The sequence below is a fragment of the Amphiura filiformis genome, chromosome 8 (genome assembly GCF_039555335.1).
Source record: "Amphiura filiformis chromosome 8, Afil_fr2py, whole genome shotgun sequence".
Lineage (NCBI taxonomy): Eukaryota > Metazoa > Echinodermata > Ophiuroidea > Amphilepidida > Amphiuridae > Amphiura > Amphiura filiformis.
Window position 1 is genome coordinate 20,661,961 of NC_092635.1, and position 144,179 is coordinate 20,806,139.

Below are 144,179 nucleotides of genomic sequence, written 5' to 3' on the forward strand. Positions count from 1 at the left end.
CAATCTTGGTTGGGTAGATATGATAAGTACAAACAATACATGAGATATGCTTTTAGAGCAGCTCTGACTTAAAGGGTCATGTGATGCCTGATTTGCAGTAATTTTTAAGGCTGTGTGACCTTTTAACCTCTGGTCAAAACATGGATAGCCGAAACAAAGTAAACATACTTATGAGACCATTTTTGGACCATAATGTACATAAGGACCAGTGATTACACTGACAAAATTTCAACGGTACAGCTCTTTCACTTCTGGGCGATGTCAAAAACTTTTGGATACCCCCTCGTAATGGTCACATACATACACACAACATCAAAGTTACATTAATTTTTCAAGACTTCAAAGGTCCCTATTGTTACATTTTGTAATCCATATCTGAAATACTTATTAAAAATGTGAATATATTCAAATACTGAATCCTCTCAGGCTCTACTTCGCTTGAATGTACAAGAAGTATAAACTTACAAAATGTGTTATAGAAATAGTGTTTTATTAGCTCATTCGGACGGTTTCACATATATTTTTTTTAATTTTATAAATTACAATTTTTCACAGACTTAGACCAAAAACAAAGCTTCATCTCAAGTATTTAATGAATGATGAATATTGAAGTTGAATGAGTACCCTAAGTTGCTCAGAAATAGTTATGGTTCAATATTTTGTATCACATTAACAAAAAACTGCTGACACCAATACGTTTCTGGTCAGTCAGGTTTTATTTTGAACTAAATATTGCTTTATTTCTTAGAACTAAATTGTTGCATTTCGGTACTTGTTCCACTTCAATATTTCAGAAATTCATTTTACACATTTGAACCAGTCAATCATGATATGTACAAATTGTTTTTCAACTTTGCATATTAAGTTATGAAACTTTTTAGGATTTCATTTTATTTCATTCCTTTTAAAACCTTTGGTAATGCATGCAAAAAATACCCACCTCGCATATTAATACATTTGTTCCAAAACTTAAGTTGTAACTGCTAGATAAAGAAATCAACAATCATGGCTGAATAAAAAGGTTTATGACTAATGGCTAATTTAGACATAATTGAGGGTGTTAGTGTTTTCTTTCCCTATGTGAAAATATGATTTTCTTGTGTGGTAAATTTCATTTCTATCGAACCAATTTTAGTACCAATATAGTTGTTCAATATGTTCTCTTTACAAATAAGTTTTCAGATTTTTAAAATAATTTTGGTATACCCTCTATCGTATTTCTTGAATACATATTCACATATTTATAAATATTTACAAGTATTATACATTGAGTAATGACAAATATTATTTTCTCTTGCCTGCATTGGTTTGACTCTGGGCCAGTTTTGCAAAGCTGGGTTAGAGGCAAGGCAACACGCTGGTGAAGTGATGTAATAATCGGACTAACTACAATAGCAATAGGTGAAAACAATTTTTGAATACATCGCACTGCACTACAAGCAGGTTGCACTCATCATCAGTGTATTTCTGCAATCATAGATTGAATACAATACCGGTCTTTTCAAAAATACTAATCTTACAGGTGCGAGTGATCAGCATGATATGGTTCAATGCATAGGTACCATGTGAATGTACCAGTGCAGCACGGTATATTCACCTATTGCTATGGTAGTTAATCCGATTATTACATCACTTCGCCAGCGTTTAGGTCGGTGAGCTAGCTGTATTTTGATATAGAAGCAAAATGCATGAAAAAAGAAAAGATCTGTATGTGAAGAAGTAAGAATTTCTGTAGTTTGCAGGACTAATTGGCCTAAGTAGCTCTACATGTACCTCTACCTGAGCATGAACAAACACAGTTTACAATTTCATTCTACATCACAGTGTAAGACCTACAGAAAACACAAGTGACACAATTAGTCAATTATTGTAGAAATAGCTTTCATTATATATTTGCAGAAAACATCTTTCTGACATTAAAAAATATATTAAGATTCCATTCACTTTTCAATAAAATAGGTCCTGTCACAATGCCCACAGTCAACATGCTAAGTGCAATCATTCTGATGCCCCATCCCAAAGTGAAAATTCCAACCATCACAAAGTTCACACTGAATAATGGCTATTCCAATCATTGTGATGCCCCCACTGGGAGTGTGGTTGCCATTGTTGATGGTTCTCCAGGGTGACCTGTTTTAATTAGCCAATGATTGACATCTTTTTCGGCCTTGTGAGAATCTAAATCTGTATACGCCACCACTTCGTATTCTTTGCCAAATGCAGTCCTGAAAAACAATAAGAAAATGACAGTTTTCAGAGTGGGGTGGGAAGGAACTAACATTGCACAGGGAGGGACAGCTTGAAAATCATGAATTAAATGAAACGGCTGATCAATCGGTAATAGATTAGGGAGTTGGTAAAATTGTTCGTAATTAAAACTCGGAAGGTGGTGATGCATTTGTAAAATTGCATTTATTTACGAACCCCGAAAGACGGGTGACCGCTAGTTGATTTAAAATAATCTGTAGTGGAAATAGATTAAGACGAGAAATGGTGCCCTTTCAGTTGTATCGGGTCATGTGATATCAAGGGTATATAAACCAGTGCGCCCGATCATTCTGGTCCAGTGATGCCAACGCCGCGCCTTAGGTGCACAATTGGGCTACTTGGCGATCACTTGCCGCTACTCAAAAAAGCATGCCGCTACTTGCCTAAAATTGGGCTACTTTTGCCAGTCTCAGGCCGCGGCAGTAATTTGATGTATTTTCCTTTCAATTTAGCCGATTTATAAAGGTTTTGAGTCTTTGAAGCTTCAAATTGAAATTACAATGGGTTTTGTGACCATTTATTGATCGGTCAGTAACTTCCCAGTTAGTAACGGAAGTTTCAAAGTCAAGTGCTTTTCCGCCCAATTGGGTGTTTTGCGTTTTAAATTCGTGTAAATCCGCCCAAATATCCGGTATTGGGCTTTTTTGGAAGCTTAAAAATTGGGCTACTTGAGAATCCTTTACCGCGGCCTGGCGAGTCGATGTGCCGCGCCTTGACGCTGAAAAGTTTTGGCAACACTGTTCTGGTCATTGGTTATACCTCTGTCTCTCTCTCTCTGTATCAATGCCACTACCACTACCACTCTGGAATCCAATCACTTGGATCTGCCCATACTCCCAATAAATGATCAAGAACATAACATAGATCCGAATCCCTGCCTGCTTCAATAGTGTGACCAGAAATTGGTAAGACTGTGCGGATTTGCCGCACGCCCACGCCACGAGTTGCCTAAGACGCTCATATACCTGATAGATTTCCGCCAACCTGGGATGATGCAGAATTTACAAGCCTGACACTTTTCAAAAGTGCTGGTATTTCTGGAAATCAACTAATCTTCAAGTTTAGGTAAGAGATAAAATATTTGCAAACAACACCAATGATACTTACTTGACCATGCAATCACTTAGAACACATAAATCCTGGTTGGATTTACAATGGTTAAATATGATCTTCTGATTTGCCTGAAGAAAAACACAACATATAATACATGTTAGCAGACACATAACATCTATTTCTTACTTGTGAGTATAAAGAGTGTATTTTTAAATGATAACGTTGCTTGGAAATTGTACAACCCATGTTAAATTGATCCCATTTGACAAACTGTCTGTTTTTTCACATTCACTCGTCCTAGTCCTGCACATTATCTGAAGTTTTAAACATATAAAAAGTTAGCGGGCCTACAATCCTGGAAAAAATAGTTGACACACTTGTACTAAACAATTAAATGTGTGCCCAATAAAAATTAGAGGTGAGTGAAACATGCATGTGGTACAAGTGAAGTACAGCTTTACCCCTGTATCACCCTTCTCACTCCCCATCTTTCAATACTGGAGGGTCTCAGACCTGTTGACAACATGGCTTGGTCCAACATTGAATTGGGGGAGCAGAGGAAGAGATATACCGAAATACAAGAAAATGATGTGACATCAATTGATACATTTTCATTGTATAAATATTTTAACCATAATCAAAGTGATCACAACGTAAAACCTATGGCATGTAATTGAATCTCTGATGGAAACTAGAAACATAAATATTATTGAATTAACTTACTGGTACAGGGAGTCCTTCAGTCTCAAAGCGTATCTGTGGGTTGAAGTTGAGTATTCTCCATTCTGTGAGGTAAGGACTAGGGGTCTGATCTACAAAGCTCACAAGCTGTTTTCGAGACTTCTTAGCTGATGACTGGAAGGTGGCTATATCACTCTGAAGTCTCAACTGTAATGGGAAAGAAATTTAAATATATTAAAAAACTGATCTCAAATATTCAATTACATATTAAACATGTATGAGTGTGAACTACCTATGGTTGATATTTAAAAGACTCAAGTCTCAGAATTAAAGGCCCATTCAGTGATTTGCTTATCCGGACGATCGTAAATTTCATCAAAATTCAGATTTTGGTATCTTTGTCATTGTCATAGATGTGCTAACACGATTTTGGAATGTGTAGCAATTTTGTACCACTCATAAGCATGCGCTCCCAAATTTGGTGAGCATTTTTGCTTCACAAATAAAATTGCTTTTGAATGCGGACCCTGCAGAAGCACTGTCAGGTTCTGTGGCCCACTTTTAAATTACATAATGATGTTGCTATGAAAGTGCCAATACTGCAAGGCTTAGAAATGGCAGTAGTATAAATACTGTAATGCTACTGATTTTAGAATTGACTTACATTTCCTCCCATAGAAGGGAGGGTGCATAGGTGGAAATGTTTCCCGTATGTCAGCACTGTACCTTCTCTGATTGCAGGATCCACTCTGAAAAGTATAGAGAAAGAAATGATATAGTGATGGAATGTTACTTCGCAAGTTTACAAACTTATTGCTGCACAAGAACATGGCTTATTAACAAAAACCTACAATGCACAAAAAAGCATGATGATATAGTCACCTATAAAAGTGTTCTTGAGATACGAGAAATAAAATGTGTTCTGTGCAATTTAATACCTCAATTGTATTTGAATAAGAAAGGGGAGTGGCAAAAGTCAAAATTTCAAACTGACAAATAAAACATGTTCAATTCATTGGAATGATTTCGGGTATCTTTGAAATGGACTCATAATTGCAGGGTGACAGTTTAACAGGCTTACAATATATGTGTTCATCAACATAAATATCAGGGCAGTCACTTAAAACTGTCAATTAAGACTGAGAATTCCTGTCAGTCAAATTGGGTACACATTGAGGGAATTAAAATTGAGTATATACTGAGGGAATCAAAAGCCCCTTGCCATATATTGAGATGAAGTGCCAAGATATAAATTAACAGGTATCAAATTTGTAAATATAACATAACAGCACCTGCATTAATATTTCATAATATAAGGATCTAATTTATTCTTTAAATGTCCGTATTAAACTTTATTTTAAATAATATATATTATGTGTTTTGAAATCTTTTAAAAAGTGCATTCTGTAAGTGTGAGCACTAACTTCATTACCCATGTGAAGCAACTTACGGTACAATAACAAATGTGCTCCTAGCTGATGGTTCCAGCATCCTGCTTGCTGATACATTTGAGTTTGATGTGTTGATAGCTAAGGCATTGGCCTGTCTTGGTTCCACACCAGGCTGTGTTCTCACTTGACACGTATCGGCTTCATTAACTACCATTACACGGTCCCCAAAATGAACAAATCCATCACTAGTAACTGACAATTCTGTCTGCAAATGGACAAAACCAAATCAAGAGATTATTAAAAATAGAAAAGACAATGCACTCAAGAGTGTTTGTGTGCTTGAATATATTATTTATCTAAGGATGGGAGGATCTTACTTTTATTGCCTTTCTTTAGGACCTAACAGTGGTGTGTAGCCAGGGCTTTTTCAGAGGTGGGTGTGGGGCAAGGCAACTTTCAAAGGGGTAAACTTCGACAAAAATTGGCTAAAAATCTGCTAGGGCAGCCAGCATCCCACAGGGTAGGACTAGACTTATCACAGGAGCTGCCACCTCATCTTGGCTTATACCACTGTGACCTTACACATGTCCTTACTATATGTACAAACAAATGTAGTTTAATCAAGAATAAAATCTGTCATATGACCCTAATATATAGGCCTATAAAACTATGTAATACATATAAGCCAAAGTGTGTGCATGTTCCTTGCCAAAAACACATTTTACCAAACACATTGAAATTATCCTTCCAAATCTTCCAAAGGACAACTAATAAGTGTGTCTTAAGAGTAATAATGCTTGTGTGTAAATCAAATTAAACTTTGAAAAGTAAGATCCACCTTTTACATTTTGTGAAAAAGTAGAGGGCAAACTTTTTCTAGGTACCGTATGCTGGGATGAATGCGGTATTTCAATTTGTATCTCTTGTAAATAGTAATATAGCAGAAAAATGTTGCTCATTGCACAGTCTTACCTTTCCCAAGACACTCTCTCTTAATTGAGAAGCCTTCTGGATTTCTAGCTCTCCTCTTTCTCTCTTTTCAAGGAAATCTTTTACCATGTCCTGAAAAGTAAACAAATCAGTTAATTGGAGTTGGTATACTCGGGTATTGCACCTGTTTTTTCTGCTTCCCTAGGACTAGCATTAAGGTGGTACTACACCCCTGCCTAATGTTGCATTTTCCTCAAAAATTATAGCACATTGGGGACAAGTAAGATATGTATATTATAGGGGCAAGGACTACAACTACTGCACTGGAAATTTAATTTCAGTACAGACAACAGTTGTGGAGTTACAGTAAAAAAAGAAGAAAAACCAATAGTTGATCAATATTTGATCAATAAATCAATAACTATTTTGTTTTGAGTTGCTGAGGGATGCCATCCATAAACGACCAGCTGGCTAGAAATAAATCATGGTAAAAAAAAAAAAAAAAAAGATTGTTTGCTTGTCCTCCACCGACCAACCCTAATATGGAAAATCTGGAAAAAAGGTTTTTGGAAATTCCAGAAAACATTTTTGCCATCCTGAAAATCCTGAGAATTTTTTACAGTTTCTACACAGTTTTTCAAACATGAATGAAGTGATATACAGCACATAAATAAAGTTTTCCAAACTCGCACATAAACAACCTTCCTTCCTTCCGTTAAAGTGCAGACCACATATAGATATGGATAATCACACTGCGGATAATTAACCTGAATGTGTACATGTACCTTTTTCCCATGAAGTGTGAAGTCTCGATACTGGGGTCTTAGACGTAAACAAACAACACATATGTGACCGTGATGTTAAAACATTAAAATAAAAACCGTACTGTGTATTTTCTCCTTGTTTTTTTCATCTTTTACTTCAGCTTCCACAAAAAAATTGTTCAAACAGGAACTGCATACTACTGGTCAGCTGGCCTGGTTTAAATAATACCTGCTTTCATTCAAGCTTGTTTTGATTGAATACTACAAAATACAAAAGATACATCATACAGAAAAAACGCAATGCTAAATTTGAAAAACAATCATGCAATCTTTGTTTTGTTTTACAATTTTGTTTACTTTTTATGGCGTGATAAACTAAACAGTACGACAGCAACTTCGTGACCTCTTTTGTTCGACAGAAAATTTATACGGGTTGGTGAACACGGGTTACGTAACACAATGTTAAAATTTTAGCCGCAAACGCTTTTTATCAAAATAGCTCCAGAAATGGAAGACACGGGTCGTATATTGCTCCATTTATGTACCCTGACCACAGATAAGATATCAAACATTTGTGTAAAGCAACAAATAACGTGTAAAAGTTGAATTAAATGAAAAAAAAAGAAGCTTGAACATGTCCAAAGTAGCTCGGAAAATGAGAAAAATTGCATGTCACGAACACAAAAATGTTCATATCATCAAGCAAGAAAAAAGCGCCGGAATCAAGAATGGGTGTCATAGAATAACTAAAGTTAGCTTGCCTGAAAATTTCGTGATTTTTGGTTGGGGTATATTTCTAGTCGTATATTGAACATGTTGAAATGTTTATCTTTGTGCGTGACTACTGTCACGCCATATATTGTACGGCCGTTGTTTTTCTTGCAAAGAAACTTTCATTGTCAATTGTCCATTGTTGGTTATTTAACTTGAAAATAATACTCCCAACGTTCAAACAATTTTAAAAGTCAGCATAAAGGTTTGTGTTACATTATTTGGACGGAGTTAATTCATTCCAGAAATAGAATCACGAGCGAGCCAATGAGTGGGTATAACATTGCGAATTAATCATATCTCTGGTATGGCTTAGTGGTAAATACATGTATTTGGAAGTTCCATCTTGGTTCGAACCCCGCAAGCACCTCTCTTTGATTTTTGATTTGATTTTAACTCATATTTTTAAATCCTAGTTTTCATATTTTTATTAAAGCCATAATATACAATTTCGGCAAATTTGAAGTTTTGTTATTCCAAAAATTATAACAATATTATAATATTAGTAAATAACTGTCAGGAAGGTTTTCATGTTACATTTGAAGCAGAAGTAGCGAGATAAAAATGAAAGAAAACACTTAATATCTTGACCGCTTAATTGTGGTGTTCTATGGGGATTAGTCTTAATAAGACATCAAAGTTAGTTGCTCTATCTAGACAACGAACTTGGCTGATTCCAATTAGGTGTAATCCGGGTTGTAAGTTGGACATTGTGTAAAAATTACAAATATGCCAAAATATTAGGTTTGAAATTCGTGCATCTCATGATTTTATATGTATGCATAAAAGCTCATAAAATATGTTGCCGATGGGGGAGGGGTCTAGTCCAATTAAAAAATCGTGAAAATCTGTGTTGACGTTCCTTTATTTGATAGGCCTATAATACCGGTATATAGTCTTGAACTTTTAAAAAATACTTAAGTTTGACATGCTTTATTTTATTATTACATATTGTCATTGAAAGCTACTGAACTGAAATGCATTTTTTAAAAGATATGAACTCGAATGTAGGATTAGGCTTAAACATGAACAAGAAATAAATCATGAAAAAAGTGAGCCTTCAAGCTGACATTCATTTAGGCCTATATTATTAAAGACAAAAGGGAGAGGAAAAAAGAAAAGTAAAACTAACTGAAAAATTCCACATCATCGACAAGATAACATGGGAATCGAACTCTCAACCTTCCGCACTGCAAACCTGCGCTCTGTCCACTAGACCATCGCAACTTGTTCGGGCAAAGGGTATTCTTTTGCTATCTTATTTCTCGTTCAACATGTTCAAGGATCGCACTCAACAACAATCTTTTTAAAACTGCTTGTACTTCAGTTAAATGAGATGATACTACCTTCTTTGACGACTACAATATTTTGTTACACAATAGAGTATTTTGCATTTATAAAATATATAACAATAGACGTTTTAATTGCTATAAAATCAATATAACATACATAATATACAGCGCCGGCTGGGATCAAGTTCGTGAAGCATCGTGACACTTGCAACGTGCGCCTACGACACGAGGACTCAAAGAACACAACTTTTCAACCTACGACTAGGTTGTTCCACCGCTCATTTTCGCTGAAAATTTAATACAAGCTGTGGTTAATTAATGTTTATCATAACAGAAAAACATTAGACCGGCGTTTCCTCAAAGCTGTAGATATAAGCATTTTAGTGATCGTGACATGCATTTTCTCTCATTTTTTAGGCTACTTCGCGCACCAAAAGCAGTCATTTTTTCCACAATAATTCAACTTTTACACGTTATTCTTTGCCTTATACGCATGTTTCATATCTTATCTATGGGCTCAATATGGAAATGAAGGGAGAAACGACTCGTGTATTCCATTTTTTTTATGTTTTCTGAAAAACCGTATTTGCCACCTGATTTTCAATATTGCGTTACGTAACAGCAGAGGTCACGCCGGTAAAAATTACCGGAAGTGAGCTAAGTTGCTGTCGTACTGTAAACACGTTCTGCGAGCTGGCAATTTTGCGCAGAACGCCTGTCCTAGCTTGCATGCTTGCCTAGCCCTAGCGTCACGCAAAGTTGATCGTGCACGCCGGCGCGATAATTTGCGTATGGGTGCGGATGACTCGAATGCTGGACCCAATATCGATTGACTGGTGACGTCTGAGAAAAGGGTCTTTTAAAATAACTAGCGGGACACCCGTGCTACGCGCGGGTCCCCGCTAGGTGAGTAAATGGGCATGATGGGAGTGTTCACTAAAAGGTAGAATCATTGAAAAGGTCAATTTTATTTATCTGAACCTGACCCTCCTTAAGCCTACGTTTCCATTTTAACTTCTTTCTTTCTTTTTAGTTTCTTCTACATGGGCCAATTTTGTTCCATTAAAAAAAAAAATTCTGTTGCTAAGCTTGCGATTTTCCGTTACCATGTTTTTATTTATTCAATCCCGTTCCCGTTATTTTCTAAATCTGTCCTTTCTTACATTTCCCTTTTAGCTTTTTTTTTGCTGCATAGCTGGTGATTTCCATTTTCATGTTATTTATTTAATTCTGTCCTCAGATTAATAGCTTTCAGTTTATTTAAATTTCCTGATCTTATTATAGCTTTTTTTTCTTACATTTCCTGAAGAGTTTCTTTCTTTCCTTCTTTAGCTTAATTTATTCCCGTTTTCATTTTGTGACTTACTATAACCCACATACTCATACAGCCTGTTTGTCCTCATTTTGTTTTCTTTTTTTATTTATAGTAGGCCTACCTCTTCATGTTGTTTGAACTTTTTAACACACATCTTTTTCCCGTATTTATTACGCTTCTGGTCGCTCACCCGTAATATCATTCATTACGTGACTCTGCGTCGTTTACGCGTGCCATGGCGCCGTAGTGCTGCGTTACCTGCGCGGTATCGCTGCGTTACGTGAGCGGCTTGGCATTAGATACGCCCGTGCGACGCGCAGGGCTAACTGCTTAGTAACTGACTCCTTTTTTTGTTTACTAGTAGGATAGTAACAGACCACATTTTCACTGATTTTGAGGCCAATTCTTGACCGTTTTCAACTAAATAAAGTGCATTACCATCTCCGTATATTAATCGATATCCCGTATGAATTTGACGACATTTGGCTGGAAACTGACGGAGCCTGTATACACATACATAGATAGATAGTCACAACATTCCCCTATTTATAGTAAGATGCGCATTATTATGATGCAATGCATGAATGATGGGGAGTCACTGGTAGTGGAATTCAACAACCACTCAACCATGCCATGGCATAAACAAGAAGCATTTTGACAGGCGCGCGGGCTGGCCGAGTTTTCAACTTGATCTACATCATACTTACCTCTTCTAAACAAAGATCTTCATTCCAATTCCCTACTCTAACAGATGGGTTATATGTTCTTACACTCATTTTGTCAGGTTAAAATAATAACAATCGGTTCTCGAGTTCCCGAACTTTTCTTTCCGAAAGCTTCCTTGATCACTTGGCAACCAGCAATAGCCTAAATCCGTTTGAAGGCCACAATCCTTTGCGTACCTTCAGCACATCGCAGTACGTGCGTAGATGTTACTAGACTCAAGATCTACTCTCCAGCAGCCACATGAGTGTTTCTAGATTGCATTCAAAAATTCCCTAGGCTGCCACATCAGGGTGGTGGTGGTGGGATGTGGCATGTGTGTGTGGGGGGGGGGGTCAAATCCGGGGATCAAATAGGAAAAGTGGCCTGATCTTTCAGGACAAATTCAAAATTGAGGTATTTTACAGCTTTCACAAAATGTCAAATAGCATTTTAGGGCTGTGTAATATTAATCGGAGGTCTTATAAAGCCTTTTATAAGGCTTTATAAGGCTTTTAAAAGGGCATTTAAATGATCCACAGCCTCATCCCCCACTTTTCTCAAAAAAAGTTGAGATTTTTATATCACTGGAAACCTCTGGCTACATAATGTTTATGTACAAAATATTTCTTGCAGATTAATTCGTTTTAATAGCAAAGATATCGTGAAATTTGAATTTCGTTCTGGTGCACCAGAACGAAATTACAACGCGTTGTCTATGGAGCAGTGTAATACACATAATCATGCATAACTTCATGAACGCATAAAATCGGAATCAACTGAAATTTTGGGAATAGGTTTTTTCGAGGATATCTATTATCTAATGAAAAATGACATAAATAGAGGATGCTAGGATCACGAAATACTCCTTTAATGTACAATTTCCGTCAAATTTTGATTTTGTTATTCTTTATTCAAAATGTTGAAATAATATTAGTAATAACTGACGGTAAGGGTTGCTGTCCATTTTAAAGGAGTATTTCGTGATCCTAGCATCCTCTATTTATGTCATTTTTCATTAGATATCCACGAAAAAAACCTATTCCCAAAATTCCAGTTGATTCCAATTTTGCGTTCGCGAGTTATGCTTGATTATGTGTATTACACTGCTCCATAGACAATGCGTTGTAATTTCGTTCTGGTGCACCAGAACGAAATTCAAATTTCACGATATCTTTGCTAAACGAATTAATCTGCAAGAAATATTTTGTACATAAACATTATGTAGCCAGAGGTTTCCAGTGATATAAAAAATTATCTCAATTTTTTTGAGAAAAGTGGGGGGATGAGGCTGTGGATCACGAAATGCCCCTTTAAGTTGAAATAACAAGGTAAAGTGAAAGAAACCCCACTGGTTATTTTGGCCATTTAACACACAGTTCTATGGGAGGACATATTATCATAATTTTTAAATTATGATAATATGTCGAACTTTGCTCTGTTGACCTACAAAGACAACAAATTTGGCTGATTCCATTTAGGTGCAAGTTGGGACATGTGTAAACATTACAAATATGCAAAAAATCAGGTTTGAAAAAAATTAACCAATTTCATATTATAAGATTGTACATTATGGCTTTAAAAATTCTATGATCCCCCCGTATATCCATGACCCCCCCCCCCTTCCAAAGAAAATGACAGCCCCTTAGGGCTGTGTAATATTCGGAGCCCTGGTAGGAGGGCAAAATTGGGGGGAGGGGGCAAAAATATTTGGCAAGCCAAAGGGGGGGGCGGACAAGCAATTTTTGGCAAGCCGAGAGGGGGGGGACAAGCAATTATTAACACACATTCTTGGGGCGCCTTTTAAATAAAATGCTTTAAAAAGGCTCAGGAAAACAGTACAAATGCTTTATGCAAATTATCCTGCTTGCTGGGCTCGCAACATTGTATACAGTAGACAGACCATTAAAATTTGCAAATTGGGATGACAATTTGACATGTTCAAAGGGGGCAAAGATCAGGGCGAGGGGGGGGGAGGCAATATTTGGGGTGGGGCAAGAGGGGGGGGGGGGCAAGCGATTTTTGGGGAGCTGTTTGCAAATTTTACCTGGGGGGTGCTCATAATTATTGCACAGTCCTGATTGCAGGGTCAGCCTGAGACAAAAATTGAGGAAAAGGCCTTCCTGACGGTGTGAAGTAGACAAGGCGGAAATTGACAAAAAAGGAGGTACCGGTAGGCTATTTGACTGAAAAAAGGACTGAGGTATTTGAGGGACAAATAGGAAAGATATGTGGTCATAGGGGAGGTGGGTAAATTTAGGGGTCTTAATCAGGGGCCTAAGGGGCTGTGCAATGATTATGAGCCCCCCCCCCCTCCGGAGGTAAAATTTTCAAATGGCCAGCCAAAAATCTCTTGCCTCACCCCTCTCGACCCACAATTAAAAATCTTTGCGCACCCCCTTGCACATACCAAATTTTGGGATCCCAATTTGCAAACCTAAAATGGCCTAGATACATTTTATTTAAAAGGCACTCTGTGAATGTTTTTACTCAAAATCGCTTGCCCCCTCTTGGCTTGCCAAAAATTGCTCCCCCCTTTTTGGCTGGCCAAAAATATCTTGGCCCCCACTCCATTTTACCCTCCCAGGGCTCATAATTTTTGCACAGCCTCTAACCTGAAAGGATCACACATGTTGCAAAGTTTGTATCTATAAATACTAAAGAGTTTCATTCAGGATTGTTTCAAATAATTGCCTGGGAGGGGCCAAAGATAATAGAAAAATACTCAAAATCAAAAACCCAGAAATGACTGAGAAGCTGTGTGGATCACAAGAGGGGTAACAAAACCATGAATTGAGACATACGGATGTATACTTTGGATTATGTCTACAACTCGCCTACGACTTGACCCCTAAGGCTACAATCACATAGAAGTATACTATTCGGGTATACGGTGCACGTTTGGCAGGTGCACGTGTGTATAGCTTAAATCGAGCAAGGTAATTTCATAGTACCGGGTCACATAAGAGGGCACTATTCGAAAAGGCTGTATACCTGCGTATAGTATAGTATGGGAATCGTGCGTGTTTGATTTTAGTGCAGCGTATACCGTCCTAATTTTAAAACTAAACCACATGTGGGTAAATTTATTTTTTTAATAGATGCACTATCTAATTCTGCACATTTTGACACCTCATTGAATGCAATGTGACCTTAAGAAGTAAAGTTACAAGCATTTGATTAGACGAAAGGTTCCGTTTTAAAATTGGCAAACTGACCTATATAGTGGCCTGATCGAATAGCGTATAGCGAATACAGTATACTTCTATGTGATCGCAGCCTAAGCAAACAACAAGCTCATTGAGACTACAAGTCCCACAAGATCAAAGTGCAGTGAGCCTGGACATTTGTGATCAACATGACATAACCTGTCACCAAAAGCTCAGAAATGTGCGTTAAAACAGTAGATGTCTCAAGAATATGTTAAATAGGGTTAGGGGTTACGGTTGTTAGGGTTAGGGGTTAGGGATAGAGTTTATAGGGTTAGAAACCCCTGACCCTAATTAACATATTGTGATGGTCTGTCTTAAATGAGAAATGTACCTAAAACACAAGAGTTGTCTATCAAAAAATCACCAATAATGCAATAATGGTTTCAAAATGCACACATAACAACAAAAATTTAGAACATCACATGAGTGCATTTATGTAAGAACTTAAAGCATTTATTTAATCTTTTTGAACCAGCTTGTAATTTAATTGCACAAATATATAAATGTACATCATGATCATATTGGATAAATATACACAATTGAGAACAAAGATTACATAATTATACATACCACACAACACTAAAGGAAATCCACCCAATTGGATTTTTACATGAGGAAAACATAATAATGTACATAAACATAACAGGTCAGTGTTTTACTATTAATTCATTGGACAAATGTGACCTAAACAGACAAAATGAATTATCACCATGATTTATATACTTGATTTTGCCATACAACCAAAATAAAGGTTTAAATTCTTTTGCAATTATTGTTTACTGCAAGTCCAATTCCAATGGATTTTCAGTATAATTACCATCTAGTAAATTGACACAAATGTGGATATCTATATCAAAAGGATGCACTTGTTGGCTGCTATGTTTATCTCTTTTTACATAATAGCTAGGAATAAATACCAGACTCATCTCAAGTGGAGGTCACTTCAAATCATCTACAAGTCACATAGTTTAGGAATAGAGAATATTCCCAAACCATTTTTATATCATGTAAAAAGAGACACATGTTATATAGATGTACACGAAGAGTAAATAAAAACAGAGAAATGATTTTCATGACAAATCTCCTTTTGCTTGAACATGCAACATTTATGTTATTATCCTTTATAATAAAATGTCATTTAACTAATCAATATAATGGAAGGTACTTAATTTCTTACCAGAATCGTAGACAAATCAGTAAAATCAAAAAACTCAATTTCTAAGGGGGTCTGAGAGAGTTTGCAAACAATATCAAATGGAGAAAACATTGCTTTATTTTGATAGATTTGGACACAAAAATCAGTAATTTAGAAAATAATAGACATTATTGTGAGTGCCACATCAAGCTATTGAACTGTGTTGTGGAATTAACATTTCATAACAAAATCATTTGATTGAAGGTGAATTAATGACACGAAACAAAGCACAGATCTCGGATTGAATTCATAAAAAAGTGAGCATTATTTTGATATCTTTATCAAATTACTATTAGAATATCTGGAATCATAGACCCTAAAAGTCTTTTCAGGGTCAATGCTTTTAATTCATGACTAGTGCAATGATGACACATATCCATGTCAGAAGTGTAAGTATGGTTTCCCACATAATATTGAAGCAAACATGTGTGATTGCTGTCTCAAGTTAACTCAAATGCTACCATCTAATTCACCTGTTTACATAGATACCAGATTTAGTGATCACCAAATTATATTATCATAATTATGTGCCGACTATTTACGAATGCTGTGGAAGATTAGATACAGGTGTTGGAGAGCCGTGACATGTTAGCAAATACACGGTGCTCCTTTGAAGGAGGGAATTAGGCTATAACAACAACTATGGCCTCATACAGTTCACTATACACAGCTGTCAATGAAATAGTGAGAAATCTTTATACCTTTTAAGAATAAAATAATGTATTATACTGTTGGTAAAAACTAGATCAATTTGAGACACATACTGCACTGCATATGCAACAAAATTGGGTGTATCATTGTATGATATTCACAAGTTAGACTAGTAAAGACTCAATTGAGGAATTAAGCTACTTATGGAATAAAGCTGTATAATCCTTCAATAGATGATTTCTGTGCTAGGCTAGTTCCATGTGGTTTTACATAAAGTTTTACAGGCATCATTGCCATGTCCAATTACAGGCAAGTAGAATACAAACAAAATTGTAAACTCACTTGAATAATTCTTGGCAATACATAAAATATTCACAAGGCTATAGTTTACTTGAATTAATATGAGCATCACAAATCAATGTGTTTTGATGTCATGGATGATTCCCTATTCGCTGCCATAGTACACATTGTTCTAAGCCTGGGCTCATACACCTGTTCCGAATTATGATTTGCCATAGGCTTTGTGTTGTGATCATTTCGACAAGTGGTTCGTAACAAAGAAAGCGTGAGCCAGTTGACATAGTAACAGTCATATTCTAACATGCACTACGCCAGTGAATAAGAAGCTGACTGCATTATACATGTCATGATATAGTTTACATACTTGTTAAAGATTGATATATATGATTTTATATAACTCATACATGTACAAAACTTCTTGTCATTTGATTGGCCAATTACTATTGATAATTCTTTATATTTTTAGCATCAGCTCATTTTCCATTGCACTCATGCAAGCTACCATGGCAATGCTGACAAAAGCATAATAGCGTATGTGGTGACTACCTTGACTCACCAGTCATTATAGGTGTGGGTGTTGATTTTAAATAAATATAGTTTAGATCATGTAAACAACAGCTATAAATTATATTTCTGTCAAAGCCAAAGTAATGAAACTATTCCCCTGCCAAGAACAGAGTACAAAAAGCGCAGTCTGTCATATAGAGGTACTGTAAGCGAGAATGAACTAGAAAATAATGTCCAAAACTCTTTAACATTATATACTTTAAAAAAATAATCTTAAACAGTAATGCCAGTAACTATGTAACCATAAAAGTATCATTTTGGGCTTTGACAATTAATAATTTTCTATTTGCAATATGTTTAAGCCTAGATAATAAGCTGTTATAATTGTTTTGTTAATTTGTATGTTTGTTTATACGGCTCCACCCAAGGAAGACAAGCTTTGTCGAATTGGGCCTCAGTGTTGAAATAAAGTCTAATATAATAGTACAGATACCTGTCACACACACACATGAACCAGTAACGAATCACTTTGGCTAATTCAATTTTATGATAAAATAGCATTTCATTTTTTCAACCAACTAGTCAGTGCTGACAAAGCAGAATCCAATGTGTTCAGCATAGGATTAGTTCCTCTGTGTTTCAGCATTAATGACCCAGCCTCAGCCTCATAGCCTGCTGTCTTCAGCTGCTCAGCAATAATATTGACCTTTGACCCCTGGTTGGCTGCGGTATCCAGCAGGTGCTCAATTACAGGTCCAAAGAATGGTGTTGATATGATGTCTACAGTGAGATCACAATCAAGGATGAGTTGTAATAGTTGTTGATCGTAACAGTTGGAGTTGATCTGAAAAGAAAAACAACAATAATTTTGAGACAATATTGATTGTGAACATGTGCCATATAGTGTGGTTCCCCTAAAGTTTGTTAGTGACGTTGGTGTACATTTTGCTGTGTGCAGTATCAAACCGGGCACGTAAAGTTAATTGTTCAGACTGTACATGTAACGCGTACAATGGCGGTTTGTTGTAGTGCTGTAATCGATAAGCTTTCTGGGTATCGATATGTCGGGAGGCAAACATCCGACATGTCGATACTATTATCGATACTCACGCAGTTTGAAACACGGATTTGAGTTTACCAATTTTATTATCAGTAAGTTCCAGAAACAAGTTAACAACAAGTGTATTGAAGCCTAACAGCTAAAACTACATGGATCATGCATCAAACAAACGAAAGTGGTATTGCAAATCCGCAATTTGAGATAATCTAAGCATGTGTGCCATGTCGTTTGTGTATCGATACTGACATTGAGTGTTTCGACATGTCGGAAGTCTATGTATTTTCCGACTATCGATACTTACGACAATCAATTACAGCACTAGTTTGTTGGCATGCTTGCAGCACCACTGCAAAAAAGCACCGATGTCACTACCGAACTTGAGGTGAGCCACAGTGTAGTACAAGTACATATAGCATGTTTTCAAGAAATATCAAAATTGAGATTGGTATAAATCTGCACGGATTATGAATATTTGATACCAAAATTGTTGTCATGTTGCATTTCTTTTAAAGACTGAAAATCACACTTTCTCAGTCCTCAAATTAATAATAAATCATTGGAAAGAATAAAAAATAACACTTGACACCATGGTTTTGCTGTTCTATGAATAAACATAAGTTGACTTAAAATGTTTCTGATGACAACTTCCAATTTACTGATAGTGTATACACCCACTGACTCAAACTTATGTAATGGCATTTGAGGCCAAAATTGAATTGAGACATTTTACTTGTGTAAGGGGTCTGTCTCCTTAATTCTGTGCTTTAATTCTTACCTCTTGTATTTGTTGCATGTATTCAGTGATACTGGCATATAATGATGACTGTCTTGTTACTAATACTATCTTCATGCCACATAACATATGGTTGCCTTTGGTTAATTCTTACCTCTTGTATTTGTTGCATGTATTCAGTGATACTGGCATATAATGATGACTGTCTTGTTACTAATACTATCTTCATGCCACACAACATATGGTTGCCTTTGGTTAATTCTTACCTCTTGTATTTGTTGCATGTATTCAGTGATACTGGCATATAATGATGACTGTCTTGTTACTAATACTATCTTCATGGCACATAACATATGGTTGCCTTTGGTTAATTCTTACCTCTTGTATTTGTTGCATGTATTCAGTGATACTGGCATATAATGATGACTGTCTTGTTACTAATACTATCTTCATGCCACATAACATATGGTTGCCTTTGGTTAATTCTTACCTCTTGTATTTGTTGCATGTATTCAGTGATACTGGCATATAATGATGACTGTCTTGTTACTAATACTATCTTCATGCCACATAACATATGGCTGCCTTTGGTTAATTCTTACCTCTTGTATTTGTTGCATGTATTCAGTGATACTGGCATATAATGATGACTGTCTTGTTACTAATACTATCTTCATGCCACATAACATATGGTTGCCTTTGGTTAATTCTTCATATAACAAAGTAACACACTGCAATCATAAGGGTAATATCGTGAAAAGTTTAACATCAAATTAATCAAATCAGTCAAATTGTTCAGTATAAAAGATAAAGGCATTTGGAGCCAAAGGGGGCTGCCATACATGTTTGAAATCAGTTGATTATTGCCTACATGATGGATATGGGTGTATATTTAATATGTCAGCAAACAAAATTTTAACACTAGCTGGCTCCAGTGGAGGGGTACAAATATAGGTCTTGTTTTGGGGCCTCTGGTATAATCATTAATGACACATTTTTCTTGGTCAAGTTTGGTATAAAATGGGTAATTTAATAATACCCCAATTTCACCTAACTGTAGCCCAAATTTCACAAATTTGTTGAAAATTTTCACTAAATTGTGATAATTTGGCCGAACAATCTTGGCCTCCGGTACAAAAATAGGTCAATATCTTCTTGAATATTGGTATAAATAATGGCCCACTTTTATATTCTCGGTGGCATGTTCCTACCCAAACTACACTAGCCCCACCTCAGTACTGGCTTTAATTAAGTTCTACAAAATTCCTTTAACAAGCGATACCAATCTAAATGTCCAAGGCAAAATGTGTAATGGTGTCCCACTGACCCACTCCCCAAATTTATCTGTTCCCACCTGCCCCTAGATAGTATGTGTATAATGGTAAGTACAAGTATGCTCATTGAAACTCTGAATACTCAAAAGTCAAATGAAACATGCAAACTTTTAAATAGAATTTATTTGAATATGAACCACACTTCACATTGGATAATACTTTAAGTATCTTTCAATGTGTTTTTAAGTTATGATGTGTCTATGAATTATTGTAAATGTTAACAAAGTCCATCCCTGAATGAAGCAGAAAAATCTACAAGAACTGAAATAAATGTTGACTTACCTGGTCTGGTAATGGATTAGAAGCTTGGAGACTTTCCACAAGATCAACCACTACTTGTGGATGCTCTTGGATGTCTTGATGGCGAGAAAATGCTACAAGTAATTGCACATAAGGCTCTTCCTCTGGATTATCACTGTAAACAAACAAGGAATACAATAAATGCAATTGATCATCTTTTTACACCAATTAATAATGATAATTTTTAATTATAAGTCAAGACTCCAGTTCTTATTCTATTTGCAGCTTCCACATTCTCACCATTTCTGCAGAACTTTATTTTCAAACTAAATTAGTGAAAATTTACCAACATTTCTCTACTTTTCCAATTTTAGGTCACTTTACTTCACTTTTGACCCAAACAAGAAACTTCTTTTTCTGAAAACTAAGAATAACTACTGACCCTTTACACAGTCATCCCATAACAAGATACTACTTGCAAAGTATGTATTGTGTTGCTTACACTTTTCATACGCATGTCTTAATTATCGCATATGCTTTTGGTGAAAGCATTGGACGTGTTGGGTTAATAATCCATGCAAGGATTGCGAGAAACACACACAAACTTTTGTGCATGCGTTTTACACATCATAGAACCTTGTTTTGGTAACAGAATGGCAGACCCATGCAAAGGATAAATAGAATATCCTCCATAACCTAACAATAACCTATCCATAAGCCCTAACCATAAAACTTAACAATAAAGCACAGGACATTCTATAGTTATGGTGAGAGCTTAAATATGTGTGTCTATAATGATAAACCCTGCCAATAAAGCAACTTGGAACTGTGGAAAGAGTTGATACCTCTCCAATTGAAACCCAACCTAATCTGAACACAAGTTTATACTAAACTATAACTTTCACAAGTTTTACAAATAATAGAGATTTGTGAATTTATACTACCATTACCTTTTACTAGTAGCCTCTACAGGCCACTGCTGTAACAAGGAACTCAATGCCATTACCTTTTACTAGTAGCCTCTACAGGCCACTGCTGTAACAAGGAACTCAATGCCATTAGAGTCACGCGGTAGCCGTGACCAGCAAGTTTTAAAAAAAAAAGACTGATAAAGAAGACTAATAACAGATGCTCCCATGAGACTATATTTACAGCTAACATTAAAACGCTTGACTTCTATTGTTCGATGTTATTTTTTTCTTTTTATTAAATGTGGCTAAAACCATGCTAAATGTTATTTACAGTCCCAGGTGTAATATCTTGACAACTCATTAATTCAAAAAGGGCCACCAATCCTACAGTCAATTATTGTTCGTAATAAACAAATGTTTTTGCTTCCATTTCACGCGGTATTTCATAGCGAAAATTAGTTGCAAATCATACTGATCCAGAATTTTTGGACACTGCTACAGGTCTACCTGGTTATCACCTTCACACCACTTTTTCAGATTCACTTCCAATTATACCCTAGCAATTTCTGAAATACCTTACATACAAATTCGAACCCCATTCGCCAAAAATCAAGTTTTTCACAATTCTTTTGTTCTTTTCGGACGACACATCAATTCATATAATAAATATTGTACATCGACACGCTATTTCACAGCCGACTCCCGTGGTCTGATGGTAAATGACTTGGACTCCTAATCTGGGGACTGGAGTTCGAATTACGATGACCAAATTTTTTTTTTTACAACCTTTTATTAAACAATTAATTTTCGTTCATCAAGAATAACATAATTTTAAACATCTGGTGCTATTGTGATATTTTTATCAAAGCAAGATGTTTTATTCTCAGGGAAATTGTTTATTAAAATTACCCCCCCCCCCGAGACTGCAGGGCTTGAAGAATGAGGGAAATTAAAAACCACAAATCGCGAAAGACCGCCAACAACCGCCGCTCAATAGGGATGTCAAACTAGATTGCCCGCAAGAGGGCAACAAAGAACCACAAACCGCGAAATATGGATATCCAACCAGTTTAAAAGACAAATTAGCCACCGATAGAGGCCAGGGCCTGAACAAGTAGAGAAATTAAAACCACAAACCGCGAAAGAATGCCAAAAACCGCCGCTCACTAGGGATATCCAACTATATTGGCCCGCAGGGCTACAAAGAACCACAAACCGCGCAATTTGGATATCATACAAATTAAAACCACAAACTGCGAAAGACAACCAACAACCGCCGCTCAATAGAGACATCCAGCTAGATTGCCCCGCAGGGCTTTAAAAACCACATACCGCGAAATATAGTTATCCAACAAGCTTAAACTATAAATTAACCCCCGATAAATGGTAGGGCATAAAGAATGAGGGAAATCAAAACCACAAACCGCGAAAGACCGCCAACAACCGCCGCTTAATAAGGGAAATCCAACTAGATCTATAAATCTAAATAACTATCAACCGCGAAATTTGGATATCCAACTAGATTTCCCCTGAGGGCTAAAAGAACCGCACACCGAAGTATAGTCATCCCGATAGAGGGTAGGGCATGAAGAATGAGGGAATTTAAAACTACAAACCGCGAAAGACCGCCAACAACCGCCGCTTAATAGGGAAATCCAACTAGGGCTACGAAGAACTATCAACCGCGAAATTTGGATATCCAACTAGATTGCCCCGCAGGGCTACAAAGAACTATCAACCGCGAAATTTGGATATCCAACTAGATTGCCCATGCAGGGTTACAAAAATCACAATCATTAAAACATAATTATCTTGCTAAGTCGTGGCACTTAGACGCTTCCGTAGTACAAGCCTTGCTACATAGTTTCAATTTGAAATCGGACTGACTCTGTGTCTCGCTGGCATCGTCAACATTGGGTATGTGTTGTTCATATTTACATTTCTTAGTTGCCTTGAATAATTAAAGTATATTAAAATTTATATGTATATTAACATTACAGTCACGCGGTAGCTGTGACCAGCAAGTTTTAAAAATAAACGGCTGATAAAGTTTTATTAAATTATTTACTGTCATAAATCAAGGATAACATAATTTCAAACATCTATTTTTCGTTTTATTCGTTTTATGGAGTACTTCGTAACCCGATGACTTTCCAAGGTTAGAGCTGCTTGGCTACATTCATAAAAAGAAAGAAAATCCACCAAAAAAACGTTGACAACGTAAAGAAAGCAGCAAGTTTAAAAAGACCCCACTTCGGCTCACTTTTTGAAACTTGGTCCCATTTTGAATATCAACAGCAAATCGGTGGTTTTAACGTTTAAACAATAGCATCATTGCCATTAACATGCCTACTTGTTATTCGTTTAATTCAATCATTGGTCATAAACTTAATAATTATTATAAAACAAAACATATATAGGATATTGGCCAAGAACCTTTCTGATCGTTCCAGAATTATGCTAACAACTTAATATCGCATCGGCACATTAAAGATACATAACACTTCTGGAAATAATTTAAGTTGATAATAATATGACAAAAATTAAATCAGTATCTTTTACAAATGGGACCAAGTTTCAAAAAGTGAGCCGAGGTGGGGCTTTTAAACTTGCTGCTTTCTTTACGTTGTCAACGCTTTTTTTGGTGGATTACCTTTTACTTGTAGCCTCTACAGGCCACTGCTGTAACAAGGAACTCAATGCCATTACCTTTTACTTGTAGCCTCTACAGGCCACTGTTGTAACAAGGAACTCAATGCCATTACCTTTTACTAGTAGCCTCTACAGGCCACTGTTGTAACAAGGAACTCAATGCCATCAACTGATCCCATGATTCACTCTGATTAAGTAGCAAGCTGAACAACTTATGACGCCCTTCCTCTGTGCTAGTATCTGTCTCGGACACCTAGGGAAAAAGATGTAAGATATTTTATCAATACTTGGAGGCAGTTTTATTGAATTTCCAAATTACAGTTGGTCAAAATCATTACCAACATTAGGTTCATTGGAGTATGTACACACCAACAACTTGAACAGTCTAAACTGAAAAAAAAAGTTTTCTTGTCAAAATGCCCCTTACCTGAATCTGCCATTGAGAAGATACTATAGCCTCTGTCCTGTAGTAGAGCAGCATCTGAGCATCATCATTGTCTAGCTTGAATGTCTGCAAGAAAAATGTGATGATTAGAATGTTTGATAAAAAATTGGAATTGCAACATGCCTCTGCTCACAACTGCAGAATGGGTTTATATACTGCATTGTATGCTGTTATTGATCTAGAAGCACCATTTGGGGACTGTTAGTTCCTGTGAGTCCATAATTACACAGCGATTTCATATGTGTGTGTCTTTTTTTGCTGATGTTTACAAAAGCACATTTCAAACACACCCCCACCCACAGGCCTTGAATTCATAATTTTTGAGCACTGGGTACATGTACTCATTTTTACAGCCAGTGAGCAATGGGCATAAAGGCCACTATGTACTGAAATTGAGGGGCACACGTTCAAGGGGAACATTAGGCTATGGCATTTGGGCCTTCTTGAATTTTGAGGCTTGCACACCCACCCCACCCCCTCCCACACACACAAACAAACACACAAACCTCAGTATAAAAACAACATTTATGATATCATGGTAGTACTGACCTCCTCTAATATATGTAAAACATCTATTCTTGGCTTGGCATTTACTGTTGTGTCTTGGCAAAATGATCGCAGTACATCTATCACATCATGGGAAGACACCAGGGTACCACTGTAAGAAATCATAAACAAATCAAAATGATTTGAGTACATCTATCATATATATGGGTGGAGATGCTGTTGTCGTCGTAGGGTACGGACGTGTGGAAATTTGTCTCCGTACCTTTTAATGTTTTTTTAATTCTGAAGTCTCGTAATTCTTTCTTCGCTGTAATTTGTGCTGGTGTTTATGGTGACTACTGTGCAGTGATTTTGTTGGCTACCGTGTAGTGCTTCGTTATATTCTTGCTGGATTGACGAGTTTGTACCGAGCTGTATTTGTGTATTTTAATGATAAGCTTGCCTACTGTGCTCTCCCGCCACGAACGACGACCCACCACCCAAGTGCATGCTGGGATAGAGACCGCCGCCATCTTTAAAAATCTCTCCTAAATTCACGAACTTTGGAGACCGGTATTTACAACCATCTGATAAAGCCAGCTTGCTTATATTTTTTTAGTCATTTTAACTCCTTGCAATATTTTTAATAACATTTTGCTGTAACTGATTGATTGGTGTTTGATGTTTTTAGCATCTTAACTTTTTAGCAACTAAACTTTGGCTACCGTATCGCCATACCTGCTGTGTGATTGTGACTCGCTGTTCATCATCCTAATTCCTTTACATGTCATGCATATTTTGTAGACTAGTTTGCACCCAAAACTCTTGCCTAGTTAATCGGTGTTTGCTGTTGCATGACCCTGACAAACTCTCATGGTCCATCAAGCTGTGAAACTGTGAACTGTTCCACTTGTAGTTTAGTACTGTCATCTGCTTGCCACCCAGTAGAATTAGAACTTGAATTAGAACTGGCTGCTTCATGCTTGCCACGCCCTTTACAGTCTCAGTAGAATAGATTCTCTCACTATTTCCCCCCATTACTTATTGTTCTCTTGCATGCATATCTACATTAATGTACATGTACTTTTATTACTCTGTTACAGTTTTGCCACATGACATACACTCTTAACTTTTTCCGTGCCAAGAACCAAGTCTAGAACCGTGTGTGCCAATTCAAGTCCCGATTCCAGTCAACATATGTAAGTTACTCCATGTGCCAATACCTGATTCCAGTACATACATGTAAGTTATTCCATGTGCCACAGGAAGAACCTTGACTTATTTACTGCTGGTAATTATACAATTTACCATATTTGCATCGATTTATGCCATTCACCGTTATACTCGTTTTAATTACTCATGTTACCTGAACCAGTATCTACATGATACTCTCCGATTGTGCCACTAGCAATTTTAACAAGAAGTCTACAGTACTCTTATGTGCCAGCCAGCTTTTTTACCATATCCATCTTGATGTTTTCTACGAGCAAGTAAAAACCGTATGAACCGTGTGTACCAACACCATTGTTTTTATCAAACATACCACAAATTATTTATTTTGCTCACCCTTATTGTCATACCGGACTGGTGTATTCTACGTATCGAGAACCTGTGTGTACCGATTCCAGTGGCTCACATGCCAAGGGAAATCTGTTATTTATATCAATATTATATATACAAGTCATTCGACTAAGACTACCATACTTGTACATTTTATGTGCCAGCAAATTGCCTTATCACATTATCATCCTGCTGTATTTATGAACCAAGAGCCGGGTGTGCTGAACCAAGAACCGTGTGTACTGATTCCAGTGGCTCACATGCCAAGGGAAATCTGTTATTTTTACTGATATTATATACCACAAGTCTTTTGACTAAGACTACCATACTTGTTCATTTTATATGCCTGCAAATTGTCTTGTCACATTATCATCCTGATGTACTTGCATACATGTACCAAGAGCCGTGTGTACTGATACCAGCCTTTTTTCATGACTCAATAATCTGTTTTTATTATTACCAATACGCATCAATTGACATTTATACTGTGTACTTATACTCATTGACATTTATCTGTGGTGTATCACTAGCATTTCGAAGTACACTGACCATGGGCTTCCTACTGGTGTGCTGCTGATTGCTTGAGGTCGTTTAATCTTGCTCTTGTTGCCTCATTTCCCTCGCAATCACTCGTTGTTTCTTTGGAAGCTTATGGTCTGTGCTTTAACATCCTCATCATGACAAAATCAAGAAACTGTCTCACTCCCCGTGTCAGCAATATTATTAGAAGAAGTTCTCGGTCTAAGCACCATGTTAAGCTTTCTGACTTTAGCTATGATAGTGACTCCGAAAATCGTCGCTATGTTCTTGATAAACCAAAAGCTCTCAAGAAAAAAATGGCTGCCTGTGAAAAACCAAACTTTCAGGGTAATGTGAAAGCTGGCAACCAAGTTAGGCTCTCCATGAGCACTGCTGCCTACGAGCTGTTTAAACTGGCTATTTATGAGCTCTATGACTCTGCTAAGGCCCACTCAGGTTCACCTCCTTTGGGTAATTACCATGCTGGTCATAAATGTATTTATGATGCTACTGGTGAAGTGAAGGTTGAAGAACAGTTCAAGATTTGCAAGAAACTCAAATCTGGTGAGCCAGGGAAAGTGTCCCAGTATGTTATCAACATGTATCATACTCAGTCCTCTGTTCTGGTGAATGGTAAGCAAACCATGGACTTATTTGTGGATAAACATCTTCCTCTAATTGAGGAGCTTCTGAGATCTGCACCTGATCCCTCACACGTCAATGAAATCCTTAAAAAAATCTTGGATTGCACTGCGCACGAGGAGGCTTCTGGTGAACCACCTAATAAATCCAGACACACGATTACAGGCAACACCAAGCCTGTGAAAGTTAGTGCCCAAATTATTGAAGCTAGTCGTGATGATGAATCTAAACTTCCTTCAGATCCAATGAGTGAGAATATCAACTGCAAAATATGTTCTAGCCCATGTAATGCCGATGCTATTGAGTGCACTCAGTGCTTCCAGTGGATCCATTACCAGTGTGAACAGATCAACGCAGCTGATGCTGTCCAATTTGAACTCGACCCGAATCGGGTCTACTCGTGTAAATCATGTAATCTTCTGGCAATCGAGACAGCCAACTATATTCAAGGCACCTCTGACATTGTAGTTCCTCAGTTGTGTGAGGTTGTTGGTCCTGATCCTGCTTCATGTAGTACTAAGCATAGGCCTACAACCCTGCCAACAGTAAAGAATGATGCTAATGTCCAGAACTGTGGGTCTATAGACATTGGATTGATAGCAACTCAAGTTGTGAATGAAGAAAATAACTCTGATGAAAAAAATGCTTCAGAGAGCAACATGCGTGATCATGTTGCTGAAAAGTCTCCTCAACCTGGTAATAATGATAGTGACATGACTGATGTCTGTAACCAAACAACTTCTCGTAAACAAAGTGTTAATTCCGAACATCAAGTTCGGCCTACATCTAAGACTGGTAGTAATCTACATAAACTTCCTACACAGGGTCGTGGTAGGGCTACTGCATCCAAGGGTAAACCTATTGCTGCTGAGACTGATAATGAAATATTGTTAGCCAACGTTATTGAAGAACAGAAACGGCTTAAGAGTCTGGAACGTAAGCTTTTTCAGAAGGAAAAAGAGAATGAGAAGAGACAAAAAGAACTTGGTGACATTGTAAAGCAAACTGCCCATGCTCAGGCGTACATTGCTAAACTGGAATCTAAAATTAATAGACTTGAAGATAATGAGCGTGTCTATAAAACTCAGATTGCAGCTCTTGCAGTGGGCAGTAGCGATACACATACATCTGATGTACCTGACCTGAGTTCCGATTCTACACCCCAGTTACAGCAGCAGAAAGCTCAGTGTAATGTTCCTACAACTGTGGTTGTACAGCGTGAAGTTGCTCAGCAAGCGGAACATCGTGGTAGCGTTGATATGATGATGACAAGGCTGAATTCTTTGGAGATTGACTTCTTGAAGGAAAAAATTCAGAGGGTTGAAGATAGGAGTCTCACATCGCAAGTACCGCCCTGTCGGACAGTTCCGAATACTGCCAGCACGGTGCCTCAACATCACCCTATTCAGACCGACCATCATACTGCTGCCTCTAGTTTCAACCTGCCTCCATCTCATAGTAATATGTATGCTCAACCTGGGTGCTCCTCTGTCTTTAATGATACCTGTAATCCCATTTTTCATCCTCATGGAGCTAATAGGCATCAATCACACTTCATCCCCCACCAGTGCCATGGTTTATATCATATGACCAACCCGAGTCCCAGAAGTACTGGCTGCGATGCTGCTCGTCGGTCCTCTGAAGAAAATCTGTCTGGAAGGCATATTGCTAATCAACCAACTTCAGCCTACCTGCGTAATCTTGCTGACAAACTGTATGAAAGTTGCAGGAAAAGAAAGACACTGGGTGCCTCTAGTTTGAGACAGAGTCATGCAAACCATCAGATGAAGAAACCAGCTGAAACTTTACCGGTTAGGCAGAACACCAATGCTTTCTACTCATCTCACCCTACAATGACACCCACCTTAATTCAACATGCTAAGCCGGTTAACTACACTAATGCTGCTAGACCAATCTACACACCCTATGCTAATTCCGAGCCCCGAAAAGCAGGATGTGGGAGTGGCACAAGTATACCTGACACCACTGATCCAATGCATCGGACTTATGGTGTGACGCAGTATGTTGAAGCTAGAAATGGAACAGCTGATGTTCCTACAGATAAGAACGCGAAGTTTGACATGTTGCAGAAGAACTCTCGTCACAGAAAGGACAATACAGGTCGTAAAGGCACATGTAACAGGGGTGAAACTACTGAAGATGCTCTGTCTCATTTTTTAGGGCATGGCCGAGCCTCCACAAAGACTACATAGCGAAGGATGCAAATGATGACAATAAGTGCATGGCTGATCATGATCAGACCTCATCTAGCACTCCTGATTCTGACAATGATAAACTGCGCACATCTGTAGATGTTAGCCCAGTTAGCACTCCTGATCGCGAGTATGACAGGTGCCCTACTGATGATGTGTGCCCACCTTGCACTCTTGATAATAACAATGGGAAATCACCACGAAATTTAGCTACCCCCAATGGCAATACTATGATAAGCTTAACTGGCAAAGAGAACCCGCTTATTATCTCTGATTATGGCTGTACAAATTTGCCGCCGAATACAGCTACTGTAACTGATGGTGAGTTCCCAGATTGTAATACTGAACATGATAATGATAATGTGCACACAGCTTATGTTGTGTGCTCAACTGTTGGTGTGAGCTCTGCTAGCGCTTCTGATCCTGTCTCTATTAGGAACTCATCGCCGAATGCGGGTGAGAACTCTGATAGTTATAATATGCACGCAGCTCATGATGTGCGCTCAACTGATGGTGAATGCCCAGCTAGCACCTCTGACTCTGTCTCCATTAGGAACTCATCACTGACTGCTGATGTGAACTCAGATTGTACCTCAGAACATGATAGTGGTGATATGCACTCAGCTAATGATGGTGAGAACTTAGATTGTACTCCCAAACATGATAATTATAATGTGCGCAAAGCTCATGATGTTCGCTCAGCTGAAGGTGAGAGCTCAGCTAGCGCTTCTGATTCTGTCTCCATTAAGAATTCATCACCGACCACAATTATCACCTATGGGAATGAGGTGACAGGTACAACCTATAGTGATATAGAGGTTTTGGATACAACTATAGCTGATGGTGTGTGCTCAACTGGGGATGTCCGTACTGCTGATGGTGCAAGTCAAACCAGTGCTTCTGTTCCTGACATCAACTGGAACCCAACGCCTAGTATAGTTACACACAATGGCAGCGATGACTATATAACTGATGGTTTGAATCTGAACTACAGTCCTGATTATAGCATTTCATTGCTTGATACCAGTGGTAATCCATCCCTGATTGTACAAGAAGCTACCAGCAATTATAATGGTCATGAGGAGTCATCTCTTTCTGAAAGTGAGAATCCGTTTAGCATTTCTGACAACGACAATAGTGAAAATTCACTGCGGAACAACCTCTCCGCAACCAATGATCTGTGCTCAAGTAGCACTCCTGAACTTGACAATAATAATATGTGCACCGATGATGTGCACACAACTGATGGTGAAAGATCAGCTTGCACCTTTGAAATCAACAATGTTTTGTGCTCAGCTGCCACTGCGAACTCGTTTAGTGCTCCTGTTAACATTATCTGTGAAAACTCATTGCTGACCTCTGCTACTGCAACTAATGGTGAGAGCTTAGCCAGTACTCCTGATCTTGACAGCAGTAGCCTGAGCATAGCTAATAGTATGTGTGCAACTGCTGGAGAGAGCCTAACTGGTTTCTCTGAGTTTAACGCTGTTGCGAATCTATTGCCAGTTGCAGCTGCCCCCAATGACAATGAAGAGACGCGCTTGACCGCTAGTGAGAACCGTTTTAGCACTCTAGAACCTGATATTAGTGGAAATTTATCTCCGAACACTGCCTCAACCGATGTTGTGAGCTCAGCTAGTATTCCTGGTCATGTTAGGAAAATTATGCACAATGCTGTTGGTGTGCATCCAACAGATGGCGTAAGATCAACAAGTACTTCCGCTTCTATTATCAGTGGGAACTCATCGACCAATGTAGCTATCCCCAATGGCTATGAAGTGACATGCTTAACCGCTGACAGTGAGAATCTGTTCAGCACTCCCGAACACGACACCAGCGGAAACTCACTTCTGAACACAACTACCGCACTTGATGGTGTGAGCCTAATTAGCACTCCCGAACATGACAATAATAATTTATGCACAGCTGATGACATGTGCATAATCAATGGCACGAGCCCAGCTTGTACTCTTGAACTTGTCGACATCAATACATGTACATGTAGGAATTTGCGAGAATCGTGGCCTAATGTAGCTATTTCCAATAGCTATGATGAGACATGCCTAACCACCAGTGAGAACCTGCCAGATAACAATTCTGAACATGTCAACGTTGGTAATTTGCTGTCTAACACAACTACCGCTACTGGTGGTACATGTATGAGCCCAGTTTATATCTCTGAACATGATTCTAATAATTTGCATACTGCTGACTGTGTGTGCTCAACTGATGGCGAGAACACAATAAGTATTTATGAATCTGACACCAATGGGAATTCATCGCCTATGGCTATTTCCATTGGCTATGATGTGGCGTGCTTAACCTTTGGTGAGAATCTGTCTAGCGCTCCTGAACACAACACCAGTGGTATCTCACTGCCGAACACATCTATTGCAACTGACAATGGAGAGAGCTTGGCTAGTACTCCAGAACGTGACAAAAACAATTTGCGCATTGCCGATATTGTGTGCACAACTGATGATGTGAGTTCAGCCTGTACTTCTATACCTAACAACAATGGGAAACCAGAGCCAAATGTAGCTGCCTCCGGCGGCTATGTTGTGACACATCTAAACGCTGGTATGGACCTGTCTAACATGCCTGATTATAACTCACCGCAGAACATAGTTACCGCATCTCAGGTTGATAAAAGCCCAGTCTGCACTCCTGACAATGACAACAATAACTTGCACACTGCTGATGGTATGTGCACATCTGATGGTGAGAGCTCAGTTAGTGCTTCTGAACCTGTCATCAATGGGAATTCTTCGCTGAATGTGGCTACCTCCTATGGCAATGATGAGACACGCCTAATTACTAGTGAGAACATTTTTAGCACCCCTGAACATGACATCAGTAGTAATTTACTGCTGGATGCTGCTGCTGCAACTGTTGGAGAGAGCTTAGTCTACACTCCTGAATGTGACAAAATGCACACAGTTGATGGTGAAAGCCCAGATTGTGAGAACTTGATTAGCTCCTCAAATTATGACGTCAGTAATAACTCTATGCTGAACCTAGTTACCTTCAACATCAAAAATGTCAATGCTAACTTACTTGCTCTCAAAGAAGTTCTGAAGAAAGCAAACATCCTCGCATTGCAGGAGCACTGGCTGTTCAATTTTGAACAGGGGCTGCTGAATGATATTACCACGGACACCAATTCCATCGCAAGGTCTGTTGATGATAACAATCCTATCAGCCCATTTCAGAAACCAAGAGGTTATGGTGGTGTTGCATTTATATGGAAGAGAAATATTGATCACCTTATTCGTGTTCTCCCTGACGGCAACAGTAAGATATTGTGTATTGAAGTTCAGATGAATCCTATGCTTTGCATAATCTGTGCCTACCTTCCCTGCAGAGGTCGCTCTTATGATGCGGAGTCTAATTACAGTGAGTGCCTCGACACAGTCAGAGAGGTCATGCTAAAGTATGAAGACAGCCACAGGATGATCCTTATGGGAGACTTGAATGCGTCTGTCACCAGAAGTATTCCGAGTTCTAGAGATAAGAAGCTCTTGGACTTCTGTCATACAAATAATCTTCTGACGGATGTCCCAGTTGAGGACACATTTTTCCATGTAAATGGAAGAGATACTCTTCAATCTGACTACATCTTATGCCAAGACAAACATCTTGTCTTCAATTATCATGCCATTGGCTACGATCGCATTTACAGTAATGTGTCTGACCATATTCCCGTGTGTGTGTCTGTCAAATGCCAGTCAACCCGCAAACCGAAATCAATGAAGAAGTCTCCAAAAGCGAGAACTACCTCCAAGGCCAAGATTAAATGGGAGAAAGTTGACATCAACAAGTATGTTACCCTCACCCAACTGCCCATTCTGACTAACATCAGTAGCAAATTTGACTTATCATCTGCCATCAGTATGATAACCAGTGCGTTGTCCTCGGCTTGTATTGAGAGCTATCTCGTTCCCATTAAGAATAAGAAGAGATCACGGAAAGGACTGAATATTTGGAATCCCATGATTGCCCAATGTGCAAAAAATAGCAAACAGAGTCACGCTACTTGGAGAGATGCTGGCTCTCCCCGCCAACCCAGCCATCCTGCGGCGTTAGAGAGGAAAACTGCCAAAGCCAAGTTAAGATCGGCTATTCGAAGAACCAGAGCCCAAATGAGAGAAGCAAAGTTGACCGAGATCATGAGTGCCAGATCCGAGAATATAAAGCTCTTCCATCAGCTGATCAGGAAGCAACGGGTAGTCACATCAAGCTCAACTGACAAGCTGTTCATCAACGATGTGGAGCTTGATGGTGATGAAGAGGTCTGTCAGGGCTTTATGCAGCATTTTAAGAACCTTGCAACATCTAAGACCAATACTGCTTATGCCAAAGACTTCAAGGAGGCTTCGGAGCTAAAAGTTGCTCTGTTGGATCAGGCCTATAACTCTGAGCCGAATATGGACGAGTTCGAACCTTTCTCTACTGCTGAAATCAGGAAGCTGATTACCACATTTGGCAACGGTAAGGCTCAAGATGCTGACAACATCACAGCTGAACACTTCAAGTATATGGGCCCTGGTGCCTTACATGACATAACTGAGGTAATCAACTACATGATGAAATCTCACTATGTCCCACCGGCACTTATGCACGGTACTCTTACTCCTATTTTGAAGAAGCGGAAAGACAAAGTAGACCCGAACAACTACCGTGGTATCACTGTAACTTCTGTACTGGGCAAGCTGTTAGAAAAGGCGTGGCTCTCCCGTGCTCAACATGTGATTGATGCCAAACAAAACAGGCTGCAAAGAGGCTTTACCGCAAAGTGCTCGCCTATGAATGCTGCACTCTTGGTGTCAGAGTCAATTACGGAAGCTGTCGAATGCAAGAAACCTCTCTATGTTACGCTTTTGGGCCTTGCCAAAGCATTTGATGTGGTCGACCATCCCATTCTTCTTGATGAAATACATCAGATGGGTATCAGAGGCAATCTATGGCTAACCTTCAAGAGCATGTATTGCGAACCAACTACATCAGTCAAATGGAGAGACCAACTAGCTGACCCCTTTCCAGTCAAGCAGGGTGTGCGTCAAGGTGGCGTAACCTCCGCACCCATTTACAAATGCTACACTAACTCCCTTCTTGACTGTATTGAGGAGCATCACAAAGGCCACCGTATTGGATCCATTAATATTCCAGCACCAACATGTGCAGATGATATGGCAGTGCTTTCATCTAATCCTGTCGACTGCCAGATTGCACTGGATCTTGTGGAGCAATACACAAAGGACCACAGATATTCTATCAATGCTGCAAAAAGTGCCACAGTTGTTTATAATAGCGACTTCAAGCCACCGTTGTCCATAAACGATGAGATGATACCTTATCCGGCGCAATCGACCCATCTGGGTATAACCAGAGAATCTTCTAATGTCGTCTGTGTTGGTGATCGGATCCAGACCGCCAGAAGAACCACATATGCTTTGATGGGTGCTGGTTTGCACGGGAAGAATGGCCTCCTCCAACTGTCTCCTATCACATCTGGGTTACGATGTCATCCCTAGAATGCTGTTTGGAATTGAAATAACATCATACAAGAAGGCTGATATCGATAAGCTGGAGATCTTCCAGCGGAAGATATTAAGACAGTTGCAATTTCTACCGGAGTCACCGAGTCCAGGTAATGCAGCCGTCTATGGTCTTCTGGGGGCCAAACCTATTACCGCTGTGGTTGAGCAATCTATTCTAGTGCAGGCTGGAAACATCCTACGCAGCGAGTCAACAATCGAAAGGGACCTCGCTTGTAGGCAGCTGGCTGTTAAAAAGCTCAACAGCAAGAGCTGGTTTATGAAAGCACGACAACTGCTAATCAAGTATGATCTCATATCAATCTACGATCTGATTGACGACCCCCGACTCAAACAAATGGAAGAGGAGAGTCTCCAACGCTGTGAAAGCTTTCTGGGAAAGGGAGCTGATGTTTGAAGCCCTGGACAAATCGTCTCTTCGATTTCTGTGCACATCTAATTTCAGAATTGGTACATCCCATCCTGTTTGGAGTACTCTGACTGATGATCCACGTGATGTTGAAAGAGCAGCGGTCAAGGCTAGAATCCTCACTGGTACCTATCTACTACAAGGCAACAGGGCCAGATTTAATCAATTTGAGGTGGACCCCACATGTCCCATCTGCAGATCTGAGCCTGAGGACAGACTGCATTTTATCCTACGTTGCTGCAAGTTGGCGGTAAATCGACATTATCATCTGTCAACCCTCAAGAATCTGCTTGGGAGATACTACAGTGGACATGTGGTTCAGAAGATCTTTGACTGCCAGGACACTCTTCTCCAGGTGATCCTAGATTGTACACACTCTTCACTTGTGGAGCTGGGTGTTAAACCCACCCTCAGGAGTATTTGCGAGGAGGTGGAACCAGTCACCAGGCTTATGTGTTACAGTCTGCATGTTATGAGGAGTTCACTAGCAATAGCAACTGCACCTGTGAACGACACATAATTTCTCTTCCTGCATTTCCCCTGTTCATATACACTGTATTTCTACAGGCACATTTAGTACTGGCACAAAAAGGTTCTTACATACTTCCCCTATATTGTGGCACTTACACCTATATTTTATATGCATGCAATGAACTCATACTTTTTTCTTATGTACATGTAGATTGTGTTTGTCTGCTTAGTGAGAGAATTCGCATATGTGTTGAACTCATACTGCTGTGTTATTATGCAAGCTTTAACCTTTTGATGAGATTCTGCGTTTGCAATGAACTCATACTTTTTAATAAGCAAGTTTTTCTTCTTGTCTCCAATGAACTTCTATATGTGGTGGTGGGTCATGATTGGATGTTATATGTTTGATGTGAACTACTGATGCATCTCATCAGCTAAAACTACACCAATTGGTGGTGCGTCTGAATGAAAAGGCGGAATAATCCTCAACTGAACTGAACTGAACTATGGCAAGACACCCAAGGTATCACTGCAAATCATCAACTGTCAATATCAAATATATAGGCCTAAACCATCACAAGTCAATGAGGCTATCATTGCTAGTAAAGCACAGACAGAATTGAGATATTACTATTGCATTAATTTACATTAATCGAGAGGCATAGGCTGGCATGAGTCATCTGATTGGACGGTGTTTTCCTAAGGCACCAGAAAACAAAATTTGTTTGATCTTTGGATCGACCGTCGATACTGCTTTGATGCTTGTTATTAATGAGCTATTAACTAATTAATCAGAATTAATGCTAATATATAACTACAGACAAATTACTATTGTATCACAATTAACTACAGTAAAAATAAATTAATTGATTTCATAAATAATAAGGATCAACGAAGCATCGATAGTCGATCGAAAGATTAAACTAATTTGTTTCTATTGCCTTATCATTTAACAGCTTGTCATTCCAAGTTACCTAAATGTTTTATCACTTTTTTATATGTGTAATACTACTGCTCTTTTTCGAAATCGAGCACTCTTTTACAGCAGTTTGTGATAACGTTTTTTCGTGCATTTATCACTTTTTTACATATTTTAAACACATTTTTCAAATCTATTTTGTATTTGCTAGGATGACTGCAGATGTTACTCACCCTTGTTGTTGATGTTTACTGATGGTTGCTATGACAGTCTTCAGCAATACTAAAGGATCATCTCCATCTGTCAATAAACCTCCATTCTCTGTATCTCTGCAATATAGAATCAAGTTCAAACTAGAGTTACCATAATCAAGATCATTTCAAAGACTCAATGGATGATGTTGTAAAAGGTGTTTTCTCTTCGGTTCGATTTCATTGGAATATCATTGAGTCCATTCTTCATTACCCTTTACATGTGTATAAATTATCAGCTGATGTAGTCTGAGGCTACAGACTGTGTAACTATATTACCCATAGGGAGATAAACTATTGGGAACCACACACTCTTGGAAACCATGCTCGCTGCTCGCTACACTCGCTATTCGTGGGGCATCACAGTTTGCAACTCAATCGCTGGACAAAGAGTACAGCTGATGCTGAAAAACATTCCTTTTAAACTTGCTTTGTACTCTGGCATGTATCCACCTGGTCTTTTTCAGTTTAATAATCCACTTGAACAACAGCAAATTTTAGTGAGCTGGTAACAAGATTTGTGCATTACATCATTATCAATGTTTAAATTGGAAGGAGTCAACAATCTTAGAGAAAGTGACATTTATGACCCCACTGCTTGATGTGACATAATTCCCAGTCAGCTTTTGGATCATCACAACAGTATGGGAGAGTCATTGGATGAATGACAAAACTGTCAGCAAAATGTTTTTTGCTTGGTTTCGACACATTGAAATCTATAATTCAAAGGATGAGAAATTGAAAATGAGGTTTTAGTACCAAAATAATACTTAGGCCTTCTGGTTCTCACCCCTCAATATATTCTACAATACGGAAACCTTATGTTTTATCATCAATGTCTGTCTATCTCTATTCTACTCACTTGAGATGATTTACAATTCTTGTCAACGTCTCCCTCACTGTTACTATCACTGAGTACTTCTCTAGTCGACATAGCAACAAGGATTTTTCTATTAGTTCTAACTCAGCCCCATCACACAGGAGATCCATCAACCAATCCTTCAACTGAAAAACAAAGGAAATAATAAGTCATTAAATTTGATTCCAACAAGGTCTTTTACACAGACTTGCAGCAATGCTCTAAGCAAGACTCATACCATTGTGGATTGACAAAGAATGGACACACACACACTTTGACACCAGTGCTACACCTCAAGCACTCTATATTATATGACTGGTGCACACCGTAAGTTGGGACCCAATTTGCCATAGAAGTAGTGATGTAACAGGATTAATTACCATAGCGATAGGTGAAAGCAATTTTTTAATGTATTGCCCTGTACTATAAGCATGGAATGAGTTATCTCTTTCTTCCATGCTATAAGTAGGCTGCACTCATCACCTGTCATGTCTGTGTATGTGTGCAATCATAGATTGAATACAATACTGCTCTTTTCAAAGACACTAATCATACAGGTGTGAGTGAAACCACTCTGCACAATGTGAAATTTCCATAGAATTATGATCCAGGTCTTTATGCCTATAATCAATGGTGATGGTGTGATGCAGAGTTACAGCGTACGTCTAGTACTGGGCAATACATTCAATAAATTGTTTTCACCTATTGCTATGGTAATTAATCCTGTTACATCACTATTTCTACGGCGAGTTGATGGGCACAAAAATATAAATTTGTACCTATTACAAGTTGAATAATGTAAAGCTTCATCCATTTTGCTAACTGTGCATATATATCAACAGAAGAGAATTAATAAGAATTAAGTAGTCATAATGACTCACCTTATCTGGATCACCCTGGGTTAGATCATACTTCTGCATGTATGATGTACTATGTTTCTGCAGAGAAAAACACAAGAAAATAACCAAATAAACATGCAAGTTTAAACAAACAGTTGAAAGAAATATATGGTGTATATATGAGCTATTTTACTTCAAAGCACTGCAAAACACATTTATGATTCAGATACCATTGTTAATCTCAAAATCCAACAGAAATGTTTTAAGTGAGTAGTGGGGACATATTTGTTTGTTTTATTTCTTCTTTAACATAGGACACTCAATCAGTTGAAAACACAATTATCCGTTCTTCCTTAAGGCCCACATAACATATAATGTTATATGAATCTTGCCCAAATCATAACAACAACTTGGATCAACCCAACTTAAGTGGTGGATTGACTTATTTTAGAATGAAATAAATTACCTGATCATGTTCTTTCAGCACAAGTGCATCCTCATCCTGAAGACTTTCAAGGTGCTGCTGGAATTGAAGGAATTTACTTGCTGCATTATCTGGCATGAATGTAGCATCTTTTTCTATCACAAATTTTGGCTTGCCACCTCCTCCCTGCTGCCTGGAATATTTCAATGCTCTGTTTATGATGTTCTGACGACACTCTAGTTCAAGCTGAAAAGAAAAGGTTGAGATGACCATGTTTGTAATGAATGAACTTCCTCATGACTGGAAATGAACCCCAGATGGCAAAAATGTTCATATCCTGTATGCTCAAAATCTAACAATTTTTGTACAGTTGTTATAAATTAGGACACATATCACAGCATTCTTATATTTTAGTACACCCTCAGGACTAGGTCTCAAATTTCCATGGTTTGCTTTTACAAATACAAACTTATCATTACAAATAAGCATTCATCAGGATCTTGCAAAGGATAATTTTCTTTCATTGCTCTGAAACTTAGTTTGGCAGCATGTATTGGAAGTCTATTTTGTATAGCGTGATCACTGTTGGTAACCCAGGCTTTAGAAAGGGTGGGTTTGAAGGGTCCACAAAATGCTTAAAAGGGTGGGTTTGACCAATTTTAACCAATTTCTGGTTAAAATGTGTGTCCAAATATAAAGCATGGTCACTGATAAAAAGGGTGGGTTTAGAAGTCATCAATTGCAATCGCAAAGCTTACTGTAATTTCCTATTGAATGACACTAAATGAAACACACACACAAAAAAAAATTGAAATCCCATTCTGTTTGGTCATCTAAAACTTCAAATGTAATTCTCTTTGGATGCAAATCTGCACCTCCTGGACTACCATACGTGCCGCATAATCACTTATCTATGATCAGTGATCTATGATCTATGAACCACGCTTATTATTATTATTATTATTTATTATTATTATTTATTCTTTCTTTATTGAGGGTTATACTGCTTCAGTGACAAGCACTGCTTTTCAAGCAGGCCCTCATTGATGCATGTTATAGCAACAAAATATATTACGATACACAATATTTACAAAGTATCATACAGTATTTACAATGCATTTACAATATATTACAAATAAGTATAATGGTATCATCAACTACAAGATAATTATAAATACCATGATTCAAAATACAGAAATACAATAATTATATTTACATGTATACAAAAATCAAGCAAGTAAATGAATAAGATATAGATAAAGACAAGCCTAAATTTCATTTAATTTTTGATTGAAATTGGCCTAAAGTCATATTTTCCATCTGAGCTCTTACTGTCGGTGATAAAGAATTCCATGCATAGGCTGCCCTGACATGAAAAGTACGTTGACCTGAATTTGATTTAAATTTTGGTACAATCAATGTATTAGAAGTATGATTTCTAGTTATATGATTATGGTTATCATGAACAAACTCAAATTGAGAAGATAAGTATGATGGATATTCATTCTTTAAACATTTGAAAACAGTCATTAATAGAGTATTATGCCATCTTTGATCAAGTTTAACCCACTGCAATGTATTCATTAAATCATTAGTTGGTGTCCTTATATCTGCTGAGAGAATTATTCTAGCTAAATTATTATGAAGTACCTGAAGCCTATTATGGTACTCTACACTAAAATTTGACCAGACCATGCTTCCATAATCAAAGTGGGGAATAACAAGAGCATTGGATAACATTACAGTGGTTTTGTATGGAAGGAAATATTTTATACGCTTTTATTATGCCAGTTCTTTTGGAAATAGTTTTACTAACATTGTCGACATGAGCTGACCAAGACAGCTTGCTATCAAATTTTACACCTAGATATTTAAACTCATCTACTCTTTCAATATCATTGTTGTTATATAATAAATGTACATTGTTGAACTTTTCAAGCATTTTGTTTGTACCAAAGATCATAAACTTAGTCTTTTCAACATTTAAAGTGAGTTTGTTTACTTTGAACCATTCAGCTACCCTACTTAGACATGCCTCCATTTGAATTTTAAGATCAGATTCATTTTTAGCTTTACACATTAAAGAGGTATCATCTGCATACATTACAGTTTTACATTCAGACACAGCATTAGGTAAGCAGTTAACAAAAATTATAAACAGTAAAGGACCTAAAATTGAGCCCTGAGGAATACCAATATCAATTGGCCTAAAGTCAGAAAAGGTTGAGTTAACATTAACAGTTTGTTCTCTGTTGTTTAAGTATGATTTAAACCATAATAATTCATCCCCACATACCCCATATTGTTTAAGTTTCCTAATCAGAATATCATGATTTACAGTATCAAATGCTTTCTTTAAGTCTATAAATAAAACGCCTGTAGCATAACCTGTATCCATATTCTTTAAAATGTAATCTTGAACATCTAGAAGGGTTGTTGTTGTGGAATGATTCGGACGAAATCCTGATTGAGCATTTGATAATAGTCCTACATTACTCATATATTCATATAATTGATCATGAACAGCTCTTTCAATGATCTTTGATACAATTGGTAATACAGAGATAGGTCTATAGTTACTAACATTAGTTTTATCACCCGATTTAAATATTGGAGTTACTTTAGCCTTCTTCCATGCATCAGGAAAGGTAGACCCATTCAAAGACAGGTTGCAAATATGAACAAGGCATTTTGAGATGAAAGGCGCAGCCAACTTTAATAACCTTACATTGAATGGATCTAATCCTGATGATTTACAATTTTGCATTTTACTTATTTGTTTAAGAACAAATTCATCAGATATTGCTCTGAAACTAAATTTGTTTACACTATGATTTTGATGAGAACATACAGTATTACAAGTGCATACATAATTATCATTGTTATTATTAAATTTACTCCCAAGTTCATTACCTATAGAAGTGAAAAACTCATTGAACTCATTTGCCATATCCTTTTGTTACCTGAGTAATTACCATTCTTTTAACAACTGCTGTAGGTATACTTGATGTTTTGTTTGGTATAATTTTCTTAATTGCTTTCCAAAGATTTTTACTATTATTTATGTTGTTATTTATAGCCTCGTTACAATAACTCTTTTTCAGTGAATATTTCATATTGTTTACTTTATTTCTAAGAGACTTTGCTTTACTCCAATCTTCAGCATTATTTGTCTTATGTGCTTTTGAAAATAGTAGTCCCTATCTTTACTTAGTCTCAAAAATTCACTGTTCACCCATTCAGGTAAACAACCTTTAACTTTCTTTTCCTTAAATGGTGCATGCTTGTCACAGGCAGCATTGAATGAAGACTGCCATTCATTAAGTGCTTCATTGACATCATTTATATTACATATTCTACCCCAATCAATATTTTTGATTGTATCAATATAATCTACTTCATTGAAGTTTTTGAAACACCTGGATCTTACAATTTTTGGTGGAAGTTTCAACTTATTACATTTTCTTACAGCATATATTAATGAATGATCACTAAGACCTAAACTATGAACACCAGATGAGATTATAAGTTCTGGTTTTGATACAAATATTAAGTCAATTTTTGTTTTACTAGTTTCGGTTATTCTTGTATAATCTGTTATAATTTGTTTCATATTAGAATTGTTTGCCAACCTTGTCACTTTTCTTAAATTACCAATTTTAACCTGGTCTAAATTAAAGTCTCCTAAAATATATACATCATCATATAAATCGTTACATTTCTTAAATATATCATCAAGATTATCAAGAAAATCAACAGTACAGTCTGGTGGGCGATAAATACTGCCAACTAAAATAGGCTTTGTATTGGTTAAATTAAGTTCAATAAAAATACCTTCAATATCATTATCATATAAATCCTCATTTTGTTTTGACAAAATACTGTTTTTAATATAACATAAAACTCCACCCCGTATTTTACCATTTTGTCTATCAAGTCTATAAGTATTGTAACCATCTATTTCTACTTCTGAGTCATCAACATCCTTATCTAACCAAGTCTCATTAATACATAATACATCAATAGCATTGTCATTCAAAAGGAAGTTAACCTCATCAACTTTGTGGATTAAACCCTGGATATTTAAATGAGCTATTTTAAGACCCTTCCTAATCTTACACTTTAAATCAATAAAACCCTCATTAAGAGGAAGTTCATCATTAGCAAGTTTGTGAAAACAATTCTTACAATACCAATAATTATTTTGCTTAACATCATTGTCATCAACACATCTAAAGTGAAAATCAAGTGTACAATTATTACAAGTTACATAAAGATCATTTTGTAAGATTTTTCTTACACACTCACCACAAAAATCATTTTCAGTTTTCTTACAAATTTTGGCATTCTCTACAGTTTTTAAAGTTACAGTTCTTTTTTTACTTTTATCACTCACAGTTTGCATATTTAGAGTTTCTTTATCAGTTCTATCCTTTACCTGCTCCTCCAATGAGATGTTACAACACAAAAATCCTGGTGAAATACACTACTGAGACAAGACAAATAGTTCTCTTGAAGAAGTTGTGTTCCTAATCGTGATAAATGTAATCCGTCAGTTCCAATATGATGATCCAAAGTGATATTCCTATTGTCTATGAAATTCAAGTTCTTGGTATAACACATGTCATAAAGTCTCGCGTTAAATTCCTTTATCCACGTACAATGTCGTTTGTTCCTTTGGATAGTCAATGAAGAGATAGCAATGCGAATAGTAGGTCTGAATGCAAAAATAGTTGACAAAAGGGTATCATACATAGAAAGGCACTCATTCACATAACATCTGGACAGGTCGTTCGTTGCACAATGAATAATAATAAAGTCCGGGTTCTCTTCTTCAATAATAGCAGGGGCAAGTTTATTCCATAGTCCTAGTTTACTTCCAGGGATGCATCGGTTCCTAATAATACAACGTGAAGTCATTCTGCGGCCTACAAGGTGCTTTGGAATCGAGTCTCCAATAATCAGAATCTTTCTCTTAGACTGTCTAGGTGATGGTGCCTTAGCTGCAGTAGGTTCAACATGAGATGGTATGCTGTCAGTTGTACAATTAATAAGTGTCCGCGATTTCTTGATATGTTTCCTAGGCTAATTCGACTTCCTTGTAGTGACAATGGTAGGGATAGGCAGAGGAACACAATCCTCAACTTCCAGAGTATCAAATCGGTTGCTTGTGGGGATAGTAGCTACAGGTACATGCACAAGTGTCCTAGGTGCAGGGATGGGTTTTGGTTTAACACACGGAAATGTCCTTGGGGCAGGGATGGGCGATGGTTTCACAGTTTGTGACAAAGAAAGTCTTGGTGCTGGCTTTGGCGCTGTAGGATGGGTTTGGGTTCCAACATTCACAAGAACAGGGCGATCTGCTGTCTGTACTCCAACATCTTTAACAAATACATTGTCAATATCAGAAATCATACTTGTTGACGCATTCAAATCAAAGCATGGTAATGAAGTACTGCCAGTCTGGGGTGTTGATGCTAATGGCTGTACACAAATCGATGTATGCTCCGAACTGTCCATTGAGTTGTTGAAAGTTTCATGTTTGATCTTGATTTTTGTTAGCACATTATCTATCCAATGATCATGTAGATGTCCTTGTACAGAGATATTGCGCGTACTGTCATAGCAAGTAATTGTTACAGTTTGATCATTGATGTAGCATCTGAAGATATTTCCTTTGGTTCCTCGGTTGTCAGGTGGTCCATATAATGTAGAAAGTTCGTCCATAAGTGAATCGTATATATCAGGGTTGATAGCCACTGTTGTAGATTTCTGCTTAGGCATAATTGTCCATAAGGCATTCTCATAAATAGAGGCATTAGAGAAGCCATTGAAAGTTTGGTGAAGAGAGTTCAACAGGAAACTAACAGCCATTATGAATGTACAGGAAGTTGAAGATCAATAACACAATCAATACAAAGGTCCAATATATAGCAAATTAAGTGTCCACAATGATACAAAAATATATCAAATTCATGCAAAATACATCAAAATCAGGAACAGTTAGATGAAATAAATATCACAAGAAGTATCCTGGTGTCACAAGCTACACACTGATATAAAAATTTATATACAAAATCAGTCTGGAAACTGCTAAAAGTTGCGATTATTTGAGAGAGCACAGGAGAGCACTGCTGCTGTTGTTGCTGCTGCTGATATCGTCAGCAGCAGAAAGGGTGGGTTTCAGAGTTTTGGTATAAAGGGTATAAAATAAAACCAGAGTTTTGGTATAAAGGGTATAAAATAAAAAGGATGGGTTTGAAATAAAAAGGGTGGGTTTGTATCACCACTGCCAACTATGTGATAGTTTTATGCAGACTAATTAATATGGTAATATCTAAATACCAATGTGCAGCTTTCCCCAGCTTGACTGGGAAATCCTTAATTCAATGGGAGCTTAAGCATTGTGGCTTCAATGAGCTGCAGCTTGGTTGGGGACGGCTGTGCACTGGTAAATAGGTATGAGCGTTCAGGGTGACAAATAATTCCACAATCCAAAGCCCTTAAACACCTCTAGCTCTTATCCCTGTTTCAGATTTACAATTAGTATTTTAAAGTTGATATGAACAAAATTGCATTTTTATGGCAGATAATATTTTGCTGTACATGTTTTGCTGTATTATGACCACCTGTTTTTAATAAGAGCCTATTATCACAAGAGTCATTACCCTCTCAAATGACTTTGTAGAGAATACCACATCTGCTACAAACGCCACAAACTCTACAGGTGTCAGTTTCGGGAAGTACTCCCCGCAACCCTCGTATCGATGCAGCCAATCAGCCACCGTCTCCGGTGCTTTCTTGAAATTTCTATCACCCTCCCAGAAGAGTTTCCTTAGATATGCAGCATAAACCTGACTGGTGGACAAAGAAGAGCCATCCTGCAAAAAATGAGATGAAGCAATTAGCTGCAGAAAAACCTATGTAATTTTACTTATTCTTCAGGATGAAATATGTTGTCAGTACACAATGGTGGTACTTCAATCTGCTAATTAACCAGTTCGGAACTATGATGCAGAGACACAAAATGTTTATCAGATGATGTGACACATGGTATTTACAATCCAGTGGCGTGGGGCATGGGTGCCCGCAATCGATTACAAAATTTAGAAAATCACAGCTTGTACCCCATCAGACCCAGTGCCCCCAATCATGGTCAGTGCCCCCCCAATATGATGACCCATGCTACACCACTGTTACAATCATAGCTCACAAATAAACTCTTATTTATCCAGACATAGGCTGAACAATAGTGCTATGATACAGTACAAGTAAGATCTCCAAAAAACAATTGTGGCTGTGTGAAAAAATTTTATGGGTAAATATTTGCCCTATTATGAATGATAAAACCTTCATGCCTGCATGTATAACTTTGCAAAGAATATGCAGTGATAACTTTACAGACCTTCATAGGAATTTTAGCAGCCAGCTTTGCAATCACGTTAACATTGGCTTCTTTTAACACAGGTGCTATGACATCAACTGGATTGGAGTCCCCATCAGAAAAGCTCTTATAATCTAAACCTGTAAAAAAATAACATGCAATCATAGTTATAAACAAATGAATAAAGAAGACTTTGATCCTAGAATACAAGGATTTTGGTAGAGTTGACAATTAATTTGACATATATCACACTAAACATATTCGATCTAATTAGAGGCATCATAGTACTCTTGATTTTTTTTCATTTATGTTAAGTATTTCAAGATTCAAAATCAAAGATCAAAATTATTTACCAGGAGCAGCCGACTTCAATTTCTTCAAAGCTCTAACATGTACATCAGGTTTGACTTTATCTCCCTCAATCTCTCTTGCACAAAATTGCATTAATGTATAAAAGTAGATGAGGCGTGAATGATCGCTGCCCTCTATTGTTGGGTAGACATCATCTTGGAGACGTTCATAGAATTTGGTAGGGTTTGATACCAAGGTGGACCTGATTCCCAGTTTGTTGACTCTTGCCTCTATTTCTTGTGTTGGTAAGCTGGAAGTTAAAAGATGTATCAAATGCACACTTGATGGATATGCCTCAAACAAAGAATGAAGAAAGTGAAATTTTAAGTTATGAAAATGTGTGGCTTCTCTTTGCAACTTTTTTTAAAATTTTTTTTTAAAGAAGCTTGGGTAGTAGAGCCCTGCATTTTGAGAGTAATAGCCCTCCTAACATAGCTACAACGTTTGGTTACTTACCCACTTCAAGCTTACTTCTAAAGTTGTAGTACCATTTTGATATGAAAATGTGTGGTTTCTCTTTGCAACACTTTTTATCTTTGCCACAGGAGCCTTTTTTTTAAAGAAGCATGGGTAGTAGAGCCCTACATTTTGAGAGTAATAGCCCTCCCCACATAGCTATAACGTTTGGTTACTTACCCACTTCAAGCTTACTTCTAAAGTTGTAGTACCATTTTGATATGAAAATGTGTGGCTTCTCTTTGCAACACTTTTTTTCTTTGCCACAGGAATCTTTTTTAAAAAAGAAGCCTGGGTAGTATAACCCTACATTTTGAGTGTCATAGCCCTCCCCGCATAGCTACAACATTGGTTACTTACCCACTTTCTGAAAAGAGGAAATCTAGATGAGACATGTAGACATCCCACAGAGGAAGCTCATAACGCGTGGCTAAGGCTACTGATAGCTCATACACTTCTTCTTCAAGAGTCCTGTGAAACAAAATATAGGTTTATATGATCAAACTTACGAGAAGAACATTTTGGTGTGACATGTGTAGAAGTAATCCATGTGTAGCTTAGACATCAAAGGCAACTAATTTTGTTTGTTACTAATTGTGATATTCCAGTTGAAATCCACCCCCTAATCTTCCACACAGTGAGTATATATTTCAAATGGAATCACCTATTCAGGTATCCCCATTTGTAATTCACACTCCCTGTGTGAAAGTTAAGATCATGTCATCCATAGGGGGTGTATGGATTTAAAATGGAAAAGCACATTTTGTTACATACCAAATCATGATCATAATTCAAACTATAATAACACAGGTAAGAAACTTGGGAATTATGTGTTTGTTTGTTGGATTGTATGCAACAAGTGGAGAAGAATGCTGGGTTCTTTAATCAGACCACTGATTAAAAAACCCATAACTGAAATCTCTACTTGAATCAGTGAGTATTTCAAACAAGCAGTGTCAGCAACCTTGATAAATTTTGAAGTTGGCATAATGAACTTGTTTTATAATAGCAATACACCTTTCTACTGTTCTTTGTTTCTGTACTTCAGGGATGAAACTCCACTATTGACAAAAAGCCTGAATAAGCCTGAAAAACAGCATGAAAATGACAGGAATAGCCCTAAAATGGGCTGAAAATAAAAGAAACTGCGTAAATCTGGACTACAAAAAAGCCTGAATTCAGGCAAAAGCCTGAAAAGTTACATCCCTGGTACTTACATGGCAAGTCCTAGTATAGTCTCATGTTTGTATTCACTGTCATGGGTAAATCTCTGCACATCAACACCTGGATGGGAAAAATAGATATACTTATCATGAATAAACAAAAACCATACCTGGACCTGGACCTGGACCATCTTAGGATTCAAACACTTACTTTGCCATAACATGATAGATTTGGAAGATCAAATGAAGGTTTTGTTCACCACGACAGAAATACTTGAAAGGGATGCATGCAAATCAATTTTTATATCAGTTCTAATATTCCTATCATCAGAATCATTTCAAACCACAAAATACAGCTAACAAGTTCCAGTTTATTGGATGAAATAAAAGTAACATCAGCAGGTCCATACATATTCATTATTTTGCATGCATTAATATGATGTCTTGTGTCCATGTGTGGGGTATAATCTATGCCCAAATACACCTATTTATAATTATATGCCTACATAAACTTCAACACCTTGCAAAGAAACATCTTCTCACCTGTGCCCAGTTTAAGTAGAGCCTGTGCTTGATCATAATCAACCACCAGCTTAACATACTGCTGCAGCTGAGACACTAATTCTGCCACTTCCAATGACCAGTCAGAACCATCAGCATCAGATACATAATTGATAACCTTGTCAATCAAGTCAACAGGTGATTCATGATAGTAGCTTTGCTCTGAGGTGCCTGGTTCAAGGCTAGGCAAGAGGATGGTGTGTAGCTGGATGGCATAGTAGTAGGCAGATAGTTGGAGCACTAGACCAGTACGTGGGAGTTTCTGGAAGCATTTTTCTGCATCTAATGGCTGATATAAATAACAGAAAGTTAATATTTTTGGCATACTCAGTCCAATTACATTAATATCTGTTTATGAATTGGCTTTCATGTTTCATGATTATTAAAACCATTTTTTCTTAAAATTCTTTGCAAATAATCAACTTTCTCTTATATTCTAACTCTCTACAATACCTATCATCACACTATGAGATTTCTCCCACTTTCCCTCTCTCTATCTCAGTCACTCACTCATATATATGCTTTCTTACTGTTTCCCTGTCTGTCTGTCTGTCATCGGGGGGTGTCTGTCTGTCTCTCTCTCTCTCAATCTTTCTCTCACTAATCCGACTCTCTCAAGCTTTCTTTCTGTCTCACTTACTTTGTCTGTCTACTTGTCTTTATCACTCAATGTCTGCCTCTTCCATCCCCCTTTATAATGCACAATAACTTCAGGTTTACAAGCTGAAAGTTTTTAAGTGAATATTATTGATAATTTCTTACATTTGGCAAGGCAAGAAGATATGACAACCCAAGTGTAAGATCTGATGGAAGAACTTCTAGAGCCAACTCAAGCAGCACTGAAATGAAAAAGTGAAATAGAAATGAAATGTAATGTCACCTAGATGTAGGGGTGCAAAATCTGTATTTACTTTACAGGCATATGTGTGTACTTGCGTTCCACTGCCTATGTCACTGATTGGTGTGAATTCTTAAACCTGTAGATTAATCCTTATTAGCTTGATATCTTAGTAATTGTTAATTCCTGTGACTGAGGAAACTGATTATGTAAACATTTCTATGCTTCCCAACCCTGACTCCCAAGCATACACAACAATACACATCCCATGAGTCTCACCTTCAGTTGCCGAGTCATGTCCATCCTCCCCATTAGCCTCTGTTAGCTTACCAACTCTCAGCAGTATTTGGCTTAGATGGGTAGGAGAGTCTGGGCTTGATGGCACTTGAAATCTCCCATAATTCATTTCACCCTGTAACAAAATGTATGAAAACCCAACATCTTCAACTGATGCGAAGCAAACATATGCATCTTTGCTATAGTCACACATGATTGGACAAAATCTCTCAAATGTGATCAAAATTGCTGCATAACTTAATGGAATTATTTCTTATTTTCCAAATGAATCATATTCTATCAAATATGGGTGGTAAGGAAGGGCTAGTAAATTTATTTGGATCCAAATGATTTTCACCATATTTATTATTTTACTAAAATACACATTTTTTACCACTTTCCTCTTTACATATCAACATGTTAAAATATTAACATTCAATAAAACTGACTAGATAAACAGCATAACTCTGGATGTGATAGCATACTTGCCTTATAGCAGATAAACCCGTCAAAGTGACTTGTCTGTTATATCAATACACGATGTTATGAGTCTTATTTTTTTGCCAATTATAAGCCGAACAAACTTTAATTCTAGTCAACCCTTTACCTACCTGGCTAATATATGGATCATCAATAACACTTTCATAGAAAGGATGACAGCCATGATTATGGAATCCTGAGTTCTCGTGATGATGACGAGACTGCTCGTCAATCTCTTCACCACTCTGAGATAGAGGGCGTACCCATTTGAGGGTATCCTTCCACCATTTTCGATCACCTACTGCTGAGAGGACGGCTTTGGTAGTGGTTCCAGTAGAGGCAAGAACATGTTTGGTAGTACTTGTAGTCATAAGCAGTGCTGATTTTAACACGGTTTGCCCCTCCTGTAAAAACATGGAATTTCATAACAATCATGAAAACAATAATTTCATCAATAATAATTAATCCCCACTGATATTTTGTCCTATGACATAACATTTGATCCACAATTGTTAAGATTTGGTGTTTAAGGTTAGGTTTATGATTAGGATTATAGTTAAGATTAAGGGTTGAGATTTGAAAGTAATTTCATTTCATGACACCCTCTTACACGTTATAATGTGCATCAACAGAATTATTGTGATTGACTTCATAACATTATTTTACTTCACAATAATAGAGGTCTAAATTGATCTCACCTGTGGTTGTGCAAGTTCTTCATCAGACTCATGGGTTTCCTCCACAGATTTCTCTCCTGCTACTGGTATTCCTATCTGATGACATAAGATCTGAAAGGCAAAAAGAAAGCATATTTCATAAACTAAAATATAACATTTGTCAATTCTCAAAATGTAAAACATTTAGTAAAATGTAAAACATTTAGTGTTATTGCCTTGTTATCTATGTAAAGATCTATTTTCTTGTCCTAGTTTCCATTGAGTAACTCTAAAAGCTACAAAGCATTGGATATTTGATTGTAAGTAGTAAGGGAGTTGTAAAGGAGCTTGATCACACTGCCCCAGCATACACTTACACCAAGCAAAACTTGCTTTTACTGACATCTTTAACTGTTGTTTCATGATTGGCTACTACTTGAAATCAGTAACTTGAGCTAGAAGTCTGAGTCTATACTTCAGAATTTGTAACGTAAGGACAATCTATGAAATTAAATTTAATGATGCTATTGAGTATGGGTTACCACAGTGCCTTTGGGACCCTAACCAGCAGTCTCAGAGCACACTCTCCACTGACCTGTGTTTCTAGATGATTTCTGCTCCTCATAACATCCTCCAGTGATTCTACTTGACAGTATCCAGCAGCAAATGCAAGCAGTTGTCTCCTGCCTTGGACGTTACTGAAATCTGTTTCATCTGCTAACTTCTGACATGCCTCCCATCCTGCGCCATAGTTGAGTTGAATAATATCACTGCACATGAGGTATGCTGTGTGGTAATCTTTGGCCTAAATGAAAAAGGAAAGACACAAGTCTAAATTTAGAGAAATAGATAACATAAGACTCATCTTCAATTAACAGTACCCACATGGACTTTCATCTTAAGAATTGTTGAGTTGCACAAGATGAAAATATACAGCTTAAAATAGGAGTACCATGTTCTCTTGAATAAATACCCCCTCCACCCCACCCCCTCTCATAAGACACCCCACATATTTTTTTAAGTAAAAGTGACCGAAATGCTTAAAACTGGCATGTTGTTGGGTGTCACGATCACCAAAGATAGAACTTATAAAGTAAGTAAACCGGTTGTGACCTGTGCTTCGCCAATTTGTAAGCTTACATGACCTTTTTCGTCCAAAATTCTCTTCTAATTAATATACCCCTTCCCTTTTTCAGGGGCGTTTATTACAGGAAATACATTATTTAATGAACTGCTTACCTGCATAGCAGCCTGTGCAATGACAACCAAGATAGAACCCTTCCTCTTCACCTCATCATCACCTGCAACTCTCAATAACTTAGCAAGCTGTAGAAGCTGAAAACCATTAACAAAATGGGTTAGTATCTAGACATTCTGATTTTAGATTTTGTCAACAACAACAAAAAACAAAAACAAACAATCAACAACAAAAAAACACATTTTGAGCAAAATGTATCATTGAATTTCAATCTGCTCTATCCTTTCGGCACAAAAGATAATATGCCTATCAAACCATACAACCAAATCAGTTGCATCAACACATACCAAGATATTCAATGCAAAACAGACACCAGCACTGAAGGAAAAATAACTTCTGGCAGAGGCCGAAACATCTGTGAGTACTGATTTTATTAGGCCTGATTTGAGAACATTTTACAAGAATCTAGAAATATTTTTTCTATCCTAACAAGGACTAGAATTTGATACCACAAATGATTGACTATACAGCTAAATCTAACCATTTACATTTGTCAAATCTTGACTCAATAGTGACTTACCCTATGTGATTGTTTGTAAGAATTAGGAGATGATTTCAGCACTTTTTCTATCAGCTCCAGTCGGTTTTTACACAGTCTCACTGAAATAAGAAGAGTGCAGATCAGTCATAATCAGGGACAGGCGATTTGCGCGGAAACAAATAGCAAATTGCGCGGAAAAATATAGCAAATTTCGCGGAAATGCGCGGAAAAAATCAGCTAATTAGCGCGGAGATTGCGCGAACTTTTATACATAAAACATACATATAAAACAAAAAAAAAAAAAAAAACATATCAAAATATGAAATTATATACCGTGTCATGCAGAGTATTAGGCTATGTATGTTTAACATTATGATATCTAAATCACAAAATTTGTGGCAATTTTTGACCAATTTAGGCATTTTGGCTGCCATTTTGAAAAGCGCCCTCTATCTGGAGTTTTTCACACCATTTGACCATTTCATATGTTTTAGATGTTTCAAAGTAAAAAAAAAAAAAAAGAAAGAAAAAACACTTTCAAATCATATTTCCGTGATTTGGTCACGGAATCATTATTTTCACCCCTACTAATATACGTACACCCCACAGAATTAGAGAAGTACCCCCATACGCGAAAGTAAGCAACACTGGTACGAGACAAATTAGTAAATGGTTACATTCATGTTTTTGTTAATCTATCGTTACATGACGCGTACTCTTCAAACAAGGCTGATATTTCAATACAGACAAACAAAACACCACTTTTGTTCACATTTCATAGTGAATTGCACGGAAAAACATGAATTTCATGGAGAAAATGAAATTGCGCGGAGAAAGGAAAATTTCATGGCGTCACATGATTTCACGCCATGCGAAAATCGCCTGTCCCTGGTCATAATCCGGAAAAGGTACACAGTCTGAAGGCATTCTGTTATTACATTCATTGAAGCACCACAAATATTCTTTTAATTCTTTGCACAAATATATATTCTGATACTTAGGGTTGGGCATATCTTACCTCACACATGCATACCCCCCCCCACACGCACACACAGAAGTACATGCATACATATCTTACCTTGTAACGGTAGTATAGATACATTGAAATCATCTAACAAGGCCAGGCTAGCAATAAGATCTAATTCTTCTTGAATACTGGATGGTCTATCTGTTATCAACTGCAGACAAGCCCTGACAAAACAAAATACACATGAAGCCAACCATAAAAGTCTCATCATATATCGAGAAGAGGTACAAGTGTATGTGACTAATGTATGTGAATATATTCAACAAAGTATTGAACTATTAAAGTTGTGAAATATTTCTTATATAAAAAAAAAGCATCTTTCTGATAATATTTAGGGTTTTTTTTCATTAATGCAAAAAACAAGGTTAAATCTACGGATGACATATTTTACAAAAAGGGTTGTTGGTTTACAGCGGCCTTAAAACACTATTATCTTCAAGTTGGAATAAGATGTAATATGTTACACACCGTTTGCAAGCGTCACAGCCCCTCTGTGCAGGAGACATTTCAGTAAAAAGAAAATAATCAATATGATAATCAACTTTTATAAAATGTGTTTTTGTACCTGGCAAGGTCCATGCATGAATCCATCAAATCTGCTGAAGAATTGAAATACTCCTCAGCGGCAGACAAAACCAATTGTATAGATTTCTCGTAACCAATGCGTGGAGCTGCAGCATCTACCTCTGGTCTGCTGGGATCTTTAGACAGACGCTGCTTGTACTGTTCCTGTGTTGCACTCTTTGTCACCAGCTCACCGGCAAGATTGATGTTGGGAAGAGAGCTGGAACCTAGAAGGCTTTCCACATAAATCTGTAAGCAATATATGGTTTTTAAAAATTAGTGTGACTTGCCAAATTGAGCACAATTTGGTTTATATTGAGAATAATGTATGTGTTTTTTGGTTATTTACAAATGCCATGAAGCCCGAAGCACCTTAACATTGCTAAATGTAATTATGCTTCTTAAGCAATTCAAGTTGTACCTGTGGATGACAGATGATGGTTACATTCCCCATATTATACAGATTTTGCTCTCTCCCTCCTATATTTCCCACATTCCTCCAGCATGAGGTATGAAGTTACTCCATTTCCGGAGGTTCTGCGCCCGAGCGCAAAACCTCCAAAACCGGAGGTTCTATGTATAACGTCGCAGAAACTCCGCTTTTGGAGGTTTTATGCATGGACGACAGTGACTATTATTATAGTTAATAAACCACCACAGCGTGCATAAAACCTCCAAAATCGGAGTTTTTAGCCCGTCATAAAACCTCCGATATTGGAGTTTTTGCGCATCAAACCCTAATTTTATAATAAATGTTTAAACATGCTTAACTTCATTACTTTTAGTATACGCAAAACCTCCAAAATCGGAGTTTTTATAGCCCGTCATAAAACCTCCGATATTGGAGTTTTTATGATCAAAACTAATATTATAATAAATGTTTAAACATGCTTAACTTCATTACTTTTAGTATACGCAAAACCTCCAAAATCGGAGTTTTTATACCGTCATAAAACCTCCGATATTGGAGTTTTTATGTATCAAAACTAATATTATAATAAATGTTTAAACATGCTTAACTTCATTACTTTTAGTATACATAAAACCTCCAAAATCGGAGTTTTTTACCCCGTCAAAAACCTCCGATATTGGAGTTTTTATGCGTATCAAAACTAAAATTATAATAAATGTTTAAACATGCTTAACTTCATTACTTTTAGTATACGCAAAACCTCCAAAATCGGAGTTTTTAGCCGTCATAAAACCTCCGATATTGGAGTTTTTATGTATCAAAACTAATATTATAATAAATGTTTAAACATGCTTAACTTCATTACTTTTAGTATACGCAAAACCTCCAAAATCGGAGTTTTTATACCGTCATAAAACCTCCGATATTGGAGTTTTTATGTATCAAAACTAATATTATAATAAATGTTTAAACATGCTTAACTTCATTACTTTTAGTATACGCAAAACCTCCAAAATCAGAGTTTTTATACCCGTCAAAAACCTCCGATATTGGAGTTTTTATGCGTATCAAAACTAATATTATAATAAATGTTTAAACATGCTTAACTTCATTACTTTTAGTATACGCAAAACCTCCAAAATCGGAGCTTTTGCGCGCGTCGCAAAATCTCCGATAGTGGAGGTCGTACGTATCAAAACTAATATTATAATAAATGTTTAAACATGCTTAACTTCATTACTTTTAGTATATACGCAAAACCTCCAAAATCGGAGTTTTTATGCCGTCAAAAACCTCCGATATTGGAGTTTTTATGTATCAAAACTAATATTATAATAAATGTTTAATGCTTAACTTCATTACTTTTAGTATACATAAAACCTCCAAAATCGGAGTTTTTATACCCGTCATAAAACCTCCGATATTGGAGTTTTTATGTATCAAAACTAATGTTATAAAATTGTTTAAACATGCTTAATCTTAATTACTTTTAGTATACGCAAAAACTCCAAAATCGGAGTTTTTAGCGTCGCTAAAACCTCCGATATTGGAGTTTTTAAGCATCAAAACTAATGTTATAAAATTGTTTAAACATGCTTAATCTTAATTACTTTTACTATACGCAAAAACTCCAAAATCGGAGCTTTTGCTCCGGTCGTAAAACCTCCGATATTGGAGTTTTTATGTATCAAAACTAATGTTATAAAAATTGTTTAAACATGCTTAACTTCATTACTTTTAGTAGTAGTATACGCAAAAACTCCAAAATCGGAAAACCTCCATTTTTTTAAATTGAATATATCGGACCCCTTGAAACGTCGATAATGTATTCAAGTCATTACAATTGAGAAATCTTTTGTCGGTATATGTGATGCAACCTCATTGAAACCTCAATAATATATTCAAGTCATTGCAATTGGGACATCATTTGTCAATATACGTGTGATCTGCCGACAATAAACACCGCTAATAAGTTTCCTATTCACCTTGGCTTATCTTATAGGAGAGTAAGACGCTCTTTATGGGATTAGCTTATAAGACGCTCTTTATGGCAACAATTATTCCTACTTTACCCAAGGTTATTTAGGATAAGCCAAAGTTTATCGACGTTCTTTTGAATTAGTCATTCATGCAGCACTTTTAAGTTTCATGAAAGTTTTTGGCAAATATAAAAAGAAAGGGGAAATATTGTTAAGATTTCACCAAAAAAATAATGATAAAATAAAGGATAATAAAACATATTTCAAGTTGAATTAAATGGTGGATTTATGTATCCACACGAATAGCATAATAATATTTAAACTTCCGAAATGTAATACTTTTAAACATGCTTAATCTTAATTACTTTTAGTATACATAAAAACTCCAAAATCGGAGTTTTTAGCCCGTCAAAAACCTCCGATATTGGAGTTTTTATGTATCAAAACTAATGTTATAAAAATTGTTTAAACATGCTTAACTTCATTACTTTTAGTATACGCAAAAACTCCAAAATCGGAGTTTTTGCGCCCGTCTCAAAACCTCCGATATTGGAGTTTTTGCATTACTTTTAGTAGTAGTATACGCAAAAACTCCAAAATCGGAAAACCTCCATTTTTTTTAATTGAATATATCAGACCCCTTGAAACGTCGATAATGTATTCAAGTCATTACAATTGAGAACTCTTTTGTCGGTATATGTGATGCAACCTCATTGAAACCTCAATAATATATTCAAGTCATTGCAATTGGGATATCATTTGTATCAAAAAGTATTACATTTCGGAAGTTTAAATATATAATTAAGGCCTATGCTATTCGTGTGGATACGCAAATCCTCCAATATCAACAACTGCACTTAATTCAACTTGAAATATGTTTTAGTACCCTTTATTTCATCTTTTTTTTTTTTTTTGGAGAAATCTTAACAAAATTTCCTTCCTTTTTTATATTTGCCAAAACTTTCATAAAAACTTAAAAGTACTGCATGAATAACTAATTCAAAAGAACGTCGATAAACTTTGGCTTATCCTAAATAACCTTGGGTAAAGTAGGAATAATTGTTGCCATAAAGAGCGTCTTATATAAGCTAATCCCATAAAGAGCGTCTTACTCTCCTATATAGATAAGCCAAGGTGAATAGAAAACTTATTAGCGGTGTTTATTGTCGGCAGATCACACGTACCGACAAATGATGTCCCAATTGCAATGACTTGAATATATTATTGAGGTTTCAATGAGGTTGCATCACATATACCGACAAAGGATTTCTCAATTGTAATGACTTGAATACATTATCGACGCTTTCAAGGGGTCCGATATATTCAATTTAAAAAATGGAGGTTTTCCGATTTTGGAGTTTTTATGATACTATTACTAAAAGTAATTAAGATTAAGCATGTTTAAACAATTTTATAACATAGTTTTGATACGCAAAAACTCCAATATCGGAGGTTTTATGACGGGCGCTAAAAACTCCGATTTTGGAGGTTTTATGATACTAAAAGTAATGAAGTTAAGCATGTTTAAACATTTATTATAATATTAGTTTTGATACTAAAAACTCCAATATCGGAGGTTTTATACGGGCGCTAAAAACTCCGATTTTGGAGGTTTTATGATACTAAAAGTAATGAAGAGCATGTTTAAACATTTATTATAATGTTAGTTTTGATACGCAAAACTCCAATATCGGAGGTTTTATGACGGGCGCAAAACTCCGATTTTGGAGGTTTTATGTGATACTAAAAGTAATGAAGTTAAGCATGTTTAAACATTTATTATAATATTAGTTTTGATACGCAAAAACTCCAATATCGGAGGTTTTATGACGGGAAAAACTCCGATTTTGGAGGTTTTATGACGCCATGTGGTTTATTAACTATAATAATAATAGTCACTGTCGTTCATGCTAAAACCTCCAAAACGGAGTTTCTGCACGTTATACGCAGAACCTCCGGTTTTGGAGGTTTTGCGCTCGGGCAGAACCTCCGGAAATGGAGTAACTACATACATGCCAGCATTAAATGTCTGGTGCTGCCACTACATAAAATCCTTCAAATAAATCTTACTTTAAAGTTCCAAATAATAAATGTTAGAATTGAAACCTAGATGTCATAATAAACACTTATTTCTTTCATACCTCATAGCATTCCTGTGGCATTAAGCATGTATAGACTTTCCTTTGTAACTCCAGCAAATCTGTCAATAGTTGCTTCCATTCATATTCATCCAAAGGCGGCTTTCTGTAAGTCACAAAATGGAAGAAAATTAAATACCAAATAGTAAGCGCTGCAGCTTGGGACTCATGATTATGAGCATTTATCTACCGCTTTCATTATTATTCATTTACTAGTGGAGAGCAATTGAAATCTGATCAATGTATTGGATCCTTTCTCGTTTCTTTAAAAAAGAAAAATCAGCATAATTTGTCAAAAATCCTTAATTCATCGCTAACAACTTAATTCAGATTGTTTAACTTAGACATTTGCCATTGCTGCAGAAGATTGTGTTGCTTGGTAAAAATGTCAGTTTTGAAAGCAGGAAAAAGCAGTCATATTATTACAATTATCATTTAGAATAGCAGCAGCACCTGAGAAGGTAAATTGACTACCTCTGCATGAAGTGGGAACACAGTAACAACATTTCCCAATATGGCGATCTAGTAGCTCTCAACTGATTAAGTATCCGGTTCAAATGTTACCTACCTCCTTGCAGCTTGTCTTGTTAGCCTGATCATAATCTTCTTGGATTCCTCCACGTCATCCTGGGTCTCTTTAATGAAGGCTGGTGGCTTAGGCACATCATGGGTACGGAGGATTTCTGAAGCTCTCAAGTGATCCAGTAACTGATCAACAAGTCCATGTAGGCTTGTCATTTCTTCTGACACAATTCTGCATTGGAAACACATGGGATATATATTAATGACAGTAGTACTAGTACATTGATGCAACTATGCTATAGACCTATTTCCCAGACATCACCAATCAATCGATATGGGGTCCAGCATTCGCGTCGTCCACACACAAATGCAAATAATGTTCTGATTCCACCACTAGACTAAAATAAATAAATAAATAAATAAATAAATAAATAAATAAATAAATAAATAAATAAATAAATAAATAAATAAATAAATAAATAAATAAATAAATAAATAAATAAATAAATAAATAAATAAATAAATAAATAAAAAAATAAAAAAAAAAAAAATAAAAAATAAATAAATAAATAAATAAATAAATAAATAAATAAATAAATAAATAAATAAATAAATAAATAAATAAATAAATAAATAAATAAATAAATAAATAAATAAATAAATAAATAAATGTAGGCATTTATACAGTGCCTTTGATCTGTAATTTTAAAGTGGATATCAAAGTGCTTAACTTAATTCTACTGCCAATAGGATATATCACACCATTTGGCTGCCAAAAATAACAGCACCAATATAACAGTTACCCATTTTACAACTGGGTGGAATGGAACAAGACAGTGTCCTGACAAGGTTTGAACCCACAACCTTATGCTCATGAGTCAATTCCCTAAAAATTAAGCCACTGAGCTCTCCACAATATAATGCAAATGCATTTTATGGTAGATTGAGAATGATATGGATCTGTTGAATTTTATTTATTGAAATATTTATATGCGACCAGATCTGGTCTAATCAGGCTAAAGTCAGCAATAATGAAACTGAGATATAGGCAAAAAGTGAGGAGGAAAAACATAAGAAAATGGACATTTAAAAGCTTCATAACTTTGTTACCAAGTATTCAAGAGACCTGGGATTCAACATCAGTAATTGTATGTACTGAGCAAGTTAGTAATGGTAGGGACTCAATTTTCAAAATTTCCAACCTTTGCCTGAGTGGATCAGATTGGGTCACATATATAGCAACAGGTCATTTGAGCCAGACTTACCCTAGTGCTTTCTTGGGCATACAATCCATAACTTTGAATGCTAGGTCCAATTGATCATCCCTCTTACAGGCATACACACAATCATGACCTAACCACATCAATTCTTTAGGGTCTATCACAATTGGGTTGGCCACCTACAAAGGAAATCAAATAGGGTCCATAACATTAGTAGATTTGACATAAAACCTTTTGATAGACACGTTGAGGTGTTTCTGTAAATGCTTTAATTTTGACCAAATTCAATAAGCTATATTATGCAGACAAATTTGAAAGAGAAAGATGATTAATTGTTGCTGAAAACAATAAAAACACAAAAAAATGGGCTCTTTTGGCAATATACTTAACTGATATCTCAAACAATTTGTGTGATGAATGGCTAATGTTTTCTTGATCATGTTACACACATCACAATTTAAGAGATTATAACTTACCCCTTGTTTGGAATTCTCAAATATCAACACACATTTCTCCAGATCATCCTGTAAAGCAAAATTAATTCAATTGAAATTAAAATCTTGAATCACAACCCCACATTTCATGCATCAAGTTATAAGTAAATATGAGTACTTAATAAAATCTATGTGCCTTGTATCACCGGTGTGTACGCATCAAAGATATGTGCAGTTAATCACAACAACAGGAGAGTCTGCCTGATGTTGCAACAGGTGTTTTGATTTCAATTGTGTTGTAACAATTAATCTATAGCCCTAATTGATTTCATTCAATACATGAAAACAATCACTGCCAAAAGACAACCTTTTTTAATCAATATTTTATTAATCAATATTGGATATTGATCACTATTTCACTACCCTGGTTAAGTTCCAAAAAAAGTACATTAGAGATTACGTGTTTGCATTTACAACCCTCTAAATTTCATACATTCATAAATTACAATGTTATATTCCCCTGCTTGCATTAAAAAATCCAACAAGTTCAATTGCAAAGGTAACACATTTCTAATGCTTATAAATAGTGAATTATTTTTTAATGTATTATCAATCAATCAATCAATCAATCAATCAATCAATCAATTTTTATTTATGAAAATTAAGGCATCAGCACAGAAGACCCTACCTGCAATAGCTGCCCTATAGACATTTGACAATTTCTGCATTCTATATTGTACACATCAAAAGATGTTACAGCTGGCAGCTATATATTACAGATAGGCTTTCTTACACTTACCCCATGAAATCTGTGTACCCACCTTTGCCATAGACAGCATATACTTGGATAAGAGATTCTTTTTACTTCCAGGCATACGCTTTTCACATCGGTCAAGGAATGGCAGCACCCAGCGCTTCATATTCTTCACATACATCTCTTTGGAGGACTAAAATACAAAATAAGCTACAATTATTTCTGTGAGCGGGTAAATGCAAATAAGTGTGATTGGAAAAAGTGTGCAAGGATAATTCCCACAAAACTTTTCATTAAAAAAACTCTTTAAATTATTAAAGTGCCTTGGTGCTAATTAGGTGAAATACAGTTATTTGACTTGCTACTCTAGTGATGTGGTATGCCAACTTCTGCAAACTCAATATGCTCCTCATCATCTGCACACTAACCAGATTGTTGCTGACCATTGTGGCCCATAAATCAACTTTAAAGGGACTCTAGACCAGAGGAGGATTGGGGGGTGCACCCAGCATGCGTCTCCCTAATTTTTGCAGAATGGTAAGACCCTAATTTTTGCAGAACGGCACCTGACTTTGTATGGGCATGGCGGCGGTGGCTAGGCGCCCATGGCCTCCCTATTGAAAATTCCTGGATCCGCCCCTGTAGACATACCAAAATATACCTTTGCAGCCATGATCAGCTGCACAGAGTTTTGTGTGAGCTACAATGAGGCAATTCAGTATTTTTTTTAAATAAAGCACATTAACATTTCCTTATTTCCTAGAAATATTGACTTTACCTTTATCATCATAAGCTGTAGCTGAGACAATTCATCCATTTCTTGTAGCACATCCAAACTAATGCTGACCTCTGTCTGACATTCATAGGCAATGGTATCCAAGGTCAAAAGGTCATCATACAACTTATCCAGTCCCTGAATCAAACAAAATGAATATTTACATTTGAAGTTGTGTAAGGAATTCAAACTTTGAAAGTGGAAAAAGAGGGTGTAAGAGCCATTTAGCAATGTCAATCTTGAGATCTTTGTAATTGTCAAGTCACAAGTCTAGTTGAGTCATAGTCTCGGGTTGAGTCAATTACGGCGAGTGGAGTCGTTGCAGGTCTGTTGCACAGGTTTTGTAGGTGCACCTTATGGGATCTAGGAATCAAACTGCAGTTATGGCCAACATCAGCAAAGAATATGCTGAGGGAGGATGGCATACCAATCTTAAGTTTGCTAGCCTTTTCTCTATTCATTTCGTAAGAGCGGTAAGTTCTAGTGTGATTTTCTTCTTTTTTTGTGTAAAAGTCAGAACAAAACACTTTATATTGAACTTCATTGATATAGTTAATACAGAAATAACTTTAAAAATGTGTTTGTCTGATTGTTCGTTTTGCTTTATAAATTTGGTCGATTGGCATGAAGTCACTTGCGATATATCGCTTCATCGCAATGGATGTTTTTGTCGAGATTTGGCTGCACTATCTTGGTCCCTCTGACATGAAGGGGACATTTACTGTTGCTCAATTAGGTAAATCACAAAACATGTCATAAAATAAATACCTTTTGGTGAAACCATTCTTGAAGTTTGATTTACTATCAGGGAAATCAACTTCCAATAATTAAAAGGTAAATTGATATTTTCTATGCTGAGAAAATTGACTGGAACTAAAATGCCCTGTACAAACCAATAGGGATGTCATGAGAGTGTCCCCTTTGACAGACGTGAGAAATGGGCAACAGGTGGAATAACTCAGACCCAACGAATTGCTAAATTGCAGCTTTGCCCCCCCCCCGATAAACCCGTCCCATTTACCACACACTTTAATTCTTACCTTGACATTTCTCTCCGTAGCCAGCTCCACAAGTTCCACTGCATGTTCAACCTACAAAGCAAATCAACACAATAGGTGATTCATTTGTTGAGTAAAACGAGGGCCGATTGTTCCATGAAATGCGACCGGCAAAACTGCTACGCACTTACCGCTTATTTTTACGGTCTAACGAAGGCACGCAAAGCTCTACCGCGTATAGGTGAAGGCTGACGTGATGGCCAGACATGGCACAATCGAACAATCGCCCCTCATGAATAATTGAGAATTCACAGCATACAATACATGGGGACTGTTGATACATGGTCTGTAGTAGTCTGTGCTTGAGACAGTTTGACAAGGTTTTGTTGAGAGTATACCATGTGAAACTACCATACTAAAAATATTTCCAAAATTTATAGGCTAATGTACACTACAAAGAGGAAGCAAAATTCCATACAAAATTATTCCTGAGTTATGATCATTCATGTAAAAAATTACTTGTGTTTTTTCTTCCTTACCAATTTTGATTGACTTTCAATATCTCTGGCTCTCCAACCATACCACGAAGTCAGATGTTTATGTGTTAGAGTCTCTGCACTGTGAAGTAGAGAGGCGTGTGACAAGAACAAATGGAAATACAATGTGACATAAGTGGTTTATAACAATTACAATCAGTTGTATATGAGATATTCAGACTCTACAAATATATTGAGGTAAGGTAAATAGAACCACCTTGTTTTACGGATGGGTAGACTTTTCAAGTTATGGTCAGTCAGGTTTTTTTTTCAATTTTTTTTTCTGGAGGCTAAAAGAACCCTCAAATATCAACAAAAGCTTGAAAATCTGGCAAAAATTTGATGACTTTTTTGGAAACATATTTAAGAAAAAAAATTAAATATTTTCAGTCAAAATCAATAAATTTTGGCAACAACAAAAAATTCTCTCAAAATGCAAAGTCTGGGTTGGCCTAACAGGTTTTTTGTTTGTTTTGTTGCCTAATGGCTAAAATTGATCTTTTCCTAAAGCAATTTTTATCAGACTGCGGCTATACTTTGTTTATTAATTTTACTCTTTACTTTTCTTAATAGATGTTTTGTATTGCATATAGTAGGGTGATCCAACAAAACAGTACTTCATTGTTACTAAGTTGTAGTGTTTAATGTTGGTATTTTACTTATGCAGGCCTGTTAATTAGGATGACACGTGGCCTGTTCTTCCAATCACTTTAGAACAGGTTTTTTCATCTCTAAAATCCTGTGCTGAGTTCCTAGTTACAATCTTTATTTCTTCTGGGCTATATACAGATGACAGATGAAATACTCAATGATATGATCCATTTCAAATGGGACATAATCTTACCAGAATTCTCTTAGTTTGTCGTCGTCATGATAAAGGAATGCGCCAAAATCCACTGGAGTAGGATTGATAACAGCTTGACAATCAGCTTCCTCACACCAATCTGGGTCTCTCTCAACAGAATCTTCCCATTCAAACACCTCAGGGTAGTCAGGACTATCACTGTGTAAACAAAACAACAAATACTTCATGAAGTAGGAATAGATTATAATTTAACAAGTCTCAATGTACCAATTGAAAATATAGTTTATACATTTAAAAGGAAAAAAATAAATTTTAATATAGTGTTAACTAAAAATTCATGAGGTAGAGACCTTTTCCAATGACATCATTTTCCAATGATATCATTGTGAACCTTTGAACCATTGGAGAAGAAAATAAGTGTACAGTAATGCTTGCCCGTTGACATTCTTGGCATGCTAAATAAGCTCATGACAATTGAATCGCAAATCTCAGTGCTTATTGATTGGTCTGTGACATCTGGGATATAGTTCTATCCAGGGTAAACAAATTCACATTATTTTGCAAGTAATTATTCTAACTATTCTAAATATTTGAACTATTAACTTCTCAGAAAAAAATAATTCTGAGAATCTGAGCACTGACACTCAGCTCCTTGCCAAGCATGACCCATGAACATTCTTGGTATATTTGAGACAGCATTCTGCCCCTTCCAGACTTTCATGCCGTTTGCCGCTGTGGCAAACGGCATGACATATCAGCCAATTATAAACCTTGATTGTGTCCGTTTTTCAGCAGTATGTGTGCGTCACACCACTCTGCAGCAAACAGCATGACAGTATGAAACCACCAGTAGCGATTTTAAGGATAATCTGACTTACCCAGCTTCAGGCAGCAGAATTTTGTATTCTGTGGGTGAGGTTGTCTCAGGGAAGTTGTTTAGAATAACCAGCCAATGAGGTAACAGGTCTTTACCATGGTGAGTGAACATGATCTCTAGTGCTTTCCAATCTGAATCCTGCAGATAAAGAAGGAAGTAACATGCATAACAAATTCAAGCACCCAACTTCATTTGTGTCCTGATAACACAGAAGAAGTTTCTGCATTCATACTTTTCTTTCTTGAGAGTATCTGACACTATCCCAAATAAGGAGATTACAATAAAAGCTCTGATAAAAGCTCACAAATGAGATACAGTACAGGATCTGGCCATATTTTGTCACATATCAAAAGAAGCTCTGCAAACTGATATAATAAACTGAGAGAGCGAAAACATCAGAACTAGTTCACATAAGATTTCAGGTCCGGACCGGATCCAACTGCCCCATAGTGGATTGCAATGATGGTGAATTTTACTGGTCATGATCATATCTTCTCTCAAGTGTTTCAGTGGCTAAACGAGTCACCTTCTAGCATTTTTCAGCAAAGACTAAAATTGATTGACATTTGCCACCTTAGCGAATGTGTGTATTCAAAAAAGTTTACATACTGAAGTATTCAGTTTTCTATAAGCAAAATCCCATTAAATGCAGAACTTGCAGTAATTTCTGTACATTTTCTGTACACCATTTCCCCTTCACAGATTACAAGCAAGGGGAGCATGTGTTTTGATCTATCAAATTCATTGGTATAAATAAGACAGACTTACCCTGGCGAACTCTACTGCAGCTTCTACAATATTCTGTGATCTGAAATCTTTGAAGAATGTGTCATTGTAGAATCGTGAAGCTGCTTCTCCTCCACCTAGTATTTCCTACATTGACACAAAGAAATTTTCATGTAATTACAACTTTAGATTTATGGATTAATGTTTTTTATAGTGTATATATGAATCTGTAGACAAGTACAAACTTTTTTAAATGCTTTACAAATCCTGCACTGAGAGTTGCATCTGCCTGCCTATTTACATATCTTATATGTGACAAACACAGACAACACAAATACATATGCACCCCCACATACACATCCTATGTGTAAACACGGGCATATTTGGACAAAAATGTGTTTGATGGACCTCAATTGTGGGTGTCGTTTACGATTTAAGGGGTTTCTTTGTTTTTACAAAATACAGAATTGAAGAAAGTGGACCAAATAAGCAATTTCAAAAAAGTTTTCTTTTTTACTGAGAAATGAATTGCACTGGACAAAGCTTTCTGACCACATACTTCTGACACAAGTCTTATAAAGTGTGTAGCAATATGAAGCACATTTGTGACATGATCAAGGGGAATAAGTCGAAAATATGGTTTTTGCATGGTTCCAAAGAGAACATTTAGAGCTTTCTTTGTCAAAATTAATATTAGCGACATCCGATTCATTTCCCTTAATCACATCACATTTGACCACTCTTCACATTTTCTATTTACAAGAATGTTATTGGAAGTCATACCTCGTATGTATTTAATCTATCTAGGTAAGTAAGAAGCTTGGTGCGACAGCGACATAATTCTCTCTGCTCTAGATTCAAGCTGTAAAAAATATGATGGTTAAAACACTTAGCATTAATGTCATAAGACACATGATAGCTTTACTACATAAGTTGATCCAATATACAATATCAACAGTCATTTCCATGGCATCATGGGCTATTTCAGTTGAAATCCATACACCCCTATGGAAGACATGACCTTGATCTGTTACACAGGGAGAATGATTTTCAAATGGGGTTACCTGAATGGGTGATTCCATTTGAGATCAAGGCCATGTCTTCCCTAGGGGTGTATTATGGATTTCAACTGGAAAAGCCCAACATTAGATTACTGGATCCCATTTGCGAGTCACCATGTTAATACCTCATCATGATATTAATGATGCAATGAATCCAAACTTAGGTACTCAACTATCATTATCAGACAGGATTAATGCTTCTTGACAACCAACCGATTTGGTTTAAGCCAATTCATTTATCTGATGTTGAATCTAAGCTAGGGTAACTGAGGACAACATCATCACCTTCAAGACATCTTCTTAAATCCTACCTCTTTACCAGGTTGTAGTTTTCTCCCTTTCTTTATTTCTCTGCTGTTTTTCTCTTTTCCTTCTGTGAATAAAACTTGCCTACTTTGTAGGGACTCTATAAATCCCATTGTTTATGTTTTACGTTTAAGTAAATGTTATCAACCTGCGAAATACTTTAGTCACACATGAGTACAGAAATAAAAACAAAGTGTGTACATAGTACTGACCAACTGAAGTCTACTTGTTCCAGTAAGGCTTTCCTGTGTTCTTTCTCTCTCTCATGTTGTAGCTCTTCTGCATCTTCATCATATTCATCTAAGCTTTCATCATGTTCTGGTTCACTACTAAGAATAAACCTGTGAATACACAACACAATGCATTTTGGTTAACCAATTTAAACATCTATTATAAAATAGGCAGTTTGGCCAATTTATAAGGCTAAAAACTTTTACAGTCTACAATATTTTGGGAGGTTTTCTGCGATGCAAAGAGTAGGGTTGTCCGCACCCAGTAAAAAGGAAATGTGGACAAAATTGTATTCATCTGCTCAGTGGTGTAGCCAGGACTGAGGGACTTTTTCAAGGGAGGGGGGACGGCACATTTCAAGATGGGACAAACTTTGATAGAAATTGTCAAATGTGGGCAAAAAAATAACAGATGTGTCTAAAATTGGCTAAAAAGTACTGTATAAACAAATGCATACAAATGTTAAACATCACAGGGGGACCATTTACCAACCATGACCGCTAGTCACGCCACCACCAACAAGACAACAACACGGAAGTAAATCTCCGTCTAAAAAATCTCATTTTTTGAAGATTAAAAGACCAAGAAGAAACGCGAGTCATTATTTATGTACAAAAACTGTTCCGGTAAAAAACACTGATTCTAAAATTGCTGACAAGAAGTGACTAAAAGATAATTTTCTGAGCAAGAACTTGTTTTTGCATTATCGTATTCTTCCACCACGTACTGATAGTTTTACTTAAGGCTGACATTGTGTGTATGTTGCAACCTGACACAGTAAGGTCTCCAAGCTGATGTTTTATCTACTGAATGTCAGGCCTGTGTGTAACCATATAAACAACAGCAACGATAAGCTTACCAAAACAAAATTCTATCATGCCATCTCTACATAGTTGTGAAGACTGCAAAACATCAAAGGAAGATGTCACCAGCCGCCAAAGTGATCTTTGGTTGTGTGATGATTGTGAACGTAAGAGGCTCTGCACCACCATATCTTAGCAGTGCCGGTAATGGTGGAGTATTTCTTTGTTAAAGGGGGTGACTTCCTCTGGCCTTACTGGCCTTCTGGTCATCCCCTCCATAATTTGTTTGTTTGATATTGCCTTTGTTTTTTAAAATTTATACTTGTGTGATTTCATGTGAATTATGGGAAAATAAAATATCTTGTATCTTGTACATCCACATCAGTCTGACACAAAATCGAGACTGGTATCTGAGGCACCTGATGCACCCCTACAGCAAATCCAGAAAATTCTTTTGTAGTAGTCACTAATGCACACAGCCTAATAGCCTAATAATACAAACATGTGCAAGTGCTACGTATGTCAAAGAGACTTTACCCTGCTTGTGTTGGACTTAAAAGAAAACCGACACAAAAGTCAGCATGGTCTTGTCCTGAATGTAAATCAGACACCCAGAATGCAATCAAAACTCTTTGCCAACAACTAAATTGCCTCCAGCAAACAGTATCCCAGATGAAAAAAGATTGTCAATTTGTGACCTCCTTACAACAAACTATCAAACTCCTACAGAAGGAGAACCAAGATCTGTCTGAACACATAGCAACACTTGAAACAAAATCAAAACAAGACTCTACCCCAACTTCACCTAAGAAATGCAGAACACTTATTATAGGGGACTCTATGTTACGTGAAGTTCCCAAAGCTGACTTCTCAGATGTGTGTGTTAAACCAATAAGTGGTGCAACAGTCAAAGACATTTTTGATGAGATTTCTGGGATGACAGATGAGCTTCAAAGTTTTAGCGCTATAATTGTACATGCTGGAACAAACAATGTTTCCCGCGGAACAGATGTTAAAGAAGTCACAGAAACAATGGAAGCCATTATAACAAGTCTTATGGTAAAAGTACCAACAGTGACTCTTCACATATCAGCCGTTTGTCCTCGGACATCTAAATGCGAGGAGGTAGCGACCTACAAAGAAAGATCTAGCCTCTCGCTTATCCTGAGGGTTCATCGACAATCGACATCAGCCCCAAAGTCAAATACCAGGATGGTACTACTGACTTGGGTAAATTCGCAGATAACATCCATCTGAACAAAAAAAAATATGTTGGCTTGGAGGTGAAACTTAAGTGTGCTGAGGCTTGTGGATCAACATCTGGTGTTGTGCCTGTGCATAGCACACTTTTAAGTCACTGTGCTTTTTTCCCTCTTTTCCACTAAAAGCAAAGAAATGCCTGAAATTGTTGCACACCAATTCCACAACCTCACATCTCACACACAGCACTGACAATGAAAGCATTTTCTGCATACAAACACTTCCCAAATAAAGAGCAATCAACATTTGTTTTATATAGCGTATGAAAATATTCAGACTATACAGTCATTTTTTATGAGAACTTCTTGTCCTGTCACAAAATATAAAGGAAATAGTTGAAATATTTCATGGCATGAAATTCAGTATCCACCAACACAGGGATGCAAGCTGACCTGAAGGGAAAAGCCTGAAAAGTGTGTGAATCTGGGCCAAAAGCCTCCAAAACGGGCTGAAAATAGAGAAAAGTGCGGGAATTTGGACTTCATGAAAGTAGGAATTCCTGCAAAAGCAGGAAAACTTGCATCCCTACACCAATCAAATGATAGATATATTTGCACATGTTATACAAATTCTACTGTAATATTATACTGATAACTAACATTTTCAAGAGCAGCTGAAGTTAACAAGACAAATTTTGTCTCACTTATTTACCTGCCATGATCTTCTCCTTTGCCAATGGCAATGAGAGCTTCCAAATCTGTTCCTCTCAGACCATACTGAAGGAGTTCCCTGGCAGCGTCAATATCATCTGGCACACGCTCCAAACACTCATGCAGGACCCAGGCACGTTTGGTTATCTTGCTCTGCACAAAATATGATTGTTTGTTGAAAAGGTCATCATACAATGCATAAAACTGTGACAACACACTTAAAGCCATTATGTACAATCTTATAATATACCTAAATGGAATCAGCCAAATTTGTTATGTTTGTAGGTCAACAGAGCAAAGATGGATAACTGAAGCACACAAATGGCAAATGTGAAAGCAGTCTGGTAACTACAAAATCTGATACCAAAATGCCACCAAAATAAAAGTACATCCATACTTTTATCACTTTGTATTTTACTTATTGCACAACTGAGGCTGTTGAATTCTGTATGGTTCAATACGGCACGTACGCTACCAGTAGACACGCTGATGATAGCAATTTACACTTACATACTTTATGAAATAACATTAGATGTTAAGATTAAATTGGCCTATACCATAAAGATTCGCCTAATGGTGTTATGGGGTCACTTGACATACATGGAATTTTAGGCACAACCTAAAAGTACCATCCTGTAAAATTCCCACCAGCAAATAACGGAATGGTACGGAACCATAATTCATGTTGGCATTTCAGAGGAGGGAGCTCTCTATTTACACATGAAATTTACTCCAAAGTAAATGTGCTTACCAAATAGTCCTGTATGGATGCTAAGGATACTGTTGCTTTTCTCCATTGCCGTTGATAAACCATGTCACAATCCAGACCAAATCGCTGAGCCAAGACAAGTGCCTCACCATATTCCTCACTTTCAATCTGCAATTATCAAGGGTTTAAATGATTTGCAGAGTTTGTATAGAATACAGAGATGCCATTTGTTTCACTCTTCCGAGTTCATAGTTTAACACAATCCTATCAACTTGCCAGCAAGAGATAATACAACAAGGATCCATGAACAAACACACCCAATAGTTTCTATAAGAAATTGTGCCTTAAAATTTAATAGTAAAAAAAATACACAAAAAAAATACAAAATAAAGATTCAGGATAGGTAAATAACATATTTATGCACTAAAAAGTTCAAAATGTTTGCTTCAATAAATTGTGTACAATATTTATGTTGTTGTTGCTATAAGTCAGTAGTCATTTTTAATAGCAATATGTACTAGTCTAATACGGTGTGGTCTATTTATTATCATTTTCGTGATGTCATACAGCATGAAATAGTTGAGCTTGTCAAGGGGTGATTTACTTGCTAACAGTATCGTATGAACTTACTCGTCTGTGATAAAGCTCCTCTGGGGTTGTCTTTTGTAAACATACCAGGCGATACACTCGGCTCATCATCCTGCAATATTACAACATATTATAGAAGCCTTTAAATCCACCAATACTTTTGACATTTGACATTGTGTAATTCAACAATACTCTACTCCGTCATTACTCCGTCATTAACACAGTAAAGTTAACTTAGGGATTCAACAACTCTTCCTATACCTTTGTACAGGAGCCAACCGTTGTTAATCCGTGATGAATCCACAGTCCAGTAGCGTATACGCGAACGCAAGGTTATGCGTACGCATTACGCATGAGCGCGTAAAATTTGTCATGCCTGGAACGTATGCGTAAACATGAACTCTCTTTATGTTGGCGGTAGCAGCTAAATATTACCGCTTTATTCTTTAGTTTTATTGCCGATATGAACAGAGAAATACAGCAATCTTCTTGTAAGGTTGAGTGGCAATGACAAATGGGCATTCCGAATGATGAAAGAATCATGTGAATTAGACATCTTTAGCTTGTTTCGTTGTTGAAAGGATTCAATCATGTTTTACCGTTGTTCATCACGAACAACTCGCGTCCGGCGAGTCTGCGTGGTTTACTTCTCAGAACCACTCAGACGCATTGTTGTTAATTGGTGATGAACAATGGTGAAACATGATTGAATCCCTAATTTAATCATGTTTCACCGTTGTTCACACCGATATGAACAATGGTGAAACATGATTGAATCCCTTTCAACAACGAAAACAAGCTAAAGATCGTATAATTCACATGATTATTTTATGAAGAATGTCAGTTAATCATCGACAGTCAGCCTTACAAAAAGATCGGTGATCTCTGTTGATATCAGCAATAAAATCTTTATCCGATACTTCCAAAATACTGTATTGTAAGCGTGATACGCACACATATTCCAGACATGACGAATTTTACGCGGTCACACGTAACGCGGATGTGCGCTGGCGTTCATGTATACGCTTACTGTAAAAGTGTGGATTCATCACGGACTAACAACGGTTGGCTCCTGTACAAAAGCATAGGAAGAGTTGTTGAATGTAATTTGAATCACCTCAAATGGATTGTGATCTCATATCATGCAGTTTCCCTTGGGGGAGGTCTAATGACAGTGATATAGTTAAGAAATATGAGGTGATTGAGTAAAATTGCTTTGTATCATGACAAGGAAATGGCTGTGTGTACCATCAAGTAAGTTCATATGTGTTGGTTAGACTGCTGCCCTCAGTCATCAACGATCCTGTCACAATGGCGCGGCAAGATGCAGGTGTTGCTAGGCAGTCGCGCTATGGTGTAACCAACAAATCGCGCGAGAAAATTTTTATGAGTCAGATGAAATACGGAAGGCAAGTTGTTTAATCGTCACTACAAGCATAACACAAGTACCTGCGCAGTGACATTGAAGATGACACAGAATTTAGATTGGGGAATTTATAGATGATGGTTGATCATTGTATATCCTTAATAATATCTGGAATTTGTATTTTATACAACAGAACTACAACTTTGCTTAGAAGAATCAATGGAGTGAATTATTATACTGACATTGGCTGCTGCTTGAATAAGTAAAAAATTTAGGTGGACAACTAGATGGAAGTTAGTTCTTAACTTTTGAGGATAAGATCCACTTTGGCTTTTTTGACAAAATTGAACAATTTTACACAAATAATAAATATAATAAATAGGTAGGAAGTCCTATCATATTTTGTGTACTTACTTTGGTTTCTTTCTAGGTGGTTGGAATCTCTCTGATTCAGTAACAAAATATAGAACCTGAAACAAAGCAAAAACAATGGTGAGTACTTTGCTAATGGCTTAATATCATTTGGTGAAATTATGATGTTTCTTCTATTCTTGAATCCAAAATATCATGACAGGTGTCAGAAAACATCACATGTAATCACCTAGTACTATGTATGGTATTCAATGGAACCAGTGATAAAGAACCAGTGAGACCTGCTCTGACCTACATTGACATTCTGAAAGATGACACTGGACTGGAGGCAGCAGACTTCATGGCAGCAATGGAGGACAGATAGTTGTGGAAAGCCATCACAGTTCGAGGACACCACTCGAATTAACGCGGCTGTGTACTCAAGACGCTGTTTCTTTCGCAAAATTGAGCTTTTTTGATATTTGTTACTTTGTTATGTTTTTTATAAATACAAGGAAAGAAAATCCAGATTTATAAACTCCAACTGCGCTATTTTATGGATTTTATTTCACTATTTCATTCGTGTTTGCAATTTTAAAGAGAGAAAATCTTTGTTGTATCAGCGGGGTGACACGCTTGCGCAACAACGCATCGCGCTGCGTATGTCGCGCAATTTGTTAACGCACAGATACGCTACGCATACACGCGACGCTTATCTGCATGCGTGGCGCATCCTTTGGAAACACTAATTTCAAGTGGTCAAATGGCTCCGTTTTAGCTGATAAAATGTGGGTTTTTTCAAGTTCTTTTCCTCGATTTGAATATCAAGTTATGAATGGATTTCGCTCAAACTTCTCAACGGGCTGTGGATTTACCCGATGTTCACATAATATAAGGTGGAAAAACGAAAACTGCCGCATTCTCCTGTGAGATTCGATGAAAGGGCAAAATGTGACCACTTTAAACTTTAACGCCATTATTTCAATGTTCATTTTCTCGGTAAAATGACGATTTAGGTACACGATAACTCAATAATACAGCATCTATAGGTAAGCAAATATGATCATCGTAAAAAGCATGATCGACTCAAGAAACGGTTTTCTCATTTTTTATATTTTGGTCTATTTCCGATTTTAGGCATCATTTTGTGCAAATAGGCGTTTGTGAATTTTAAAAGTTCAATTTGATGCCTTATATGGTCAATATCTCAAAAACTAAGGCCAATATCAAAAAGTAAAAAACCGTTTTTGGAATGGAGCCTCAAGATTGAGCTAAAAACAAAATAAAATATTTTGGAAAGAGTGTTTTTTGTTATGATGTACCTAACAAATATTGCCAAAAACTCACTTTTTGTGATTTTCTTCATAATTGTTGTTTTTACCCCAAATCTGTATTTATCTTAAGATTTATTGATGTCTTGCCTTTATAAAAATATATACTTTTATATGTCTTGCGCGAATAATTACAAAGTTATTGCACTTTTACTACATGCATGTCTGAGAGTACACAGCCACCTTAAGTAAGTCAAGATACTTCAATGGAATCAACAAGATCATTTTTGCAATGTTAAACCAACACATGGATCCTGTTTTTTTACCGGAAGTCAGTTTGACAGAAATTACTTTCTACAAAACAATATGCATGTTCTAACAGCGTGATTGTTGGCATTCCACACACGCGATCAGTAGAGCATAAAATATGTGTTCCTGTGCGACATATACAACGGGTTATTTCAGGATAAGCAAAGAAAGGAGAATTTTGGTCAAACTGACTTTTGGTAGAAAAACTCAGGATCTTTGCAGCCTGGGGTCCACTTTAACATCCGGACACCACATTGGCATTTTGTTTGACCATAATGACCTTCTCTGGCAGCTTGCCAATTTATAGCAACAAACATTGAAAATGCAATTCACTTCACCTAGTGTGCCATTGTAGTAGACTTTAACTTCTTTTTCTGATTGCTTTAACAAGGTTAAGCATTTAAGAACTTAAGAAATAACAATAAGAGAAAATTAACTCCTGACCTGTTTCATATACTTTGAAGTCTTGGTGAATAAGGTAGCATCTTCATCATCGTCATCATCACTCTCCTCCTCGGCAACATGACCATCTATATCTGCTTCTGATGATGACCGTTGTCTCTTGATGGAAGATAGTTTACTCTCACACTACCAATAAAATAAATAATAGGGTGAGCATCTTCTATAATGGTAAACTAAACTAATTGTATATGATTTACATGAACCAGACATTTCAACTAAGATTATTCAGCAAATGATGCAACAAGAGGGTAAAGCTTTATTGAATCCATAAGTTTAAAGTTTATTACATTATTTCTAATAAATTGTATTAAATGAGACTGAACCATAAGACAAGAGGAACTTCTTTACTGTAAGTGGTTATGTAACTCCATAGGAACTGGAATGATGGTACACTGTGGTAGACTTTGTATGGCAATCATTTTGATTGTGGTTCGGGTCTCAAAAGCAAGATCCAGTTAACGTCGAGATAATCAGATTATATAATAGCAAATTCAACTTTATCACCACTTTCAAATTAAAATCTTATGATTACATAGATTATAATGCATCAAAAGTGAAGATATTTCTTAAAAACAACAGTAAACAATATAAAATTTTCAAAATCACATTAATTTTGTTTTAAATTTTTTCCTCCACACTTTGGATTCTGAAGCAACATGCTCCTTATTTTTTTCAAAACTCCCACTGGTACCTGTGGACACCACAGCCATTTTGCTAATGCGATTATAATATACTGTCATGTGATTCCTACTGACCAATCAAAATTCATTATTGTATGAATGGTAATCCTTGAATGTGGAGACATTTTGTTTTACCTCTAGAGCCAGGAATCCTTTGTCAGAGGCTTGACTGACCCTTGGTGCTGGTTCAAACCATTCACATGATCCACCCAATAGATTGGCTAGGTTCTTGATGGATGACACCGTCAAAGCTCCTGAACAGCGAGCTAAAATCAATGCCTGCATGGTAAAGATAAAACCAGTATAATGTGCATTACAAATATTAACTTAAATAGACTTCATATTCCATTCATGTTTCCCCCTTGCTTTAATTGGTAAGGGCCAATCATCCAAAAACCATCACAAGCAGGTACTGTTGATGGGGCTCTGAAGCAGTTTTGACAGCCGTCACTGAGCTATGATATGTTTAAATAAAGAAGGACAGTGTTATAATGCTTTTGCAAGCATGAACCTTTTTTTTAATCTGCATGTTTAACATATAGCCAGATGGTAGCTAATCCAATCAGAGACCAGGTTATATAATATGAGGTCCTTTTGTATAATGTCAACTGCATTTCACCAGACAATTCACAATGATGGATGTACAGACAGATTTATCCCTACCTTGTCTGACCAGAAGTTGACATCGCTGAGTGATTGAGAAGCAAGCTGACCTTCTGCTACACGTTTACGTCCCATCGGCATTATTACATTAGGGTTCACTTCATCATGACCAGGCTGAAACAAAGTATGTAAAATGTATGAATGTAAATCATGCGTTGAATATTTCATAATTCTAGCCATCCCCTCAAGTCGGATATGGAGAGACCCCACAAAGTTCATCAAAATTTGTTCTTTTCTGTTTAAGTGCAATTTTGACGTGGCAAAATCCAGGCAATTCAAGTATGTATTATTAAATTTCTGCCAGATATATGATTTTCTATTTATTCTATCCTTCTGCTTGCATGAAATGAAAAAAATCAGCTCTGATCTGGGGTGCATATCACTAGCATTTACAACTTGTCGTTAAGTCCTTTAACTAAACCCATGTCCCAAACATTTGAAACTCTAACATGTAAATCCTATGGAGGAGTTCCGATGGGTTTGGAATTTACGATGGATTTGGGAAGTACGACGGGTTTAGCACTTACGATGTGTCGTAAATATTAGTGAAATTCACCCCAGGTTATGCAAGAGTATATCAGTTTCCATAAATCCTATTATCTCACTAGCGATCCTATAAATATGGTAATTATCTCCCAAAATGCCATGCAATACACTAATTGCCACCCAATTTCTGCAAATTTTCTGTAATGTAATCCTCTTGTAATACCTGCAAAATTTATGCAAAATTTGCTATTTTCTTTCACAGGATTAGACATTTATTTAAACATATCACTGGGACCCGATTACAGCTACTTCATTTCAACTTCGTACAGACTCTTAATCATAGGCAAATTTTTTTTATCCAATTACCTGTTCCAATGTAGGCCAAGCACCCCTCCTCTTGAAAGATGGAACATCCCAGACAGACAGCATACCTGATTGGTGGAGAGTTACAAGTTTATTGCCGTCAGGAGAAAGACACATCTTGTATACACCATCCTGGATGGACAAGTTGAATATAATATATAATAATAAGTACAATATATGTATTAACTCTCTCTACATGGGTGTTGATTGCAGGCAATAATTATGTTTTGAATTTTTTTTACAAATTCAAAAATACCACAGCATGAAAAATGCATTAAAATGAGTACAAAAAATCCTTATATTGGAAAATCGGTTCTTGAGATAGCTTTTGATATGTTGAGAAAATGTCTCAAAACTTAACCAATGCCATCCTTAAGAGATCGGATAGAAACATTTGCATAGTATTTTTTGTGGGACATGAGAGCACATCAGACACATCAAATTGCATTCTGAATACAAGGAATGTCCTTCTGAAATCAAATAATTTTGACTTTTTGAAATTCGCAATATAATACAAATTTTATGGCAAATTATGAAAGATTCATCATAGTACACATTATAAATCTAATAAAAAATAAAACAAACGAAGACGGGAACCAGTTGTACATTAGCAGCAAATTTTCGGTACTAATGTACAACTGTTTCCCGTCTTCGTTTTATTTTATGTTATATATTTCACGGGAGTGCATCTTTAGAGATCCAGTTTAAGTATGTGTGTTTCGTCAACTTTCTGTCTACAAATTATAAATCTAATGATATGTACTTAAAGTGTATGTGGCTGGGAGGAAAAGCTGCCCATCACTTGAAAATGTTGACCTTTCATATTAAAGATACCGGTATGCATATTTTTCCCAAAAGACCTAACAATTTTAGGTCTTTTAGTAGTGATATACAGCTCAACATTCCTACCTGTTTCTTGGATCTGCGAAAGAACTGAACAGAAGATACTTTACGCAAAAAACTTCTTGAGGTCTTCTGTAATTAAAACATAACAATGGAGTCAAGTTATCTATTAAGAAGATTCACAAATTTTCTAAAAGGAAATATTACATTTGCAATTCATCCTGGTCTGGATTCAATCCATCAGATATTTTAAAGGAAAATTGCACAGACAAAGTTTTTCCTTATTTTAAAGGTCCATTTCATATGTTTTTTACTTATGTTTGCAGATGACATCTTTCTGTCTGAGCAAACATGAACCCTGTAGGGTTAGAGGAATGTATAGTAGCATAAAGACGTTAGACTCAAAAACTCATGCATGGAAGACAAAACTATGTACCTCCGACATTTATCGGCAATATCAAAATTGAAAAGTTGTTTCTTGGTTTAAGGGTGGTCTTAACCCTGGAATTATAGAAACTTTCGGGCTTCATAACTGTTAAATTATTAGTCTAAAGAATATAAAAGTATACATTTTTAGAATGGAAATGACTTGATAAATTCATCTGTGAGATCCAATTTGGGCCAAAATGCTCATTTTTGGAGATAATCCCAAAAAACAGTTTTTTTGGCCCAAATTTTTTCGTGTAACGTTACAAAAACATTGTTTGGCCAAAACAATTTTTTTATTATTTTTAAAAACTAGATAAAAATATCTAGGACCCGTATTTTTATTTTTTTGAATTTTGACCAACTTTGAGAAATTTGAACCAAAAATAGTCAAAAAATGCAAAATTTTCAAAAAAATCATAAAAAGGCCTGATTTTCGCCCAAATTTCAAATATTTTTGGTAAAGTTGGTCAAAATTCAAAAAAATAAAAATACGGGTCCTAGATATTTTTATCTAGTTTTTAAAAATAATTAAAAAAATGAGTATTTTGACCCAAATTGGACCTCACAAATGAATTTATCAAGGCATTTCCATTCTAAAAATGTATACTTTTATATTCTTTAGACTAATAATTTAGCAGTTATGAGGTCCGAAAGTTTCCATAATTCCAGGGTTCAGACCAACCTTGATTAAGCTTGATATTTACACAAGGTTTGAACACATATCACTTCGTGCTCCTTATTGGCACGACTTATATACAGTTTTCAGCAAGGTTCTTCAGCAGTCTGCAGATTTGGCGCTGTTTTTTCTTTTTTTGGCACTGTTTATAACATAAACATGGAAGTGGATTTCTGATTGGTTAATTGAGTAACGTCATTATCACATGCGCACCTCAGTCACTGATCAAGCTGAGTAACATTGTGTGACCCAGGCATGATCTAGTTCTTAATACGAAATAATCAAGAGGTGCTGTCGGACACTGCAGAAGCACCTTGTCGAATACTATAATTAGACATACAATGCAATCAAGCATGCACTTTAAATCATCAAAGTTTACCGGGCACATGGCAAAATGATCTGTATGGAGGTACACTATTTTGCTCTCCATGAGTAACACACAAACATGGCAGAGTTGGTTCTCTTTGGGTCTAATCTTTTTGAGTAGCACTGGACTACTGGCAGGAGCTGATTTAGATACATGTTATGTAGACACCCAGTTCATTATTAAAATATAAATTGTTTTCCATAACAAAGACGAAATACAATAAGAGATCACTGAAATGGAAAGATGACCACAACAGAGCAAAGCTCGAAAGAACTATGATAAGTACAAATTTTGAATAAAACGAAGCTTCAAGACTTGCAGCAAGTTTATTCTGGCTTAAAAACTTAAGAAATTATCTTGACACTTACAGGTCCAAGTTCTACTGCATAATCAGTAACTAGCTTATAGTATGGTTCTGTAGACAGCACTCTCCAAACGGTGATACCTTGCTGGGTTGCCATAGTAACAAATTCATCCTCATCGCCTACAGGATATTGCTGTAGACATCCACCAATCAGCAACAAGGAATGGCCAGGATGGAATACAGCACTGCTGACACCTTGAGGATGCTGGGAGCCGAACAGGAAACTATGGTTGTCACGGTAACCTTCAGTTGAACTAGAAACAAAAAGTAGCCAGGTTAAATGTTGAAGTTTATTGTTATGATGGAGGGACATTATCAGATAGTATGTTACAGTATGTCATCTATTGTTTAACATCTATTTTACTTAATTTTGACAATCAAATACTTGTCCATTAGCAGAATTACATTTTGTCAGCTAAATTGACCATAAACTTTAAGTGTAGGTTAATAAATGTGTTTCACTTTGGGAGTGCAATTGTACAAAATAATGCATGCGTACTGAAATGTTGATTGTCTAATGCACAAGCCCTACAAGTGCATTATTTGGTACAATTTCTCGAAGAAGTAATATGCATTTAATAACCTATTTCATACACTAGTGTATGACCTGATAATAGTACTTCCTTTGACACTTACCTGACAAGGTAACTATGCAGACTTCCTTGAAATGTTATGACTAACAGCTCTGCTGACCTACAAATAAATCAATATCAATAATGAAGTTACTGCATTTTGGTTTGATCAACTTATTGGTGTTATTTATCACATAATAAAACCAACAACAATATACATATTTAAAAGTTCTAATTCCATGAAAATTTTGAGAAGTCCAGCATACTATTGAGAGATTTATTTTAATCTAAAGAACTTAAATAGCAGATGACAGATTGATCCAGTTGTCTGTGTTATGCTTTGGAATATCCACCACAACATTCATGCATGCATGTGGGGACAACAGAGTATTATAATACCTCCATAATAGTTTACCAAAATCCGAACTTGTTGATAGCAAGTCATCTTAGGCAACTTGAGTTAAGCACACATTTGTACATAGTGCTTGACTGACAGATGGTATAATCACAGCACACACAGAAAGTAAACAGTTATTGCTGAAAAAAAGTTTACTGGATCCATGGAGATAAAATGCAGAGGAACACTCTTTCCTCTCCATGAATGACATTCCAAACATGGTGGAGTCCATGTCCTCTAATATGTAATTCATTGGTTCTATTAAAACATTTTGTTTATTTGGTAAGGCTTTTTTATATAATAGTGATCTCAGATGTGACCTACCATTGGGCAGTTTGCTTGTAATCAGTGAATATCAATGCTGACACGGCACGACTCAAATCCACCGGTGTATCTGGTGTCCTGGGTTTCCCCTGGAAGACAAAAACAATTCCAACTTAATCAAAAATTGGGGAATCAAAACATCAGAACAAAATTAAACGTATGAAATGTAACAACAGAAAAGTGTGTGGTGAGAATTGAAAAACAAAACACATAAAACTAATGAATGGCGATGAGGGAGCATTTAAACTTAGTCAACTATTTCATCTTACCTTCTCAATACTAAAGAGCAGGCTTCCTACCAGGTCAAACACTTTGACATTGCCACTGCTGTCTGCATAAGCCAGCATAGTGCAATCTGGACTCCAGGCAAGTTTACACCATTGAGGATATGGGTCTTTTGGCACTGTATTTGTAAGAAAAAGAAAACCAAGAAAACATTAAATAAAACACCTGATTTAGGAAGAAATTAGCCATATGGTTTGGAAAGCTTATCTTCCACAAGTAAAGTTTTGGTCATTTAGCATGAAAAACACACCAAAACTCTGCAATCAAAATCCCTAATAATGCTATTTTATCGTGGCAATTTCATTCATGAGAGGATCTTTATTTAATATATTCATGAATTTTCAAGTCAAAATGTCAATTTTAAAAATCCATCTTAATACTAATTACGGCGTGTCGTCCGTCCGTCCGTCCACTGTCCGCTGCGCTATCGCGTTCAAGCGTCCAGCTGCGTTCAGCGCTCACGCTCACGCGTGCGCTATCGTGGAGTATCAACGGGAGTGTACGCGGAGTAAGAGTTGATTATTAAAGTTGTGTCAAGTTAGGTCTTGATCATTGAGAGACACATTTCATAGTAGTTTAAAAAGTCATAGGTATATGGGTAACGGGTTTGGGTAATTAGAAATAGGCCTATCACGTGAAGCACCCGACCCGAGAACCGCGAAATCTAGTATAGTATGTTTCCATGCTGTTTTTAGCTATGGACACCATATTTATATGAACAAAAAAAGACCAGATGGTATAGTGTAGATTTTATGATTGCAAACATTGGGAGCCAAAAATTACTTATTTGGGGTACTTAATATTAACAGACTGAATATGGCTCTCTTTTGGAAATAATGTCAAATAAATATGACATAGCCTGAAAATCATAAAGTTAAATAGAGTATTAACATAGCATCGTTGGGCAGGAATAACCTATGTGTCATTGGCCCATGAACATGTTTAAATCAAAACCTCTTGGCACTTTCCTGCCCAATGATGATAGATTTATCATCTGTTCAAATTCACTTCCAAATTATTACTACTACTTACCATTACATTTTCCAACCAGCGTCTCATATTCATCTCTGCTAGAACGGATCTCTATACCGGTGTCCTGCAGGATAGCAACCAATCGACCATTGCTGCAAATGACACAACATTGGAATTATTATTAACAAGTATCACTAAAAAGAAACAAGCTTAAAACCTTTCAGTGGCATGTGCAAGTTTTCATGGGGCTACAGGTCTCGATTCCCCAACTGCTGGAAATTTGTCAGCTCATTACACTCGCTGTAATTGGTAGTCCCATAATTCCCTGACTGAATGTATTTCCCCTCACTGACTGACGCCACTGAAACCTTTCCAAGTTATGTAAACACAATCACAAAGCCCTTTTACTAAGAAATGGTTAACAGAGAATTGAGCATTAAAGTACAGGCAAGTAGATTGACTGAGAACAAAGATTTCCTTACCTGGCAGTAGCCATGTGCCAATTGATCTGAGCATTGATTAGTTTGATGAGTGGAGTTGGTAAGGAACATGTTGTTGAAGATCTAAAATGAAAATAAAACAAAAGTTTATTAAAATAAAATTTTAGCTGTTTCTTTTTGCAAAAATGTCGCAAATTTAATAGGAAAATTCTTCTTTCAACAACTCTTCCTATACCTTTGCACATGAGTCAGCCGTTGTTAATCGGTGATGAATCTAGACATTTACAGTTAAAAACTCGCGTCCGGTATGTCTGCATAAACTATGCACGTCTGCGCAGACTACACAGATGCATCGTTTAGAGGTTAATGACTTTGCATCAGTTGTTTTGAGGGTATTGTGAAATATTTAAACATTGTGCTTTGGAACCGAGGAATATTTCGAGGGGCGCAGCCCCAAGGGATATTCCGAGTTCCAAAGCACAATGCTTAGATATTTCACAATACCCAAAAAATAACTGATGCAAAGTCATTAACCTCATTCATAACCGTCACTTTTCACTTTTTTAAATTCAATTTACGTCACATTTTCTTCTTTTAATTTAGAAACAGAACACAATCTTAACTTTATCTGTCGTTTTCCCTGTAAAAAATCTAATAGCCCATTAAGGAAATACCGCTAGCGACCAATCACACTAGCACACAATCATGCGATGTCCAAATACGGCGGCCAGCATCCGCGTAAATTGTTTGAACGCGTAACACGTCACGTAAAGCGGTCATTGTAGAGCATACTTTTAGCTACGTCACGAGACGCGGTCATTATACTTAATGAGGTTATGAATGATAAACGGTGATGAACAATGGTGAAACATGAATGAATCCCTACATTTTGCAGGCAGTTTACATTTTCACTACAGTACAATAATAACTGATCAATCTTAATACTTACCTTAGTGGTATACCTGTACTGCGTAAAAATGTCCACAAAGATCCTATGAAACAAAACAAATATATGGCGATTATGCATAAGAGTCAAACTACTAAAAAAATGTCATCACCAGTTGAAAGAACATTACATTTTGCACTATTAGAAGGCCCAGGGAAAGGGGAACTCACTGATATTGACTCCTAGTTCAGCAAAGTTTCTTGGATATTGTCATTTCCACAGAGGATAAATTGAATTCCCAGTAAAAAGTGTCACTGCAATTAGCAAACTACATTGTAATGTTTCATACTGTCTTTTTCTATACGATGCTCTTAGCAGTTATAATAGAAAATGGGTCCTAATAGAAACGCGCTAAAACTCTCCAATTAAAATCTGAAGTAGAATCCCTTTAAAAAAATATGCGTCTACTAAATTCATCTAGCACATATTATTTTGAAAGAGGTTGGATGGTTTACGCTTGAAATTGGATGGTTTATGCTTGAAGTTGTGTGTGTACTCGGCAAGAAGTAGGCCTATACCAAAAAGGAATTATTGTCATTTTACTTTTAGTCAAGTATAATATTTCATGGGCAGTAGTCACTTCCTGACATGCATTTTTGATTATATTACTTACGCAAAGCCACTAAAGACAGTCTTCCCACCAAGCTACTCTTTGGTTTCTGTGCAATGACTACACCCTGAAAAAAATTATATGGCAACATGGCATAAAATTCAGAAAGCAGTATTCAATATCAAGAAATACCAGTTTGTTATTGACTCTCTAGATTTTACATCTTGAAGCACTATTCTCATATTCTCAGGGGTGGAATTTCGTAAAGTGCCACAGGAGTCCAAGTGGATTCTCGCAAGAGAGTTTTGCGAGAGTCCATGGATTCCCGTAAATGGATTCTCGTTGTACAATCTTGCGGAGTCCAAAAGGTATTATATGTAGGCCTACGTAAAATGCATTCAAACAAACAAACTAACAAAGTTAAGTTTTTAATATATGTGTCATCATACTCTCACTTCCATATATGTCATTGCATCTTTGGTGACTTTTCCTTTATATTTTGCAGGCTTTGAGTTTTAAGGCGTGTTGAACTTAAACGTAAGTTCGCTGATCCGATCATTTCCAGCGAGAGTCCACATGGACTCTCGCAATAGGATTTTACGGGAGTCTCTGCGAGAGTCGACTCTCAGACTCCCGCAAAATTCCACCCCTGATTCTGTTGGTCAGACATCCAGGCTTTTGCTCCATCGCCATTTGGTATGCATGTATCAATTACCCCTTTTTCTAATTTTCTAGGCCAATTTTGGTATACGGATGGGTCATTTTTTAAATCTTTCCTGAAATATCCCAACTTTGCCTCTCAGCTCACTGTACTCTGTAGCCAAAAGTTTTGAAACTTGCCACAAATGTTGGTACCACTGGTAATTCAAATTAAATTGGACTTTTGTTACAGTCATTTCTGTGAAATTAGTATATGGATGGATTCACTTTCAAATTCTCAGCGGTGTATATATGGATGGATTCACTTTCAAATTCTCAGAGGTGTATATATGGATGGATTCACTTTCAAATTCTCAGAGGTGTATATATGGATGGATTCACTTTCAAATTCTCAGAGGTGTATATATGGATGGATTCACTTTCAAATTCTCAGAGGTGTATATATGGATGGATTCACTTTCAAATTCTCAGAGGTGTATATATATGGATGGATTCACTTTCAAATTCTCAGAGGTGTATATATGGATGGATTCACTTTCAAATTCTCAGAGGTGTATATATGGATGGATTTACTTACAAATTCTCAGAGGTGTATATATGGATGGATTCACTTTCAAATTCTCAGAGGTGTATATATGGATGGATTCACTTTCAAATTCTCAGAGGTGTATATATGGATGGATTCACTTTCAAATTCTCAGAGGTGTATATATGGATGGATTCACTTTCAAATTCTCAGAGGTGTATATATGGATGGATTCACTTTCAAATTCTCAGAGGTGTATATATGGATGGATTCACTTTCAAATTCTCAGAGGTGTATATATGGATGGATTCACTTTCAAATTCTCAGAGGTGTATATATGGATGGATCCACTTTCAAATTCTCAGAGGTGTATATATGGATGGACCCACTTTCAAATTCTCAGAGGTGTATATATGGATGGATCCACTTTCAAATTCTCAGAGGTGTATATATGGATGGATCCACTTTCAAATTCTCAGAGGTGTATATATGGATGGATCCACTTTCAAATTATCAGAGGTGTATATATGGATGGATCCACTTTCAAATTCTCAGAGGTGTAGGCCTATATATGGATGGATCCACTTTCAAATTCTCAGAGGTGTATATATGGATGGAACCACTTTCAAATTCTCAGAGGTGTATATGGATGGATCCACTTTCAAATTCTCAGAGTCAGAGGTGTATATATGGATGGATCCACTTTCAAATTCTCAGAGGTGTATATATGGATGGACCCACTTTCAAATTCTCAGAGGTGTATATATGGATGGATCCACTTTCAAATTCTCAGAAGTGTATATATGGATGGATCCACTTTCAAATTCTCAGAGGTGTATATATGGATGGATCCACTTTCAAATTCTCAGAGGTGTATATATGGATGGATCCACTTTCAAATTCTCAGAGGTGTATATATGGATGGATCCACTTTCAAATTCTCAGAGGTGTATATATGGATGGATCCACTTTCAAATTCTCAGAGGTGTATATATGGATGGATCCACTTTCAAATTCTCAGAGGTGTATATATGGATGGATCCACTTTCAAATTCTCAGAGGTGTATATATGGATGGATCCACTTTCAAATTCTCAGAGGTGTATATATGGATGGATCTACTTTCAAATTCTCAGAGGTGTATATATGGATGGATCCACTTTCAAATTCTCAGAGGTGTATATGGATGGACCCACTTTCAAATTCTCAGAGCCTGAGGTGTATATATGGATGGATCCACTTTCAAATTCTCAGAGGTGTATATATGGATGGATCCACTTTCAAATTCTCAGAGGTGTATATATGGATGGATCCACTTTCAAATTCTCAGAGGTGTATATATGGATGGACCCACTTTCAAATTTTCAGAGGTGTATATATGGATGGACCCACTTTCAAATTCTCAGAGGTGTATATATGGATGGACCCACTTTCAAATTCTCAGAGGTGTATATATGGATGGATCCACTTTCAAATTCTCAGAGGTGTATATATGGATGGACCCACTTTCAAATTCTCAGAGGTGTATATATGGATGGACCCACTTTCAAATTCTCAGAGGTGTATATATGGATGGATCCACTTTCAAATTCTCAGAGGTGTATATATGGATGGACCCACTTTCAAATTTTCAGAGGTGTATATATGGATGGACCCACTTTCAAATTCTCAGAGGTGTATATATGGATGGACCCACTTTCAAATTCTCAGAGGTGTATATATGGATGGATCCACTTTCAAATTCTCAGAGGTGTATATATGGATGGATCCACTTTCAAATTCTCAGAGGTGTATATATGGATGGATCCACTTTCAAATTCTCAGAGGTGTATATATGGATGGATCCACTTTCAAATTCTCAGAGGTGTATATATATGGATGGATCCACTTTCAAATTCTCAGAGGTGTATATATGGATGGACCCACTTTCAAATTCTCAGAGGTGTATATATGGATGGATCCACTTTCAAATTCTCAGAGGTGTATATGGATGGATCCACTTTCAAATTCTCAGAGGTACATCACTACTACCCAATCAATCCAAACTGGTGTACTATAGTAATCAGCCAATTCCTACAGCAGTATGCAGTATCCATCTGTTCTTTCTGATTATTGTGTATCGAGCAGGTCCTGTGATGCTACACAGCTCGAAAAGCGAATGACTAGATCAGTTTATGATGTACCGATATATTGTATGAGTTGATTGACTTGTAATTATGTAACCGATTTATATACCCCCTGAGTCTGGCTTTTTTCTTAAGTTAGGTTGGTTAGGTGAATAACCAATGTCAATACATGAAAAATGTAATCCTAATGGTATACGGATGTGGATGTTGCTGAGTTCCTCAAGTTAATGAAAGTGCTGTTTGTTATATTTTTATACATTTTATATAGCTCTATCTATACTTCAAATACAGCAGGTATTTTTTCACCAGGACATATCACAGGCCAAGAAGCAGGTCAGTCAACATATATTTTTTCAGCCGGACCAAGCAGAGGATTAGTAAAGCTCAACATTTTCAACCAGCAATGGACACTGACTTCAAGTACCGGTATGGTTTTGATTTCTTTTTGAACAATTTTTATGAATACAACTTGCAAGGCAATGCCGAACCTCTAGTTCCAGGAAGAATGAAAGCGAATATCTCATTCTGGAAGGATATTGGAGCACCATGTTTACATTGTAAAAAATTGCTTAAAAAAAACAAGCTAAAATTTGTGTAGGTTGTCCAAAATTAGCAGCATTTTTCTCTGCTGCTACTACACCAGGTAAATCGAACGCTGTCCATAGCCAGCAGTTTTTTAGGAACAATGAAAGTCAGCTTGTGACAATTCTGGTTTTGTTTTGGAAGCCATTTATGATTTATTCCTCCTGGCATTGTTAATCCTCTTTTAGTTTCCATTCAAAGTTCAGGAAAAAAGAGGCTCATTTAAGTCATTTTAGATCTTTGTTGTAAACATCAACCATCACATTTGGAAAATGAAAATCAATTTTGAAGACTGGTCTGTTGCTTTACAATACCGGTACTTTATGTTTTCATTTGATTTGAAATCTGGGTATCACCACATTGACATTTATCCCAGATCAATGTAAATATCTCAGTTTTGCGTGGCATTTTTGGGGCAGGTTTATCAATGGACGAAGCTATGTTTTGAATGCTTGAACTCTGCAGTGTGTTCAGGGTGCCCCATTTCACTAAATACTACTTAGTTCATGGCCTTAAAGGAAGGTGACCTGATATATTTGGAAAATCAAATTCTTTAAAACTTACGTATAACATAAAATGTCACCCCTTTCAAGCACTCAAGCAAAAAGAACATGTAAATGTTTTTTGTAAATGTGACTACCGGTAATTCCTAATTGAATTACCGACATTTATACAGCATGATATTGGTAGTTAATTAATGATAATCATCATGATCATGTAATATATATTGATTTCAAGTGAAAGGCCCTATTTTTCTCATAAACATATTGAAATTCCAGTTTTTTGATGATTTCTTCGGAAATATACCGATTTGGAACGCCAAATTTCAATATGTTTTATATGAGAAAAATATGAGCTTTCATCTGATACCAAAATCAGCATTTTGATGAGGTAAAGTGGGGGATGAGATTGTCAATCAGGTTACCCACCTTTAATATGGTGAGGAAGGAACAACTAAATAAGGCCATGTTTCTGGCTAAAGTTTTTGTCAGAGAAGAACGGCACTTGTTTACATTTTGAGAGTGTGCAGAGCGTAAACACAGAAGTGGGGTTCTGTTGGCTGAATCATATCGTCTGACATTGTCATTGACAATCACAGCAACAGACCGAAAATTGTTGGTCGGTGCTAGCATCGAATGTGTAACTATAGTGTGCAAATTCGAAGCTAGCACCGACCAACAATTTTCGGTCTGTTGTTGTGATGCGTTACTATCGTTTTTCGGTCGGACAGCGGTGCAAGTTTTTACACCGGAGGTTATTTATTCTGTTAATGTTTAAATTTGGATAAAAGTTATTTCGATGAGTCAACTGTACCTTTTCAGCAACATTTGCATATTTTGGACAGTTTAAAATTTTGTTGAAGTGTAATTTTAGCAACATTTTTGATGCAATCGCCTGTTGTGATAGGCTGTGCTTACTTCTGAACTTCCATTGCTTTACACGGTGTCATGCTTCAGCGAATCCGACTAGATTTTGAATGCAATGGTCTCTAGCCTAGGCCCTAGCTCTAGAATGTGAAGAAGCTATCAGTGACTGAGCAAATTCTTGGCTAGCCTAGACTTCTATCTTGAGCAAGTCGGCGCAGATCGGTGCCCTTGAATGATGTTGAAGTGAACACAAAGCTCCGTGTATGTCGATCATTAACAGGGCGCTCGCGTCAATCTGAGCAAGGGTCTGCCGTTCTTCTCTGAAGTGAAACCCTGTTTAGATTATAGCGCACCCCCCTAGTTCGCAACGCAAACTTAGAAAAACGGGCAAACAGACACATCATTTATCGGTATGACATTTTCGTTATTGGTGACGCCCTATCTAAGTTTGCACTGAAGTGCCATCTCAGTTTTGGTGCGCCAACTTGGATCATGTGCTAATGAATTTTTATTTATTCTGGATAAAATAATGGAGTATTTATTACAATTTCAAGCATAGAAGTTTAGGTAAGAAGTACAAGAAGCTGTGTAATTAATATTATGACAAAACATGCAACTATTTAAGCTACAGGAGCATTTTTTTAGTGCAAACTCTAATTGAAACCATGCAATTGCGTTGCACTAGCTTTTTGTATACACTTCGTCCCATACCGTTGTGCAGAGCTACTACGGTATGGGTTCCTCGTACTAGTACCCCCCCCGAAAATAAGCTTACTCAGCTCAGCACTAACAGTCAGCTTTACAACTTGTTTGCTGATCTATAAAATATACAAAAAACGTCAAATAAAAATAAAAGGTTTCACATAATTATTCTTACTAAGGGCTCTGGTTCAGGTGTCCATGAAGCGAATACCATCAAATCGTACAATATGCTGTCTTCGTCATCTTGTTCTGCTGTGGACGCCGCCATGTTGGCACTTTATTTTCTGGAAACACTTCACATTCTCAATTCTTATAAAAAGTGATTCGTTTTGTCTGATATTGTTAAATGATAACTAAGTATGATTCATTATTTATAATTTAAGACAATTGTAGCAAATTTGATGCGTTTTCTTTCTTAATTGTTGTTTTTGTCAAAGAATAGTCAAAAGTGTGACTAAAATAATACTTTCCATCGAAAAAAAACACAATGACCGTCTCTGCAACAGAAAATGCATCAGTGACTACTGACCGTCTGCGACACCACAAGCGTTACATATTACATTCGAGACAATCAATGAACTTTGAAGTTCTTAAAGTTCGTTTGCTTTCACTCGTTTATTTATTCATTCGTTTGTTCGTTCGTCCATCCATCCATCCAATACAATACAATACAATAAACGGAATTTATATAGCGCCTTAGCATAAGTATGAACAAAGCGCTTTACAATGATCTTAAAAGTACAACTTACACTAGGCCTACATCTTAGGCTACAGTAAAATGTACAACTTAATTAAAAATAAAAAACTTAGTTTGGAAACAAATAGGTTTTCTGATTAGATTTAAAAGTAGCAAGACTATGTGAAGTACGAAGTTTTACAGGTAATTTGTTCCAGAGAGCTGGCACAGAATTGCAGAAGGCATTATTCCCATATGTTGTGTGAGTTCTATTACATTCAAGCAGACTGCCATCAGCATGTGATCGTAGGAACATACCATCAGAAAATGTGTGAGATTTTAGGAGATTTTGTATGTACAGTGGTGTTGTTTCATGTCTACTTTTATAAGCGAATGTGAGTAGTTTGTAGGTAATACGCTCATTTACTGGAAGCCAGTGAAGCTCTTTCAGCAGAGGAGTGGTGTGTTCCATACGGTTTGCCTTGAAAACAAGTCTGGCAGCTCTGTTTTGTATCTTTTGTAGTTTTTGTGTGTTTTTTACAGTTGTTCCATATATAATAGAGAGTTACAATAATCAATTCGAGAAATAACAAGTGAGCGGACAGCATGGTTGCAAGTATCTTTATCAATATAACAGCGAATGCGTCCTATATTACGAAGATAATTTAAAGATCCATTTACCTATTCATCCATCCACCCATCAATTAATCAATTACGCAATCAATCATTTATTTCATCATTCATTTCATTTCATCATTCATTTCATTTCATCATTCATTTCATTTCATTCATTTCATTCATTTCAATTCATTTCATTTCTTTTCATTTCATTTCCTTTCATTTCATTTCATTTCATTTCATTTCATTTCATTTCATTTCATTTCATTTCATCATTCATTTCATTTCATCATTCATTTCATTTCATCATTCATTTCATTTCATCATTCATTTCATCATTCATTTCATCATTCATTTCATTTCATTTCATTTCATTTCACTCATATCATTCATTTTATCTATTAATTCATTCCATTCATTTTATTCATTTATTCATTTAATTCATTTTTTTTTTTTTTTTTTCGTCCATTTCGTCCATTTCGTCCATTTCGTCCATTTCGTTCATTTCATCATTTCATCATTTCATTCATTTCATTCATTTCATCATTTCATTCATTTCATTCATTTCATTCATTTCATTCATTTCATTCATTTCATTCATTTCATTCATTTCATTCATTTCATTCATTTCATTCATTTCATTCATTTCATTCAATTCATTCAATTTATTCGTTTATAAATTAAAGGGGCTATCATTTTCTTCGGAAGGGGCTCCCAAATATACGGGGGTCATACATTTTTGGAAAGAAAAATAGGGGTGACATAGAATGTTTGATGCCAAAATGTAGGGAGTCACAAGATGACCACAGATAGTATGTTTATTTTATTCAAAAAGACTGATTTCAATACAATTTTAGCCTGTGTATGGGGTAAAATGTATCGGTGGTGGTGGTGGTGGGGGGGGGGGGGGATGGGGGTCATAAAACTTTTGTTGCCGAAATAGGGGGGTCGCAATTTTATTGACGCCTACCAAGAATTTGGGACCCCCTTCCGAAGAAAATTATAGCCTATAAGTCGTGATTTGTTAATTCACTTTTGCGTGTTTTTACTCATAATTTTATCATTATTTTGTTCGTCATACTTTCATTCAGTTACTTATTTTTTATTTTTTTTGCATTATGCTTCTTTAGTTTTATTAAATATTATACTATACTATTAAATAGTTCGTGTTGTACTTCTGCAGGTGTTTCCCACTTCCTTGTATGCATCATCAGTTTGATAAATGCATGGCACACACGGACACTTGAGTAATAACTGTTCTAAATCATTGCAGTATTCGAAAGATTGATTCCTTTTCTGCTATCAATTGACTCATTAACCATATGATGAGAAACGGGGAATGTGTACATAAAGAATATAGTTTGATATCCCAGCAAACACAAAACGTTTTCGACATCATTCGCAAAAGGTTATAAAAGGTTGTCAGAAAACGTTTAAATGTCGGGTTATATAAAGGGTATACAACGTTATCATAACATTAAAAAACATTTTTTGATAATCTACTGACCAGCAAACACAAAATGTTTTACAGAAAACGTTTAAATGTCGGGTTATATGAAGGGTATAAAACGTTTTAATAACATTCCAAAAACATTTTTGAAAACCTAATACAAAACATTCTAAACAGAATGTTATTTTGGGGTTGAACAAATATTTTGCGAAAATGTTTGCCCAAAATATTTGCAATAACGTTTTAAAAACGTTTTCATGACCTTTATATAACCCGACATTTAAATGTTATTAAAAGGTTTTGAAAAAACACATTAAGAATATTTCTGTGTTTGCTGGGTGCAAATATTTTAACATGATGTTATTTAAGTGTTGACAAAATATTTGGCACAAAATGTTTGCAAAAATAGTTTACAATAACATGTTTGAAAACATTTTAAAAATATTGTTGTAGTGTGTTTTCATACAAAACGTTTTAAAACGTTTTCATGACCTTTATATAACCCGACATTTTAATGTTATTAAAACGTTTTTACATAAACCAAAAGCCAAAATATAACCTATTCAAAACGTTTTTAAAACGTTTTTGTGTTTGCTGGGATAGACTGATTTTTGTTATTTTATACAATAACATATTGCACAGGCTTAAATATAGTTACCGGGTTGGCTAGCTGGAGCTGACCCCCCCCCCCCATACGAGCTTCCAATTAGCAAGAACAATTAGGCCGAATATTATACATGTGAAGTGAAAAAAAAACCACCTGATACTGATCAGATACAGGAAAAAGCCGTTTTTTTACCTATTGCTTACTCTGAGGGGAAACCCCTCCCCCCCTCAGCCACCACAAGAATGGGTCATCAACCAAATTTCGTTAGGTCAACCCCTAAAGTTGAAAATCATATATGGGTGACTTCCGAATAAAAAGCACTTGAACATTGTTGAAATGAAAATGCGCAATTTGATAAGGAAGATTATAATAATTATACTTTCAAAATCAAACTAATCCCTATTTGAAGCATCCCAATTAGTACCAAGTAGTAAGGATCCATGCGCTTGTCATCTGTCAATTTTCGTACCCAGTGTCAACATGAGCTAAAATGTCAATTATTTATTTTTGTATACCTTTGCATGTGCCGGATATTGGTAAACCTCCTGGGCATGGCTCTTGCCTAAATGAATATGTAATTGACTCTTTACGTCAGTTTTAAAACCCTCAACTCATAATATAATTAACTTTGTAACCATTGACAACTTCATTGACGAAGATCGGCAGCTCATGTAATCGATCGAATTATCATTCAGTCGTGATCTATGAAGCACGGGATCTGAAGAGTGATGTCAGGGTTGCTTTAATATTTATTTATTACTAAGATCGGGGTCAAACAATGATCATATTTTTGATCCTTTTCATATCTCGTTTTATAAGATGTTTTTGTATATCGAGTGAACATTGTGGTTCAGAGAGCCATGGCAGCAGCATCGTGACGGTGAAGGTGATTACATCCACCAAAAACCTATCATCCGAAATTCGTCATTCTGAATTATATTATGCGTTATGCATGTTACGGGAATAATGTACAGGAATAATGTTACCTACTGACTGAACGAGATCTATTTTTAGAAATTAAATCTGGTGGCACAAAAATCTCCAGGAGGCAGTAGACTACAAAAGAATTGCAAATAGCAACATAGTGCTCCTGGTATAATGTCATCAGTTGTGTGCTTGGCAATGCTTTTAGCAAACAATATATAATAGGTGGGACTATTATAAGTCTACGCATATATTTGTGGAGCTTTTTAGCCGATATCACTGACCAAAATACTTTTCGTTTATTTTCATGTTGGAATACACAATATGTATCGTCTCTCCTGGTTTGTCAAAAACATGACATTTTACTAGTCGGCAGACAAAACGACAAGAGACTAACAAAATATCAAGGAAAATATGCGGCTGAAACCAGACATACTGATTCTGTATTCCATATTAGGATATTAGAAAGTGGAGTGGAAATGTTACTACGTTTATTTAAGGTAAGTACACATGGTGCTTCTCTACTAAGTTTTAGCTTTTAGATTTGCAGATGATTAGATCAGAGAAGATGAGACGTTACTACTAGTAGGCCTACTACGCTGTTACCTATAATAGTCCTGCAAGCAAGACTTCACCTTCGGTTTCTATAATCATTTGAATCTTGGTTATAATGAATTTAATCATGTTAATTCAGCTGAGTTACAGTTATTTTTTGGAACTATATTGTATTTAGAAAATACACAATAAAATTTTCTATCATAATAATTTGACATAGGCCTAAATGCTCAATTGCGCAGATGGCTTGGAATACAACAAGTGTTTAGACAACGGAATTTCCATATCAAGTCCTCTCTCGTGATTATGTACTAATTAAGATATTTATTTTGTACGTTTGTTTATTTTAATTGTGCAAAAACAATAGAAAATGTAGGTTTTTTTCCCTGTACTATCTCACCATGATACGGCATTCAGTCCTACACCCCCCCCCCAAAAAAAAAAACACCTGAAAAAACCAACAACAACCATGTATTAAACAACACAGCACTGGTTTCGATGTATTATTACATTTTAATTTATATAGTATCATGAAGAAAACCAAAATAGATACACAAGCTATATATATTGTTATTTTTTAACATGATTTTCATTTTCAAAACCGTACGTTCACATGGGATGTATTAAATTCCAGACTTAGTCTGGAATTTGAGCCTAATCAAATAATATTAACCCGATGATACTCCCGCAATTGAAGCAACCAAGTTCAAGTTCCACACGTTATCTTAATAAAATGCTAACAATTTGACTCGGAAGTTGTGATGAAAATAGTTTTTATTTTATTTAGGGGTCAACCGTCTGTACGATTTGTATGTGGGTTAAAGAACTGTGGCGTGTACTTATGATGCTATCAATGATACCACAGGGTCTTTTGGACCCACTGGGTGATATTTGTGTGATTTTCGTTTACTACGTGATATGAGTTTTGATTAGCACGCGCAACAGAGCTGCCTTTGCTGCGGGAACCGACTCTTGCCACCGCGAAGAATAAAAATTGTTTCTTATTTATAAAATAGGGCATTTCAGGAAAGAAAAAATGACTGCAATAATCCCAGGCCCATCCCAGGTCCCCGGGGGAGGGGGAGGGCTCTTTATATATAAAATGGATAGGTGTAGGGCTGGCACTTCCGCACTAACCATTTTTTTTATGGAATCTTTGGGTGAGAGCCGAAACAGCGCTACAGAAACCTCGAAAATCGAATTTCTAGTTCTAAATGGCTTCAAATTTCTTTGTTTTTTCAAAATAAGTAACAAAATCAGTGATAAATGAAAGTTGCTGTTCAAATTGAACTTGTGTGTTTGGGTGACAGATCAAATGGAAAAATATGCGGTCTTCGGGTGACAGCGACGCTAAAAAAGGGGGTCTTAGCAGCCCTACATACGCGTCACCTCCAAAGTTGGAGTGCCCCCCCCTCCCCCAGGTCATTTATTATAATTTTTACACGCATGCATATTATGTTCTTTTTCTGCTTAAACACAAATCCGCGACTATAAATGATAACAGTTTGCAACTTCAGAGCTCAGTCGTGAAATGGTATTTTATGGTTAGTTAGTATACTCTGAGAATAAATACATGTATATGACAGGAAAATATGATAAATAAATCTCAAGAAAGCTCATAAGACTGCAATACTGATAGTACGAAAACAAAGAGTATAGGCGTGTTCGATTCGGCAAGTTTGCGTAAAAGCGGACCAACCAGATTATTTTTGTAAAATCGAGTAAGCCTATGCGTAAAAAAAGACAAATATCTGATATTGTTCGTCTTGCTTAGAGGGTTCAGAAAAAATAGTGCACACTAAAAATTACACTCTCAAATTGTCCGACATCCTCTTCTGCTCATAACCAGCAGTTTTTGTAGTTGCAGGGGTAGAGGATGTATAGGGGTAGAGGATGTAGTAAATAATGAAAATTTAAGGATTACCTCGTCAGACTATAGCCATATAAATGAAAGTTTTGACAATAATGGAATTTTCCAAAATAATGAATAATGAAATCATGACCTCATATTTTATATATATTTCATTAGCCTTAAGGGATCTGGAATTAGCGTTTTGAGCGTTTCGACAGTATTTTTTGTGGGACATGAGAGCACATCAGACATATCGAATTGCATTCTGAATACGAAGAATGTCTTTCTGATATCAAATAATTTTCATTTTTGAAATTCACGATATGATACAAATTTTATGACAAATTATTAAAATTTGATATTTTTCACATTTTGATATAATATAGGCCTAACAGTCCTCGAAGAAGACCTAATTTTTGTTGGCGTTTTATGGAAAAAAATCCATATCTTCAATACGAAAGGTCAAAATTTTCAATTGATCGTCGGCTATTCATCCCACCTACATGTATACACTTTAAGTACATATTATCAGATTTATAAAGTTTACTTTTTAATCATTTGCCATAAAATGTGTATTACATTGCGAATGTCAAAAAAAAATCAAAATTATTTGATATCAGAAGGACATTCTTCGTATTCAGAATGTAATTCGGTATGTCTGATGTGCTCTAATGTCCCACAATAAATACTGTCCAAAGGTTCATACCCCACCCCTTAAGGTCCAAAATAGAAGTCCTTTATTTGCTCATTGATTGAAGGCATGACCAAAAGTGCCATTACTAAAGCTTGACAAATGAATCCAGGACTTGTTTAAGCTAGTGATAGTTAATGTGACATCATATAGTAAGATGCTGAGAATCGATTTAACCTTATTATTTTACTTTTTTTTTTTATCTTCTCAGGTACGACGTTTAGAGAATCGCACCCGATATAACACCATCCAGCATTGCATGATCGGTGATTCAATACAATTTGCGTTTCGGTCCAAGATGATCATCTTACTCAATGGCTCTGGATTTTGCACGGATTCAGAAGAATTACCTGAAAATATGATCAGAATCAACATTTGTACCACAAACACTTGTATTTTCAATGCTTTGCCCTGCAGAGTTTAACATATAAATGATGTCCACAACGCAATGAGCTGTTATCTCATAAATAGTGGAGCTGCTATCTCATTAACAGCATACTGCCGACACTCATAGTCATCATTGTAATGAGCAATCAATTAAGTCAAAGATATAATACAAATTGTGTTTTATCGAACTAGTAGCCTAATTTGCGTTGCCAACATGACACACTCAACGATGCACCAACAGCATCTTCAAGGATCAAATGACTTACAACGTCATAGCAATATCAACCAACATTTGTTTGGCTTACTGCCAAATCTTTCTAATAAACTATCAACGAATTATCACAAAGTTGGGCACGGAGGTCCTTCCACTATTCATCTAAATCAAGTTGGACACGCCATCTCTTCAGACAATGTGGATAAAGATCATGCTAGTGGTAATGTATCTCTACCGGTTCTACCAAAACTAGTGGATGAAGATAAATTCTTTTCTGTAAGTAACCGGTTTCGACGAACACCTCCTTCGAGTTCGCGTTCAGTCGAGATGGTGCCTTCTCGGTTTGAAGGACGTTTACGACCAAGAGCGTCTTCTTTTGATAGACTTCCAAGTTTACAAGTAGGTTCTCTGAAAACTGATGATGATTTGATATCGCTGAATTCGTCACTAAGATACTCAAAGCACGACACTCTTGATAATTCGGAGAGTGACAGTGATCATACCGACGACGACGGCGATGCCGACACTAAACTATCAAGTCCAATCGTTTCTATTGACCCATTTCCAAACGTCGGTGTCGAATCCTTTCTACAACAAAGTGTCAATGAAATAATGCTTAAACCTCGAGCACCGACGCCACCAAGGAAAAATTCCAAGAAAAAGAAAAAGAAACCGGCAGCCGACAGTAGTAAAAAAAGAGTTCGAAAGCGGGCACGAAAACGTCTCAGAAATTCTCAGCAGACGGCTGCATCCAAATGGCGGGACCAGGAAGCCGCGAGAAGATATCCTATTAGAAAACAGTTTTTGTATTCTGAATTGATTGATGAAGAACTCAAAAGTTACATACCGAAGAGAAAACCAGGTGGCAAACTGAAGCCAATTTACAAGCGAAATAATCTGGGAGAGATTTACGTTCCAGAAACACTAGAAATTGCCTTTGAGAAACTTGCGAGCGGAATGCACGAAAAGGAAACGGCGGAGACCATCAATAAGAAGCGTAAGGAAGAACTACAGGCTTTATTGCAAAGACGAACAAAATTATTAGGGAAGCAAAGCAAGAAAAAGAGAAAACGAGTAAGGTTTCGATTACCAAAAGATCATATTCCTACGGATAGTAGTGACGATGAAAGTATTGCTGATGCGGGTGAGGATGACTCCACTCGTGATGACGAGAATCTTAGCGAAGATCATGCAAATGAAAAAGAATCGGTGATCACGAACTTGGACACAGAGAAGAAGGAACATCTTGGTGAATATTATGAAAAGGAGGACAATGTCTTGGAAGGAGTTCGTGTGAATTCTGATCCAAGGAAAAGTGATATAATAATAGTTGTAGGACAAGACAACTAATATTGCAAATTGGTACGGACATGATCACATGAACTGTAATACAAAAGCGTCCGACATGTGGCATGGTAACAGTAACGGTCCTAGTATAGTAATGATTAATGTTATAGTGTGTTTTACCGTCGCGACAACGTAGCGGCAATTTTGTAGCAGCCTTTTCCCGCCGCAGCAATAACCGAGAGCAATAATAAGTCAATACGAACAAACCTCGAACAAAGCTAATTTACTTGACCGAACAAAAATATCGCAGCTAGAGAACTAAAAGTTGCAATGGATTTTGGAAATAGTAGCCTATATGCTTATTTTTAAAAGCATCAAACGGCAAGTTCGCGTAAACCACTGACAACCAACCCAATTTGGTTAAAGCCATATTATAACATTTTCAAACAAAATAGATTAGCATTTCTTTGCCATAAAATGTTAGCTTTTACTGTCAGATATATCCCCTTTATTTTTGACCCGAACAACTACTGCAAAGCAAAGAAAATTGGAATACCAGCGCACATGTTGCCAATATACGTACCACTCCTTCGGTCATGTTGTGGTACGACCCTTTGTTGTGTACATATCACCGTCCTGCACGCCGTGTACGTACTGTGTGTTATGAACATCGTGTATGCGTTCGACTAAATAACTCCATCGTAATAATAAAGCGCCGGTTCCGGCGTTTTATTCAAAATCTCGGATTTTTACAAAACTGCAGCACCTAGAGTCTTGATTTTTGCAGGGTATATTGGTTTAATAAAGTACAATTTAATCGTGTAAAAAAGGTAATTAAAAAATTTCAGTGAGGGCGTCTTCCTCAGCAAATGTTATAATATGGCTTTAATTCGGCTGTGCTGAATTTAAATACTTTGTCTGCCAAGCTATATTTGAACCCCTTGACCCTTAAAATGACCCCAAACCCCCTAAATGCTCATATAGGGGCAACATTTTAACATGCTCCAAATTCACTTAAAACCGGAATTATTCGCCTGTTGCGTATCGAACATACTAGAGTTTGGTTCCTAAAGGCGCTAAATCCAACGGTTGCTTTGTGTAAAAGTAACTTTGCCAAATTGGACCACTAGAAAATTATTTGGTTATCTTTAAAGAAATAATTGCAAATCTCTTTAACCTCCCACATGGGAAGAAGAAAATAATAAATATAAAAGAAAATTATTTTTGTTTGGTTCCAAAAGGAGCTAAATCCAATGGCAGCCATTTTTAAACTTTGCATTGAAGACTTTTTAGTGGGCAAAATGATGTTGAAATTATTAGAAAATAAGCTAGAGTTACAAACATATTCATTCCAATCGTTAAATGTCATTTAAACTTTAAAATGTTAAAATATACCAGAAAATGTGACACAAGGCAGCTATTGGATTTAGCGCCTTTTGGAAACAAACTCTTCAATAACCAAGTTATGGGGCTCCACAGGTCCAAGGTCAATTTGTATGTATAAGGGGGATGAAAGTTGCTCCGATTTTCGTAAATGGATGCAAACTGTTCCTCAAGTTCAAGGGATTCAGAAAAAGAATAGTTTACTATCTGCGATGTCAGATCATAGATGATAAATAAATGCAAATTTTATTGAATCCTATATATTTTGACTTTTTGCTGTGTAACATGCTAACTAGACATCGCAGATAGTGCAAACTATTCTTTTTCTGAATCCGCTAAGCTAGGCGAACAGTTTGCAGCAACTTTTACGAAAATTGGAGCAACTTTGACTTTTGACCCATACACAACAAGCAAATCGACCTGTGACTTTTTGGGGCCTGATTCACAATTGGACATGTTTGAAAGTGTTATTGGAATAAAATTAAGTTTGCCTCCTATACAAGTACGATCCTATGGGGTCATTTGGGGGTCTTTTTGCGGGTCACGGTCTGCTTGGCAGACAGCAGATTCGAGTTCAGCATTCCCAGTAACAAAACTAAGCTGGGTTTTACGCAAACTTGCGGCTGGGAACACGATTTTTCCAAAATAGAACCAGTCTAACATGGGTCCTAATGCGTACATGCATAATTTGCTCAAGATAGGCTTAGAATAGGCTCCAGTGAAGGTAATTTTAAAAGATTTTCCACTCCGAAATTTATGTTATGTTTAATCAAGATAATCAATTAATGATACTTTGGTTTAATGCAATGAGCTGAACATTAATGTTGCCGACTTTAAATATCGGGATTTTCTCAAGTTTATGACGCACAATTTACGAAATCTCAACATTTTGGCTATACCTCAGCAAATGGGCCCGATTGGGCCGGGTAATGATTATTATGTGTGGCAAATACAGTAATCAGAGATCTAGAGAAGTTTGACTGAGCCAGTATTTTTTTGTTTCACAGCCTATAATTTAAAATATTATGTGATTTTATTTCAAAACGAAGTTAATGGGACTGAACAAGGTTACCAAATGCTGGTTCCAGGGCCGGATGTAACATGATTGGCCTTCCTTAAGGGATCGGATATCAACGCTTGCACTGTATTTTTTGTCGGACATGAGTGCACATTAGTCATACCGAATTGCATTCTGAATACGAGGAATGTCCCTCTGATATTAATTTAGATTTTTTTGAAATTGGCGATATAAAACACATTATGGCAAATCATCAAAAATTGATATATTTTTATTTTTCATATTTAACAGTCCTCGAAGTAAAATTTATCAATCTACTGATATGTACTTAAAGTGTAGGCCTATGTACCTGGGAGGAAAAGCCGACGATCATTTGAAAATTTTGACTTAAAAAAAATCAAAATTATTTGATATCATAAGGACATTCTTCGTATTCAGAATGCAATTCGATATGTCTGATGTGCTCTCATGCCCCACAAAAATACTGTGCAAAGGTGGGTGACCGACCTCTTAAATTGCCTGCATGAGTATCCTCATCCTTATAATTATCTTCGTGTCAGAAATTGCCATGATAGTAGAGCGAATCCACTAGCTCTTCAACAGCCACGCATGGCAATTCACACCACCTGTTACGATAAAAAGATGCCATTAGTCAGCGGGAATGACTCATTTTTACGATCTGCGCATGCTCATTATCCTCTTTTAAGGGAACGGGAATGAGCGTTTCGACAGTATTTTTTGTGGGACATGAGAGCACATCAGACCTATCGAATTGCATTCTGAATACGAAGATATCTTTCTGATATCAAATAATTTTCATTTTATGAAATTCACGATATAATACAAATTTTATGACAAATTTGATATTTTTCACATTTTGGAGATATAACAGTCCTCGAAGTACATTTTATAAATTTAATGATATAGTCTTAAAGTGTATGTAGCTGGGAGGAAAAGCCGACGATCAATTGAAAATTTTGACCTTTCATATTGAAGATATGGATTTTTCCCCAACCATTGATCGTCGGCTTTTCAACCCACCTACATACACTTTAGGTAGAAATCATCAGATTTATAAAGTTTAATTCGAGTACTGTTAAATATCAAAAATATCAAATTTTAATGATTTGCCATAAAATGTGTATTACATTGCGAATTTCGAAAAATCAAAATTATTTGATATCAGAAGGCCATTCTTCGTATTCAGAATGCAATTCGATATGTCTGATGTGCTCTAATGTCCCACAATAAATACTGTCCAAACGTTCATACCCCTTCCCTTAAGTTTCCAACTCAAGCAAATTCGATTTCTTTGTCATTTTTTGTTTTCAATACGCAAGATGGGTTTTCAATACGCAGTCTAAAGCTTATCATATTCTTTCAACACATTCAACTGCAAGTCTTACAAAAGCTTTTTACAAATACCAAAAATAACGAAATATTTTCCAAGGATTTAATCATACAACATGTACACTGAGCCAAAAAAGAAACTTATAATTTTTCACAAGGTCATATCTTAAAACACTGTCCATCAAAATTAACCAAAATTACACACAGGATTGCCTGAACACATGTCAGTAACCAGGCAGTTGTCCAACTGACACAACAGCAAAAATGCACTGATATGGAACAGCTTCCTGGACCACATTCACAGCCCTATTGGCACCCAACAAAAGAAATCTGTGAGAACGGCATCTTGAATCACAGGTCACAGCAAACAATTTTAACAACATTAAGTTAAAAACATTAAAGAGAGTCAAAACAAACTTACCAGGATCATCATGTCACATCTCCAAACAAATAATGAAGTCCTTTAGTAATGGTTATGTCCACCGTGCGCTTGCACGCATGCTGTGCACCTGCTTCTCGTGCTTCCAACCAAGTTCCTGATGATATCCTGGGGAAGATTGGATGTATCCTTCGTGTAAGAGAGCACGAAATTTATTTGATTGAGAATGCTCTAATCATTGCTTCATGACGTTAATGTTAATGTAAGAATAAGTATGATGCCCAATTTGAGCCTGTATCAATTAACAGCAAAGCATACTGAAAATGATAACGCAGTCAAAGAATATTGGAGTTATAGCTCCTTACGGAACATCATAGTTTCTAAACAAATTGTTAAAGGTATGTCATGTTTAGTATTATTTCAGTATTTATTCCTGGGACTGTGACAGTGTGCCAAGGCATTCACTAGTTATTAAAGTGTCAATGTGTCAGCTAAACATTACTTTCATGTGTGAGTCAATGTGTTTGCCACTAAGTAAGTCTTTCTTCCGTGTCATGTGACAATGTGCCAGGCAATCCTATTGTTACTTGAAACATTAATACTTCGTATGTTCTGGCTCTTCTTTCATGGCACATTAACACCAGGTTACCTCATTATTACTTCTGTGTATCAATGTGTCAGACACTTCGTTAACTTCCGCAATTACTTTTACGTGAATGTCTTGTTTTGAGCTATTTCCTGGCACTGCAACACTGTGCCAGGCAAGCTGATTATTATGGTGTGTCAATGTGTCAGATACTTAAAGAATTTGTTAATCTCCTTCTTTTGTGCTCTTTCTTCCCGGTACTGTGACGGTGTGCCAGGCAAACGGTGTGTCAACGTGTCAGACACTAAAAGACTATGTTACCTTTCGTACTTCTCTTGTGCTCATTCTTCCTGACAGTGTGCCAAGCAAACCGATCATTTCTTTTTCATGTGTGTCAATGAGTATGTTTTTAGTTATTTCTTACTGACAGTGTGACACTGGCAAGCAAGCCAATCATTACTTTCATGTATGAGTCAATGTATGTTTGTTTTATGCTCTTTCTTTCTAGCACTGCGACAGTGTGCTTGCAAGCTGATCATTACTTTCACGTGTGTGTAAATGGTCAGACACTTTTAAGACTTCTTTAACTTCCGTATGTTTTAACTAATTTATGCTCTTTCTTCTTGTCACTGTGACAGTGTCCCAGGCAAGCCAATCATTACTTTCACAAGTTGTTATTTTTAGGTAGTTCTTCCTGGCATTGCATCACTGTGCCAGGAAAGCCGATCATTAGGGTGTGTCTAACTAAAAGACTAAGTTAGCTTCTGTACCTCTTTTGTACACATTCTTCCTGGCACTACGACAGTGTGCCAGGCAACCCAATTTCATGTGTGTCAATGTATCAGACCTCACAGTACCAGGCAAGCATATCATCATTTTTACATGTATGCTCTTTAGCTATTTCTTCCTGGCACTGTGACACTGTGCAAGGCAAGCATATCATTACTTTTACATGTATGCTCTTATTTCTTCCTGGCATTGTGACACTGTGCCAGGCAAGCATATCATTACTTTTACATGTATGCTCTTTAGCTATTTCTTCCTGGCACTGTGACACTGTGCCAGGCAAGCATATCATTACTTTTACATGTATGATCTTTAGCTATTTCATCCTGGTAGTGTGACACTGTGCCAGGCAAGCATATCATTACTTTTACATGTATGATCTTTAGTTATTTCATCCTGGCACTGTGACACTGTGCCAGGCAAGCATATCATTACTTTTACATGTATGATCTTTAGCTATTTCATCCTGACACTGTGACACTGTGCCAGGCAAGCATATCATTACTTTTACATGTATGCTCTTTACCTATTCCTTCCTGGCACTGTGACACTGTGCCAGGCAAGCATATCATTCCTTTTACATGTATGCTCTTTAGCTATATCTTCCTGGCACTGTGACACTGTGCCAGGCAAGCATATCATTCCTTTTACATGTATGCTGTTTAGCTATTTCTTCCTGGCACTGTGACACTGTGCCAGGCAAGCATATCATTACTTTTACATGTATGATCTTTAGCTATTTCATCCTGGCACTGTGACACTGTGCCAGGCAAGCATATCATTACTTTTACATGTATGCTTTTTACCTATTTCTTCCTGGCACTGTGACACTGTGCCAGGCAAGCATATCATTACTTTTACATGTATGCTATTTAGCTATTTCTTCCTGGCACTGTGACACTGTGCCAGGCAAGCGTATCATTACTCTTACATGTATGCTCTTTAGCTATTTCTTCCTAGCACTGTGACATTGTGCCAGGCAAACATATCATTACTTTTACATGTATGATCTTTAGCTATTTCTTCCTGTCACTGTGACACTGTGCCAGGCAAGCATATCATTACTTTTACATGTATACTCTTTAGCTATTTCTTCCTGGCACTGTGACACTGTGCCAGGCAAGCATATCATTACTTTTACATGTATGATCTTTAACTATTTCATCCTGGCACTGTGACACTGTGCCAGGCAAGCATATCATTACTTTTACATGTATGATCTTTAGCTATTTCGTCCTGGCACTGTGACACTGTGCCAGGCAAGCATATCATTCCTTTTACATGTATGCTCTTTAGCTATATCTTCCTGGCACTGTGACACTGTGCCAGGCAAGCATATCATTCCTTTTACAGGTATGCTTTTTATCTATTTCTTCCTGGCACTGTGACACTGTGCCAGGCAAGCATATCATTACTTTTACATGTATGATCTTTAGCTATTTCATCCTGGCACTGTGACACTGTGCCAGGCAAGCATATCATTACTTTTACATGTATGCTTTTTACCTATTTCTTCCTGGCACTGTGACACTGTGCCAGGCAAGCATATCATTACTTTTACATGTATGCTCTTTAGCTATTTCTTCCTGGCACTGTGACACTGTGCCAGGCAAGCATATGTGACTCCTCGCCACAACTGAGCCCGGATGTCGCCAGTGCCACTATTGAGATATGCTCCATCGAACTTAACAATAAACAAAAGGAAAGAAAGGATTTATTGACTGTTTTATTGATTTTTCACTACTTAAATGTCAAGTACTATAGACATGATATACATCATTTTAAAGCTAATTTCAAGCAGAATATTTTGGTTGAATATCTCAAAAATGATGATTGGCGACATCAGGGCTCAGTTGTGGCGAGGAGTCACATATCATTACTTTTACATGTATGCTCTTTAGCTATTTCTTCCTGGCACTGTGACACTGTGCCAGGCAAGCATATCATTACTTTTACATGTATGCTCTTTAGCTATTTCTTCCTGGCACTGTGACACTGTGCCAGGCAAGCATATCATTACTCTTACATGTATGCTCTTTAGCTATTTCTTCCTGGCACTGCGACATTGTGCCAGGCAAGCATATCATTACTTTTACAAGTATGATCTTTAGCTATTTCTTCCTGTCACTGTGACACTGTGCCAGGCAAGCATATCATTACTTTTACATATATGATCTTTAGCTATTTCATCCTGGCACTGTGACACTGTGCCAGGCAAGCATATTATTACTTGTACATGTATGATCTTTAGCTATTTCGTCCTGGCACTGTGACACTGTGCCAGGCAAGCATATCATTACGTTTACATGCATGCTCTTTAGCTATTTCTTCCTGGCACTGTGACACTGTGCCAGGCAAGCATATCATTACTTTTACATGTATGCTCTTTAGCTATATCTTCCTGGCACTGTGACGCTGTGCCAGGCAAGTATATCATTACTTTTACATGTATGTTCTTTAGCTATTTCTTCCTGGCACTGTGACACTGTGCCAGGCAAGCATATCATTACTTTTACATGTATGCTCTTTAGCTATATCTTCCTGGCACTGTGACACTGTGCCAGGCAAGCATATCATTACTTTTACATGTATGTTCTTTAGCTATTTCTTCCTGGCACTGTGACACTACGCCAGGCAAGCATATCATTACTTGTACATGTATGCTCTTTAGCTATTTCTTCCTGGCACTGTGACACTGTGCCAGGCAAGCATATCATTACTTTTACATGTATGCTCTTTAGCTATTTCTTCCTGGCACTGTGACACTGTGCCAGGCAAGCATATCGTTACTTTTACATGTATGCTCTTTACCTATTCCTTCCTGGCACTGTGACACTGTGCCAGGCAAGCATATCATTCCTTTTACATGTATGCTCTTTAGCTATATCTTCCTGGCACTGTGACACTGTGCCAGGCAAGCATATCATTCCTTTTACATGTATGCTCTTTACCTATTTCTTCCTGGCACTGTGACACTGTGCCAGGCAAGCATATCATTACTTTTACATGTATGATCTTTAGCTATTTCATCCTGGCACTGTGACACTGTGCCAGGCAAGCATATCATTACTTTTACATGTATGCTTTTTACCTATTTCTTCCTGGCACTGTGACACTGTGCCAGGCAAGCATATCATTACTTTTACATGTATGCTCTTTAGCTATTTCTTCCTGGCACTGTGACACTGTGCCAGGCAAGCATATCATTACTCTTACATGTATGCTCTTTAGCTATTTCTTCCTGGCACTGTGACATTGTGCCAGGCAAGCATATCATTACTTTTACATGTATGCTCTTTAGCTATTTCTTCCTGGCACTGTGACACTGTGCCAGGCAAGCATATCATTACTTGTACATGTATGTTCTTTAGCTATTTCTTCCTGGCACTGTGACACTGTGCCAGGCAAGCATATCATTACTTTTACATGTATGCTCTTTAGCTATTTCTTCCTGGCACTGTGACACTGTGCCAGGCAAGCATATCATTACTCTTACATGTATGCTCTTTAGCTATTTCTTCCTGGCACTGTGACATTGTGCCAGGCAAGCATATCATTACTTTTACATCAAAAATCAGTGCACAAAATATGAGGTCATTGGGTGAGAGAGGGACAGTTTGGATCTAAATTAGGGTACATTGGGTGAGAATATGACCTTTTTTTAATGGGGTCTTTGGGTGAGAGCCAAAAGAAGCCTCGAGTGATAGACGACTCGTTGCTGTTCAGATGGAAATATTATGGTCTAGGTCTTTCGGTGACATGCAGATCTAAAGGAAAAATATGGGGTCTTTGGGTGACAGAGCATGTGCTGGTAATGGGATCTTATGGGGACATGTTGAAAAAGTGGGTCTTAATAGCCTGGTCTTTGGGTGACAGAGTATGTGCTGTTAATGGGGTCTTTGGGTGACATGTTGAAAAAGGGGGTCTTAATAGCCCTACATACGCGTCACCTCCAAAGTGGAAGTACCCCCAACCCCGGATTTCAGCACATCACATCAAACCTCCCATTGGGCGCCCCATTTCTTTTTTAAAGGAATTTTTATTTTGCTCTGACTAATTGTATCCAAACGGTTACATTTCAGCCCCGGGGGTGGCACTTCAATATGAAATGGATATAGGTACCGTGTAGGGCTAGGGCTGGCCAGTAAGGGGCATCCGGTGATAGCAAAATATAAGGTCATTGCAAGCCTGAGAGCATGATTTTTGGCATTCCGTAACAGCAAAAATCAGTGCACAAAATATGAGGTCATTGGGTGAGAGAGGGACAGTTTGGATCTAAATTAGGGGGCATTGGGTGATAATGTGACCTTTTTTTAATGGGGTCTTTGGGTGAGAGCCAAAAGAAGCCTCGAGTGATAGACGACTCGTTGCTGTTCAGATGGAAAAATATTATGGTCTAGGTCTTTGGGTGACATGCAGATCTAAAGGAAAAAGATGGGGTCTTTGGGTGACAGAGCATGTGCTGGTAATGGGATCTTTTGGGGACATGTTGAAAAAGTGGGTCTTAATAGCCTGGTCTTTGGGTGACAGAGTATGTACTGGTAATGGGGTATTTGGGTGACAGCGATGTTGAAAAAGGGGGTCTTAATAGCCCTACGCGTCACCGCCAAAGTGGAAGTACCCCACCCCCTGATTTCAGCACATCACATCAAACCTCCCATTGGGCGCCCCATTCCTTTTTTAAAGGAATTTTTATTTTGCTTTGACTAATTGTATCCAAACGGTTACATTTGAGCACCCGGGGGTGGCACTTCAATATGAAATGGATATAGGTGTAGGGCTAGGGCTGGCCAGTAAGGGGCATCCGGTGATAGCAAAATGTAAAAAATATAAGGTCATTGCAAGCCTGAGAGCATGATTTTTGGCATTTAGTGAGAGCAAAAATCAGTGTACAAAATATGAGGTCATTGGGTGAGAGAGGGACAGTTTGGATCTAAATTAGGGGGGCATTGGGTGAGAATATGACCTTTTTTTAATGGGGTCTTTGAGTGAGAGCCAAAAGAAGCCTAGAGCGATAGACGACTTGTTGCTGTTCAGATGGAAATATTATGGTCTAGGTCTTTGGGAGACATGCAGATCTAAAGGAAAATATGGGGTCTTTGGGTCACAGAGCATGTGCTGGTAATGGGGTCTTTTGGTGAAATGTTGAAAAAGGGGGTCTTAATAGCCTGGTCTTTGGGTGACAGAGCACGTGCTGGTAATGGGGTCTTTGGGTGACAGCGATGTTGAAAAAGGGCTTCTTAATAGCCCTACATACGCGTCACCTCCAAAGTGGAAGTACCCCACCCCCGGATTTCAGCACATCACATCAAACCTCCCATTGGGCACCCCATTCCTTTTTTAAAGGAATTTTTATTTTGCTTGGGCTAAATCCTGTTCAAGTGGATAACAAAGCAATGTATTTTGTCTAGGTATGTATAACCAACAATTAACAATGAGAGGACTTAGGCAGTTAGGACGCGGGACTACCGATTGTTATTGTTCTGCAAGGCTCACTCAGTCATTTAATAAGGCAATACAAACGATCGAATTTGGTATTCAAATGAACAAAATTTTGAGTTACACCTTTTCAGTGTAAATTTTTTTTTTTTTGCGGTCAAATGAAAAGCAATAATTTTCATTTTTTCAGTAAATGTCAGGAAAAACTGTAATGCTTGATACTGTATTTTTTTTTCAAATCTTAGTTTTAAACTTAGTCGTGAAATTCAGTCATTTAGTGTAAGATTTTCGATTTTGATAGGCTTCAACTCTGCCCGCGAGCCTTTTTTTGGATCAATCTTTTAGCTTTTCAAAGTAATAAAGTTCGCTAAAGAAGGATTTTTCCCAACTTTCTAACGCACATCACCGTGAACAATAGGCCGTATAAAATTAATGTTTTGGTTCTCGTCCAGAGGATTTTCATGAATTGATGAGGGAGGAGGTGTTTTTTTTTTTTTTTTTTTTTTTCAATGTAAAATTAGCATTGTCAGTAGTTTTCGGTCTTCTCCAACAGTGCTCGAGGAAACGATGAGGCCCTTTTTTTTTTTTTCAAATGTGAGATTCTGAGGATAAACCCCTAGAGTACCACAAAAAGACTTGGAAGTGATGCTTGTTCTCTAATAAACTTATTTATATGTATGAAGATTAATACATAAATCATTCCAAAGTCTAAAAAAATTGAAAAATCTATAAAAAAAAAAAATCTGACAAATCCCAGAAATTGAGGAGGGAGGAGACGAGAACCAAAATATTAATTTTACACGGCCATATATCATATAGTTTTGTCAGAATTTCCGTTTTGATTCCATAATTTTTGACTACCAGCTGGAAAATTTTCAAATCCACACGTGAAATCTTAGGCTAATACTAGCATTGTGGATCGATATCTCTGGGTGCCCGGCCTGGATACAGTGTTGCCAGAACTTCAATATAGCAAAGAAATTACCTATTACTAGTGTTTCAATTGTCATGAAGGTGACTGGGTATAGTGCCTTTTGTTTGTGTTTGTTTGAAATTGCTTAAACCCACCGAAAGTCATAATGAAGCAGCCAAAACAATACAAGGTTAAACATGGAAGTTTATAACAACCTATTATAATGACCTAAAGGAAAAATCATTTATGGCAACAATGAGCCTTGCATTGTAAGTCATGGTTAAAATGTGTTGAGTACACACCCCACCCCCATAGGCCTACATAATATTACATACCGGTACCTTATAATATTTATATAGCACGGCTATAGCTATAGTCACATTTAGAAAGTAGGTCCTATAGCGCTAAATTATGACAAATAGGCCTACACAAACCCGAACGCAAGTCTGAAGGGTGTAATGAAAATGCCAACCCGCGATGGGGGGTCATTCAAAATTCACCTGGAGATAGGAGGGACAGAAAATTAAAATCCCTCTAATAACACGCGAATTTTTCTAGGTTTGGACAGTGGATTTTCCCAAGGACCTCATCCTAGGTAAATAAACAAACAAACAAACAGACAAAATGGTTTTCATAATCATGGAATACATAGCCCCTATAAATTGAAATTGCAGGCTATCACGGGAGCAAATTTCCAAAATTCACCTCATTTACCAGAATTGGGGATTTGGGCTACCAAATCGCTGGTCAGGCAATCCTGGTTTTCAATGGAAAAGGGACCTGGTTGACAACAATTGAAATATCGATTATTTCTGCTGGTTGTTCTCGAGATAAAGTACTGAGTTTGACATTTTCGTAGCATGAAGGGAAAAAGGGTAAAATAAAAACGGAAATTCTGACAAAACTATAATATATAGACCCACACGATGTGCTTTACAGAGGTGGGAAATATCTTTCTTTAGCAAACTATATTAGTTTGCAAACTATATTAGTTTGAGACGCTAAAAAATGAATTCCGTAAAAAGCTCACGGGCGAACTAAAGGCCTATAAAAATCAAAAATATCACACTAAAAGACAAAATATGATGCTTGAATTTTAACACCAGGATTTAAAAAAAATGTACATCCAAGCACTATGTCTTTAACTGACATTACTGAAGAAAAAAAATATTGCTTTATATTTGACCGAGAAAATAAATTTCATAGCAAAAAGGTGTATCTCTGAATTGTGCTGATTTTAACATGTATCGATCGACTTTTAGCGCGACTATGCATTTCTAAAGAATTGGTAGTCCCGAGGCCTGACTGTAGGGATGATTTGAAATGACCGCCAATTATGACTGTTTGATATTTATTACCAGGAATGTGGAAAAAGAGACATATGTAGAACCGAAAAAGGTACAATTTTGTTGAAGGAACAGAGTTCAACAAACCATAACCCCGCTTCTGGATATCGTTTGAAGTCAAATGATATACCATTTTAAAGCTTATGATATATATTTTCTAAACACGAAATAAAACAAAATTGACTGGGGCTGACTTTACGGCTGATTCGTGGTGTCCAGTCACATAGTATCACTTCAGTGTGCTTTGCTGTTGATGCAGGCTCACGTTGGGCATCATAATTGTTCTTACAGTGACATTAACACAAACCACTGATTATAAGAGCATTCTCAAAAATTCAATTTCGTGCAAGTTTACACGAAAGGGTAACGATCGGTTTACCTGGCACACTGTCACAGTGACAGGAAGAAAGAGCACAAATTAGTTTAAAACATACGAATGTTAACGAGCCTTAAAAGTGTCTGACTATTGACACACATATGAAAGTAATGATCGGCTTGCCTGGCACACTGTCACAGTGCCAGGAAGAAAGAGCACAAATTAGTTTAAAACATACGCAAGTTAACGAGCCTTAAAAGTGTCTGACCATTGACACACATGTGAAAGTAATGATCAGCTTGCCTGGCACACTGTCACAGTGACAGGAAGAAAGAGCACAAATTAGTTTAAAACATACGAAAGTTAACAAACCTTAAAAGTGTCTGACCATTGACACACATGTGAAAGTAATGGTCGGCTTGCCTGGCACACTGTCACAGTGACAGGAAGAAAGAGCACAAATTAGTTTAAAACATACGAATGTTAACGAGCCTTAAAAGTGTCTGACCATTGACACACATGTGAAAGTAATGATCGGCTTGCCTGGCACACTGTCACAGTGCCAGGAAGAAAGAGCACAAATTAGTTTAAAACATACGAAAGTTAACGAGTCTTTAAAGTGTCTGACCATTGAAACACATGTGAAAGTAATGGTCGGCTTGCCTGGCACACTGTCACAGTGCCAGGAAGAAAGAGCACAAATTAGTTTAAAACGTACGAAAGTTAACGAGTCTTTCAAGTGTCTGACCATTGACACACATGTGAAAGTAATGATCGGGTTGCCTGGCACACTGTCACAGTGCCAGAAAGAATAACAATTACGGCTTGCCTGGCACATTGTCACAGGACATGAAAGAACTTAAGACTTTATTAAGCTAACAAAGTTTTTTAAGTGGCAAACACATTGACTCACACATGAAAGTAATGTTTAGCTGACACATTGACACTTTAATAACTAGTGAATGCCTTGGCACACTGTCACAGTCCCAGGAATAAATACTGAAATAATACTAAACATGACATACCTTTAATAATTTTTTTAGGAATTATATATATGTTCCGTATAAGGGAGCTGGCTTCGTTATCATTTTCAGTATTCTTTGCTGTTAATTGATACAGGCTCACATTGGGCAACATACCTATTCTTTATACATTGACACTGACATGAACCAGTGATAAGAGCATTCTCAAAAAATTAATTTCGTGCTCTCTTACACGAAGGATAAACCGAAGATTGACCCATGCTTCCTGCAGTGCAATCGGACTTGTCTATTCACAGGTGCATTGTCTCTTCTTGACACGCGTAGTCCAAGCTCATCCCAGAGATGTTCGATTGGGTTGAGGTCTGGCGACAGGGAACACCATTGTAACACGTCAATATCCTGAGAAGCAGGTGCACAGCATGCATGGACGTACCCGTTACTAAAGGAATTCATTATTTGTTTGGACATGTGACATGATAATCCTGGTTTTTTGGTTTGTTTGGTTTTTTTTTAAATTGTTTGCTGTGACCTGTGATTCAAGATGCCGTTCTCAGATATTTCATTTGCTGGGTGCCAATAGGGCTGTGAATGTGGTCCAGGAAGGTGTTCCATATCAGTGCATTTTGCTGTTGTGTCAGTTGGACAACTACTTGGTTAATGACATGTGTTTAGAGCAGAGTATTGAGGCAATCCTGTGTGTAATTTTGGTTAATTTTGATGGATAGGATTTTAAGATATGACCTTGTGAAAAATCCAACGAGCCAAGTCATGGACAGGATTTGGTCGGCCATCTTTGGGTAGCCGCTAGCACCAACCTGGTGTTTTGAGCGCTCAATTGTGCAAATAAAAGCCGCCTAACACCTAGAGAAGATGCAAGGACGAGGAGGGTTAATAGAATAATACAATAGAGATAATTCCGCAGGTAATCCCGTCGCATCTATTCATACATAGTATACATTCGCAAGTACATCCATTTGTAAATAAAATGTTAGTATTTATACAGCGCCTTTCACATGTGAACATGTACCAAAGCGCTTTACATTTATTCCGCCGTCATTAGAATATGTCAGCTGCCATGCAATGCCCAAGGCATGCTCATACCTTTGGGCGGCGCTCAATGGACAGTATTCATAACAGCTCCCCGTTTCACACCTGGGTGGAGAGGAGTAACCGAGATAAAGTGCCTTACTCAAGGGCACAACACGATGGCGTCGCCGGGGCTCGAACCCGCAACCTTACGATTATGAGTCCTAGCCCGTTCCGCTCGGCCACCGTGCTCCCTAGCGTTTGATAACGTACGCGTGTAGTTAATCCGATATTATTATGTCACTTCAACAGCGAATAGACCATGTATGTAGAAGCTGTGTGTTTTGCCGAAGGGAACTGTAGGGCCTATTGTGTTGTAAATTTTAATCTTTCTTTTGTCTACCTGTGTTTTCGCGGAAGGTGTAAAACGGGTGATGGAATGCAGTTTAAAAATTCCGCCAAGGCCGAATCATTTCACATTTTGGGTGCATTGTAGCCGACGGCTACCCAACTAAAGGCTGCTAGTCAGGTGTAGGAATGCGTGGATTTGGATTCGTCTATATAGCGATTAGTTTTTAGCCACTGATATACTAATAACAATCTCTCACTGCGCGCGGAGTGTAAATTTTAACTAGCAGCTACTCTCAGCAGCTGGCGAGGCATTTATAGACCGGTTTGTTTACTACCTACAAAATAATTATTTACATGATGTGGACGATGTGCCTCAAATTACTTAACCGGGAAAAAATGCGCGAGAAAATTTGCAATTTGCCTAAAACTGGGCTGAAGGAAAAACACACATTACAACCTATTCCAACTTTCAGCTTCCTCTTTTTAAAAATTGTTGCATTGTCATTATCGTGGTCCTAAGGCTCGGGCCCGCACTGTGTCCTGTGGGTAAATCCAGCCCTGTCTACGTCTTTCTTTTCCTTTGCTTATGGGCGCACACCACTAAATAATCGCCCGTTGAAATCCGTGTAAAAACGCGGTTTTCTTTGTTCGTTTTGAGGCCTTTTGGGCTATGATCATATCATAACTAGTCGTTTACATGTCTGAATGTATGGGTAGCCTTCCACCTCGTTTTCCTGCTACGAGGCGGTGAACACTGAACAGCGCCCTCACTGTTATTGACATGCTCTAAAGACTGCAAACCTGTTTCTGCTGTTTTTTCGATAATTTTTATAAAAATGCGACTTTTTTGGCGACTCAAATTCATGTATAGGCTTTACACTTTTATTCAAGCTATAATTCGCTACTCTCTCTGATTATTAATCTAAAGACCAGCCCAAAATACCTCAATACCTTTTACCGGAACTCAGTAGGGTTACAGTACATGGCGCATTGATTTAGTGGTGTGCTCCCTTATCATGCTTTGCCGAACGACGCGCAAAGGTAGGTATACAATAATAGTACTGCCAACAAAAGTATCCGAACAATTAAAACAAAAACCATTTCTTAAAGACACTAAAATGAATTACCAATAAAGTAGTCGATGGAGAATGTCTTGTTCTGCGTATTTTGATACCTCATTCGGCACCTAACGACTTATTTCCATATAGCAATTTGAAAAAGACTGAGCTTTCAAAAGTGACAAAAAATTACATTAACTTTTTCTTCAAAGTAACTAACCTCATATTTGGCCACATCAACTTAAAAAGTGTCAATTTTTGCGCGCTTCGCGGGAATTTATTCATATTTCACCAGTTTAGCTTCAAATCAGTACAATTCTTCGCGCGCATTTGGACCATTGCTAACTTGAACTTACAGTTAGTAACCAAGTTCAATACTAGATGATAAATACCTGAGGCATAATTAAGTACTAAATTCAACAACAATATAATGACAAGAACAAAATGATATATATTTATAATAATTTTAATTTTTACAAAGTCTCATATACATATTATAACAACGATATACGCAAAGTTCACGATAATTAATATTCACTTGCAGATTGATCATTCAAATGAAAAAGTTCAGTCCATAATTTCGAAGACATAATCCAATCAGCATGAGCAGTGAAACAACATCTTTGAACAAGCTCATTTGGAATATTGGATTCAACTGTAAACATAGTTCATTTTGAACAATTCCAGTAAAAAATGATGTTGACTACTGACATTGTGACGTTTCACCACTACACTAGTGGTGTCATCAGACTGGCAACTATGCAACTCATCCACCCCGTTGTCACATTTTAGTCGCTTCGTAGCGATCAAAAGGTGTCGATCAGGTACCTGTTTTGCCCGGCGTATATGGCAAGCCAAGGGGGCCAAAAGCGTGGAACAGCTACGCGTAGCTTCTTTCTCGTTACGAGCAGCTGTTTGACCAATCAAAATAGTCAAATTTAATCACGTGGTTGGGTCGTTAGCTGCGCGTAGTATAGTTATAGGTATCCTCTTTCACAATTATTATCTTGTAATTAATTTACGGAATTAGCATAGATAACGAACGGGTAAAGGAGGCCAAATCACAGCACGTGTCAAGAGAACATGTTGCTAATGCCTGGCTAAAATGACACAAAGCATATTTATTTAGTGTTTCCAAGTTTACACCGTGTTTAATAGCAAGTAACTTTATACTCGGGCTGTATTAGCGGTGCAGGGGATATGAAGGTCAAACAACAACAACTACTGATGTAAAGCGCTGTGTAAAGATATTGCAGGGAAAGCGATATCACATGCCACTGTGTAAATATGGAGAGAGTAAAATGGGTCATCAATTTTTTCGGAAGGGGGGTTCCTAAATTGACAAAAAGTCGGCGTCAATAAATTGCGGCCCTCACTATTTCGGCATCAAAATGTTATGACCCCCGACACCCACCACCGATACACCGTACCCCCTAGACAGGCTAAAATTGTATTGAAATCAGTCTTTTGAATACAATAAACACACTATCTGTAGTCATCTTGTGACTCCCTACATTTTGTCATTATCAATTTATGACCCCCCTCCCCCTTATTTTTCTTTCCAAAAAAGTATGATCGACCCCCTATATTTGGGATCCCCTTCCGAAGAAAAAGATAGCCCCCTAAATATAGAACAATCATCATTCTGTTCAGATATTACTTTAATAGCACCTATACCATTTTTTGCTGATATACTACAGATATTTTCATTTACAAAAATTAACAACGTAATATTTGTGAGAGAGGATGTTTACATCAGCTCCACGTGTTTAAAACCGCGAATCTGATTGGTTAATAAGCTGCACGTAACGAGAAAGAAGCTGCGCGTAGCTAGTCCCACGTTCTGAGCCGCTTAGCTTGCCATAGGCGTAGGCCTACCTGTTTTGCCCGGCGCAGTGTGTTTCTGCGCTGTACAGCTAGCAAGGTTATCAGGTGATCAATCAATCAATCTTATTTTTCATCAATCTCATAAAGCATACAATGTAGATGTAACAGAGGTAAATTAAATTATTGCACATTAACAAGTATTGATGAAGGTAGGTACATCACAAGGCCAAGAGACCTGAAAACGATGTACCACCTTATAACACATAATTATAATAGTACATTAAGTAATCAAAACATCAAACAAAACATAAATAAAAAAATACAAAGAACCCATCTTAAGGTTGTTAATTATTTTAAACTGTTGTGATTTGGTAGTTCACAGTATCTTACGAATGGTAGCGAGCTTTGGCAAAAACTGCATTGCTCAATTCATAGCGAGCGTACTGTAGAAGAATTAAAATATCACAGATATACTTTTATAGGTGCTGCGCGGGTGCTGCGGTTCTTGAGTTACGTTGTAAAGAGAGCTGAAACAACAACACTTTTGTAAAACGTACATAACTCTTTAACAACAATAAATTAAGCAAGTTTGCAAAGTATACGATTTGTAGAATGAACTTTTGCAAAACATCAAGATGTTAATTTTTAATAATATATTGATCTATGTAATGAAAATCGTTTTTTAGTTTGCTTTGACCAACAATACCTCGTCTACCCTCAAGTTAATACAAATTAAAGCAAACAAATAATTAAGCAGTGTTTGTTTGATATTACATAATGGTGAATAGTATAGCGAGTCGGCAAAACCAGAAATGAGATTATGAGAGGTATTGATTAGATTTTAAATACCATATCATGCTATTTTTGAATCCATTTACCAATTTAGCTTCTTTAATTTCACTTGGCAAACTATTCCATAGCCTAGGACCAAGTGTTAGAACAGTCATTTTATGGATATCAGTACGATAATTCTCTTTCTTTCTGGTATTATAATTGTGAAGACTTCATGTTTATGAACAAATTGTCAAATGATCTTGGTAATAAACCCATATGACATTTGTACATAAAAATACCAAGTTCTTTATTAAATAATTGGCATATATTAAGTAAATTGTACTTTTCGAACAGTGGTTTGGTGTGGCAAAGATACGAACTATTTGTGATAATTCTAACTGCTAGTTATTAGCAGAACCCTACAATACTATACCATAAGTTAAATATAGTGTACAATACAACTGATAGAGGCTTGTTTTAGGTAAAAATTGTTTTAGTTTGTTTAAGACACCAATATTCCTAGAACCAGGTCCTAAGTCCTACAAATGTTGTTAATGTGTGACCTCCAAGTAAAGTTGTCATCAAGTGTAATTCCCAGAAATTTGACACCATACACACGTGAAAGTTTGCATCCATCGAGAAATACATTGTGAACTTCAGTTATATTATTTTGTTGTTTGATGAGGTATTCCAATAAACATAAGATTTGTTTTACTGGCATTTAAGGATAACTTGTTACACTTAAACCAGTTAACAATTTCTTTCAACTCTTTATTCAAATTATCACAAAGCCTCTGAATATTGTTATCATCTGCAAATAATATGAAAGATAGAAGTTTAGATCCGTAAACAAGTTCATCAGGATTGTTAGTAGATATCATTTATAAAATTTCATGTAAACAAATCCAATTGATTATTTGGTAAAATGATGTTAAACGTACCTAACAATGACGTTTCGTGCTACATCGTAGCACTTTCTTAATCGACTGACCAATTCTCCCAGTCCTCCTCGTCTGCTTCCTGTCGGAGCGTGACGTTGGTGGCGCTGTTTTAGGTGGTTTTAGGAGTTGGTCATAGATGTGCGGCAGGAAGTGATTTCCTTCATCCCGGTTGAATTCTTTGGCATTTAAAAAGTTACATCTTTCATGAACAATTCGCTACTTGCACGTTCCGCCATTATGCACTATGTGCGGGAGAGCCTCGAACTGGCAGCATACATGAATGGGAATTGAACTAGTCATAACGTTCTGTGTAAGGTTACATAATTCTTCCTTTCATGTATGCTGCCAGTTCGAGGCTCTCCCCGCACATAGTGCATAATGGCGGAACTGTGCAAGTAGCGAATTCTTTCAAGAATTTTGGAGAAACAAGGCAACAAAGATACTGGTCTATAATTACCAAATGATTGTGGAGAGTCTTTCTTGTATATAGGCACGACCTTTGCTATTTTCAAGGCATCAGGAAATATTCCTTCTGTGAGCGACTTGTTAAATATGATTTTCAATGGATATACAATTTCATTGGCAACCAATTTTTTTTTGGGCCAATTTTACCACATCAGACTTTATTTGATCATAACCTGTACTTTTTCTATTACCCAAATTATCGATAATCTTCAGGATTTCATTTTCGTCAGTCGGTTGGAAAAAACAAATAGAGTTGCAGCTATTAATTAGGTATTCATCAAATTTTTTACCTTGATGTTTTATGGAAGCAGCTAGTGTGGGACCAATGCTTGCAAAAAACTCAGTGAATTTGTTTGCTACTTTAGGGGGGTCAGTATAAGTTTCGTTGTTGCTTACAAGATGTCTTTTTCGGACTCAAAATTTTCCATGTATTTCGCATATTAAACCTTTCTTTGTTCAGTTGAGAACTGAAATAATTTTGTTTTGCCCTCCTTAATAAGGAGTTTAACCTACGAACTACGATACATCTTATATCTATGTACATTTGCATCAGTAGGTTTTTGGATTTGTTCTTTGAACAGCTTGTTCTTTCTACGAATACATTTTTAGCAGAGAATAGGTTATCCAAGGTGCCCTAGGCATCGTATTTTTAGTACGAGATTTCTTAACTACCTTTTTTGGAATACATTCATCAAATACCTCTTTAAATTTATCAATAAACTTGTTGTATGATACATTGGCATCATGATTTTCACACACATTGGCCCACCCCACCTTACGAAGGTTATCTTTAAGTGTATCAATGTTTTGAACACTCATATCCCTAATTTCTATGACAACATCATTGGTATCTTTACCATAAACACTTAGGTTTGTAGACACAAATACTAAGTATAGGAAGATGGTCACTTACATCAGTTAGAATAATGCCAGATGTTTGATTTGCATAATTGTTGGTAAAAAGTTATCAATAAGAGTTGCTGATTTTAGTTATACTAGGGTATAAAGAGTATGATGTTATAACATTTACAAATTCACCAGTTGGTTTATGAACATCATCATTAAATAGGTTTATGTTAAAATCACCCATTTTTGAAGCTTATTTTCCTGACCCGTTATTTTACATAATACTGCATCAATATACCAAACTCATCAATGTTTTGGTCTGGTGGTCTATAAACTCCACCAAGTACAATGTTTTGCAAATTATAAACAACGATTCAGTATACTTCAGCTGATTTAGATCATTAATATCATGTCTAACATTGTAAGCAATATTCTCGTCAATATACATAGATACACCACCACCTCTCTTGTCATTTCTATTACACAATTCGAGGTTGTATCCTCTCAGATGATAGTAATCATGAGGCTTTTCATTCAACCAAGTTTCAACCAGTCCAATGATTTGAAAGTTGACATCAACTCCTTTAGTGCATCGAAATTTTAAGTCAAACTTCTTACGTTACTACAAAGTAAGGATAAATTGCTGCTTTTGATACCAGCTGTTTCTTTTAGGTTATCGGTGGAAAAGTCTTGTGTGTTGTTATTACAATCATTTACTTCAAATGCAGCACTCTTGTCTAGAGGATTATACTTCATGTTTTCAAAATGAGATTTCAGATATTCAGTATCAGCCGACATATCCTCAAAGCACCTGTACAATTCAAGTTGGAATTCACGCTCATCAGTGAAGTGATTAAAAGGCAGTGCCAGATTTTCATTACAACTAGAGCAATGCCAATATTTGGTATAGTCATTACTTCTGAACTCCTTTGCAGATAGGTCACTGCAACATTTGTGAACACATTTCTTACATAATTTGCATATTAACTTTCTATGATTTCTTTTTACAAGATGGAAACATATAGCACATAAACAAGACATAAAAAAAATATATGTAAACAACTAAAGGAACAAATTATAAAGCAATAACCTAGTTTTGCTGTAAACACAGCAAAATATCAGGGTTACACTTAGATATTACTTGGCTTGCATATGCCATTATAATGAACATATTTATCAAACACAGTTTACGTACTAAAATAGCTACATACTCAATGTGATAAATGACCGATTTATGTAATAAACATAATATATTCATATAATCGGTCACAATGGAAATACAAACATTCATGAATTTGAAAATACAGAATATCAGTAATAGAATCAACATGGATTCATATATCAAGAACATTGTGTATCATTGTTCATATATAAACATATAAAGACATTTGAACATTTAAAGACAGTTTGTTACATTTGAACCAATTTACAACCTCTTTTAACTCTCCATTCATAGTATCACATAATCTTTGTATATTACTATCAGAGTAGCACACTGTTGTGTCATCAGCAAACAATATAAATGATAAAAGTGTTGATGTGTTACATATATCATTCATATATATAATAAAAAGAGGACCAAGGATAGACCCTTGTGGCACTCCACAAAGTACATTTTCATAGGATGATTGAGCACCATTAAAGGATACAAATTGTTTTCTGTTTGACAGGTAGTTTTCAAACCATTTATGAGATACACCACGAAAGCCATAATGATATAGTTTGTGTAATAAATTTTCATGTTGATGGTATCAAAAGCTTTCGATAAATCCATAAAAATACCAGCAGTGTACATATTATCATCAATAGCATTATTATCTTTAATAAAAATCCAATACCGCCATATATGTTGAATAATTATGTCGAAACCCATACTGTCTGTTGTAAAGAATATCTTTGGCATCTATCATGTATAATTCTTTGTAGAATCTTGGAAAAACAAGGCAACACAGATACAGGCCTGTAATAACCAAATGATTCAGGAGATTCTTTCTTATAAATTGGCACAACCTTTGCTATTTTTAAGGTATCTGGAACAATTCCATCTGAGAGTGACTTTATATTGAATATTAATTTCAACGGATACACAATCTCATCTGCAACCAATTTTACTAAGTCAGATTTTACAAGGTCATGACCCGGGCTTTTTCTGTTACCCAGTTTTTTGATGATTTTCAAGATTTCATTTTCATCTGTTGGTTGGAAAAAAACATGTAGAGTATAGCTAGGTACTGGTTAAAATCTTTACCTTGATGTTTGATTGTTCCAGCTAATGTTGGACCAATGCTGGCAAAAAACTCTTATCGTTACTTACAAACTTCTGACATTGTACCTTTTTTGGACATCTGAGTATTGAGTTCAGGATTTTCCAGGTATTCCTCATGTTGTATCTTTCTTTATCCAGTTGAGAACTGAAGTAGTTTTGTTTTGCTCTCCTTAATAGGGAGTTTAATCTGTTTCGATACATCTTATATTTAGATACATTAGTTTCAGTAGGTTTTTTCATAGATTTTTTATACAACCTGTTCTTCCTGCGTATACATTTCAACAATGAGTAGGTTATCCAAGGTGCCTTTGGCGTCTTGTTTTTAGCGTTATGTTTTTTAAGCACATTTCGTCGACGGGTCCTTAAAGAACTTTGGCAAAATTACCCTCGATTAGAGAAAAGCGAGGGTAATTAATTTTGTTTCACTGGTTTCATTTTCTGATATTGGATTTCATAATTTGATCTTATATACCTCGACACCTGCTGATGTTTGACCTTTTGCATGTCAACACATTCCTGGTGCTCTGGAGGTCAGCTGGGCAGGGGAGTGAGTTTCAGGGCTGGAATTGCCAGAGGGCATAAGTATGGTGACCCAAGTGAAGTCCAGCTGGTTAGGATGACAGATTGACCACTGTGTTTTTAAGACTAATTTTCATGCTCTTGGCAATTGCCATGGCAACTGGCTGTCAAAGCTGAAAACATTTGAAGAAAGCATGGAAGTTTTAAGGATATGTACATGAAATGACTTTTTTGGGATACATTCTTCAAACAATTCTTGTAATTTATAAAATTGTTGTATGATACATTAGCATTTTTCACACACATTATCCCAGTCAACCTGGCTCAGTCTTTAAGTATATCTATATTATGTTTACTCATGTCATGTCTATATCAACAGTACTGGAATTTCTGTCATAGACACTTTATACATCTGTAGATACAAATATAGGTAGGTGATCACTTATATCACTTATTAAGATAGCAGAGGTTTGCTTAGCATAATTATTGGTAAATATATTATCAATAAGAGTTGCTGACGTGTTATCCTAGTTGGCTTGATGATACTCGGATACAAGGAATATGAAGACAAAATGTCTACTAATTCGCCAGTTGATTCATGAACGTCATTATTTAACAGGTTTATATTAAAGTCACCCATTATATACAGAAGCTTATTTTCTTGACCTGTGATTTTAGACAATATCGTATCAATACATTTGTTGAATTCTTTCATATTCTGGTCAGGTGGCCTATATATCACACCAATGACAATGTTTGTGATTTGTGCTTTTCAATTTCAATGAACAGAGATTCTGTGTCTTCGAAGCGATTAAGCTCATTGATATCATTTCTCATATTATAAGCAATATTTTCCTCAACATGCATACACACACCACAGCCTTTCTTATTAATTCTGTTACACTTCAAGGTTATAACCTGTTAATTTTTCATCATTGTTTCAACACAAAAATTCCCTTCACATACAACTTTAATGTTTACACGTTTAAACATTATCAAAACAACTTGCTCCAGGTCCACCTGTTTTCTTTACGAATTCTATCTTATTCATATTCTAGAAACAACAGTTTTTTATTTCCGACTAATAAGTACCGGGCCAGCTCATGCTGGCCCGGTCCAAAAAATGAATTTACCCACATATGATTTAGTTTTAAAATTAGGACGGTATACGCTGCACTAAAATCGAACACGCACGATTCCCACTATACTACTATACGCAGGTATACGGCCTTTTCGAATAGTCTGAATAGTGCCCTCTTATGTGACCCGGTACTATGAAATTACCTTGCTCGATTTAAGCTATACGCGTACACCTGCAAAACGTGCACCATATACCCGAATAGTATACTTCTATGTGATCGTAGCTTTATGTGACCCGGTACTATGAAATTACCTTGCTCGATTTAAGCTATACGCGTGCACCTGCAAAACGTGCACCGTATACCCGAATAGTATACTTCTATGTGAACGCAGCCTAATGGAATCAATTTGGATTCATATACCAGACACGTTGAATCAACATGCATGGATTTTAAGATACAACAACTATTATAATTATAGTGAGTATAACAGCATACATTAATTAGAAGAACCAGTAAGTACCTGTATACTCTAATGGAATCAATCAGGTTAGGGTTAGGGTTAGGATGAGGATTAGGATTAGGGTTTGGATTAGGATTAGGGTTAGGGTTATTCATTGGTAATATACTAGTAATAGTAAAAGTATACCGTGCACGCGCTTTATTCCGTAAACAATAAGTATAATAAATAGACGGCTTTCTAGCACAACCACTTGTAGCATAGTATGTAGTCTCTCGACTATGGATCGATAGGTTGCTGGTTCGAACCCCGGTCGATCCTTGGTAGAATTTTAAATCTAACATGTTTCGTTAGAAGTAAGAGGAAATAATAATAGCCTAAGTAACTCTAACGCAACGCAACGCTAGTAAGCATTTTGTAAGGTGTGAAGAGGCACGCTTCGTAGCGCTTGTTAGGTACCCGTCGGATATCGTGAAAGTGTGACAAGAGGCCGACTCATCACATCTGACTGCTTCCATTTATAGGCAATAGCAGGAGGCGAATAGCATGATCGAGCCGGCAACTTGTGAAACCGCCCGGCCGTATGGCATTTTCCATATACTTGGTTAGTTTTGTGGGTTTCATTATCGAACCCCAACGGTTTTAGCTTTAGTATTTATATTATTTATTAACATAGCCTAGGCCTATTTGTTTGTGATATTTCAAGCGTTTTAAAATTGCAAAAATAATCCCATTCAATTACACGGTTGACGATGAAAATTTACTGAATTTAGAGAATGCACGGCGACCACCACACACCGACATCGCCTGGCTAATAATTATTTGGTGCAGCAGAGACATTAAAATGAATACACGTGAATTGCTATGCACGATTTTGATATCAGACGAAAATCTTCGGATACTCGGTTAGAAAATGATGAATATCTCCCGTAAATGAATTTTTCTCAAGAAACCAGATGTGGTCTCATACACTTGAAAATACGTGTTGAACAGATATTATAGTCGTTAGCGTGCGCTTTGAAAATTGGCCGTGCGCTTTGAACTCAAAATTTGACCAAAACTCAATTTTAAATTGCGTTGGTCCTGTAGGCCTATGGACTACAGCGCGCAGCAGGCTATAGCGGCACTCACTCAAGTGGAGACAGTATATTAACCATTGACCGCAATGTCGTATACAAGCTTGCTCACACAGCGAGAAATCAATTACCCCGTCTATTGTCATAGCCTTAGTCAGGTCACTTCGCTAATAATATGCATCTCATAAGGTCCGAATAAAATAGCCATGTGTGGCTGTGGATCCAATCTACCATGGCGATTTCTATTATGAAGATATCGGGGCGATGTCACTGTGCACCACCTGGGCAATAGGAACCTACTCATCACGCCCTCAACGGTTCCTGTTGCCAGTCTGATGAAACCACTAGTGTAGTGGTGAAACGTCACTAAAAATGTGAGTAGTCAACATCAGTTTTTACTGGAATTGTTCAAAATGAACCAGATTTACGTTGAAACAACATGTTCAAGACTATGGCAAGCTATTGGGGTCGTAACGTGCAGGTAGCTACGCGCAGCTTATTTAAAGCTACGTGCAGCTATTTGACCAATCAAAATCGTCAATTTAATCACGTGGTTTGGTCGTTACCTGCGCGTGGTATAGTGCTAGATATCCTCTTTCACAATTATTATCTTGTAATTAATTTACGGAATAAGATAACGAGCGGGTAAGGAGGTCAAGTCAAAAATGTCTGGCTAAAATGATACACAAAGCATATATTATCATGAGTGTTTCCTAGTTTACACCGTGTTTAATGGTATACTTTATACCCGGGCTGTATAAAGCAGTGCAGGGGATCTGAAGATCAAACAACAACATTGATGCAAAGCACTGATTAAACACATTGCAGGGAAAGCAATGGTCACATGCCACTGTAGCCCGTAGCTTAATTGTGTAAATATAGACAGAGTAAATAGAATCCTCATTGCCTTGCACCTATAGGCTCTATAGACCTATACTATTTTATTGCTTATATACTTGAAAATTTACAAAAACGTAATATTTGTGACAAAGGAACTTGAGATAGCGCTATAAGTGTTTGCAAGTTTACCATGTGTCTTGTGGTACACTGTATAAAGCAGTGCAGGGGATCTGAAGGTCAAACAACAACTACTACTGATGTTAAGTGCTGTGTAAAGATATTGCAGAAAAGCGAGGTCACATGCCGCTGTAGCTGGTGTAAATGTGCCAGGACAGAGACAACTAGAACAATCATCATGTTGTTCAAATATTATTTAGCACCTACACCATTTCATTGCTACAGATAATAATAATAATAATGTACACTTAATAAAGCGCCGGTATCCGTCGAGAGACGCTCATGGCGCTTTGCAAAAAACAACCAATGTACAATGATACAAACATATTATAACAATTAATAACAAAAACAGTTCATCAGTGTTGTATAGTTCATGATATGCAAAGAGTCAATTAAAAGCATTTTGGAACAAATGTGTTTTCAAATTTGTTTTGAAACTACACAAGCTCTTGGCAGAGCGAACCGAAAATGGCAGATTGTTCCAAATGTTTGCAGCTGAAACATGAAATGATCTGCTGCCCCACTGGTTTCTGGCAACTGTTTCTTGAAGAAGTCCTTTTGTAGTAGAACGGAGGTTACGAGTTGGTGAATACATTTCTACAAGTTCATTTAAATATGCTGGAGCTGATATATACAAGATCTTGTAGACAAACAAGGCTATTTTAAATGTGATTCTTTGTTCAACTGGTAGCCAATGCAAGTCATGTAAAACAGGTGTAATGTGCTCACGTGGTTTTGTGTATGTTACAAGTCTGGCAGCAATGTTTTGAATTCTCTGTAGTCTGTGCAGTTGGGTCTTTGTGATGCCATGCAACAGAGAGTTGCCAATGTCTATCTTGGATGTTATGAAGGCATGTACCATCATTTCGGCAGTCTCCCTGTTTACCATGATGTCTACGAATACGACCTATGTTTCTAATGGACGCATATGCGGCTCTACACACTGTTGTTGTGATATGGTATTCCATAGAAAGGGATGAGTCAAAAATAACACCAAGGTTTCGAACCTCTGATGATGGGATAACATTAGCATTTCCTACCCTGATATGTGCAACATGGACTTTTGCAGTTTGATATTTTGAACCAATAACCATGAACTCTGTTTTGTCATCATTCAGTTTCAAGTAGTTATGGGACATCCACAATTTTACCTCATCAATACATGTTTCCAAGCGATTGATAGCAGCATCAACGCTACATTGGTCAGGGTCTACAGAAATATATATCTGGGTATCGTCCGCATAGCAATGGTAATCAAGGCCATGGCTTTGTATAATGTCACCAAGTAGGCCTATTTTCACTTACAAAAATTAACAACGTAATATTTGTGACAGAGGATAAATTGCACTATGCCCCGCGCAGGTAAAGACCCAGCCATATGTGATTAAATTTACGATTTTGATTGGTCAAACGGCTGCAAGTAGCTTTAAATAAGCTACGCGTAGCTACCTGCACGTTATGACCCCAATGGCTTGCCGTACAAGACTAAGGTATTTGATGAGTAGGTATATGGTGAGTATACAAGTTGTTTCCTCATTTCAGATTCATGTAGCTCATTCTGTCTTGGCAACCATATATACGAACCCATTTACAGCTTACAGTCAGCCCAGTATTAACACTGCAATAAATAAACTTGACAACAAAACTTGCAAATAACAATGAGGTATAAGAAACATTCTTACTTTGAAATAAATACTTTTTGCCGGAACTTTTTGGTTTGACAAACAAGATCTGATCATGACATGATGTTAAACATGTTTAATGGGGCTGTTACCCAATAAGGCATTTTTTGCTATTTTGGACTTTTTGGATAGTTAATCATCACTGGTGTATACCTGTAACAATTCTCAATTCAAAAATTTATTTTTTGTCGTCGCCGCATTCACCGTTGCCATGGTAACGGCGGCCATATTGGATTTTTACACACTTAGTTATTCCGCTTATTCAGTCATTTTTGTCTTTTATTCATTAATGTAAACCGGAAGACACACATAAGTCACGTCTACAATGTCATCTTCTGATATCTTGATTTGAGAGCGAGATTTCTTCCGAGATAAGATTCCGTATGTACTCAGGGTACAGCAGGCAGTAGTAGTCTTCCAGGGTCAGTCTGTATAGGTCACTGCATTGAATGATGGTTGATTCTAAGGCATTTGGTAAGGAAGCTGTCACTGGTTAGCAAAACCATTGCTATCTGAAAGAATAAAATCAGTTTTAAAAGAAAAATGGTGTCGGTAAAGTAAACAGAAAACTAGGCGGCTAACAGTATGCATTGGATTATGCAAGGTTGCACAAGTTAAGCTGGCTACCCGTATGCATGTGGCTATGCAAGGGTAAACAAGCGAAGGCGGCATGGGGTTATGCAAGGTTGCACAAGCCAAGGCGGCATGTGGTTATGCAAGGTTGCACAAGCCAAGGCGGCATGTGGTTATGCAAGGTTGCACAAGCCAAGGCGGCATGGGGTTATGCAAGGTTGCACAAGCCAAGCAAGGCGGCATGGGGTTATGCAAGGTTGCACAAGCCAAGCAAGGCGGCATGTGGTTATGCAAGGTTGCACAAGCCAAGGCGGCATGAGGTTATGCAAGGTTGCACAAGCCAAGGCGGCATGTGGTTATGCAAGGTTGCACAAGCCAAGGCGGCATGTGGTTATGCAAGGTTGCACAAGCCAAGGCGGCATGGGGTTATGCAAGGTTGCACAAGCCAAGGCGGCATGTGGTTATGCAAGGTTGCACAAGCCAAGGCGGCATGGGGTTATGCAAGGTTGCATTAGCCAAGGCGGCTAACCGTATGTATAGGGTTATACAAGGTTGCACAAGCCAAGACGGCTAACCGTATGCATGGGGGTAATCATGACCAATCCAAATTTAGCCAAAGTTATGCAAATTTCTGCTCATTTTAATGCCTACTTAAATCTAGGCATGTTTTTTTTCTTTCTGAGAAATGCATTCAGGGCGCAAAACCGTATAATACTATTTGGTGGTGTGAAATCTGAATGCACTGAACAGTAAACACCTGAAAATGGCAGTGCGCCCTCGAAGCTGAAAGTTACAATATGGTAGGGCGAATATTTACTAAAAACCGAAGCCGTGCGTATGAATTTTGGTACTATTACAACAAAAATGTCATATAATGAGAGAAAATATACCATTTTGAGGCATCAAACCCTAAACAGTACTTTTTTGGCTATATAACTTCCAATTTTAGCGATTTTGATGCAGTCTTTACAGATGCCATGCAAACAAATAGTTACTCGTCGTATTTCCAAGTATCGTCCAGGCCTATTTTCTCTCATATTCCCCAAATTACTTACCAATCTGTGGAAAAAAAAATTCTCCCGTAGCTGGTCAACGGTATGTAACTGAAAGCTGACCACTAACAATGGTCTGGACCAGTTGAAGCCTGTTGACAGAGAAGGTACGTGGAACATTTATTAAGTGTCCAATATTAACAATGATCAAAAACTCAACATAGGTTGACTTTTCTTGATTTAAGATATCACACCACCAAATAATTCCCCATAGGGATATGTACTAAATTCGCCTCAAGAAAACATCATTTTTTCTTCGCAAGAGCGACTCAGTTCTTAGCGACAGCTATGATGGTTGAAATTAGCCATAGCCTTTTCCTCTGGCTGGGAAAAAAATATAGGTTGACCGTCATTATTTTTTACGACTGGCCCTCGAAGTATATGATGTCTGGGAATTACCTAATTTACCTCCAAAATCATGCCAGTGTTTCTGTATAGAAACGACTGCTTAAAATCATAAAAAAATACTCGATCTCTCCCATCTGTGGTACACTTGCAGGATTTGATATTACTAATCATGACCAATCCAAATGTAGCCAAAGTTATGCAAATTTCTGCTCATTTTAATGCCTACTTTAATCTATGCATGGTTTTTTTCTGAGAAATGCATTCAGGGCGCACAACCGTATAATACTATTTGGTGGTGTGAAATCTGAACGCACTGAACAGTAAACACCTGAAAATGGCAGTGCGCCCTCGAAGCTGAAAGTTACAATATGGTAGGGCAAATATTTACTAAAACCCGAAGCCGTGCGTATGAATTTTGGTACTATTACAACAAAAATGTCATATAATGAGAGAAAAATACCATTTTGAGGCATCAAACCCTAAAAAGTACTTTTTTTGGCTATATAACTTGATCAATTTTAGCGATTTTAATGCAGTATTTTCAGATGCCATGCAAACAAATAGTTACTCGTCGTATTTCCAAGTATTTTCTCTCATTAATTCCTCAAATTACTTACCAAACTGTGGAAAAAAATTCTCCCGTAGCTGGTCAACGGTTTATAACTGAAAGCTGACCGCTAACAATGGTCTGGACCAGTTGAAGCCTGTTGACAGAGAAGGTACGTGGAACATTTATTAAGTGTCCAATATTAACAATGATCAAAAACTCAACATAGGTTGACTTTTGATTTAAGATATCACACCACCAAATAAATCCCCATAGAGATATGTACTAAATTCGCCTCAAGAAAACGTCATTTTTTCTTCGCAAGAGCGACTCAGTTCTTAGCGACAGCTATGATGGTTGAAATTAGCCATAGCCTTATCCCTCTGACTGGGAAAAATATAGGTTGGCCGTCATTATTTTTTACGACTGGCCCTCGAAGTCTATGATGTCTGGGAATTACCTAATTTACCTCCAAAATCATGCCAGTGTTTCTGTATAGAAACGACGGCTTAAAATCATTAAAAAATACTCGATCTCTCCCATCTGTGGTACACTTGCAGGATTTGATATTACTAATCATGACCAATCCAAATTTAGCCAAAGTTATGCAAATTTCTGCTCATTTTAATGCCTACTTTAATCTATGCATGTTTTTTTTCAGAGAAATGCATTCAGGGAGCACAACCGTATAATACTATTTGGTGGTGTGAAATCTGAACGCACTGAACAGTAAACACCTGAAAATGGCAGTGCGCCCTTTAAGCTGAAAGTTACAATATGGTAAGGCGAATATTTACTAAAAACCGAAGCCGTGCGTATGAATTTTGGTACTATTACAACAAAAATGTTACATAATGAGAGAAAATATACCATTTTGAGGCATCAAACCCTAAAAAGTACTTTTTGGGCTATATAACTTGATCAATTTTAGCGATTTTAATGCAGTCTTTTCAGATGCCATGCAAACAAATAGCTACTCGTCGTATTTCTAAGTATCGTGCAGGCCTATTTTCTCTCATAATTCCCCAAATTACTTACCAATCTGTGGAAAAAAATTCTCCCGTAGCTGGTGGTCAACCAGTTGGTCTGGACCAGTTGAAGCCTGTTGACAGAGAAGGTACGTGGAACATTTATTAAGTGTCCAATATTAACAATGATCAAAAACTCAACATAGGTTGACCTGAGATTTTTCTTGTTTTAACGCACTGAACAGTAAACACCTGAAAATGGCAGTGTTTCTGTATAGAAACGATTGCTTAAAATCACATTTTGAAAGCTAAGTCAAATGTACATTTAAAGTTGGATCCTGCTCGTTTTTCATTGACAATCTAATATCCAGGCCTAAATGAGGATTAAATATGAATCCGATTCCAATTGCTTGTTTAAGTCTTTTCTGTATTTCTGTAAACATGGTAAATAACATGCCATTTCTTTTGGTGGCATCTGAAAAGACTGCTTTAAAATCACTGAATTTGACCAAGCAATATAGCTAAAAAGAGTACATTTTGGGTTCTGAAATCCCCATTAAAAACTGTAATAGATACATAGTAGCAACCATAATTAGCAAAATTACTTACCAATCTGTGGAAAGAAATTATCCCGTAGCAGGTCAACGGTTTAGAACTGAAAGCAGGCGAAGCTTCAGATGCATTGCACCTGAACTGGCGGGCCCAACCAGCGGAGCATGGGTCTTACTACTAAATAGAATCCCCAACCTGGATGCAACAGCCCACAGTGGCTATCCAGGCGCAGCTTAAAAGCTCCTGCTCCTGCTTCGATATCAGTTAATTCCGCCAACAATGGGTTGGTCTAGTTGATATGGTAGCATGGCTGTTGTCTGTTGACAGAGAAGGTACGTGGAACATTCATTAAGTGTCCAATATTAACAATGATCAAAAACTCAACATAGGTTGACCTGAGATTTTTCTTGTTTTAACACACTGAACAGTAAACACCTGAAAATGGCAGTGTTTCTGTATAGAAACGACTGCTTAAAATCATTAAAAATACTCGATCTCTCCCATCTGTGGTACACTTGCAGGATTTGATATTACTAATCATGACCAATCCAAATTTAGCCAAAGTTATGCAAATTTCTGCTCATTTTAATGCCTACTTTAATCTATGCATGGTTTTTTTCTGAGAAATGCATTCAAGGCGCACAACCGTATAATACTATTTGGTGGTGTGAAATCTGAACGCACTGAACAGTGAACACCTGAAAATGGCAGTGCGCCCTTGAAGCTGAAAGTTACAATATGGTAGGGCGAATATTTACTAAAAACCGAAGCCGTGCGTATGAATTTTGGTACTATTACAACAAAAATGTTACATAATGAGAGAAAATATACCATTTTGAGGCATCAAACCCTAAAAAGTACTTTTTTGGCTATATAACTTGATCAATTTTAGCGATTTTAATGCAGTCTTTTCAGATGCCATGCAAACAAATAGCTACTCGTCGTATTTCTAAGTATCGTGCAGGCCTATTTTCTCTCATAATTCCCCAAATTACTTACCAATCTGTGGAAATTTTTTTCCCGTAGCTGGTGGTCAACCAGTTGGTCTGGACCAGTTGAAGCCTGTTGACAGAGAAGGTACGTGGAACATTTATTAAGTGTCCAATATTAACAATGATCAAAAACTCAACATATGTTGACCTGAGATTTTTCTTGTTTTAACGCACTGAACAGTAAACACCTGAAAATGGCAGTGTTTCTGTATAGAAACGACTGCTTAAAATCATATTTTTGAAGTACAACACATTTTGAAAGCTAAGTCAAATGTACATTTAAAGTTGGATCCTGCTCGTTTTTCATTGACAATCTAATATCCAGGCCTAAATGAGGATTAAATATGAATCCGATTCCAATTGCTTGTTTAAGTCTTTTCTGTATTTCTGTATACATGGTAAATAACATGCCACTTTTCGAAACAATGATTATTTTTCTAAAGGTATCGATAGATTCCTTTTTAAAGGTGTGCACCCTAGAGCTATTTATATCAAACGTGTAGGCCTACATGTTATATCATAAATCATAAATTTGGATACTGGTAAACTTTGCTTTGTTTCCAATTTAATCATGTATCTTGACTATGCAAATAAGCTAATTAACATGGTATCATTTTCAGCAGTTTTTTCATTTCCAAATTTGTTTCACTTACTGTTTCATTTGCAACTGCTTTAGGCTTTGATTGAAAATTGTGCACTCACCCACATGTTGTGCTCCTCCAATTCTCAATTACCGTTGGTGCACCCAGCTCTTCCCTAATTAGCGACTCCAATCCTCATTTTCGCCAGCCATCCAAAATACCACAAAAATAAAACCACAAAGAGAAATGTTATTACATTTAAGAGAATATAATGTGAACACCACCAAATCAAGCTCCTATTCTTTCATATGTCAAAAGGTATTCAAGGTTTCGGATCAATATCGATTTTGCATGAACGAGGAGCCATTTCTTTTGGTGGCATCTGAAAAGACTGCTTTAAAATCACTGAATTTGACCAAGCAATATAGCTAAAAGAGTACATTTTGGGTTCTGAAATCCCCATTAAAAACTGTAATAGATACATAGTAGGAACCATAATTAGCAAAATTACTTACCAATCTGTGGAAAGAAATTATCCCGTAGCAGGTCAACGGTTTAGAACTGAAAGCAGGCGAAGCTTCAGATGCATTGCACCTGAACTGGCGGGCCCAACCAGCGGAGCATGGGTCTTACTACTAAATAGAATCCCCAACCTGGATGCAACAGCCCACAGTGGCTATCCAGGCGCAGCTTAAAAGCTCCTGCTCCGGCTTCGATATCAGTTAATTCCGCCAACAATGGGTTGGTCTAGTTGATATGGTAGCATGGCTGTTGTCTGTTGACAGAGAAGGTACGTGGAACATTTATTAAGTGTCCAATATTAACAATGATCAAAAACTCAACATAGGTTGACCTGAGATTTTTCTTGTTTTAACACACTGAACAGTAAACACCTGAAAATGGCAGTGTTTCTGTATAGAAACGACTGCTTAAAATCATTAAAAAATACTCGATCTCTCCCATCTGTGGTACACTTGCAGGATTTGATATTACTAATCATGACCAATCCAAATTTAGCCAAAGTTATGCAAATTTCTGCTCATTTTAATGCCTACTTTAATCTATGCATGTTTTTTTACAGAGAAATGCATTCAGGGAGCACAACCGTATAATACTATTTGGTGGTGTGAAATCTGAACGCACTGAACAGTAAACACCTGAAAATGGCAGTGCGCCCTTGAAGCTGAAAGTTACAATATGGTAAGGCGAATATTTACTAAAAACCGAAGCCGTGCGTATGAATTTTGGTACTATTACAACAAAAATGTTACATAATGAGAGAAAATATACCATTTTGAGGCATCAAACCCTAAAAAGTACTTTTTTGGCTATATAACTTGATCAATTTTAGTGATTTTAATGCAGTCTTTTCAGATGCCATGCAAACAAATAGCTACTCGTCGTATTTCTAAGTATCGGCAGGCCTATTTTCTCTCATAATTCCCCAAATTACTTACCAATCTGTGGAAAAAATTCTCCCGTAGCTGGTGGTCAACCAGTTGGTCTGGACCAGTTGAAGCCTGTTGACAGAGAAGGTACGTGGAACATTTATTAAGTGTCCAATATTAACAATGATCAAAAACTCAACATAGGTTGACCTGAGATTTTTCTTGTTTTAACGCACTGAACAGTAAACACCTGAAAATGGCAGTGTTTCTGTATAGAAACGATTGCTTAAAATCACATTTTGAAAGCTAAGTCAAATGTACATTTAAAGTTGGATCCTGCTCGTTTTTCATTGACAATCTAATATCCAGGCCTAAATGAGGATTAAATATGAATCCGATTCCAATTGCTTGTTTAAGTCTTTTCTGTATTTCTGTAAACATGGTAAATAACATGCCATTTCTTTTGGTGGCATCTGAAAAGACTGCTTTAAAATCACTGAATTTGACCAAGCAATATAGCTAAAAAGAGTACATTTTGGGTTCTGAAATCCCCATTAAAAACTGTAATAGATACATAGTAGGAACCATAATTAGCAAAATTACTTACCAATCTGTGGAAAGAAATTATCCCGTAGCAGGTCAACGGTTTAGAACTGAAAGCAGGCGAAGCTTCAGATGCATTGCACCTGAACTGGCGGGCCCAACCAGCGGAGCATGGGTCTTACTACTAAATAGAATCCCCAACCTGGATGCAACAGCCCACAGTGGCTATCCAGGCGCAGCTTAAAAGCTCCTGCTCCGGCTTCGATATCAGTTAATTCCGCCAACAATGGGTTGGTCTAGTTGATATGGTAGCATGGCTGTTGTCTGTTGACAGAGAAGGTACGTGGAACATTTATTAAGTGTCCAATATTAACAATGATCAAAAACTCAACATAGGTTGACCTGAGATTTTTCTTGTTTTAACACACTGAACAGTAAACACCTGAAAATGGCAGTGTTTCTGTATAGAAACGACTCTTTAAAATCATTAAAAAATACTCGATCTCTCCCATCTGTGGTACACTTGCAGGATTTGATATTACTAATCATGACCAATCCAAATTTAGCCAAAGTTATGCAAATTTCTGCTCATTTTAATGCCTACTTTAATCTATGCATGTTTTTTACAGAGAAATGCATTCAGGGAGCACAACCGTATAATACTATTTGGTGGTGTGAAATCTGAACGCACTGAACAGTAAACACCTGAAAATGGCAGTGCGCCCTTGAAGCTGAAAGTTACAATATGGTAAGGCGAATATTTACTAAAAACCGAAGCCGTGCGTATGAATTTTGGTACTATTACAACAAAATGTTACATAATGAGAGAAAATATACCATTTTGAGGCATCAAACCCTAAAAAGTACTTTTTTGGCTATATAACTTGATCAATTTTAGTGATTTTAATGCAGTCTTTTCAGATGCCATGCAAACAAATAGCTACTCGTCGTATTTCTAAGTATCGTGCAGGCCTATTTTCTCTCATAATTCCCCAAATTACTTACCAATCTGTGGAACAAAATTCTCCCGTAGCTGGTGGTCAACCAGTTGGTCTGGACCAGTTGAAGCCTGTTGACAGAGAAGGTACGTGGAACATTTATTAAGTGTCCAATATTAACAATGATCAAAAACTCAACATAGGTTGACCTGAGATTTTTCTTGTTTTAACGCACTGAACAGTAAACACCTGAAAATGGCAGTGTTTCTGTATAGAAACGATTGCTTAAAATCACATTTTGAAAGCTAAGTCAAATGTACATTTAAAGTTGGATCCTGCTCGTTTTTCATTGACAATCTAATATCCAGGCCTAAATGAGGATTAAATATGAATCCGATTCCAATTGCTTGTTTAAGTCTTTTCTGTATTTCTGTAAACATGGTAAATAACATGCCATTTCTTTTGGTGGCATCTGAAAAGACTGCTTTAAAATCACTGAATTTGACCAAGCAATATAGCTAAAAAGAGTACATTTTGGGTTCTGAAATCCCCATTAAAAACTGTAATAGATACATAGTAGGAACCATAATTAGCAAAATTACTTACCAATCTGTGGAAAGAAATTATCCCGTAGCAGGTCAACGGTTTAGAACTGAAAGCAGGCGAAGCTTCAGATGCATTGCACCTGAACTGGCGGGCCCAACCAGCGGAGCATGGGTCTTACTACTAAATAGAATCCCCAACCTGGATGCAACAGCCCACAGTGGCTATCCAGGCGCAGCTTAAAAGCTCCTGCTCCGGCTTCGATATCAGTTAATTCCGCCAACAATGGGTTGGTCTAGTTGATATGGTAGCATGGCTGTTGTCTGTTGACAGAGAAGGTACGTGGAACATTTATTAAGTGTCCAATATTAACAATGATCAAAAACTCAACATAGGTTGACCTGAGATTTTTCTTGTTTTAACACACTGAACAGTAAACACCTGAAAATGGCAGTGTTTCTGTATAGAAACGACTGCTTAAAATCATTAAAAATACTCGATCTCTCCATCTGTGGTACACTTGCAGGATTTGATATTACTAATCATGACCAATCCAAATTTAGCCAAAGTTATGCAAATTTCTGCTCATTTTAATGCCTACTTTAATCTATGCATGTTTTTTTCTGAGAAATGCATTCAAGGCGCACAACCGTATAATACTATTTGGTGGTGTGAAATCTGAACGCACTGAACAGTGAACACCTGAAAATGGCAGTGCGCCCTTGAAGCTGAAAGTTACAATATGGTAGGGCGAATATTTACTAAAAACCGAAGCCGTGCGTATGAATTTTGGTACTATTACAACAAAAATGTTACATAATGAGAGAAAATATACCATTTTGAGGCATCAAACCCTAAAAAGTACTTTTTTGGCTATATAACTTGATCAATTTTAGCGATTTTAATGCAGTCTTTTCAGATGCCATGCAAACAAATAGCTACTCGTCGTATTTCTAAGTATCGTGCAGGCCTATTTTCTCTCATAATAATTCCCCAAATTACTTACCAATCTGTGGAAAAAAATTCTCCCGTAGCTGGTGGTCAACCAGTTGGTCTGGACCAGTTGAAGCCTGTTGACAGAGAAGGTACGTGGAACATTTATTAAGTGTCCAATATTAACAATGATCAAAAACTCAACATATGTTGACCTGAGATTTTTCTTGTTTTAACGCACTGAACAGTAAACACCTGAAAATGGCAGTGTTTCTGTATAGAAACGACTGCTTAAAATCATATTTTTGAAGTACAACACATTTTGAAAGCTAAGTCAAATGTACATTTAAAGTTGGATCCTGCTCGTTTTTCATTGACAATCTAATATCCAGGCCTAAATGAGGATTAAATATGAATCCGATTCCAATTGCTTGTTTAAGTCTTTTCTGTATTTCTGTATACATGGTAAATAACATGCCACTTTTCGAAACAATGATAATTGCCCGAAAGGTATCGGGAGATTCCTTTTTACAGGTGTGCACCCTAGAGCTATTTATATCAAACGTGTAGGCCTACATGTTATATCATAAATCATAAATTTGGATACTGGTAAACTTTGCTTTGTTTCCAATTTAATCATGTATCTTGACTATGCAAATAAGCTAATTAACATGGTATCATTTTCAGCAGTTTTTGCATTTCCAAATTTGTTTCACTTACTGTTTCATTTGCAACTGCTTTAGGCTTTGATTGAAAATTGTGCACTCACCCACATGTTGTGCTCCTCCAATTCTCAATTACCGTTGGTGCACCCAGCTCTTCCCTAATTAGCGACTTCAATCCTCATTTTCGCCAGCCATCCAAAATACCACAAAAATAAAACCACAAAGAGAAATGTTATTACATTTAAGAGAATATAATGTGAACACCACCAAATCAAGCTCCTATTCTTTCATATGTCAAAAGGTATTCAAGGTTTCGGATCAATATCGATTTTGCATGAACGAGGAGCCATTTCTTTTGGTGGCATCTGAAAAGACTGCTTTAAAATCACTGAATTTGACCAAGCAATATAGCTAAAAAGAGTACATTTTGGGTTCTGAAATCCCCATTAAAAACTGTAATAGATATATAGTAGGAACCATAATTAGCAAAATTACTTACCAATCTGTGGAAAGAAATTATCCCGTAGCAGGTCAACGGTTTAGAACTGAAAGCAGGCGAAGCTTCAGATGCATTGCACCTGAACTGGCGGGCCCAACCAGCGGAGCATGGGTCTTACTACTAAATAGAATCCCCAACCTGGATGCAACAGCCCACAGTGGCTATCCAGGCGCAGCTTAAAAGCTCCTGCTCCGGCTTCGATATCAGTTAATTCCGCCAACATTGGGTTGGTCTAGTTGATATGGTAGCATGGCTGTTGTCTGTTGACAGAGAAGGTACGTGGAACATTTATTAAGTGTCCAATATTAACAATGATCAAAAACTCAACATAGGTTGACCTGAGATTTTTCTTGTTTTAACACACTGAACAGTAAACACCTGAAAATGGCAGTGTTTCTGTATAGAAACGACTGCTTAAAATCATATTTTTGAAGTACAACACATTTTGAAAGCGAAGTCAAATGTACATTTAAAGTTGGATCCTGCTCGTTTTTCATTGACAATCTAATATCCAGGCCTAAATGAGGATTAAATATGAATCCGATTCCAATTGCTTGTTTAAGTCTTTTCTGTATTTCTGTATACATGGTAAATAACATGCCACTTTTCGAAACAATGATAATTGCCCGAAAGGTATCGGGAGATTCCTTTTTACAGGTGTGCACCCTAGAGCTATTTATATCAAACGTGTAGGCCTACATGTTATATCATAAATCATAAATTTGGATACTGGTAAACTTTGCTTTGTTTCCAATTTAATCATGTATCTTGACTATGCAAATAAGCTAATTAACATGGTATCATTTTCAGCAGTTTTTGCATTTCCAAATTTGTTTCACTTACTGTTTCATTTGCAACTGCTTTAGGCTTTGATTGAAAATTGTGCACTCACCCACATGTTGTGCTCCTCCAATTCTCAATTACCGTTGGTGCACCCAGCTCTTCCCTAATTAGCGACTCCAATCCTCATTTTCGCCAGCCATCCAAAATACCACAAAAATAAAACCACAAAGAGAAATGTTATTACATTTAAGAGAATATAATGTGAACACCACCAAATCAAGCTCCTATTCTTTCATATGTCAAAAGGTATTCAAGGTTTCGGATCAATATCGATTTTGCATGAACGAGGAGCCATTTCTTTTGGTGGCATCTGAAAAGACTGCTTTAAAATCACTGAATTTGACCAAGCAATATAGCTAAAAAGAGTACATTTTGGGTTCTGAAATCCCCATTAAAAACTGTAATAGATACATAGTAGGAACCATAATTAGCAAAATTACTTACCAATCTGTGGAAAGAAATTATCCCGTAGCAGGTCAACGGTTTAGAACTGAAAGCAGGCGAAGCTTCAGATGCATTGCACCTGAACTGGCGGGCCCAACCAGCGGAGCATGGGTCTTACTACTAAATAGAATCCCCAACCTGGATGCAACAGCCCACAGTGGCTATCCAGGCGCAGCTTAAAAGCTCCTGCTCCGGCTTCGATATCAGTTAATTCCGCCAACAATGGGTTGGTCTAGTTGATATGGTAGCATGGCTGTTGTCTGTTGACAGAGAAGGTACGTGGAACATTTATTAAGTGTCCAATATTAACAATGATCAAAAACTCAACATAGGTTGACCTGAGATTTTTCTTGTTTTAACACACTGAACAGTAAACACCTGAAAATGGCAGTGTTTCTGTATAGAAACGACTGCTTAAAATCATTAAAAAATACTCGATCTCTCCCATCTGTGGTACACTTGCAGGATTTGATATTACTAATCATGACCAATCCAAATTTAGCCAAAGTTATGCAAATTTCTGCTCATTTTAATGCCTACTTTAATCTATGCATGTTTTTTACAGAGAAATGCATTCAGGGAGCACAACCGTATAATACTATTTGGTGGTGTGAAATCTGAACGCACTGAACAGTAAACACCTGAAAATGGCAGTGCGCCCTTGAAGCTGAAAGTTACAATATGGTAAGGCGAATATTTACTAAAAACC

General features: G+C 36.9%; 4 protein-coding genes and 1 long non-coding RNA gene across 6 annotated transcripts; 1 reads left to right on the top strand and 4 right to left on the bottom strand.

Moving 5' to 3' along the window:
* Window positions 1-750: 750 nt before the first annotated feature.
* Window positions 751-11,361, bottom strand: LOC140158786 (cilia- and flagella-associated protein 161-like). The gene is made up of 7 exons (XM_072182002.1): window positions 11,173-11,361; window positions 6,366-6,455; window positions 5,453-5,658; window positions 4,667-4,751; window positions 4,045-4,209; window positions 3,376-3,449; window positions 751-2,225 (listed from the first exon to the last, which is right to left on the bottom strand). Exons 1-7 carry the CDS (start codon window positions 11,239-11,241, stop codon window positions 2,072-2,074), a joined length of 843 nt encoding a protein of 280 aa, XP_072038103.1. The 5' UTR covers window positions 11,242-11,361; the 3' UTR covers window positions 751-2,071.
* A 5,799-nt stretch (window positions 11,362-17,160) lies between these two features.
* LOC140158787 (NBAS subunit of NRZ tethering complex-like) lies at window positions 17,161-19,065 on the bottom strand. The gene is made up of 2 exons (XM_072182003.1): window positions 18,868-19,065; window positions 17,161-17,876 (listed from the first exon to the last, which is right to left on the bottom strand). The coding sequence occupies exons 1-2, from the start codon at window positions 18,952-18,954 to the stop codon at window positions 17,595-17,597; spliced, it is 369 nt and encodes a 122-aa protein (XP_072038104.1). The 5' UTR covers window positions 18,955-19,065; the 3' UTR covers window positions 17,161-17,594.
* A 159-nt stretch (window positions 19,066-19,224) lies between these two features.
* Window positions 19,225-92,183, bottom strand: LOC140158788 (NBAS subunit of NRZ tethering complex-like). Its single transcript, XM_072182004.1, has 55 exons — window positions 92,090-92,183; window positions 86,016-86,079; window positions 85,406-85,448; window positions 84,499-84,579; window positions 84,077-84,168; window positions 83,029-83,162; window positions 82,760-82,848; window positions 82,103-82,159; window positions 81,471-81,720; window positions 79,697-79,762; window positions 78,791-78,919; window positions 77,939-78,052; window positions 77,411-77,554; window positions 76,578-76,721; window positions 74,617-74,672; window positions 72,879-72,948; window positions 72,291-72,416; window positions 71,541-71,692; window positions 68,808-68,936; window positions 68,012-68,090; window positions 67,271-67,375; window positions 66,504-66,640; window positions 65,665-65,823; window positions 64,824-64,902; window positions 64,327-64,377; window positions 63,290-63,424; window positions 62,579-62,704; window positions 61,800-61,847; window positions 61,369-61,502; window positions 60,150-60,335; window positions 59,585-59,687; window positions 55,054-55,301; window positions 54,540-54,652; window positions 53,501-53,580; window positions 52,962-53,057; window positions 52,318-52,527; window positions 51,765-51,854; window positions 51,198-51,470; window positions 50,590-50,722; window positions 50,235-50,311; window positions 49,455-49,761; window positions 48,966-49,032; window positions 48,109-48,219; window positions 47,295-47,542; window positions 46,963-47,081; window positions 46,226-46,438; window positions 39,600-39,803; window positions 39,176-39,232; window positions 38,298-38,440; window positions 37,418-37,513; window positions 24,957-25,065; window positions 24,390-24,473; window positions 24,076-24,215; window positions 20,442-20,574; window positions 19,225-19,556 (listed from the first exon to the last, which is right to left on the bottom strand). The coding sequence occupies exons 1-55, from the start codon at window positions 92,180-92,182 to the stop codon at window positions 19,338-19,340; spliced, it is 6,945 nt and encodes a 2,314-aa protein (XP_072038105.1). The 5' UTR covers window position 92,183; the 3' UTR covers window positions 19,225-19,337.
* Window positions 92,184-95,994: 3,811 nt separating this feature from the next.
* Window positions 95,995-104,530, top strand: LOC140158789 (uncharacterized). Its single transcript, XM_072182005.1, has 2 exons — window positions 95,995-96,689; window positions 99,499-104,530. Exon 2 carries the CDS (start codon window positions 99,889-99,891, stop codon window positions 101,236-101,238), a length of 1,350 nt encoding a protein of 449 aa, XP_072038106.1. The 5' UTR covers window positions 95,995-96,689; window positions 99,499-99,888; the 3' UTR covers window positions 101,239-104,530.
* A 26,693-nt stretch (window positions 104,531-131,223) lies between these two features.
* LOC140158238 (uncharacterized) lies at window positions 131,224-134,684 on the bottom strand. Of its 2 annotated transcripts, none has more exons than XR_011859738.1 (3): window positions 134,620-134,684; window positions 133,652-133,738; window positions 131,224-131,573 (listed from the first exon to the last, which is right to left on the bottom strand). It is a non-coding gene; the product is annotated as an uncharacterized lncRNA (long non-coding RNA). The 2 variants fall into 2 exon arrangements; XR_011859739.1 differs by lacking the exon at window positions 131,224-131,573 and adding an exon at window positions 132,702-132,778.
* Between the last annotated feature and the right edge of the window lie 9,495 nt (window positions 134,685-144,179).

What these genes read in the sequence shown, in the direction of transcription:
- LOC140158789 (XM_072182005.1), top strand. Translation starts at nt 99,889, where the DNA reads ATGACACACTCAACGATGCACCAACAGCATCTTCAAGGATCAAATGAC.
- LOC140158788 (XM_072182004.1), bottom strand. Translation starts at nt 92,182, where the DNA reads ATGGCGGCGTCCACAGCAGAACAAGATGACGAAGACAGCATATTGTAC. An exon ending in CTGCATAGTTACCTTGTCAG is followed by an intron (nt 81,721 to 82,102) that starts GTAAGTGTCAAA and finishes TTTTGTTTCTAG; the next exon opens with TTCAACTGAAGGTTACCGTG. An exon ending in ACAAGACAAGCTGCAAGGAG is followed by an intron (nt 59,688 to 60,149) that starts GTAGGTAACATT and finishes TGTGACTTACAG; the next exon opens with AAAGCCGCCTTTGGATGAAT.
- LOC140158786 (XM_072182002.1), bottom strand. Translation starts at nt 11,241, where the DNA reads ATGAGTGTAAGAACATATAACCCATCTGTTAGAGTAGGGAATTGGAAT. An exon ending in GAGAGAGTGTCTTGGGAAAG is followed by an intron (nt 5,659 to 6,365) that starts GTAAGACTGTGC and finishes GTCCATTTGCAG; the next exon opens with ACAGAATTGTCAGTTACTAG. An exon ending in AGCACATTTGTTATTGTACC is followed by an intron (nt 4,752 to 5,452) that starts GTAAGTTGCTTC and finishes TATACTTTTCAG; the next exon opens with AGTGGATCCTGCAATCAGAG.
- LOC140158787 (XM_072182003.1), bottom strand. Translation starts at nt 18,954, where the DNA reads ATGTTATGTGGCATGAAGATAGTATTAGTAACAAGACAGTCATCATTA. An exon ending in ACATGCAACAAATACAAGAG is followed by an intron (nt 17,877 to 18,867) that starts GTAAGAATTAAA and finishes TTTTCTTTTCAG; the next exon opens with ATCAACTCCAACTGTTACGA.